At 40.0% G+C, this 104,558-nt stretch overlaps 1 protein-coding gene and 1 pseudogene across 2 annotated transcripts; both read right to left on the bottom strand.

Annotated features, from left to right (window-relative positions):
- Positions 1 to 244: 244 nt before the first annotated feature.
- On the bottom strand, positions 245 to 102,342 carry RSBN1L (round spermatid basic protein 1 like). Of its 2 annotated transcripts, XM_033194628.1 has the most exons (9): positions 101,197 to 102,342; positions 48,828 to 48,944; positions 34,051 to 34,308; positions 33,668 to 33,732; positions 17,298 to 17,435; positions 13,997 to 14,139; positions 9,421 to 9,588; positions 4,825 to 4,933; positions 245 to 4,737 (listed from the first exon to the last, which is right to left on the bottom strand). In XM_033194628.1, the coding sequence occupies exons 1-9, from the start codon at positions 101,777 to 101,779 to the stop codon at positions 4,099 to 4,101; spliced, it is 2,220 nt and encodes a 739-aa protein (XP_033050519.1). In that variant the 5' UTR covers positions 101,780 to 102,342; the 3' UTR covers positions 245 to 4,098. The 2 variants fall into 2 exon arrangements, with proteins under 2 accessions (XP_033050519.1, XP_033050518.1); XM_033194627.1 differs by having other exon boundaries at positions 33,668 to 34,308; positions 101,197 to 101,806.
- Positions 67,243 to 68,883, bottom strand: LOC117073580 (annotated as a pseudogene).
- Positions 102,343 to 104,558: the final 2,216 nt, after the last annotated feature.

Genomic DNA, 104,558 nt, shown 5'->3' with positions numbered 1-104,558 from the left:
AGAGGTATTTATCGTACCATTCCCAGCACCCATACCTAGTTTAGTGACCTTTTTAAGATAATCCTCAATATCTGTCTCTGTTGGCGTAAGTCAACTTTTGAGAGTTAGCTTTAGGAGTAAAAAAAGATTTTCAAACTGGAGTCAATTCAAGATTTTATGGTTTCTATTGAAGACAGAAAAGAACTTTTAAAGTTGACAAGATTAAAATGTCAATTTTAAGAAAATAATTACAAAAGTAAAAAGATTGTGATTATCAATTTTAATATTTATTGAAAGATGGAAGACAAGGAAAATATCTCTCAAACTCCAAAAACAATCTTGCACCTTTGCTAAATGTAAAATAAATTTTGAGATATTTGCTTTACATGACAATGAACCTGTCCAAAAAATAACTGAATGCAAATTTATCCAAACGGTGCTAATTTATTATTTACAAAAATGCTCTTATCTGCCATAAGTATTTGGGAAAAAACTGTTTTACACTCAGGAACACTAATGAACTACCTTAACGACAACTTAAAATATAAAACCTTCCCTACCCTCAATGACCACCCCCCAGAAAAGTTACAGAATGGATTAAAAATGAATACATGTGGAAACAAACATAATTATTTCCCACAAATGTACACAGAAACAGGCACATGCACACACACATATACAGTGTTGTGCAAGATCAACTTAATGTTTATTTAAGGTCAACAGCCTTGGTGACAAAGAAGATAATGAATATGGCTTCAGTAAAGTTTGCAAGTAAATATCACAAATGTTAATTCTTTTGCTAGCTAACCAGCTAACCTGAGTATGGAATATGTATCATTTAGATAGCTAAAAGGTTATAAACAAAATGGAGGAGTGAAGAGGGGAAAGCACTATAGCAGATTCCACTGAGGTACCTTAGTTTTTATGTAAAGGTCTGTATACCCATTTAATAATTTACGTAACAATTCTTTATTCTATATAGTATATGACCATATAGAAACTATGTCTTACGTAGTTTATTGTTCTGGTCCAAGAAACTGGAAATAAAAGCAATATTCTTCAGATACAGAACTGGAATGTACTAACTATAAAACCATTAATATAATGCAATATTAAAATAGAAAATTTTTAAATGTAACAAAGGTAGTCAACAAGTTCTCAGATTATATCTGAAGAGGATTTGAAAATTATAACCCGTAAGACAAGGAACGTAAGCATTATTGAAGGCAATAACAAGGCTATACCTGCAAATCTTGAGCCCACTGATTTATACTTTACCTTCAGAGATGTATGCTTTTTTAATTTTTTAATTTTATTTTTATTTTTTTTTATTTTTTTTGAGACGGAGTCTCATTCTGTTGCCCAGGCTGGAGGTCAGTGGCGCTATCGTGGCTCACTGCAACCTCCACCTCCCTGGTTCAAGCAATTCCCCTGCCTCAGCCTCCCGAGTAGATGGGATTACAGGCACATGCCACCAGGCCCAGCTAATTTTTTTTGTATTTTTAGTAGAGACAGGGTTTCACCATGTTGGCCAGACTGGTCTCAAACTCCTGACCTTGTGATCCACCCGCCTCGACCTCCCAAAGTGCTGGGATTAAAGGCGTGAGCCACCGTGCCCGGCCGATGTATGCATTTTAAAACAATTTAATTTTCATATTATAGATAAGTCTGACTATAGGTTATATAGGAAACTATACCTAAAAAGCAACCACTATGGTTGTTATTAGATATGCCTTCCTTTAAGTTAAAAAGTTTAAGGCTCATATTTTGGAGGGATACCCTAAAGACATTTTCTCACAGTATGACCTCAATGCATCTACATATATGCTACTGGAAAATTGGAAATAAAACACATCTCTTGTTAAATATATCGTTCTTCAACTTTAAAGAGAAACAGAAAACCATTTTAATCACATCCCTTATTTCTCAATACTGGTTTGTTAAGAACTTTTGTCACTCAAAAAGGTAGGTGCAAATCCATAAATTTAGCTTAAAACAGAAGATTAAATAGGTGGGGAGCACGGTAAGACAATGACATATAAAACAAAACCCTTACTACCTTGATTTATACCTTCCCTATCCCATGAAACTTCCTATGTTGCAAACACTGATTTCCTACAAACCATGAAGATTTCCTATGATATTTGCCTGTCCTTTTATTAATCTAGGGGCCAGAACTGGTATCATTGCTGCAATTAACTTTTATTTGTTCTGGTAAAATGCTTCTTCCTAAATGGCTTCACCCTAACCAGAAATATGAGCAGTTTTGATGGGTACTATAGATGGAAATACCAACAGTAACCCAAAAGGCAGCACAAAGAACCCCAACTGAAAGTCATCAACCAAAGTATGCGCCCAGAATAATACCAAAAACAAACAAAATAGATCTGCAATGAGCAAAGTTTCTTACAGCAACACATACATCAAAGACTTCTGTCTGACTTTTAATTACAATAGTGGAAGCAGTGTCAAATAGTGAGTCTATCATTAAAGAGTCTGTTTTACTCATCTTTAGTTAGGCACTGGCAATCTGTCTCCCACCTCAATTTAATGTCTAGAACTTCTTTTGAAAAGGAAGTATTCCAAGTTGTTTGCCTTGCTAGGGTAAGGAGGGGATCCTGAGAGAGATGAGGTACCACAAACTATTTTGTTAGTTACATCTCTGTACATGGCAGTTGAGTCATTGTCATTGCCCTTATTTTACAGTTTTGTATTTGCCGTATTTTTCTCCCATTCTGCAATAAAAATGTAAAAGGATTTTAATTGCTCACAATTAAGCTTTCTGTAACTAAAGATTTTATACTCAGCTATTACTTAGTAAAGGTACTTATTAGTAAGAAAATTCTCTATACTTATCATTCCATACATAACAAAAAAAATCTATGGTAGGCTATGTAATCTGGCCACGTAACTTCATTAGTTAGAAGGCTTTGTTATCATTAACATACCTTGTTTCTCCCAACTTTCTAAAACTGTTTCTATTACCTACACCGCTTTCTTAATAGTTTAATATAAAAATTTTTCAATGTATTCCGGAGAAAAGGGCTAAGGAATTTTACATATTTATCTTAATTCAGCAATTTAAGAAAATTCTGCAAATATGATATACATATATACATTCACACACACACAGATGCACACTTTCTTAACTGAGTCTTGGTTATTAAAAATGCCTGCACAGGCTAGGCGCTGTGGCTCATGCCTGCAATCCCAGCACTTTGGGAGACCAAGGCGGGCAGATCACAAGGTCAAGAGATCAAGATGATCCTGGCCAACATGATGAAACCCCATCTCTATTAAAAATAAAAAAATTAGCTGGGTGTGGTGGCACGTGCCTGTAGTCCCAGCTACTCGGGAGGCTGAGGCAGGAGAATCACTTGAACCTGAGAGGCAGAGGTTGCAGTGAGCCAAGATCGCGCTACTGCACTCCAGCCTGGTGACAGAATGAGACTCCATACCAAAAAAAAAAAAAAAAAAAAAGCCAGCACAGCGTGGGGAATTTAAATATGTACTAGATTTGACTTATGTACATTTGCACTCCAATACCACACTAAATGGATATACCAGCAGAGAATCATATCAAACAAATGACTTAAATGAATTGTCAGTTTGTCTTTGCAGACTCCACAGAAAACATATTTATTAATATGAACCTTTATTAAGTGGCTCACATTTCAGTATAAATCACACTAAAAAGATATTTTAAAAGCTATTTACACTACAGTGCTGACACATTTAAAATGAAAAAAAAGGATATAAATAAGCTCTATGGAAAAGCTTTAAATTGTTGAAAAAGAATTCTGGCTCATATTACAAAATATATATATATTTATATATATGTTAATGTCAGCTCTATTCTAAAACCTAAAATTCCAACGTAAATGATTTTTTTTTTTAAAGACTCCTTTATGTTTAAACCTGCAATGTTTACAGTGCATCTGGCCCTAAGTGCTTAATACTTCACAGTTATGGACAGGCACTGAGGAATGTTACAAAGCTACATAAACAATGTTTTGTAACAGATACAGGAGCAAGTCCTTGGCTTGCTTTCAGAATTCATGAATCTTTATTACATTATTAAATTTTTTTAAAAAAGGATTTTAGATGCTATATGCAAATTTAGCACAAAATGTCATCGTCTTTTTTATCTTGATTTGAATGTGCTGAACTGTGTTGCCTTATATCAACAAGACTTAGATTTCCAGGGCACAATTCTTCCTTTAAATCTCTGTTGCTATTTTCAAATTTAGAATCCACATCAATCTTAAATTCTGTAAATTGAACATGATCCAATTTTGCTTTAACATTCTTGCCATCCATATTATTCAGTGCTCTAGTCTTTTCAGGAATATTAACATTCACAGGTTCTTCCTTGATTCTTACAGACGCAATAGGTTCATGTTTAATCTGCTGTAATTCATATTTAGAATGAAGTTTATCTGAAAAAACAGAATCCAAGGAGGCTCTGCTTACAGCACAAATCATGTTGTCAGTGTCAGGTCCAAGAACAGATGATGTGGAATCTGATGATGTGCCTGTTTCATGAGTAGCTGTATTCTGAGAAGTGTCCTCCTCTGAGTGATATAATTTGAGCCGAATGTGCCATGCTAAACTGCATACAGCTGAAACTGTCTTGAACTGATGAACAACATTCCTTGGAATAAAATAAATGTCATTATCATAGAGCTGAATCCTGGCATAGCGAATGCCTTCCCTCCTCAGTTGATTCAGTTTTGCATCATCAACCCATTGGACACACTAAAAAATAATAAAACAATACAAGTAAGACTCTTCATAATAAAAACTAAACCAGTAAGTGTAAGACAGTAAGTGTATTAAAAATACCTGGGACAGTGGAGGTTCATGTAAATCTAACTGCATTCGTTGAACTACTTCTAAGAAATCTTCAGCATGAAAACAAATTACATCTTTGGTTATACGGGGTTGATCAGGCCTAAAAAAGAAAATGAGATAACAAGAATCTGCCATAAATGTTTCTCTCTCTTGAGTTCTTATTAAACTCAAAGCAAAAATGGTTTCTGGTCAATACCATAGTACTGTCTTACAAATAAACTGTTAATTGGAAAGCCATTTCACATATTTAAAGAAAGGGCCAACACCATGACTGTCAACCTAGACAGATATTAAATACTGACTTCATTTTGTATAAATATTTGTCACAAGAGTTTGGAAAATTGAAATGATCTGAATTGGTAAATTATATAAACTAAGAAAATTAAGTGTTCTATTTGAAGAGTAAGATTAATGCTTCACACATATAAGTGCTAAAGTTGAAAATACTACATAAAAATTAGAAGTAAATATGAGGAAAAGGGAGTATTTTCTTTCCATAGAAGATACATATAACTATACTGATGCATAAAACTCTTAACTAACTTTATAAATTAAGAGATTTCATTGGAAAAGTACCAATATAATAAACTTGCTGTTTGCTGAGGTTATTCGTGCCTTTAAATATAATTCTAAAAAATTCTCAAATTCTTCAATTAATTAGGAATATATACATTTTTACAGAGATGCTAAAAAATGGATTTTGGAATAAAATTCCAAACAACATTAAAAAAAAATCATATGAAGGCAAATCATAACTAAATTTCTTTTTTTTTTTTGGAGACGGAGTCTTGCTCTTTAGCCCGGGCTGGAGTGCAGTGGCCGGATCTCAGCTCACTGCAAGCTCCGCCTCCCGGGTTTACGTCATTCTCCTGCCTCAGCCTCCTGAGTAGCTGGGACTACAGGCGCCCGTCACCTCGCCCGGCTAGTTGTTTGTATTTTTTTTAGTACAGACGGGGTTTCACCGTGTTCGCCAGGATGGTCTCGATCTCCTGACCTCGTGATCCGCCCATCTCGGCCTCCCAAAGTGCTGGGATTACAGGCTTGAGCCACCGCGCCCGGCCCTATAACTAAATTTCTAAAAACCAGTGATAAAAAAGAAAATCTGAGAATCATGTAATACATTATATACAGAGAAAGAAGGATAAGAATGATCATAGACTTCTTATCAAAGAATCAAGATCAATGCAAGCCTGAAGAGAATGGACTACTTTTAAAGTACTAAAAGAAAAAGTCAATCTAGAATTCTATACCCACCAAAAATATCCTCTAAAAATGTGAAATAAAAACATGTTCAATGGTGAAACCCCGTCTCTACTAAAAAAAATACAAAAAACTAGCCGGGCAAGGTGGCGGGCGCCTGTAGTCCCAGCTACTCGGGAGGCTGAGGCTGGAGAATGGCGTAAACCCGGGAGGCGGAGCTTGCAGTGAGCTGAGATCCGGCCACTGCACTCCAGCCCGGGAGACAGAGCGAGACGCCGTCTCAAAAAAAAAAAAAAAAAACATGTTCAAATAAACAAAAGCTAAGAGAATCTGTCACCGGAAAACCAGCATAACAAACACTGCTAAAGGAATTTCTTCAGGCTGAAGGAAAATAATACTTAAATGAAAATGTAGATCTATGAAAAGGAATGTATAGCACACCTAACGATAAATATGGAAGAGGTTTTATTCTCATTTAAAGAAATATCTTTAGAAATGATTCTTTAAAGCAAAAGTAATAATATACATTGTGAAGTTTATAGCATATGTAAAGTAAAATACAAGACAATTAGCAAAAAGGCCAGAAATGTGAGGGGGAGGGAATAACTGGAAGTATACTATTGAAAGATTCTTACACATAACATAAAGAAGTCTAATATTATTTGAAGGTAGATTGTGGTAAGAGTTGACAACAATGAAATTTAAAAAAAAAAAAAAAACCACAGTGCTATAAGCTACTAACCAAATCATGGCGGTAAAATGGAATGCTTAAAAATGACAAGAAAAGGGGTAAAAAAGGAATAAAGAAGCAAATTGGAAAAAGCAAGAAGGTAAATTTAAAACCAAATTTACTAATATTTCTATTAAATATAAATAATCTAAATACTCCAATTAAAAGACAGAGATTGTCACTGGGTTAAAAAAAGTAAGACTCAACTATGTATCTATCTACATGTAACAATAATATAGACATAAGGTAAGTTAAAAGAAAAAGAATGGGAAAAGATACAGCATGTAAATACAAATCGTAAGAAGGCTGAATTGGCTGTATTAACAAAGTTTCAGGACAAGGAATATTACCAAGGATAAAAAGGGCAGTTTATAATGAAAAAATAGGTCAATTTATCAAGAATAACAATTCTAAATGTGTACTTGCCTAAGAACACAGCTTCAAACTATATGGAACAACCTTCAAAACACTATGCTAAGTGAAAGAAGCTAATCACAAAAGACCACGTTATGTGATTCCATTTATATTAGATGTTAAGAACAGACATATACCTACAGACAGAAAGTAAATTAGTGCTTGCCTAGGGCTGGGAGGATGGAGGATGGAGAATTGGGGAGGTGATGGCTAAAGGGTGTGGTTCCTTTGTGAGGTGATGAAAATGTTCTATCATATGTTCTATCATTTTGGTGGTGGTTGCACAACTCTGTGAATATACTAAAAACTATTCAACTGTATGTACACTTTAAATGGGTGAATTGTATGGTATGTGATCATGGCTTGATAAAACTGTCACAAAAGAAAAACTAGAGCAAAAACTAGAAAAACTGACAGGAAAAACAGACAAATCCAGTATTAAAGTTGCAAATTAACAAGTAGACAAAAATAAGTGAGACTATAAAAGACATGAACCACATTCACTATCAACAAAGTTAACTTAATTGTTCTTAATTTATAGATGTGGTGGTATGTGGCTGTAGTCCTAGCTACTCAGGAGGCTGAGGCAGGAGACCTGCTTCAGCCTAAGAGGTCAAGGCTGCTGTGAGCCATGACAGCACCACTGAACTACAGCCTGGGCAACAGAGTGAGGCCCTGTCTCTTGGGGGGAAAAAAAAATTTAAATGGTTCTAATAAGCAAAATAGCATATTCCAACTCACATTTCATACCCAAACAATACTCGATTTTGGAAAACAAAAATCTAAGCAAGCAAAATTATTTTTTTTGGTGGCGGGACGGAGTTTTGCTCTTGTCGCCCAGGCTGAAGTACAGTGGCACCATCTCGGCTCACTGCACCCTCTGCCTCCTGGGTTCAAGCAATTCTCCTGCCTCAGCCTCCTCAGTAGCTGGGATTACAGGCACGTGCCACCATGCCCGCCTAATTTGTGTGTGTGTGTATGTGTATTTTTAGCACAGATGGGGTTTCACCATGTTGGTCAGGCTGGTCTTGAACTCCTGACCTCATGATCTCCCCACCTCAGCCTCCCAAAGTGCTGGGATTACAGGTGTGAACCACTATGGCTGGCCCCAGCTAATTTTCGTATTTTTAATAGAGATGAGGTTTCACCATGTTGTTCAGGCTGGTCTCGAACTCCTGACCTTAGGTGATCCACCCGCCTTGGCCTCCCAAAGTGCTGGAATTACAGGCGTGAGCCATCACACCCAGCCGCAAAATTACAGTAACTTTGCTTTATATGTTTTATCAATTTAATAAATGGAAAGTAACTTAATGTATGAGATGACATCTCAAGTATATTAAAAAGAATAATCCATTTTTTAATCTATCAAAATATTCAAAGTGAAACTTGTAAGCAAAGCTGGAAAAAAAAGAATATGGAAAAGCAAATACATAATAAAGAGAAACCAAACCTCAGAAAGGGTACAAAAAAGCAGGAGGAAGAGAAAACAGAAGAGTATGGAATCAGATTGAAATCAGTCTCTGCTGTACCATTTACTAACTATATGACTGTAAAAAAGAAATTATTTGACAGCCCTGAGCCTCAGTTTCCTTATGTGATAAATACGGAGCAAAACGTAGTTGAGAAAAATTAAATTAAATGACATTTGTAAACAGGCATACCGTATGCACCAGGTAAGCCTTAGTTTTCCTTTTACCTTAATTTTTTTCACATCTACGTCACTTAGAACATGAAATTAATTATTTCAGTTAACCCAATTGTTTAAGCCAATTTATTTGTTTTTGTTTTTGTTTGAGACAGAGTCTTGCTCTGTCACTCAGGCTGGAGTGCAGTGGCGCGATCTCGGCTCACTGCACCCTCAGCCTCCTGGGTTCAAAAGCGTTTCTCCTGCCTCAGCCTCCCGAGTAGCTGGGACTACAGGCGTGCGCCACCATGCCTGGCTAATTTTTGTATTTTTAGTAGAGACAGGGTTTCACCATATTGGCCAGGCTGGTCTTGATCTCCTGACTTCGTGATCCACCCACCTCGGTCTCCCAAAGTGCTGGGATTACAGGTGTGAGCCACCCTGCCCAGCCAGATTCTAGCAATTTAAAATCTTTAGTACAATTATACAATTAAGATATCCAAATACAGGTAAAAAATGAAACTTTTTTCTCACAGTAAGGAGGAGTTACTAAGATTTTCCAAGAAAAATTGTAGAAGCCAAGAAATTACTTGATTAAAATAGCAGTAGTTTTACATACCACTCTCCACAGTGCACAGCCTTCAGCACTCCAACAGCAGCTGTAGTCTGTCGTTCAAAACCTTGTCCTATATGATCTGCATGAGCTCTTGTCCTGTCTTCAAAGAGCATCTCACGGGGCTCACTTGTTCGAGGTAGGTACTGAAGATTTTTTATTTCATTGGTAGTTCTGTTTTTTTAAAAAAGAAAATTACATTTATATAGTGATACTTAATTGCCATCAAACATTCAATAATCACATAATTCAGACAAAAAGATATTAAATCTGCTCTCAAATCAAATTCTATCTTTAAAATGAAAACAAGAACAAACAAAAACACACATACAATACCCTCATTTTTCTAATATACCTTCACAAAAGTAACAGTTGTAAGGAAATACACGGATAAAAAATTAAATTAGAAATGGTGTTGTTTACCTAAGTTTCCCTATACACAGAATCTTTACCTGGGGCTTTGGTACCATGCCCCCACTCAGATCTCTTGGGTAACACAAGATAGATAAATAGATATCTGAAACAAACAGGTAACTTTTAAAAATGCATTAATTCAATATTAATAAGACACATACTATGTGCTAGGTACTATCTAGGAACTGGGGCCAGTGAATGAGACAATAGCAAATAAGACAGAAGAGGACCCTACTCTCGTGGGAGTTTATAGTCTGTCTAGTGAGGGAAGGATCAAAGAAATAGATTTAGCAATAAAACACCCAGCAATAAGTGCTTCCACAAAACATGCATGGTTTATTGCAGGTAGAAAGGAAAACCTTAGCTCTGTCTTGGAAGACAGCCATTTCCCATTGGCCCTGTCCTCCACCACTTTCCTTCTAGAATGCATGTGCATACAGAAGTTGCTGCCTACTTAGCCTCACTCATTGCTGAAACCTTTCCAGTTTTGCTGTAAGCAAGGAAAGGGTAAGAAGAATTTCTCTGGCTGAGATTCATCATTTTTTGTATCTTCCTCTATGGTTTTTGTTTCTTCCAGATGCAACTCTGTATTACCCCCATAATTGTCTCCTCTCATCCTTGTCTGTCTTCCCAGGGATCACTCTTCCTTAAAGGTTCTCTACTTTCCCACCCGTAATCTCTATTATTTAACTACTACCTGCATTACAGTCTTATTACACATACACATAATAATTTTTTTTTTTTTTTGGCTCTTTGTGATTAATGTTCTACATGTGTCAGAATGCCAGATGGTGTTGCTTCCTCTGGAAACCTAACAGGTTCTCAAACCCACAAATTTAGTTGCATAAATACCACATTCTTATGAATTAAGACTATATAGCACTTGGCACAATGCCTGACACTGTTTTTGTTAAACTATTATTGCATATACCATGGCTTGTATACCTGAGGTGAATGGAAGTTCCTCAAGGTAGTGGTGAACCCCTTTAAATTACATCTAAAAGTTTGTATTTATCTGTATTGTTCTGAGAAAAGACTTTCAGATTCTCAAAATGATCCATACATTCAAAAAAAAAAAAAAAAAAAAACAATTAAGAATCACTGAGGAGGCCGGGCACAGTGGCTCACGCTTGTAATCCTAGCACTTTGGGAGGCCGAGGCGGGTGGATCACCTGAGGTTAGGGGTTTGAGACCAGCCTGGCCAAAACAGCAAAATCCTGTCTCTATTAAAAATACAAAAATGAGCAGGGTATGGTGGTGCACACCTATAATCCCAGCTACTCAGGAAGCTGAGGCAGGAGAATCACTTGAACCGTGGAGGCAGAGGTTGCAGTGAGCTGAGATTATACCACTGCACTCCAGCCTGGGTGACAGAGCTAGACTCCGCCTCAAAAAAGAAAAAAAAAAAAAGAATCACTGAGGAACACATCAATTTTACCATTTACTACTAACTTATAAATTAACCTGTAAAATTTTATTCATCCAATAAATATTAAGCACCAGACACTGTTTTTAGGTGTTAGAGACACATTAGTAACAAACCAATAAAGTCCCTGCCATCATGCAACCCAGAGTTTACTCAATGACTTTTTCCCCATTTTCTTTTTAACTTAGTAATCACTGTAACCAGTAAAACCACCTTTAGGTATCTAAAGAAAAAGCTATAATCAGGATGGGCGCGGTGGCTCACACCTGTGCACTTTGGGAGGCTGAGGCGGGAGGATCATGAGGTCAAGAGATCAAGACCATCCTGGCCAACATGGTGAAACCCCATCTCTACTAAAAATACAAGAATTGGCTGGGTGTGGTGGTACGTGCCTGTAGTCCCAGCTACTCGGGAGGCCGAGGCAGGAGAATCTCTTGAACCCAGGACGTGGAGGTTGCAGTGAGGCTAGACTGTGCCACTGCACTCTAACCTGGTGACAGAGCAAGGCTCAGTCTCAAAAACAAAAAAAACAAAAGGCTATAATCTCTCCCAGCATCATCTCCATCCGTTCCAATTGATGTTACCCTAATGTACAAATGTACATTTTCTCCACACTTTTCTCTGTGCTCACATAAATACACAATCCCACATAGAAGAATTTTGTTATTTCTTTGGATAAAGACAAAATCATACTAGATACATTATACTACATTTGGCTGTTTTCAAGAGTCATGAATATCCATCCAGATCAAGACATTTTTTAAAACTTTAACTATTTCGCCTTTTTTTTTTTTTTTTTTAAAGAGATAGGGTCTGGTTCTGTCACCCAGACTGGAGTGCAGTGATGTACTCATAGCTTACTGCAGCCTCAAACTCCTGGGCTCAAGGAGTCCTTGAGTCAGCCTTCCGAGTAGCTAGGGCTACAGACATGTGCCACCACACTGGCTTAATTTTTTTTTATTTTTTTATTCTGTAGAGGCAGCATCTCACTATGTTGCTCAGGCTGGTCCTGAACTCTTGGGATTCAAGTTATCCTCCCACCTTGGCCTCCGAAAGTGCTAGAATTACATAAAAGAGCCACACTGCACCTGGCTTATTTCACTATACTCTCTTTTTCTGAAACAGAGTCTCGCTCTATCGGCCAGGCTGGAGTGCAGTGACGCGATCTGGGCTCACTGCAACCTTTATCTCCCAGGCTCAAGCAATTCTCCTGCCTCAGCCTCCTGAGTAGCTGAGATTACAGGCATGTGCCACCACGCTGAGCTAATTTTTGTATTTTTAGTAGAGACGGGGTTTCCTCATGTTGGCCAGGCTGATCTCGAACTCTTGATCTCAGGCAAGAGGTCAAGAGATCAAGACCATCCTGGCCAACATGGTAAAACTCCTATCCCCCCACCTCAGCCTCTCAAAGTGCTGGGATTACAGGCGTGAGCCACTGCACCTGGCCTCACTATACTCTTTAATAAGAATGTATGAAATCTATTCAACCATTCCCCTGTTGACAGTCATTCAGACCCTTTTAAAACGTTTTTCTTACCACAAATTTATTTACCTTTCGTGTTTTTATTTCTTGGGATAGATTCCCAAAAGTAGGAGTGCTAGATCAAAGAGTTTTATGTTAAATGTTATGATCTATTGCTGGATTACTTTCACAAAATTACAGCAGTTCATCCTCCAGTCAACAATATATAAAAAATTGTTTCTTCACATACCTACCAGCCTATAATATTATTACTATATTAATAATTTTTGCCAATATAATGAATAAAAATATCTCATAGTTCTTTTAAAATAAACTTAACTGCCTGAGGTCTATTTTTCTACTGGGTTGTTTACACTTGAGAATGCTCTTTGGACATTAACTTTGATCTGTCATGAGTTCCAAATGTTTTAGTCCAGTCTATCATAATTTTGAACTTCATTGTTGATGTCACTTCCCTCCCAAATACTACTGTCACTGCATTGTTTGGTCTTGCTTAGGAAGGTCTCCTCCAGGCTTAAACAATTTTATTCTAATATTTTAACTGTTTTATCTGTGATGCTTAATTCTCTAATTTACTTCTTGTATAAGGTAGGGGCTCTGCCTTTATTTTTATGAGAGCCAAATATGCCAGCATTATTCATTAAATACATCTTCCTCTTCCCACCTATCTCATATATTAAGTTCCCAATATACTTAGATCTATTTCTGGACTCTTATTCCAATGATCTATTTGAACTTTATAGTAACTTTTAATATCCTGTATCATAAGCTCCCCCTCACTTATCTTCTCTTTCACTGAAAAATTTACTTCCTTATGAATTTTAAAATCATTTTATCCAGGAATGGAAGTATTAGTCCAATTGAAATGCAAAAAAATTTAAAGAACTACTATTTTTATCCAATCCAGAACTCAGTAAGGCTTTCCATTTGTTCTGATCTTATTTTATATCCTCCACAAAATGTTTTAGTCTTCTTAGCACAGGTTCTGAATATTATTAAATTTATTCTAAAATAGTTTATATTTTATGACATTTTTTCCATTCATCATTACGACTTCTTATCATTTGCCTACATTTCTCATGCCCTATTTACATTTTAGGTTTTATAACAAATTATATTAGCATGTATCACTATTTTTAAATTTATATACCAATTATGGTCTAAACTTTGCCTTCCTCCTTCCTCCAATTTTGAACTAACATACACACCCCAACATACAAACACTCGTCTCCTCCAATAAAAATATGTATACAACATACCTTTTCCTTTTGAAAGGTGACTTTGGCATATCAGCCACAGGGATCATCTGTTCTCCTGGACGAACCCACATGATGGGACCATCATCACTATCTTTTCGACTCTGTAATTTTAGACTAGATAGTGTCCCCCATGGCAGTGTACACTGGAGACAAATAATTATGTAGATTGCAATTATTTCCAAAATGTATCTTCAAGTGTATGTTAATACTAACATTGTTCCCCTGACAAACACACTTTCATTCACAGCTTTGTACTTAAGCACTTGAAATACATAATATTGAATATATCCCTATATATTGATATACTTTGCTTCAAAAAACTGTTTCAAACACACCAAGAAAATAATTATGCTTGGATGGTTCTGTCCCCCTACCCTGCTAGAGGTATGATTCACTATATTCTTCATTTGTTATTCTCCCTTCTATCGTATAGATCATATGATGTTAACGGACAAAATAAGCAAGTGCTCTCATAAGAATCTATTAAAATCAACAATTAAATTTGAGTTTAAAAACTGGCTACCTCTTTGATTAATGATAATTAAAAACAAAACAAAAACGAAAAACAAAACAAAATCAAAACATATTTCTGTTTAGTAGTTTCTTGAAGAGGCTGTTGCCTTAAACCAGAGATTATTTTAAAATAAAAGAACAAGGCTGAGCGCAGTGGCTCATGCCTGTGATCCCAGCACTTTGGGAGGCCGAGGCAGGCAGATCACGACGTCAAGATATCGAGACCATCCTGGCCAACATGGTGAAACCCCATCTCTACAAAACACAAAAATTAGCTGGGTGCAGTGGTGCACACCTGTAGTCCCAGCTACTCAGGAGGCTGAGGCAGGAGAATCGCTTGAACCTGGGAGGTAGAGGTTGCAGTTAGCTAAGATCACACCACTGCACTGCAGCCTGGCAACAGAGCGAGACAAGAAAGAAAGAAAGAAAGAAGGAAGGAAGGAAGGAAGGGAGGAAGGGAGGAAGGGAGGAAGGGAGGAAGGGAGGAAGGAGGAAGGGAGGAAGGGAGGAAGGGAGGAAGGGAGGAAGGGAGGAAGGAAGGAAAGGAGGAAAGAAGGAAAGAAGGAAAGAAGGAAAGAAAGACAGAAGGAAAGAAGGAAAAGAAAGAAAGAAAGAAAGAAAGAAAGAAAGAAAGAAAGAAAGAAGAAGAAGAAAAGAAGGAAAGATGGAAAGAAGGAAAGACGGACAGAAGGAAAGACGGGAGGAAGGGAAGGAGGGAGGAAGGGAGGGAGGAGGGAGGGAGGGAGGGAGGGAGGAAGGGAGGGAGGGAGGGAGGCAGGCAGACAGAGACAGACAGACAAGAGAGGAACAGGAAGAGAAAAGAGAAGGAGGTGGCCAGAGGCTGAGGCAGGCAGATCACCTGAGCTCAGGAGTTTGAGATCAGCCTGGGCAATACGGCAAAACCCGTCTCAACTAAAAACACAAACAATTAGCCGAGCATGGTAGTGTCTGTAATCCCAGCTACTCAAAAGGCTGAGGCATGAGAATCACTTGAACCTGGGAGGCAGAGGTTACAGTGAGCCGAGATCACATGACTGCACTCCAGCCTGGATGACACAGCGAGACTCCATCTCAAATCAAAAAAAAAAAAAAAGAGAGAAAGACAGAGAGAAGAAGGAAGGAAACTGAGGGCCACTGTCCATGGAATGTTGAGAAAAAATTTAAAAAAAAATTCACCACACATCCCCTTTTCAAAAAGGATTGTCAAATTTCTGTAGAAACAATGCATTTAGGTTGGGTGCGGGTAGCTCATGTCTGTAATCCCAGCACTTTGGGAGGCTGAAGCAGGAAGACTGCTTGAGCCCAGGATTCAAAAGTAGCCTGGGCAACATAGCAGCACCCTGTCAAAGGAAAGGAAGGGAAAGGGAAAAGGAAGGGGGAAGGGGAAGCAGAAGCGGAAGGAAAGGAGAAATAATGCATTTAGTTCATGTGCTTTGAAAATTAATTTTGAAGCAACCATTTAAATAATATTTGATAATTTTTAAATATAATTCAATAATAAATGCAACCTAATTCCATTATGTAACTAGTAGAGAGAAGTAGAAAAGGAACAAAAAGTTTAAAAGGAAAAGAGAAAAAGGAATGGAACAAGGTTAAAGAGAAAGGGAAGAAAAAGATATATGCACATATAGGGTAAAAACACCAAGCAAACAGAAGTGATAAAAGAAGAGATGTCCTATAGATTATGTGGTTGAGTATTAGAAATCTTGTCACGTTCCACACCTTACCTGGACCCTGAATTTCAGTGCAGGTTTGCACTGACCTTTGAGTTACTGATTAAATAATTAACCTAACTACACAGTTCAGAGATTCCTCTCTCAGTGGGATAGCCCCAGCAGCTCACAACAAGAAATATTTTCTGAAAATGAAGAGGCTTTAAAAAAAAAAAAAAGGAATCTGGCTACAAATTATTTAAAGGGGCCTGTGGGGGTGGGCACAGGGGCTCACACCTGTAATCCCAGCACTTTGGGAGGCCAAGACAGGAGGATCACTTGAGCCCAAGAGTTCGAGACCAGTCTCAGCAACATGGTGAAATCCCATTTCCACAAAAAATACAAAAGTTAGCTGGGCACGATGGCATGTGCCTGTAGTCCCAGGTACTTGGGAGGCTGAGGTGGAAGGATCATCTGAGCCCACGGAGGTCAGGGCTCCACATTACACCACTATACTCCAGCCAGGGCTCCACATTACACCACTATACTCCAGCCAGGGCACACAGTGAGACTGTCTCAAAAAAATAAATAAAATAAAGGGGCCTTTGGGTACATTATCTAAACATGTTATTTTATGGATGATAAAACTGAAGCCCAGAAAGTTTAAATGGCTTTCCCAACCCAGACAAGTACAGCCAAGGCTAAAATATGGATGTGTAATTTCCCAGGCCAGTTTTCCACAATGCTAAACTGCCATTCCTTTGTCTTAAACATTTGTAGTAGAATCTTTCCTGTACTTCTTAAATCCTTTAGTACTTAGTTTATAAAGAGCTAATAAACACATGGAACCTAAATTCCTAAAGTGTTAACAGGTGTTATTTCATGGCCCACCACTTAGCTTTGCCATTACAATTAGGACCTGAGATGTCACATGTACACACAAGAATTATGTGAGTTTCCCATCTCTTGCTCTCCTTCCCTCCAGTTCAAATAAAACTAAAATGTTTCTATTTCTGAAACAGTCATTCATTTATAGTGCATGTAGCATGAAAGAAACACTCACAATTTAGATTACTCATATTGGTTTTTCTTGCCTTTTTAAACAAAAACTAATCCCACGACAGATTATCTCTTACTTTTAAAAATGGTGACTCTTCCAACATGTCAAGGAACTCAGGGAAATAATCTCCTACTTCTTCATCAACTGCTCCCACCAAGCTTATTTGTCGCATTGGGCCAGCTCTGTAAGTACCATGAGAATACGTTCTTTTTACCTGAAGAATATGGATTTAATTAAAAGTTAAATACATTATTTTTACCTGAAGAAAATGGATTTAATTAAAAGTTACACATAATACTTGCTATCATTTTGTAACAATAAATTTTTATCTCAGAATATTATATCATAAGGAGGCAAGCAAAACAAAACAAAACTTTACAAACAGTAACAGATAAGGCATTTTAAAAATAAAACTTGCACTAAATCAAGCTATTTTACTTTCTCTAACTATTCCTACACACTGCTTATGAAAACAGTTAAGACAAATAACATCTCCTTAGAACAGAGGAACTCATTATCTGAATATTCAAAAGTTGGTGTATTTTTCAAAATTGGCTCTAAAGTAAAATGAGGTTCATATCTTTTCATCAAAATTTTCAAAAGTAGACCCTCCGAAAACATTAATCACCACCAGTGGCTTATATGTCTAAAAGGCCACCAGCGATGCTCTTCTTTTTTGATCTTACAATATTAACTAGAAACCAGTTTATATATCTATTACTAACTCTGATGAGAAACTACTAGAAATTAAGAATTACAGCCAGGCGTGGTGGCTCACGCCTGTAATCCCAGCACTTTGGGAGTCCAAGGCAGGCGGATCACAAGGTCAGGGGTTCAAGACTATCCTGGCTAACACAGTGAAACCCCATCTCTACTACAAATACAAAAAAATTAGCCGGGTGTGGTGGCAGGCGCCTGTAGTCCCAGCTATTTGGGAGGCTGAGGCAGGAGAATGGCGTGAACCTGGGAGGTGACGCTTGCAGTGAGCCGAGATCGTGCCACTGCACTCCAGCCTGGGTGACAGAGCAAGACTCTGTCGAGAAGAGACGAGACGAGAACAGGGAGGGGAGGGGAGGGGAGGGGAGGGGAGGGGAGAAGAGAAGAGAGGAGAGGAGAGGAGAAGAGAAGAGAGGAGAGGAGAAGAGAAGAGAAGAGAGGAGAAGAGAAGAGAGGAGAAAAGAGGAGAAAAGAGAAGAGAAAAGAGGAGAAGAGGAGAAGAGAAGAAATGAAGAATCAGGAATCCTAAGATCCAAATCTGCCTTTGCTATCTACCAGCTACATGACCTTCAGAAATTATTGACGTTCCTTGAGCTTTGATTTCCTTAACCAGAATATTTTATAGCAGATTGCTGAAGAAAACTTGATAATGATATAAACTCACCCGCCATATTGCTAGTACATGGGTGGCATTCAAAGAGCCAAAACAAAGCCATCTGAACCTCAAGATTCACTGGTAACGAGATTTTTTGCCAGCATATTTAAATCCTGACAAAGAAACCTACGTGTTTTCATATACTAACACTAGTAAACAAGTTGAGTCTGTCTTCAAGCAAAACAACTCCTTTTGATAACCAAATTATAAGAAAAATTGTAATTGTCTCTTTCTCAGGATTAGCCTTTGTGGACACCAAATTTAGGAGACCAATTTGTCCCAGTTTGCCCAGGACTATCAGTCTTAAAACTGAAAGTCTGGGTATTTCAGGCAAACATGGATGGTCAACTTTTATCATATCACAGACACAGATTATAAAAAAAAGTCACATCAAAAGTTGAATCGTTACAATCACAGCTGGTAAGAGTATCACAATAAAACAAAGTAAATCCCAACCCATATGTTTTTAAAACAAAATCATTTAAGACAGAGAATCTCATTTGTTATTATAATCAGCAAAGCAGTTTAATGACGTTAATTCTTTAATAAATTCACCAGATATCCAAGCTTAAGTTTTCCTAAACTGTTACAAATTGACTTATCAGAACTACAAACCATTCCTACAAGTTAGAAAATTAGGGGCCTGTAATCCCAGCACTTTGAGAGGCAGGAGGATATCTTCAGCCTGGCAGGTCCAGGCTGCAGTGAGCTGTGATCATGCTACTGCACTCCAGCCTGGGCAACAGAGCGAGATCCCATCTCAAAAACAAAAAACAAAAAACAAAAAAAAGAACAGTTGGAGCTTGTGCCCCCATTGTGTACTCATTGTCTCATCTTTTTCCTGTCTCCTAAAAATTCCTATCATCTCCTATATCAAGAGAGCTAAAAGTTAAAGCCTAACTCTACAACAGTATTCAGACTCTAGATGTTTAGATGCATTAATAGCAACACAGTAAGAAATCCAGTCCATGCATCTCTGTAACACAGTCTAACAAAGAGGCTAAGGGTTATCAATCTGAACTCTAGCACATTTACCAAAATACAACACATCAAGTCTGTTAAGTGATTCTGAGATTCTGAGTTTTGTATCTGCAAATGACCATAAGGAGTTTTGAGAGACAACAGCCACTTAGAAAGTGAAATCAAACAACTGATATTGTAAAACACAAATTTTCCAAGTGCTTTGAAATATATCTAAAAAGTCAAATTAGAGTAGTGGCACAAAATTAGGGTGGTGGCACAAAACTGTAATCCCAGCTACCCAGAAGGCAAGAGGATACTTGAGCCCAGGAGTTCAAGATCAGCCTGAGCAACACAGCAAGACCAAAAAAAAAAAAAAAAAAGTAAAATTATATATCTTTCCACTTCATACAAATAAGTACATTCTCTGTGCATAAATTTCCTTATCTTGTTTAAATCAGATACCTAAAACATTTAGTTCTAACAAAGCCAGAATCAAGTCCCTGCCACTGACTTGGTTCGTCCTACTACATCACAGCACCAACAACGATCAGCTAAATAATTGGGGCAGTTTATCTTGTGGGGAGGGGATGACTGTTAGGAAAGAATTTTCATTACGTGAATTCTTCTAAAATACGAAGCACAACTAAACTTTCCATTTATCTAGTAGTTTTAAAAAGTCACACTATACATGAAATAAAACCAAAAACACTATAACATTATTAAACTATAGAGAGTAGAAGATAAATACAATAATCAGAAAAGCAGAACTAACTGTTAACACAGTCCTTTAACACAGTAGTGTAAAATTTATGTATTTAAATGTGAGTAAAAACATATATCACTAACAGGAAAAAAATGGGTAAAACTTGGGTGGTAATACTACAGACAAATCATATGTTGTTTCATGACTCAAGAACTTTATTTACTAATTTTGTTTTGACCAGATGTTGCTATTTCAGGTTAGAATAATTACTTCATTGATTGAAGAAGTATTACCAACCTAGCCATCTCATTTGATTCAAATTATACATTTACATTAATTTCCAAGTTTACAAATATTGCTTTTTATTTCAAAATAAAACATGTCCAAATTAGTATAGACCTAAACATTAAAATTTTTAACATAATAGACTGAATAAATCAAAAACTGATTTTTTCCCCCTATTCTCTGTCTACTTCGGGTACTACCTAAGAAGAGGCTTTATCTTTTGTTGATTATTTTTAAGTATGGTCCTATTAAAAATCATAACTATTTCAAAGGATTTTTTAGAGACCCTGAATTTTTAAAGTAATACAGACTCTACTCAGATATATTGTTAATTTTCTTAATTGAATTTTTAGTTAGTTCTTCCCATCTCATGCCAAAATACATATAAAATATATAGATATGTAAAATTCACTTTCACACATAACTTATTATAACAAAAGTATAAGTCTCTCCCTTTTAACCAGAATGTATAAAAACCGTAAAGTAGATCCCATTTGCCCATTAATAAAATCAAAAATAAATTCTATTAGGAAATTGGCCTTTATAAAAACCGCTTAGCTATCACATGTTTAAAACAAACAGCAATGATCTTCCAAAACATTTATTCTCCAATAGTAAAGATAAAACTATGATCACCCACCTGAATAAACATAAACCAAATTTTAAAAATTAAATTGAAGTCATCAAAATCTTAATCTGTAAAAATATTAAATTTTAAAATATACTGTAATTTAACTTTTAATTATAAATCATTTCATACAAATTTCTAGTTTAATAACACAATATTTCAAATCCATCAGTTGTAACCATTAACTTAAATGTTACAAACATGGCAAGTTACACATAGCGTTTCCAATTTAAAAAGTATATACTGCTTGATAAAATAAATGATGGTACTTACACTGTTACAACGTAAGAATAAAATCCACACGCTTTTCACAAAAATGTAAATAATTCCTGATTTTGGTGACACCTCTTTTGTTGCAAAACTATATACCAAATATCCACAATTCACCTATTACATAGGATAAAATTATATCTACAATATCATACACAAAAAATCAAGCCTCAATTCTTTAAAAATTACCTATCCAGACTATGCCAGACTGCGAAGAATTCAATGGCAGTGAGGCGGAAGAGGTAACAGATAAGTATTAGAAGAATCTCTAACTAATCAAAGTAAATGTCGCAAAGACCATGGCTCATAAAATGTCCTCTTCTTACATATCCATTCCTATATTAGGCACAATTATAACTACTCTCTAAAATAATAAAGGACAAGAAACCACAAATTTAGAAGGGGAAGGAGGAGAAAAGGGTAAGCACAGCTGCAGCTGCCCTAAGGCATCAGTATTGTATCATAATGACAAACCAATACTGAAAATAAAGTTGCATTATGTTGCATATGTTCGGCAATGAAGGTATTTTTATAGAATCTTGGTACTTAAAACGTTTCCACTAACTAAAAAAATCGCTTCTCTGGAAAATCTCACATCCTGATGATGCTTAATGTGAGCTTACTATATTTGCTTTTATTCACTTCAGTAAACATTAATCAAACCAGTTTTCTGATGCAGTTAAAAAATTAACCTGAAAAAAGCCAAAACATGTCACTGCTTTAAAATATAGGCCAGGCACAGTGGCTCACACCTGTAATCCCAGCATTTTGGGAGGTCAAGGCGGGAGGATCACTTAAGATCAGGAGTTTGAGATCAGCCTGGCCAACATGACAAAACCCCGTCTTTTTAGTAGACTAAAAATACAAAAATTAGCCAGGCGTGGTGGCGGGTGCCTGTGATCCCAGCTACCCAGGAGGCTGAGGCACAAGAATGCTTGAACCCAGGAGGTGGAGGTTGCAGCGAGCCGAGATTGCACCACTGCACTCCAGTCTGGGTGACAAAAGTGAGACTCAGTCTCAAAAAATAAATTAACTAAATAAAAAATGATAATAAAATATATTTGCTTTCTAAAAAAAGAAATGCACTGAATTACAAAGATACATACAGTTCCTCTTGATTTAGGTATACAGATGTGTCAAAAAGAACACAATAAAAGACAGGCATGATAATTATATATTTGTGGGAAAGCTTATATTCAAATAGTGGCCTTCAGAAGAAATATAACATATTTAATCTAAATCTCCTCCCCTCCCCACAAAACCCCACGACTATCATGGCCACATTATCACTTTTCCCCTTGTATATTCTCTATAAATATTATGAAGGGAAAGAAGAAAGCAGAAGTAGGAGACCTATTGTACCCACTGCCAGTAAGTGTCAATACCAAAATCTGAGAAGCTTTGGTTAACAGAAAATTAAACAATTGTTTAATATTCTACTTATACAATGTAATTTAAAAAAAAAAAAAACCTTAGGATTCTGAGATTGGTTTGCTATAAAGGGAAAAAAGTAGCCTATTCTTAACAGGAAATATATTGCCAAAACAAATCTATAAGATTTTTTACTTATTACTGTTTTCTCTTATGTAAATTATGAAAACTGCTGCAATCAGGAAAAGGCAAATATAGTAATAATAAGCAATTTTTTAAAAAACTCCAGGCCAGGCGCGGTGGCTCAAGCCTGTAATCCCAGCACTTTGGGAGGCCGAGACGGGCGGATCACAAGGTCAAGAGATGTAGACCATCCTGGCTAACTCCGTGAAACCCCGTCTCTACTAAAAAATACAAAAAACTAGCCGGGCGAGGTGGCAGGCGCCTATAGTCCCAGCTACTCGGGAGGCTGAGGCAGGAGAATGGCGTGAACCCAAAAGGCGGAGCTTGCAGTGAGCTGAGATCCGGCCACCGCACTCCAGTTTGGGCGACAGAGCAAGACTCCATCTCAAAAAAAAAAAAACTCCAAAGAACAACTCACTTGAAAACAACCTGCTGTTTCCCAAAACATGTTCCCTGAAGAGAGAGCTCTACAGTCCACTAAGTCTGGAAAACCCTTCTTGTTTAGGAGGCTCACCACGCACACTGGCTATAAAAGTTTCTGAGGAGTCTCAATGCAAACAAATATTACTTATTTGGTCCAGCATTACACTATTTTGGACTTCAAAACCTGTTTTTTTGTAGTTGTTTTAGTATACCTATCAACATTCCAAGATAGTAAAAGTTCCTCAGAATACTTTCATAGTGATCCACAATAAATATAGAAGATAGATATTTTTACCTTGTATTATAGATTTTACCGTGTATTAGCACCAATGTGAAGAAAATATAAAAATAGGATCATTATTAGAGCCAAACATTTGAGGGGGTGGGAGCAGAAGCTGTTGGTTCAATTCTGCTGAGGATTTTTTTTTAGCATGTGGGGAGGAGAGTCCCTTATTTTTAAAAATAAGGCCGGCTCAGGACATTCTAAGGCAATCTAAAAATGACATAAATGACTGTGCCACAAGGGGGAGCCATTATCCACCACATGTGGCAGATAGTTTCTAATTAAAATAGGGAGTATTTAATCAACATTTTATTTCAAAAATACCCATATAACTGCAACCAAAATAAGAACGAAAGTACTATCCACTTTAAAATTAGTAAAATAAAGGTGTAAAGCTTTTTTTATTATTATAAGAGCATCTCACCTGATCCCTGACACGATATTTTGTATAGATCAGTTCATAAGTGTTTGAGGAGGATGGGGTAGGCACAATTGGTCAAAATGAAAATTTAGTACAAAGGCAAGCAACGTTTCAAAGATGAAACATCAAATTGCTTTTACTAGCCTACCAGTGAATGACCCCAGCATGAATTCAACAAATGCTAGTGTTCTGCCCCAATTCTATAGTGAAGCAGGTCTAACAGATCAGATTTTAAAAGTTTCATTATTAAAATAACAGACTTTTAATCATCAGTTAACACATTGATGTAAGTTGCCTGAGAAACAACTTAGAACCAAAATAAAATAAAAATAAGATTTAGAGTTTGGAAGTGGACAAAGGGTGGTTAGACAATGATTGCTCCAGTTTTCACATTCTCACAGTTCTTAGTATAGGGTTCCAGAGTATATGCATTGATTAAAGATAGTGACAAGACAGAAATCTAATTTATTTATTGACAGAGAAAACTCATATTTTATTTGCCTTTTTCTATCCCTACGGTAGAACATAGGAGCACAATAAATGTCTGAGTGAATATTTGAATGAAATACAGATGGTAGAAAACCTAAAACGATAGATTGCTTAGAATGGTTTTCAAGAATTACAAGGGAAATGAACTCACAGTACAAAAATTTTATAATTACTATACTTAAATTATGTTTGTAGCCAATCATTTTTATATCTGTCAATTTAAATCTTATGGGTCTTTTTTATCTCTCTTGATGTCAAATTTTATAGTCTTTTTAAATAAATCCATTTAATTAAAATGTTTAAAAAAAAAAAAAAAAGAAAACCTAAAACGAACATGGTCAATTGCAAATGGCCACAAATTCTTCCCAGGCCTATACGCTCACTCCTGTGCAACGTGACTGTGCCACTCCTGTCATCAAGAAGGGGAGTCTATCAATGGGCACGCACAAAAAAAGAAAGAATGAATAAGGCCTACAATTTCATTGCACAACAGGGTGACTATAGTCAGTAATAACTTAACTGTACATTTTAACTAAAAGAGTGTTGTTAACTGGGTTGTTTGTAACACAAAGGATAAATGCTTGTGGAAATAGACACCACATTCTCCATGATGCACTTATTTCATATTGCATGTTTGTATCAAGATATCTTATGTACTCCATAAATATATACATCTACTATGTACCAACAAATATTAAAAATTTAAAAAAATTTTTAAATAGGCCGAGCACTTTGGGAGGCCAAGGTAGCACATGCCTAATCCCAGCTTTCAGGTGACTGAGGCGCGAGAATCACTTAAACCTGGGAAGTTGCAACGAGCCGAGATCATGCCACTGCATTCCATCCTGGACAACAGAGTGAGACTCTGTCACACACACACACAAAAAAAGTAAAATGAATAAATAACCTAAAAGAAGTGGAGTCTATTTTTCCACACGAATCTGGGTTTCACCATGTGACTTCCCTTTGTCAACAGGACATTAGCAAACACAACACAAGCAGAAGCTTGTACACTGGAGCTTACCCTCCTTTTACTCAATGGAACCCTGCAACCACCACCATGTAAATAAGCCCAGGCTAACCTGCTGGATGATGAGAGAAACATGGCCATCAACCCAGCTGACATGCATCAACCACCAACCATATAAATGAGGTGTGCCAAGACCCAACTGGTCTGTCTGCCAATCATCAGACGTGAGAATGAAGCCATATAGCCCCAGCTAAGTTAGCAGAGACCAAAAGAATTGTCCAGCAAGCCCAAAGAATTGTGAGAAATGAAACCTTTTTTCAGTTCACTAAGTTTTGAGACTTCTGTTTATACATTTAATACAGCAAAAGCTAACAGATATGGACAGGTTACAAACTTTGGGGAAAGTCCATGCATATGTTTCTATTCTCAAATATACTTTCATGATACAGTTTCATATTATATCACTAACCTCAGGGCCACAGCATTAGAGAAATGACATGACCTGTTAAAATATATATAATGCCACATGGTCTTCAAACCTTTCAGACAACCGGCAAGGATACAGATGAAGATGGAAAACAGAATTATACAAGTAAAAAGAATTCCAAAACCAAAGACGAAAGAACAGGGATGCTTTAATCCTTTGTCAGTGTTATGTATATGTGTTTAATAAAGTTGAACAGATGCTAAAATAAGTATTTGTGAAAGCTACAAAGTACTATTACAAAGATAAACACTATCACTACAAAAATCACAGAAACAGCTACATAATTTGCCATCTTTTAGTTTCTACAGAATTTAAAGCAAATTATTTTGGTTGCCCTGATTGTAATTTAAGAACAATAACTAAAACAGAAAACTAAGCTCATGAGGATACAAACTCAGCATGAACTTGGTTTGGGTTCCACAGCTAGTGGTGGTCAGGACCATCAGGTTGCACAACCTAGGGACTGACACTCACATCACTGAATGGCTGCAGTGCACAGCTTCTACCATCATATAAAACATAAAACACATATAACATTACTATATATATCTTTTATCAATTAAAAATGGTGCTAATTAATTAATTACCTAGAGGATAGTATTCTCATGAATTTCCTTTTTTTTTTTTTTTTTTTTTTTGAGACAGAGTCTCATTCTGTCATCCAGGCTGGAGTATAGTGGTGCAATCTCGGCTCACTGCACCCTCTGCCTACTAGATTCAAGTGATTCTCCTGCCTCAGCCTCCCAAGTAGCTGGGACTACAGGTGTCCACCACCACGCCCTGCTAATTTTTTGTATTTTTTTTATTAGAGACGGAGTTTCACCATATTGGCCAGGCTGGTCTGGAACTCCTGACCTTGTGATTCACCTGCCTCGGCCTCCCAAAGTGCTGGGATTACAGGAATGAGCCACCACGCCCAGCCATGAATTTCTTTAATGCTGCTAAATGTATTTTCCAAACTATATTACATGCTAAAAACTAAGGGTCAGGCCAGGTGTGGTGGCTCACGCCTGTAAACCCAACACTTTGGGACACCGAGGCGGGTGGACCACCTGAGGTCAGGAGTCAAAGACCAGCCTGGCCAACACGGTGAAATCCCACCTCTACTGAAAATACAAAAAACTAGCCAGGTGTGGTGGTACATCTGCAGTCCCAGCTACTCAGGAAGCTGAGGCAGGAGATTCACTTGAACCCGGGAGACAGAGGTTTCAGTAAACTGAGATAGTGCCACTACACTCCAGCCTGGATGACAGAACTAGACTCTGTCTCAAAAAATAAAAAATAAAAAAATAAAAAGTAAAAATAAAAGTCAGAGTTGTACCATTTTTCTCTATCAACTTCACTCTACCTTGTCTTCTCACATTTTTCCAGATCTTTTGAATACTGCTTTTGGACTAGTTTTAACTAGATCAAAGATTTTTCAGAATATAAAAGGTAGAAAAGGGAACTGGAGGATAGTTACTGAATTACAAAGATGTCAAGTACAAAACTTTTCTCTACAGTTCTGCTTTCCTCTGCTCTGCAGAAAGCACTGTCATCTCTAACAAGAGCAGGTTCTATTGAACTGAACCTACTGAACTTAGTCAAGATGGTCCCCGACTCAGATGGTTCAACTCATAATTTTTGACTTTACTAGAGGTTTATCAGGTTGAAACCTCACAGTTAGGTCAAGTGGCATTAGGACTTAAGATGGTTCGCTTCCTTGTAATTTTTTTTTCAGTGGGCTTCTCAGAGGTTGTTTCGTTTTGTTTTGTTTTTGAGACGAGTCTCACTCTGTCACCCAAGCTGGAGTGCAATGGCACGATCTCAGTTCTCTGCAACCTCCGCCTCCAGGGTTCAAGAGAGTCTCCCTACCTCAACCTCCCGAGAAGCTGGGATTATAGGTGCCCACCACCATGCCCAGTTAATTTTTGTATTTTTAGTAGAGACGGGGTTTCACCATGTTGGCCAGGCTGGTCTCAAACTCCTGACCTCAGGTGATCCGCCCACCTCGGCCTCCCACAGTGCTGGGATTACAGGCGTGAGCCACTACACCCAGCGGGTTATGAGTTTTAAATGCATTTTCAACTTAAAAGTATTTTTGACTTACAGGTTTATTAGGATGCAGCCCTAGCGTAAGTTGAGGAGCAGCTGAAGTTAGTGAGGCGTCATCATGACCAAATCAACAAGTTTGATTCCTGAGCAAACACTTTAACATTAATTTAGCTTTATTATCCACAGTTGGTTTTTGCTGTGGTTTATATTAAGTAAAACTACATTCCAATATTGGTACCTCTGCTCTTCCTTCCCCTAGAATACTGACTCACATTAGGTCAATTAATGTCATCTCAACCAATGATTTTGGTGAAAGCAATTTCACACAGCAGTATGTGGGCTGATCCACTTGACACCACCAAAATATACAGTTTCACTACATGATTCTAATAACAAGCATTCATTAATGGAAAACTTGTTTTTTCTGAATTTCATACAACCTAATTACTAAATTTTTATTTTTGTTTTTTGGGGCTTTTTTATTTGAGACAGGATCTCACTCTGCTGCCCAGGCTGGAGTGTAGTGGTGTGATTTTCTTCATTTTCAAAGAGACATGGGCCTTGCTATGTTGTTCAGGCTAGGCTCAAACTCCTGGGTTCCAGTGATCCTCTTGCCTCGGCCTCCTGAATAGTGCCATGGCTAATTACTAAACTTCTGACATTCCAAATAACTAGCATGTACATGACAGTACCACAGATAAGGATGCTGGAAGATAAATGGGGTACAAAATACATTTTCAGTTTCTCAGCATGAGTGTTAATGTCATATTCTAAGAAGTGCTGAAAACTTCTATGTTCTCAAAAAGGGTGATTAACAAAATGAGGTCCTTGAATATACAGGAATAAATCTTTTAAAAATCTGCAAGACCTCTATGCTGAAAACCAAAAAGTATTACTGACAGAAAATAAAAAGACAAATGAAGGGGAATACCATGATCAGACCGGAAGACTCAATTGTAAAGGCATCAATTCTACCCTAACTTATCTATAGTCTCAATGTAATACCAAGCAATATTCTAGCAGGTAACTCTTTGAAACTTGAAAAGCTGATTCTAAAGTTTATATGGAAGTGTAAAGAGCCATGGAAATCTTGAAGAACAAAGCGAGCAAACCGATTACAGATTATTGAGATTAATTATAAGCTAGGCACAGTGGCTCACACCTGTAGTCCCAGCTACCCAGGAAGCTGAGGTGGGAGGATCACTTGAGCCCAGGAATCTGAGGCTACAGAGCACTATGATGGTACCACACTGCACTCTAGCCTGGCTGGTAGAGCAAGACCCTGTATCTACCAATCAATCAACAGAAAGAGTTATTATAAAGCTGTAACAATTAGACAAAACAATGGAATCAGAGAGAGCCCAGAAACAGACCCACACACATATGATTAGCTGTTTTATGACTAAGGTGACACGACAATGCAATGAGGAAGGAGTATCTTTTCCATAAATGATGCTAGGTCTTTTGGATATTTATATGGAAAAACATGAACCTTGATCTTTACCTCATCCAATATACAAAGATCAATTCCAGATGAACTACAGATTATTTTTCCAATACTTTTAGCTGCTGTTTTATTAACTATAGATTTAACCATGAAAGGTAAAACAATGAAAGTTTCCAGAAGAAAAGTTCACAGAATATATTAATGACTTTGTGGTAGGCACAGATTTCTAAAACAGAATGTAAGAAACAGTAATCATAAATGGATTATAAATTATAAATTAGATTACATTAAACTTAGGAACTTCTACTTATCAAAAACACCTAAGAGTGAAAAGGTAAGACACCAAGTGAGAGGAAATACTTGCAATACAGTTAGCTGACAAGATTCTTATCTACATATATAATAGTCCAACAAATCAACTAGAAAAAAAAGCAGTAAGAAATTGACAGAGTGGACAGGTACTTTACAAAAGAGGATATTCAACTGGATAAAAAGGTACTTGACATTCTTAGTCATCAGGGAAATATAAATTAAACCACAGGGAGCTACCACTACATAGTCACCAGAATGACTTAAATGAAAAAGATAGACACTACTAAGCGTGGCAAAGGATATGGAACACTGCTACTGGGAATGTACATCAGCGCAGTAACTTTGGAACACTGGCAGTATCTAGCAAAACTGAGTATGTGCATATGTTTTGATCCTGAAATCCTAATCTTAGGTATATACTCAAAAGAAACACATACATATGCTCATCAAGACATGTGAAAAATATTCATAGCATCCGTGTTCTAACAGCCTCAAACTGGAAACAACTCAAAAGTCCATCCAGATGGTAACAAGATAAACAAACTGTGGTGTATTAACACAATGGAATACCATATACAGTACCACTACACACAAGATGGATGAATCTCACAAACATTATACTACAGAAAAGAGACCAGACACTATCTGATTCCACTCAAGTTCAAAAAGAAGTAAAATATATCAGTGATGTTCAAAGTCAGGACAGTGATCACCTGGGTTCATGTGGTGGGATTGGGGGGCTGGCACAGTACTGATAAAGAAGGGTTTGGGGAAGATTTCTGGCTACTAATAATATTTGGCTTTTTAAAATCATGGGTGTGTTCTCTGTGAAGATTCATCAAGCTATACATTTATAATATGTATACTATGTATTGTGTATACATTATACTTCAATAAAAAGTTTACTAAATAAAATCAACTCCTGGAGGGGACATTTCAATGTAGGCTGAGAGAGCTTTAACTGGGAGGACTCAAGGGATGAGAAATAGAACTGTGCAAGAATAAGCATGCTCATTTTTCTCCTACTGCTCTCTCTTCTGGATGCCATTCAGTTTCATAAAGCCAGTGTCTAAGGACAAATCGAAGGCTACCTCCCAATCTGCAGACAACAACTTCCCCACTCACAGGAATAAGATCTGAAGAATCTTACGATAAAAGGAATATGGTCCTTGCACATGCACTTTCCTGCCTTTAAGTCTAAAGCCAAAGAAGCAAAAGTAGTCCCTGCAGCTGACATGCTCAGGTCACCAGGGTAGCAGATCACACAGATACGGGGCCAGAACCACAGCTAGTAACAAACAGGATCCATCTGCCTGGAGTTTCCTCTTTGCAATATATACTACCCAAGAAGCCTGAAGAGATGGTGACAACCAGGGTAGGTGGCTCATCAAGGACTTAAGATCCACAACCCAGGCATACACTGCCATGATTAACAAGTCCAGCATCTCATTTTATTTAGTAACAAAAGCAGTTTTCATGGTTGTACATATTACATAGTTTAGATTAAAATCTTATCATTTAGTATAAAATTAATAATTCCTAACCTTATTTGAAAAAAACATCTGAAAAGCATGTAATGTGATGCACATCAATGAACTGTCACACTTAAAAGATTACTGAAGCAGGCCGGGCGCGGTGGCTCAAGCCTGTAATCCCAGCACTTTGGGAGGCCAAGACGGGCGGATCACGAGGTCAGATCAAGACCATCCTGGCTAACACAGTGAAACCCCGTCTCTACTAAAAATACAAAAACTAGCCGGGCGAGGTGGCGGGCGCCTGTAGTCCCAGCTACTCGGGAGGCTGAGGCAGGAGAATGGCGTAAACACGGGAGGCAGAGCTTGCAGTGAGCTGAGATCCGGCCACTGCACTCCAGTCTGGGCGACAGAGTGAGACTCCGCCTCAAAAAAAAAAAAAAAAAAAAAAAAGATTACTGAAGCAAACTTGCATAGTATCAAAGCAAGAAAGTTTGTGATACTGTGGAAATAACCGGGAATGGGAGCCAAGAGGCCCAATATAAAACTGGACATTTAGGAGACATGCAATAAATGACAAATGAATGATAATAAGGTGATAAGGGACTTTGAGCACGTTATCTCTTCTCTCACTGGATCTGTTTCTTCACTGCTAAAATAAGATTATAAAGAGGATTAAATGAGTTACTACATATAAAATACTCAGAAGAACTAGTCCTTAGCACAGTCAGTACTCAACAAATAGTAAACACTATTATTAGAGGCCAGTCCTGATTCTGCCATTCAACTCAGGTATAACCTCAGACAAGTAACTCACCATTTTGGGTTTCTATAAAATGACAGGGCTAGTAATGGATGCTCTATAGCTCCCTATCCACCTTAGAAAATATTTAAATTTCAATTATCAAACATCTTATGTTAGAGAATAATTCCCACACATACATATTAAAAATTACTTTCCAGGCCAGGCAAGGTGGCTCATGCCTATAATCCCCAAACTTTGGGAGGCCAAGGCAGGCAGGTCACTTGAAGTCAGGAGTTTGAGACCACCCTGGCCAACATAGCAAAACCCTGTCTCTACTAAAAATACAAAAATTAGCCAGGTGTGGTGGTGCACATCTGTAGTCCCAGATACTTGGGAGGCTGAAGCAGAATAGCTTGAACCCAGAAGGCAGAGGTTGCAGTGAGCCAAGATCGCACCACTGCACTACAGTCTGACTCCATCTCAAAAAAAAAAAAACATACACCACATTATTTTCCAGACTACAACCTACTACAGAATATACACCAAACATACTCACGCTATTGGGGGCGGGGTACATGTAGATATGACTGAACATCCAGATTACCATTTAAAGTGGAAACTATAACCTGAGCACCCATCAAAAAAGGAATATATTCAGAATAAGGAAAGGAGCCCTGGATGATGATTAAGATTTTGTTCTATTCCTGACACTGCTGACAATGTTAATACCTTACTCCTCTCTCTCTCTTCGTCTGTTTACTTATTTGTAAACTGAGAGATGCTGGGATAAATCACCACTAAGATCCATTTGAGACTTCCTTTACTTTTTCCCTCCTTCCAAACTAGAATGTTGTCCTAGAAACCAAAAACTGTTCCTAGAAAACCAAAAACTACAGCATCAATAAATGTGAGAACTGGCCAATCTCTCAGCCTGAACAGTCCCAATTTGAGGATGGGTGATAATGGCACCAGCCTTTCAGATGGGCCCACACTGAAGTTCAAGAACCAGCAGACTCTATCATGTCTGCTTTCCAGAATAATATATATTCTCCTACCTTTCTCTATAGAGAAGGGTAGGAAATGAAAATTAGCTCAATATACTGATTGCTACTTTTTACACATCATTACACAATAACTGATGACTCCTTCCTACCACAGTATTTTTAATGGCCTACATTTATTCAGTACCTACCATGTGATGGGCCTGGTGCTAAGTACCTTAAAGCATTCTAAAGTTAGAAGACAATTTTAGGTGATTTCCAGGTAAGAAAACTATTTAAGGACTGGAAAATGCATGGCTAAATTCATTTCCTTAGGTTCAAGATCTCTCCTTGCAAAAAAAAATTAAAAAAAAAAAAACAGAATCTTATTTCATTAATTGTCTTTAAGAAAAAAACACACAAAAGTGAAAATTGAATTTTAAATTCTGATGCTCACATCAAGAAAGTAATTTACTCTTTATACTCCCAAATGGTTTCATTATATTTTTGCCTTTTTATTTCAACCTAATTAGGAACAAAAAACAGAAATTCATCGAAAAATATATAATTAAAAGTTATTTTGTAAAATAAAACTAAAAACCTCTTACCTGAGCATGAAAATTGGACATAGTCGTTGTCTCTATATCTTTCTTTCCTAATATCTCCATTTTCACTGGTGAATTGGGAAAATTAAATGAAAAATAGTCTAAAAAGTCAGGTAAATAAGTAGCTGCCCCATGAACAATACCCATCACGTAGAAAGCTGCAGAGTTTTCATTTTCACTGAACACTAGACCCACAAACTCTTCTGCAAACCTCTCCATCTCCATAGGAGACAGGTGGGAGAGTTCATTACTGTAGGCATGGATAACCGAAGCACCTCCATTAGGCTGGTGCTCTATATGAATGAGCTGTTTAAATTCCAAAGTGTCCAACCTTTTGAGGTTATTCTGAACTCGTGGCTCCTTTAATGAGACAAATGGAAACTCACTGTTCTCTGTAATTTTGGAATCATAGTTCTTGGTATCCAAATTCTTCCCAACGTAATCTTTTATGTTATCATTTAGGATGCCTTTGGTTTCTTGATCTTCAACATCAGTTAGCAATCCTGAGCAGATGGTCTGAATAGACTTGCTATACATTTTCGGACGCTTCCGTTTTTCATTCTCTTTGTGTTTCTTTTTCTTTTTCTTCTTTACCTTTTTAATTTGTAAGTCTTCCATATTTGTTTTTGGTTTCTCCTTCCCACCTGTTGGAAAAAATGTTTTTTGAAACTCTGTATTTTAGTTACTTGAAAAACCATGCTTTAGGAACAGTTTTGTATAAATAAGTTTACTTCTGAAAATTTACTCAGAATTATATATTTAGGACTCATTTTTTACAGAACTGATAATCAATATTTAGTCAGTCTTTTTTGAGATGGAGTCTTGCTCCGTCGCCCAGGCTGGAGTCCAGTGGCGGGATCCCAGCTCAACGCAACCTCCGCCTCCTGGGTTCAAGCAATTCTCCTGCCTCAGCCTCCTGAGTGGCTGGGATTACAGGAGCACGCCACCACGCCCAGCTAATTTCTGTATTTTTAGAAGAGACAAGGTTTCACCATGTTGGTCAGGCTGGTCTCGAGCTCCTGACCTTGTGATCTGCCCGCTTCGGTCCCCCAAAGTGCTGGGATTACAGGCGTGAGCCACCACACCCAGCCAGCCAGTTTTTTCATCTACACACACACACACACACACAAAGAAAGAGAGAAAGAGAGAGAGAGAGAGAGAGGCAGAGAGAGAGAGAGAGGCAGGGAGAGAGAGAGAGAGACAGAGGGAGAGAGGGAAAAGGAGAGAGGCAGGCGTAGAGCAAAGTTACATCTACAGTGTGTGCTACCATTCTGACATATAGCAAATGCTCACGGTTTACAGAAATAAGGAGATGAGTATTTCAGAAACAATCTTCAGGCCAGGCGTGGTGGCTCAGGCCTGTAATCCCAACACTTCGAGAGGCTGAGGTGGGTGGATCACAAGGTCAGGAGATTGAGACCATCCTGGCTCACACGAGAAACCCCATCTCTACTAAAAATACAAAAAATTAGCCAAGCGTGGTGGCATGCACCTGTAGTCCCAGCTACTTGGGAGGCTGAGGCAGGAGAATCACTTGAACCCAGGAGCCAGGAGGTGCAGTAAGCTGAGATCACACCACTGCATTCCAGCCTGGGTGACAGAGTGAGACTCTGTCTCAAAAAAAAAAAAAGAAAGAAAACAATCTTCAAATTTTAAATGCAGAAATTCAGAAATGTAAAGATGAACAAAGATCAATATAAACAATGCCCTCTAGATGTTACTCATTGAGATATATATCATCAATTTTACTTTACCTCAGGTCTTAAAAATTGCATCAAAGTATCATGGAGATTTATAAATCATAAAGGGACAAAAAGAGTTGTGCAATATAACAGCAACAAACACAGCAATTCCTTAGCTTTTTACCACATTTCCTCCTTAGTAAATTACTCTTGCATCTAATATAGTAAATATAGTCTACTTTAAGTCCACCACAGTTTACAAAATTACAGTAAGACCCAAAAAGGTACTATAAAAGAGATGACAAAAATCAGAATCATTTCTCACATCCTAAGCTCAAATAATACCCATGTACTGGTAAAGAGATGAATAAAAATGTAGCCTGTACGTTAAAGAGCTTTTGTGAACAAAATCAAGTATATTCTGGGCTCAGAAATGTAGAAGTCCAAAGGATAAAAGATTAATCCACAGAGGCTTTACAGCTATAGAATCTAAGTATACATATAAACAGTATTATCACATTATATTCATTTCTATATAAGAAAAATACAAACAAGTAAATAGCCTCATGAGAAAGATAATATAAGAAAGCCATTGAACTAAGGGTTGAGAAAAGGTACTCACTGATTCCATCTTTTATCTCAGTTTCACAGATAACCTACCATGAATGAAATTCTCCCAATCCGCTTCTTTACCTAAACATTTTCATCTTCACATCTTTCTTTCCTTTCTTCTTCCAGTGATTGAGACGTTCTACTTGCAAAAGTAAGTCCCTCCCACCAACTCCAAAACCCTTGTTTAAAAGTCTTTGACCACCAAACTTTTCATAAAGAATAATCTATGCCTTGAGTGGTTAACAAAGAAAAAAGAATTTTTTAAATAAAAAAAAAAAAAAAAAAAAATCAGGCCGGGCACGGGGGCTCACACCTGTAATCCCAGCACTTTGGGAGGCCGAGGTGGGTGGATTGCTTGAGGTCAGGAGTTCGAGATTACCCTGGCCAAGAGAGCAAAACCTTGTCTCTACTAAAAACACAAAAATTAGCTGGGCATGGTGGCGCACACCTGTAATCCCAGCTACCCGGGAGGCTGAGGCAGGAGAATTGCTTGAAATGGGAGGCAGAGACTGCAGTGAGCCAAGATCACGCCACTGCACTCCAGCCTAGGCGACACAGTGAAACTCTATCTCAAAAAGAAAGAAATAAAGAAAAAAAGAATTATCTATGCCCACTGTCCTTCCTTTATCACCTTATCATTCTTACTGCTTAAATTCTGGTTCTGTTTTCAACTTGTTTAAATTTGCTTTCCCAGAATGTTGAAATATCAAATCCAGTTATATTTACTCAAATCATTTTTTCTGGTGTCTCCACGATTTGACAGAATTATCCAGCTCATCCTTGATTACTTCTGAATTCCTTGATGCCACTGTCTTAATTTTTGGTCTAACAGCTGCATAATTGTCTCTCATCCTGAATGCCAGAGTCATATTAACCTTTGTATAATTTTTATATATTCTTTTAATCATATTCATTCCTTAGCTAAACTTCTTTCAAGAGCTCTCAATGTCTACCTATAATCTCTTCAGTCTGGAATCCAAAGACAGTGCCCTCAAGTACCTCATGCTCTGGTCAAATTGCACTATTTATTTACAATTTCTTACAAAACATAACTCTATTGGCAAAGGCATTTCCTCTCCTTAAAATACCCTTGCCTTGCTCGTTACTTACCAATGAACTCTTTCCTATCCATTTGATGTGACTGAAAATTTCCTGAGGCCTCCCCAGAAGCTGAGCAGATGCCAGCATCATGCTTCCTGTACAGCCTGCAGAACCATAAGCCAATTAAACCTCTTTTCTTTATAAATTACCCAGTCTGAAGTATTTCTTTATAGCAGTATAAGAATGGACTAATACAGAAAACTGGTACTGAGGAATGGGCATTGCTATAAAGACATCTGACAATGTGGAAATGACTGCCCTAGAAGAGAGGTCCTCCATGAGAGCTCCATTCCTTTAGCAGGCTTCTGCCTGAACATCCAGGTGTTTCCATACTATCTCTGAAAACTAGGTGAAGCTCCCAAGCCTCGAATCTTGCATTCTGTGTACTGGCAGGCTTAATACCACATACAGCCACCAAGACTTATGGCTGGCACCCTTGAAATAGTGGCTCAAGCTGAATCCAGGCCCCTTTGAGTCACAGCTGGAGCTGGGGTGGCTGGGGAGCAGGGAGCAGTATCCTGAGGCTGTGCAGAGCAGCAGGGCCCTGGGCCTAGCCCAGGAAACCATTCAGTCCTTTTAGGCCTCCAGGCCTGTGATGGGAGAAGCTGCCACAAGGTTCTCTGAAATGCCTTCTAGGACTTTCCCCCATTGTCTAGCCTATTAGCAGCTGGCTCTTTTGTTTTATTTATGCAGATTTTTGCAGCCTGCTTGAACTCTTACCTGACAATGGGCTTTTCTTTTCTACCACCTGGCCAGACTGCAAATTTTCCAAATCTTTATGGTTTGCAAACAGTAACGTGGGGAAATGTGGGGTTGGAGTCCCCACACTGAGTCTCTACCAGGGGACTGCAGAGTGGGGCTATGAGAAGAGGGCCCCTGTCTTCCAGACCCCAGAATGGTAGATCCACCAAAAGCTTGCACTATGTACTTGAAAAAGCCTCAAGCAGTCAATACCAGCCCTTGAGAGCAGCTACAGGGGCTGAACCCTGCACAGCCACAGGGGTGGGGCTACCCAAGGCACTGGGAGCCCGCCTCTTGCATGAGAGTGTCCTGGATGTGGGGCATGGAGTCAAAGGGGATTCTTTTGGAGCTTTAAGATTTAATGACTGCCCTGCTGGGTTTCAAACTTGCATGAGGTCTGTAGCTCCTTTCTTTTGGCCAATTTCTCCCTTTTGGAACAGAAGTATTTACTCCATGCCTACACCGTTCCCTCCCCCCACCCCACCATCTTGGAAGTAACTAACTTGTTTTTTATTTTATAGGCTCAAAGGTGGAAGATACTTGGCCTTGTCTCAAATGAGACTTTGGACTTTGAACTTTTGGGTTAATGCTGGAATGAGTTAAGATTTGGAGGAACTCTTGGGAAGGCATGACTGAATTTTGCCATGTGAGAAGGACATGAGATTTGGGAGGGGCCAGGGATGAAATGATATGGTTTGGATCTGTGTCCCCTCCCAAATCTCATGTCGAACTGTAAGCCCCAATTACAATTGAAGGTGGAGCCTGGTAGGAGGCAACTGACTCATGGGGGTGGATTTCCCCTTTGGTGCTGCATCACCATAGTGAGTGATGTCTAGTTGTTTACAAGTGTGCAGCACGTACTCCAGAACCACTTCTCTCCTGCTTTGGCCATGTATGGTGTGCCTGCTTTCCCTTCACCTTCCACCATAACTGAAAGTTTCCTGAGGTCTCCCTGAAAGCTTCGCAGATGCCAGCTTCATACTTCCTGTACAGCCTGCAGAACCATAAGCCAATTAAACTTCTTTTCTTTATAAATTACCTAGTCTCATGTATTTCTTTACAGAAGTGCGAAAATGGACTAATACATTATCCTTTAATGCAGAGGTCTCCAATCTCAGGGCAACAGACCGGTACTGGTCCATAGTCTGTCACAACTAGGCCACACAGCAGGGGTGAGCAGTGGGCGAGCCAGCGAAGCTTCATCTGTATTTACAGCCATTGCCCATCGCTCACATTACTGCCTGAGCTCCACTTCCTGTCAACATTAGATTCTCATAGGAAGGTGGACCCTACTGTGAACTAAGCATGTGAGGGATCTAGGTTGCCTGCTCCTTATGAGGCTCTAATGCCTGAAGATCTGAGATGATACTAGTGCTGGGTGCTGCTGCAAATATAGATTAACAAGCTCATGGCTCCCACCGATTCTACATTATGATGAGTTACACAATTATTTCATTACATATTATAATGTAATAATAATAGAAATAAAGTGCATAATAAATGTAATGTCCTTGAATCATCCCAAAACTATCCCATCTGTCCATGGAAAAACTGTCTTCCACGAAATCAGTCCCTGGTACCAATAAGGTTGGGGACCACTGCATTAAAGACAACTCTTATATCCTTTCCTTCATGTTGCTTTCCTTCACTTCTCAAGTTAGAACTGAAATCACTTCACTCCTAACTCGTATTATAAAAGTCACATGCTTCTCTCATGGGATACCTGTATACCGTATGTCCATCAACACTGTATAAGTGAAACAAATAACCTTTATATTAATTTAGAGTGAAATGATATCTCTTTTTCCATCATTATATCCCTTATAGTATCCAGCATATTGCTACATAAGAACACTTAGGAAAGTATGAATGAAAAAATCTGTCTCACTAACAGACTACCTGAGGCTTATAGTTTTTTCCCTTATCTTCCTTTCAGTGAAGTTTTTTTTTGTTTTTTTTTGCTTTGTTTTGTTTTGTTTTTTTGGAAACGAAGTTTTGCTTTCTGTTTCCCAGGCTGGAGTACAACAGCATGATCTCAGCTCACTGCAAACTCCGCCTCCCGGGTTCAAGTGATTCTCCTGCCTCAGCCTCCCGAGTAGCTGGGATTACAGGCATGTGCCAAAAGGACCAGCTAATTTTGTATTTTTAGTAGAGACGGGGTTTCACCATGTTGGTCAGGCTGGTCTCGAACTCCAGACCTCAGGCGATCCACTCGCCTCAGCCTCCCAAAGTGCTGGGATTACAGACATGAACCATCGTGCCGAGCCTCAGTCACGTTTTTGCACATATGAATACCACTAAATTCTAGCCCTAAAAACAACAAAAACTATTTCAAGTTGATAGCAATCCATAAAAGTGAAGTCTAATATTAAGAAATTATCTGTAAAAATTCATAGAAGTGATAATTAAGTATCCAATGAAGAACTAGTATGAGAAGGAAAAACAGAAATCTGTCAACATTATTTATTACATAGGTGTATAAAGTCATACAAGAAAAAGTGTTAATTCTCTAAAGAGTCTATCTGTGGCCAGGTGCAGTGTCTCATACCTGTAATACCAGCACTTTGGGAGGCCGGGGCGGGTGGATCACCTGAGGTCAGGAGTTCAAGACCAGCCTGGCCAACATGGTGAAAACTCGTCTCTACTAAAAATACGAAAAATTAACCGGGCATGGTGGCAGGCACCTGTAATCCCAGCCAAAATAGCGCCACTGCACTCCAGCCTGGGTGATAAGAGCGAGACATCTCCCAAAAAAAAAATAAAAATAAAAAAGAGTCTATCTGTAAGCAGCTAAGACATACATTTGAATAATGTTATCAAATTCAGACGTGCTGCCTAGGTATGAACTATAAAAATATCATATTTAGGTTAATTCATATCTTAAGAATAATACTAATTTTTTTTTTTTTTAAAGTCAAACAGTAGGCCAGGCATGGTGGCTCACACCTGTAATCCCAGCACTTTGGGAGGGCAAGGCAGGAGGATCACTTGCACATAGCAGTTCCAGACCAGTGTAGACAACACGGTGAGACCCCGTCTCTACAAAATCTTTTTTTTTTTTTTTTTTTAATTTGCTGGGCATGTTAGTACATGCCTGTAGTCCCAGCTACTCAGGAGACTGAGGCAGGAGGATGACTTGAGCACAGGAGGTTAAGGATGCTGTGAGCCATGATCACGCCACTGCACCCCAGCTGAGGCAACAGAAAAAAATAAAAATAAAAATAAATGTAAAAAGTAAAACAGTCCAGACATGGTGGCTGATGCCTGTAATCGCAACACTTTGGGAAGCCAAGGCAGGAGGATCACCTGAGGCCAGGAGTTCGAGATCAGCTTGGGGAACATAGTGAGATCTCATCTCTACAAATAAACGAAATAAAAATAAATGAAACAGGGGACTAACCAAAACGAAAGATGAAACAATCAAAAAAAAAAATCAGGGAAAAAAGGTAGTAGCGCAATAAAAAATAGAATTTAAGAAAGCTTAAAGGGCACAGGTGTAATTAATGGCATTCCTAAATACAACTGAAAATATATGTAGAACTGTATAAATTATGCAATTGTTGCCAAAACGAACAAAACTTCATTTGAGCAAAAGTATATTTAATATCCTACACTTATGCCTAACACCAAAAAAGGTTAAATCAGAAAATATAGTGAGTAGAACACATTACTTTGAAATAAAACAGAGACAATACTTAGTCTATTTCATAGGCATGAGGATAAACCAAAAAGTATTATAATAGGAACTGAAAAATGCAAACCAATAAGAAATCAGTTAAGAGATTCCTTTTTAAAAAAAAAACTTATTCCAGGCGCGGTGGCTCAAGCCTGTAATCCCAGTACTTTGGGAGGCCGAGACGGGTGGATCACGAGGTCAGGAGATCGAGACCATCCTGGCTAACCCGGTGAAACCCCGTCTCTACTAAGAAACACAAAAAACTAGCTGGGCGAGGTGGCGGGTGCCTGTAGTCCCAGCTACTCGGGAGGCTGAGGCAGGAGAATGGCGTAAACCCAGGAGGCGGAGCTTGCAGTGAGCTGAGATCCAGCCACTGCACTCCAGCCTGGGCAACAGAGCGAGACTCCGTCTCAAAAAAAAAAAAAAAGTATTTATTTCTGTTTTTAATAGAGACAGTGTCTCACTATGTTGCCCAGGCTGGTCTCGAACTCCTGACCTCAGGTGATTCACCCGTCTCGGCCTCCCAAAGTGCTGGGATTACAGGCATGAGCCACTGCACCCAGTCAAGGGGTTCTTAGACTGAGCATCCAGGAGTTAAATTCTCATGGCAGAGCAGCCTGGGAAACATAGCAAGACCCTGTCTCTACAAAAAATATAAAAATTAGCTGAGCGTGGTGGCAAACACCTGTATTCCCAGCTGCTCAGGAGGCTGAGGCAGGAGGATCACCTGAGCCTGGGGAGGTAAAGGCTGCAGTTACCTGTGATCACACCACTGTACTCCAGACTGGCAACAGAGTAAGACTGTGTCTCAAAAAAAAAATAAATTCCCATGGAAAACGATTCTGTAATTAAATACTGAAATGAGCACTGTATGCAAAAGAGACATTATACCTGAGACTGTTATTCTTAGAGAGTCCTGTTTGCAAGGTTGACTCTGGGCTGGCATCTAGGAATTTTTATTTTTGGAGGGTTCCCACCATTCCGTAAGAGTCTTCACTGTGCCAAAACTGTGCAAACAATATAGTTTTGTTGTTGTTGTTGTTTTGTTGCATTGTTGTTGTTGTTTGAGACAGGGTCTCACTCTGTCGCCCAGTCTGCAGTGCAGTGGTGCAATCTCGGCTCACTGCAACTTCCGCCGCCTCCCAGGTTCAAGCGATTCTCCTGCCTCAGCCAATCGAGTAGCTGGAATTACAGGCATGCAACACCACGCCCGGCTAATTCTGTATTTTTAGCAGAGATGAGGTTTCACCATGTTGGCCAGGTTGGTCTCAGACTCCTAACTTCAAGTGACCTGCCTACCTTGGCCTCCCAAAATGCTGGGATTACAGGCATGAGCCACCACGCCTGGCCTAAACAATATAGACAGACTTGCTGAACCCTTGTTTTCCTTTTGGGAGTCTGGAATTTTAGTTTGTGGTAGGCAGATGGTGCCTATATGACCGATGTACAAGGAAAACCCTGGGCACTGAGTTTTTAATGAGCTTCTCTGGCAGACAACATTTCACATATGTTGTCACAATTCACCACTGCAAGAATTAAGCACATCATGTGTGACAACATTGGGAAAGGACTCTTAGAAACTTGTGCCTAATTTCTTCCAGACATTGCAACATGTGCTATTTTTCTTTGTTGATTTTACTTTGTATCCTTTCACTGTGTGTCCATGTGTGTGTATATTTTTTTAAACATGGGTTCTTCCCATGTATGTGTGTGCGCCTGTGTGTGTGTGTGTGTATACATACAGATAGACAGACAGACAGAGATAGACAGATAGACAGAGAGATAGATAGATATTTTAAGATGGGTTCTTGCCACGTTGCCCAGGCTGGTCTCGTACTCCTGGGCTCAAGCAATCCTCCTGCTCTAGCTCCCCAAAATGCTGGGATAAGAGGTGTGAGCTACCATGACTGTCCTCTTTCACTATAATAAATCATAGCCATAAGTACAACTATATGCTGAGTCCTCTGAGTCCTTTCAGTAAATCATAGGCCCTGGGAGTAGCCTTGGGAACCCCCAGTGGACACAGGCAAAATGCATTCTTTACATGAAATCAAACTGGGGTACTAGCACTAACTAGATAGATTTAAGAGTTTTATATAATCTCTCACTCATTTCCTATGTCTACATATGAAATGCAGTAGATATGTATGCGGAAAATTTTGAAATAAGGAAAAAGGCCATTTTAAATACCAATTTGCTTCTCCCACACGAAACAGTATTTAAAGTCCACGTTAAATCTTTTTTTTTTTTTTTGGTTTTCTTTTGTTTTTTGAGACGGAGTCTTGCTCTGTCACCCAGGTTGGAGTGCAGTGGCACGATCTTGGCTCACTGCAAGCTCCGCCTCCTGGGTTCACACCATTCTCCTGCCTCAGCCTCCCGAGTAGCTGGGACTACAGGCACCCGCCACCACACCCAGCTAATTTTTTGTATTTTTAGTAGAGACAGGGTTTCACCTTGTTAGCCATGATGGTCTCGATCTCCTGACCTCATGATCCGCCCGCCTCGGCCTCCCAAAGTGTTGGGATTACAGGTATGAGCCACCATGACCAGTCTAAATCTATAATCCTTTAACAGAACCCAATAAAGGATCCTGACAGGTACCTATAACAGAAAGAACAGAATTGCTATCCAACTAATCTGGCCCTTCAGAAAGTGTCAGATTAGAAGTAAAATGGTGGCCAGGCGCAGTGGCTCATGCTTACAATCCCAGCACTTTGGGAGGCTGAGGCAAGTGGATTGCTTGAGGTCAGGAGTTTGAGACCAGCCTGGCCAACATGGTGAAACCCCATCTCTACTACAAATACAAAAATTAGCCAGGTGTGGTGGCACGTGCCTGTAATCCCAGCTACTCGGTAGGCTGAGGCAGGAAAAGCGCTTGAACCGGGAAGCAGATGTTGCAGTGAGCCCAGACTGTGCCACCGCACACCAGTCTGGGTATCACAGTGAAACTCCATCTCAAAAAAAAAAAGAAAAGAAAAATGTTGATGGGAGACCCTTCCAAAAGCCACAGACAAATGCACATAGCAGACCACACACACAAAGCACACAGATACACACATGTATAGGGTCAGAGCCAGAGAGAGAGTGCCAGACTGGGAGTGAGGGAATCAGAAACACAGATGCAGATACACCTATAGCCAGAGAGAGACAATCACAGAGGCAGAAAGAAGAGCACACAGAAACAAAGAGAGCATGTATTGTTAATGGCTAATTATGAAAAGAAAAATTAAGAAAAAACTTTTAAAATCACAAATTCATTGGCTTAATTCTACCACTAACTTTCGTCTACTTTTTGTATTAATAAAGTGAAAAACAAAAGTAATTCAGGAAAATTTATAAAATTTGTATCTATCTTTCTCTCTCCCCTGCCCCATTATTATATATAGGAAAAAAGTACTAATTAGCTTAGTTATTTTCAACTTTTGGCCTCTGGGGAATGAATCTGCTTTTTATGCACTGCAATGGTTGTCACTCCTCCAGCCATGAGTTACTTACCTGTGACCTTTAGTATATTACCAATCACCTTGGACACTGGCTTCTTTTAACCCCCATTCTAACTGCTCACAAGCAAACTTATTTAAAATGCTATAATAATAAACATTTACTCTAAAAAATACTATAATCATAACACATGTTCTCACACTTTATCATTAATAAACAACATAAAAATGCCTGGAACATACTGCATACAATCAGAAAAAGCAGTCGGTGAATTTTAGTATAAAATGAGACCCACTAAATAAGCTTTGTTTCAAACTTATTTGTTCCTTTAAACTATTTTGAAAAGAGCAAATAATCCAACTTTCTTAGCAAATAAACCTTTATGAGGTTTTTGCATTAATAAAAAACTTTTTATCATGTATATAATTTTATATATATTTCTAATCAAAAAAACTTGACAGGACAGGCGTGGTGGCTCACAACTATAATCTCAGCACTTTGGGAGGCCGAGGCAGGCAGGTTGCCTGACCTCAGGAGTTTGTGACCAGCCTGGGCAACATGGTGAAACCCTGTCTCTACTAAAATACAAAAAATCAGCCCGGGGCGTGGCGGCGTGAGGCTGTAATCCCAGCTACTCAGGAGGCTGAGGCAAGAAAATTGCTTGAACCCAGGAAGCAGAGGTTGCAGTGAGCCGAGACCGCACCAGTGAACAAAAAAAGAGACACAATTTTTTTTTTTTTTTTTTTTAAGAACGAGTCTCACTCTGTCACGCAGGCTGGAGTACAGTGGCACAATCTCGGCTGCAGCCTCTGCCTCCTGGGTTCAAGCAATTCTGCTTAAGCCTCGAGAATAGCTAGGATTACAGACAAGCACCACCACGCCCAGCTAATTTTTGTATTTTTAGTAGAGATGGCGTTTTACCAGGTTGGCCAAGCTGGTCTCAAACTCCTAGCCTCAAGTGGTCCACCCACCTTGGCCTCCCAAAGTGCTGGGATTACAGGCGTGAACCACCGCGCCCAGCCTACCTGACACAATTTTTGAGAAAAACCTGGAGAAAATGAACTGGTGTGATATACTTAGCATCTATTTTAGATTTTCAAATGCCATCATCCATCAATACCTGTGTATACCACAACTTGCAACATTATCATTAACAGAAGAAAAAAATTACAAGGATAGAATAAAAGTTGGAGGCCACAAGGAAAAAAGTGGCACACGGTAGTAGATGAAAGTATATTTTCCCTCAGCAAACTAAATGATTTGTTGTTCCAAGTCACCACCAACAAAAGATGCCTTCCCCCACCACCGCCACAGGCTCACTTGGGAAATGGCCCCACATACTAAGCAAATTCTTTCTCGTAGATAGTAACAACAGATAACACTCAGTGCTTTCAATGGGACAAGCACTGTTTTCCCAAAGAATTATGTGTTTATTCACTTAATTATCTATATACTACACACTGAGGAGAGGAGATAGTTTTGTTTTTTTGTTTGTTTGTTTTAGACGGAGTCTCTGTTGCCCAGGTTGGAGTGCAGTGGCACCATCTCGGCTCACCACAACCTCTGCCTCCTGGATTCAAGCAATTTTCATGCCTCAGCCTCCCGAGTTGCTGGAATTAGGCACCCATCGTAATTTTTTGTATTTTTTTAGTGGAGATGGGGTTTCGCCAAGTTGGCCAGGCTGGTCTTGAACTCTTGACCTCAGGTGATCCACCCGCCTCGGCATCCCAAAATGCTGGGATTACAGGCTTGAGACACTGTGCCCAGTCGGTTTTGTTGCTTTTCAATCACAAGGTTAATCTCTCACACATACTTACAAGAAAGATTTATAACTATTTACTACTCAGTAGTAAGTATCTGTGAGACAGATACTATACTTGGCACCTTCCTCATACTTTCCCACATTTAATCTTGGTAACACTGTAAGGCAGTAATTATATTACTACTTACCTCCATTGTGAATACATTTTCCCTAAATTTTTCCATGGACATCCCAGAAGTCACAAATTAATTTCCACATCTATCTCATTCTTCTACATTATTCATCACTAGTTTCAATTTAACTTGGTTCAAAATATCACCTAAATTTTTGTCTACTTCAAAGTTAATATTGTATATTTCTTTCTTTAAAAAAATCTCAATTTTTAGGCTGTTTTAAATTTTATTTCCATGTGTAATCTCTAGATTCACATAATTCACATTATGTTAGGAATCCAGTATTCAATCAAGAACATATGAGGCTTTTATAAAGTATTTCTAAAACAGATTCCTTCTCAGGTAACAGAATTTACAGCATGATATTTTCAAATGAATAAGAAAACAACTATCTGATTAAATCAGAAAAAATAGCTATTGGACTAAATCAAGGGTGAAGTTAAGTAAACTTGACTTTTCCTTTTCATTTCTTTTTTTTTTTTTTGAGACTGTATCTCGCTCTATCACCCAGGCTGGAGTACAGTGGTGTGATCTAAGCTCACTGCAACCTCTGTCTCCCGGGTTCAGGTGATTCTCATGCCTCAGCCTCCCAAGTAGCTGGGATTACAGATGCCCACCACCATGCCCCACTAATTTTTTATTTTTAGTAGAGACGGGATTTCACGTGTCAGCCAGGCTGCTCTGGAACTCCTGACTTCAAGTGATCCACCCGCCTCGGCCTCCCAAAGTGCTGGGATTACAGGCATGAGCAACCGCACCCAGCCTTAAGTAGACTTTTCAAGCATTCATCACTAGCTGCTATACAGAACTAGTGTGGTTATATTCCATTCCTGCCTCAAAGGCTTACAATCTAATTAGACAAAACAGATAGAATACGCTGGCAAAAGAAACACAACAAAGGATCATGAGCATTAACTAAGTAGCCACCAACTTAAGCTCTGACATATTTCTTCAAGGTTGAAAGAATATCATGGAAAACAAAGTTCTGACACGCTGATAATAGACAACGAATATCTGAAAACGTGACGAAGAACGCAATGAAAATACAGAATCTAATACTCTTTATCTTAAATAATATAAACTACCAGTTATTTTGCTACATATGCAGTGCTGTGGTCTTTTCCCCTCTAAGCAAATATAAAGCCTTATGAACAATTAAATTAAATATGAAGTTAATCAAGGTCAACATGTTCTGATCATCAACTACCAACATGATAGCACTAGTGAATTTGCTAGATAGTGAATTCGCTAGTTGTCTAGCAACCAAATGCCACTGATTCTTACTTTGACATCTGAGTGAATTTAAGACTACCCTTACGTCTATTCTACCATAAATTCTCTCTTTACAAGTTCAGCCTTATTGACAGGAATTGTAGTATACTTACTACCCAACCACCTACCCCCCAAATTCTTCTCTCCACCCTACCCTCATATATAAATAGCAAATGAATGCAACCATAACAGAGAAAAAAAAAGAATAAAACAAGGATATTCTTAAACATACAAAAAACATACTGCTTCTGATTTAGCTCAGAGTAAAATGTTCCCTCTAAATCCTAGACTATGGTATGGTGATTACAGTCAATTATTCTTAAGATCACTTCCTTCACCATCCCTATCATACTAAAACTTGCTCCGGCAATTTTTGTTGATTTCTTCCTTTTAGATTATCTAAATATGAGTAAGACTAGTAATGCAAACATAGGATTAACTTATTTTAAAATAATTTAAGAAATTAAGTTTAATGAAGCTTAACCTTTACAACTTTTTAATGGCTCACTAAATAAATATACTATAAGACATGTTACTATATAGATTAGAATTCTCCATTGTTACATTTGCTTTTCATTTCCTCATCTTTGTTTATTCTCCACAAAATTCAGCACCAAGTAACATTTCTTATTTTATTCACTTAGCCAACAGAGATACTGAACAGTATAATAAAGTAGAACTAAAATCACTGAATAAAACTTACTTTTCAGCAAAATCTTTACTTCTCCATTCTCTTTCTTGAGTTCATTCATTACTTTATGTTTCTTTTTCTCTCTCTCTTTTTCTTTGTCTCTCTCTTTAATTTTGTCCTTGATTTTATCTGGAAGACAAAACGAAAGAAATATTTAAAATGAAAAAATTACAATTTTATTTATCTGCACAAACTATAGGTAAATTTCTGGAATTACAATACACAAAGAAAATCAGAATGAGGAACAAACATGTGTTTTCTTTTTCCTCTCAGGTTTTGGGGAATATTTCTAAATTTCCTTTTTTACTGAATATGAAACACATATTGTCAAAATTTATCATTATACATTTTATTCTAAATATTCTTCACTTACTTCATGTCAACCAAAATATTAAATTTATTTCAAATCAGTTAACTAACTTTAGCTGAAGCAATGCAGATCACTTGAGGTTAGGAGTTCGAGACCTCCTAACAGTGGAAAAGTGCTAGTGTTGAAATTGAGCATCTATGGATTAGCAACATAAGAGAAAAATTACTTGATCTCAGTTTCCTAACCTGTAAAATGGTAGTTGATACCTTCCTCATATGGTTAATATAAGGATTAAATGAAAAAAGATGTAAAATGACTATGTAGAGCCGAGCATATATAAGACTAGATGTTTGTTCCCTTACCCTTGGCTCCTTTTAAAAATAGTATGACTCAATCTGACTATGTGGTGATACTGTGATATTTAAATAAAGGACATAATAACTCTAGGGATCATTCATTTGCACTCTAAAACTTCAAACAAAATATTTGATACCCTATTAAATTCTTCTTGGTTCAAATGACTTCCTTTGCACCCAGCAAAAGGCAAAATATAGAGAAGGATATAAAGCTTTGCCCTCAAAAATCTTATTATTGATTACAAAACCATGATGGAAGTACACAAGATGTGAAATATTCCAGAATATAGTAGAGATTATATAGTATATATACATACTGCATAATCCCTTAAAAATCACTCCTTACTTTCCGTTCTATAAATACTACCATAACCCAAGTCCTAATCATGTAATGATTACATTACTGTCTATATAAGCACTGTCCTGATCTAGACAGTAATCTAAATCTGAATCGAAAAACAATTTTATTAATTTTAATAATGTATTTTGCTTAACCCAACAGGTCCAGAACACTGTAATTTCAACACAAAACTGATATTTTTAAATTATGAGACCTTTTACATTTTTTCATAAGATTTCAAAATCTAACGTATATTTTACATTTACGACACATCTCAATTTGAAACTAGTTCCACTGTAAGTGTTGAATAGTCACATAAAACTAGTGGCTACCATACTGAATAGCACAGGTCTACACTACTTAAATAAATTTTCAAAAAATTAAATCCATATGATTAATAAACATTTTTAAACTTCACTCATTAATATACAAATTAAGAGGCTACCATACTGAATAGCACAGGTCTACACTATTTAAATAAATTTTCAAAAAATTAAATCCATGTGATTAATAAACATTTTTAAACGTCACTCATTAATATACAAATTAAGACATCATTTTCACCTAAAAAACTGATAACTTTTTTTTTTTAAGTGATAACACTCCAAGCATATGAGAGTACAGCAAACAGGAATTCATTGACTCAACAAATACGTAGTCTGAGTATAAGAAAAAGGTGGCCGGGCGCGGTGGCTCAAGCCTGTAATCCCAGCACTTTGGGAGGCCGAGACGGGCGAATCACGAGGTCAGGAGATCGAGACCATCCTGGCGAACACTGTGAAACCCCGTCTCTACCAAAAAAATACAAAAAACTAGCCGGGCGAGGTGGCGGGCGTCTGTAGTCCCAGCTACTCGGGAGGCTGAGGCAGGAGAATGGCGTGAACCCGGGAGGCGGAGCTTGCAGTGAGCTGAGATCCGGCCACTGCACTCCAGCCCCGGCGACAGAGCAAGACTCCGTCTCAAAAAAAAAAAGAAAAAGGTTAGGGATACAGGGGTGAATAAACTAGATAAACTCCCTATCTGTCCACATATAACTTAACTTCTGGAATAGATTAAAGTGTTTCCACTCTTCTGATTGGTTTGTTACTCTTACCTTCTGATGTTAAAGTCCTTGAAATCCTGTCCTAGGCTGCTGTCTAGCTATAAAATGTTACTCCAGGTCAGGTACGGTGGCTCACGTCTATAATCCCAGCACTTTGGGAAGCCAAGGTGGGCGGATCACCCGAGGTCAGGAGTTCAAGACAAGACTGCCCAACGTGACAAAACCCCGTCTCTACTAAAAATATAAAAATTAGCCAGGCATGGTGGTGCATGCCTGTAATCCCAGCTATTTAGGAGCCTGAGGCAGGAGAATCGCTTGAACCAGGTAGGTGGAGGTTGCAGTGAGCCAAGATCGCGCTGCTGCACTCCAGCCTGGGTGGCAGAGTGAGACTCTATCTCGGGGGGGGGTTACTCCAAGTATCTGGAGCTTAGACACATTATATTAGATAATATTTCCTAAGTAAACTTTTAACAAGATGAACTATTTATATATCACTTAAAATTACAACTGAAAAAAGTCACCTAAAATGTCTCCACATTTCTTTTTCTACTCATTTATGTTAATCTTATCAACTTAGAAGTATTTTAATAACTATTAAACTTTATTAAAGTATAATATTAATGTAATAAAATGAAGATACTTGTGAAACAGCAACACAGAATCCTTCTGTGTTCCCTTCCAGTCTTTATATAACACCCCTAAAGGTACTCATGATCCTGACTTGTAATCATACAGGTTAAAATAACTATGAACCTTTTTTTATTTTTTTGAGACAAAGTCTTGCTCTGCAGCCTAGGCTGGACTGCAGTGGCACAATCTGAGCTTACTGCAACCTCCACCTCCCAGGTTCAAGCAATTCTCCTGCCTCAGGCACCAAGTAACTGGGATTGCAGGCGCACACCATCGTGCTTGGCTAATTTTTGTATTTTTAGTGGAGAGATGGTTTCGCCATGTTGGCCAGGCTGGTCTCGAACTCCTAACCTCAAGTGATCTGCATGCCTCGGCATCCCAAAGTGCTGGGATTACAAGCGTGAGACACCACACCCAGCCAACAACTAACTGTAAACTTTCTATAGCATACATTCACAATATAAGCCTACCACAATCACAAGACATAAATATTTTTCAGAATGAAATCAAACTAGCTTCTAGGGAAATAAAACTATTGTACATTATGACTCAATTATTTTTATTTTATTTTATTTTTTTATTTTTTTTGAGGCGGAGTCTCGCTCTGTCGCCCGGACTGGAGTGCAGTGGCCAGATCTCAGCTCACTGCAAGCTCCGCCTCCCGGGTTCACGCCATTCTCCTGCCTCAGGCGCCCGAGTAGCTGGGACTACAGGCGCCCGCCACCTCGCCCAGCTAGTTTTTGTATTTTTAGTAGAGATGGGGTTTCACCGTGTTAGCCAGGATGGTCTCGATCTCCTGACCTCGTGATTCGCCCGTCTCGGCCTCCCAAAGTGCTGGGATTACAGGCTTGAGCCACCGTGCCCGGACAATTATTTCTAAACTTTAGAAATATACATACATTCCAAAAACAAACTGAAAGATAACCCAAATTATTAAAAGCCATTATTTAAAATTATTTAATTATTTAATTAAATATTTAACATATTGAATATATTTAATTTATTTAACACTTAAAATTCCACTATTTAAAGTGGAAAGTTTCTAAGTTTCTGCAATGGGCACATATTAATTTCATAACACAGGAAAAGGAATCTTAGAATACGCACTCAGGTATTACATTAAATAATTCAAGTACAGTTGAAGGTATGAAGTCATTATATGGAAAACATCTATAGAAACAATAACAATGGCAAAGCCAAGACAGGAGAGTTATAGCCAATATAATTGCAGTTACCCCTCCCAATATCAAAACATCCTCAGCAAACACAAATAATCCTATCTATACATAAACAAAGGGCATTTTTTGGGATATCACTTCTGTCCTTAACCCACACACCTGTCTTGCTCTCACCTCTCAGCCTTTCAACCTACCTTTCCACTTGTTGGCAGAGCTTATCCTTTTTGAAAATCCAATCTTTTTTTATTTTTCCTTTAATTGAGATAGGGTCTCACTATGTTGCTGAGGTTGGTCTCGAACTCCTGGGCTCAAGCAATCCTCCTGCCTCGGCCTCTCAAAATGCTGGGATTGCAGGCATAAGCCACCATGCCCAGCCCAAAATCCAACCTTAAATGCCCCCATTAAACTTCCTGTAGTCATGTTAAATGGCAGAGCTATGATAAAGTGGGATGCCTACAAACTCAGGAGACCTAGGTTCAAGATTATGCTCTACAACCTTGATAACTGACAAATTTTCAGATCTCCAGTTGCAGCTGTAAAATGGAGTTCATGCAAAGATTAAATAGAGGCCGGGCGCGGAGGCTCAAGCCTGTAATCCCAGCACTTTGGGAGGCTGAGATGGGTGGATCATGAGGTCAGGAGATCGAGAACATCCTGGCTAACATGGTGAAACCCCGTCTCTACTAAAAAAATTCAAAAAACTAGCCGGGCGAGGTGGCTGGCGCCTGTAGTCCCAACTACTCGGGAGACTGAGGCAGGAGAATGGCGTAAACCCGGGAGGCGGAGCTTGCAATGAGCTGAGATCCGGCCACTGCACTCCAGCCTGGGCGACAGAGCGAGACTCCGTCTCAAAAAAAAAAAAAAAAGATTAAATAGAAAATACATACCGAAGCAGTTTGTAAAGATATAAGCCTTCCAAATGTAGAATATCATGTCTATTTACCTATAATATTCGTACCCATAATCCCAAAGAAAGAAATTTTGGCCATAATTCAGACCACTGTATATAGAATCAAATCTGCCACTAATGTATCATAGTATGTTCCTTTTAAAAAGTCACCTCTAGGCCAGGCGCAGTGGCTCACGCCTGTAATCCCAGCACTTTGGGAGGCCAAGGCAGGTGGATCACCTGAGGTCAGGAGTTCGACACCAGCCTGGCCAACATAGTGAAACCCCATCTCTACTAAAAATATAAAACATTAGCTGGGCATGGTGGCGGGTGCCTTTAATCCCAGCTACTTGGGAGGCTGAGGCAGGAGAATCGCTGGAACCCAGGTGGCAGAGGTTGCAAGTGAGCCAAGATGGTGCCACGGCACTCCAGCCTGGGCAACAGAGTGAGACTCCATCTCAAAAAAAATGAAAAAGAAAAAGAAAAAGCCACTTCTAGATCTTTACATACAGAAGTGATTATGATGGAAAACAGTGCCCTGGCATCACTGTTTACTATAATACATTACTCCTAACAAGACTAGAATTCTTATTCAGTTTTTATTCATTTCTTTCTGTGACCAAGAATTTGTATGGTTTTATCCTTCACAGTCTAATCTCAGACTCGGAAAACATTCGTAACTGACCTTATCATCATAATTCTCAGAATAAAAGTAAGAACTCTGCCACCATAAAAGCAAGAAACTATCTGTTTGAAAAGTCAAACTAAATATAAGGGTTACACATTTTATTTAAAAATAAAAAGAGGAATTATGACAATGTGTTACGGGCAAAAGAATACACAAACAGATCAATGGAACAAAATAGCGAGTCCAGAAATACATCCACTTAAATACAAGCAATTTATCTTTGACAAAGGAGCAAATGCTATATAATGAAGATATAATGAAGATAAAAGTCTTTTCAATAAACAGTACTGGAACAACTGGGAGAGGTGGTATGTGCTAGAAAATAACACAGAAGAAAATCTAGATGACTAGGGATTTTGGCAATGACTTTTTGGATTCAGCACCAAAGGCACAATAGATTAAAAAAAGAATTGATAAGCTGGATTTCATTAAAATTAAAATTTTCTGTTCTGCAAAAGACACAGTCAAGAGACTAAAAAGAAGCCACAGACTATAAGAAAATACTTGGTAAAGATGAATCTGATAAAGGGTTATTATCCAAAAAAAGATAACTCTTAAAACTCAATAATAAGAAAACAAACAATTAAAAATGGACCAGGTCGGGCACAGCAGCTCAAGCCTGTAACACCAGCACTTTGGAAGGCTGAGGCAGGCAGATTGCTAGAGCCCAGGAGTTTAAGACCAGCTTGGGCAACATGATGAAACCCCGTCTCTACTAAAAGTACAAAAATTAACTGGGCGCGGTGATGCATGCCTGTAGCCCCAGCTACTCGGGAGGCTGAGGTGGGAGGTTTAGGTGAGAGGGTGAGGTGGTAGGATCACTTGAGTCCAGGAGGCAGAGGTTGCAGGGAGCCGAGATCATGCCACTGCACTCAAGCCTGGATGAACAAGTGAGACTCTGTCTCAAAAAAAAAAAAAAGACCAAAGACCTTAACAGACACCTCACCAAAGAAGATACACAGATAGCAAATAAGCATATGACAAGATGCACCACACCTCATGTCATCAGGGAAACACAAATAAAAACAACGAGATACCACTATACACCTATTAGAATGACCAAAATCCAGAACATTGACAACATCAAATGCTGACAAAACTACAGAACAACAGGAACTCTCATCTGCTGCTGGTGGGAATGTAAAATGGTACAGCCACTCTGGAAGGCTGTTTAGCAGTTTATTACAAAACTAAATATATTCTTATCATATGTTCCAGCAATCACAGGCTTTGGTATTTATCTAAAGGAGCTGAAAACTTATGTCTACACAAAAATCTGTACCACAATAATTACAGCAGGTTTACTCATAATTGGCAAAACTTGGGAGCAACCATAATGTCCTTTAGGTAGCACATTCAGACAATGGAATATTCTTCAGCACTAAAAAGAAGTGAGCTATCAAGCCATGCAAAGACATGGAGGAAATGTAAACACATACTAAGTAAAAGAAGCAGTGTGAAAAGGCTACATAATGTATGCTTCTAACCATATGACATTCTGGAAAAGGCAAAACTATGGAGACTTTAAATAAAAAGATCAGTGGTTGCCAGGGTATAGAGGGGAGGAGGGATGAATACAGGCAGAACACAGAGGATTTTTAGGACATTTAAAATATTCCGTATATAATTATGGTGGATACATGTCATTACACGTTTGTCCAAACCCATGAAAATTTATAACACCAAGAGTGACTCCTAATGTACACGATAGACTTTGGGTGGTAATGATGTGTTAATGTAGGTTCATCAGTTGTAACAAATGTACCACTCTGGTAGGGGATGTTAATAATGGGGAAGGCCAAGGCGGGCAGATCACGAGGTCAGGAGATCGAGACCATCCTGGCTAAAACGGTGAAACCCTGTCTCCACTAAAAATACAAAAAATTAGGAGGCATGGTGGTGGGTGCCTGTAGTCCCAGCTACTTGGGAGGCTGAGGCAGGAGTAAGGCATGAACCCGGGAGGCGGAGCTTGCAGTGAGCCGAGATCGCGCCACTGCACTCCAGCCCGGGCGACAGAGCAAGACTCCGTATCAAAAAATAAATAAATAAATAAAAAACAATGGGGAAGGCTATGCACGGTGTTGGCGGAGAGGGTATATGAGAAGTCTGTACCTTCTGCTCAATTTTGCTATGAACCTAAAGCTGCTCTAAAACATGAGGTCAACTTTTTAAGGCATAAATAAGTAAATACAAAGGGGAGTGGGGGGAACAGATGCAAACAGATCTATGATATAGTTTAAACCCAAACGGCCAAAGGAATCTAAGAATGGAAGAAAGAAGAAGGAATAGATGGCTAGGTTACTATCAACCCTGAACAAAAAGGAAATTATATATGTGGAAAAATGAACATGGGCTAAACACATACCTTTTAAACACATATAAAGTATGTGTTTAGCCCACACATAAAGGTTAAGATATAAAAAGAAACTCATTAAAATAATTTTGTTTGTTTTTTTGAGACGGGGTCTTGCTCTGTCACACAGGCTGGAGTGCAGTGGCATGACCACAGCTCACTGCAGCCTTGACTTCCCAGGCTCAAGCAATCCTCCTACCTAAGCCCCTCAAGTAGCTGGGACAATAGGTGCACGCCATCACACCCAGCTAATTTTTTAATTTTTAGTAGAGACAGGGTCTCACTGTGTTGCCCAGGCTGGTCTCAAACTCCTGTGCTCAAGCTCTCCACCTACCTCAGCCTCCCAAAGTGCTGAGATTATAGCGGTGAACCACTGTGCCCAGCCTAAAATAATTTTAAACAAAACATAAATGGGATCTTCAGAAATACGGTGAACTTACAATTTAGCAGTATAAGCCACATATGCTTCAGTGTAATATGTATCTCATTCACCTAATACACTTCTATTAAGCATGTATGGATTTAGGAAATAAAGATGAATAATAATACTGCACTAAGAATCTTACAGTCAACAAATGCCAGTTGATTCTTATTGTAACCACCACTTTGGAACACCAGTTCTTAGCAACAAAATAATCTCATCTGGTTTCAATAAAATTCACTAGTCTCTATGAGGGCTCCCAAGGTGAGTCAGTAGTGGACACTGCCTTCACTTCTGTTCTGACCTTGCAGCTATGGGGTCCCCAGAAACCTTGAAGAAATCCCTGTTTACCACCTCCTTCCAACTGCAGCCATACAGACCTCAAAATCAGGGCAGAAAATCAGATTAAAGAAAGCTAATAACTCTTACATGGAATAAATAAGAATTCCACACACAAAAACACCACAATGGAAGCTGCAAAACAGCTAAAGACAGAGAGAAGACTATAAAAGAAGTGAAAGGAAAAAGCAGACTACATTTAAAACAGCAAAAGCCTACTGACTTCTCAACAGCCACAAGCCAGCAGAATATTTTCAATATGCTAAAAAAAAAATAAATAAGTGGCACCATCAAAATGGCAGAGCAGAAGCCATCTGGCTTCACTCTTCCCCACAGAAAACCAAAAGCAAATATCCAGGATCAAGACTATCGCTAGCAATATCCCAGAACTCAAACCTGAGGTGCAGATGATCCCCAGGGCTACAGGGAAATTTAAAACTCCAAACAGATGGTAAGAGAAACCAACTTCTCTGATTCCCCTCCCCAGATCTGCGAGGCACCCCATGGAAAAATCCCCCAAGACTCAAAGTTTTACATTAGAAAACGTAAGAATGAGGCAGACAGCCAGCTTCTTTACCATCTTGGGTTCTCCTGCAGGAAAACCATTCCTGCCTTAATCCACAAGAAGCATTGCAAGTGCCTGTAGGGAGAAAAAGCCCTGATGGCAGCTGGAGACAGTCCAGGAAACTCTGCAGTTTATCTCAGCCAAAAAATTAGGCCAAATCAGGGTGGCTGTTGAGCAGCACCACACCACAGGAGGCAAGCTCCACGGGTCTTCTGGGCCTGAACCTGCAGCCAGCCCTCCCTCACGGCAGGAATATCCTCTGTAGGATCAACTCCCCCCCCCCCCCCCCCCCGCCCGCCGCGCCCCCTACCGCCCGCGGCGCCTCCACCCCGTCTTTGGGGATAGGCAGTCCTCTGAACCTTTGCCCCAAATAAGGCGAACTTGGGCTTACTGCGACATCTAGTGCTGAAAAGGAGGCAGCAACATGGAATTAAGGGGATTCGACAGGCAACCGCACAAAACCACTAAGCAAATAAACTCTGTAAGGACCAAAACAAGCCAGACGCCAGACACTGAAGACCAGAATACATAACTAATCCTTCAATGCAAAGCCACAGACATAAGACCACAAGACACAACAGCAAACAGGCAGCCATCACCTCCCCAAAGCAAGGAGCCAGTGACCAACCCTAACAAAACAGCAACATGTGAGCTCTCAGATCAAAACTTCAAAACAGCAGTTTTAAGGAAACTCAGACAACTCCAAGATAACATAGATAAGCAATTTAGGAATTTATCAGAGAAATTTAACAAAGATATTGAAATAATGAAAAAAAAAAGAAATCCTGGAACTGGGAAATGCATTTGCTGCAATGAAAAATTCACAAGCTCTCAAAAGTAGAAAGGATAAAGCAGAAGAATCAGTTGAACTTAAGGACTAATTATTTGAAAATACACAGAAGAGAAAAAAGAACAAAAAGGAGCAAAGCATGGCTACAAGATATAGCGAATAACCTCAAAACAAACATAAGACTAGTTTCAAGAAGTGGAGAAAGAAGGGGCAGTAAGCTTGTTTTAAAAAATATTCCTTTTCAATTGTGTTTGCAGCCACCGCCACACCACTGTCTCTCTCTAAGGCCGGCACCACCTCTAGCTCACTGAGCTCCAGCCTAAGGAGAAGGTGGGTAAGTAAGGAGGCCTCTATACCATAGTTCCTACAAAGCTGACTGCCCGCAAATCGACCAGTGTGGTAAAGCAGCCAGGAGGTCGCTCACAAGAGTGCGCCCTCTACTGGAAGGGTAAAGACGCATCATCATCACAGGCCTGGTATTACGTGAAATTACACGTTACCAGAAGTCCACTGAACAACTCATTCACAAACTTCCCTTCCAGTGTCTAGTGCAACAAATTGCTCAGGGCTTTAAAACAGATCTATGCTTCCAGAGCGCAGTTACTGGTGCTTTGCAGGAGGCAAGTGAGGCTTAACTGGTTGGCCCTTTTTGAAGACACCAACCTGTGTGCTATCCATGCAAAACATGTAACAATTATGCCAAAAGGGACGGGCGCGGTGGCTCACGCCTGTAATCCCAGCACTTTGGGAGGCCAAGGCGGGCAGATCATCTGAGGTCAGGAGTTCCAGACCAGCCTGGTGAACATGATGAAACCCCATTTCTCTAAAAATACAAAAAATTAGCCAGGCATAGTGGCACATGCCTGTAATCCCAGCTACTCAAGAGGCTGAGGCAGGAGAATCACTTGAACCTGGAAGGTGGAGGTTACAGTGAGCTGCGATCATGCCACTGCACTCCAGTGTGGGCAACAAGAGCAAAACTCCATCTCAAAAGAAAGAAAAAAAAACACAATTATGCCAAAAGACATCCAGCTAGCACACCACTAATACGTGGATGTATTATCCTTTTTCACACTGCTATAAAGAACTACCTGAGAGAGAAAAAAAGTTTAACTGACTCACAGTTCTGCATGGTTTGAAAGGCCTCAGGAAACCCACTATCGTGGCAGGAGGAGGAGAAGCAAGCACCTTCTTCACAAGGTGGTAGGAGAGACAGAGTGAGGGGGGAACTGCCAGACACTTTTAAAGCATTAGATCTCGTGAGAGAACTCACTCACTATCACAAGAACAGCATGGGGGAAAACTGCCGCCATGATCCAATCACCTCCCACCAGGTCCCTCCCTCAACAGGTGTGGATTACAATTCAACATGAGATTTGTGTGGGGATACAGAGCCAAACCATATTGGTGGGGAATATGCTCAAGAATCCAGTATGATGGCAAACACTTCATTCTCCCAAAAGGAAAAAATTATCTTCTTCCCATTACTGGTGCTGTGAACGTTAGATTTTTTTCCCCCCTCATGGGGTCAAAAGGTGCCTAAGTATGTGATTGTGAATGGAAAAACAGGTGACAGAAATCAGATAATGGCAGTTTTTCCATTTTCATTTGTGTGTGAATTTTTAATATAAATGCAGGGATGTAAAGCATTAATGCAAGTCAAAATGTTTCAGTGAACGAGTTTCAGCAGTTCAACTTTATAATTATAAAGAAACCTGTTAAATTTTTTCTGAAAAAAAAATAAATAAAACGTAATCCCAGAAAACCTTCCAAACCTGGAGAAAGATATGTGTCCAGACACAGGAAGGTCAGAGATCACCAAACATATTCCACCAAAATAAGACTACCCCAAGGCATGTCAAATTATCAGAGAAAAAAGGACAAAGATAGGATTTTACAAAGCAGTAAGTGAAAAGAAGCAAGTATCATATAAAGAGCTCGGATTAGCCTGACAATAAACTTCTCAACAACTATACATGGAGGAAGTAGGACAACATATTCAGAAGCTCTTCAATCTAAAACAAAGGGGTGCTAACATACAAAAAGAAAAATTGAAGGTACAAAACTCATGGGTAAAAGTACACACATTCAGAATACCCTAACCCTGTAACTGTGGTGTATAATCCACTCATATTTTTGGCATCAAGTATAATAGGTAAATGGGCAGGACGCATGCAGTAGCTTACGCCTGTATCCCCACACTTGGGAAGGTCGAAGTGGGCACACTGCTTGAGGTCAGGAGTTCCAGATCATCCTGGCCAACATGGTGAAACACCATTTTTACTAAAAATACAAAAACTAGCCAGGCACAGTGACGCGTGCCTGTAATCCCAGCTACTTGGGAGGCTGAGGCAGGAGAATCGCTTGAACCCAGGAGACCGAGTTTGCAGTGAGCAGAGATCGCATCACTGCACTCCAGCCCGGGCAACAGAGTGGGTGAGACTCCATCTCAAAAAAAAAAAAAAAATAGATAAATCTATCAGAAATAACCATGGCAACCTGTTAAGAGATGGGAAATATGAAAAGATCGACATTAAGAGAAGAAAAGTCAAAATGTGATGGAAATTGACTTAAAGAGGTTTTGTTTGTTTGTTTAAGTTTTTCCTTGGTTTCTTTCTGATCAAAGTTAGTTGACATCTGTTTAAAATAACTTGTGGTCGGGCACAGTGGCTCACACCTGTAATCCTAGCACTCTGGGAGGCCTAGGCGGGTAGACCACCTGAGGTCAGGAGTTCCAGACCAGCCTACCTAACATGGAGAAACCACGTCTCTAACAAAAATACAAAATTAGCCAGGCGTGGTGGCAAATGCCTATAATCCCAGATACTCAGGAGGCTGAGGCAGGAGAATCACTTGAACCCAGGAGGCAGAGGTTGTGGTGAGCCGAGATCACACCATTGCACTCCGGTCTGGGTAACAAGAGCGAAACTCCATTTCAAAAAAATAAAAACAAAAAAACCTTGTTATTTCTAGAGGATATTTTTGCAAGCCCCACAGTAACCACAAAGCAAAAACTATCGTAGATACCCTTAAAAAAAGGCAATGAATTAAAACACACTACTAGAGAAAAGTCACTTAAACACAAAAGGAAAACAGGAAGAAAGAAGACAGAACCAGAAAACAAGTCCTTATCTATTGATAAAAATACTGAATAAAAATAGACTAAACTATCCAATTAAAAGACATAAATTGTTGGGAGGCCAAGACGAGTGGAACGCTTGAGCCCAGGAGTTTGAGACCAGCTCGGCAACATAGCGAGACTGCCATCTCTACAAAAAATACAAAAATCAGCCAGGCCAGGTGGTACATGCCTGTAGTCCCAGCCACTCGGTAGGCTGAGGTGGGAGGACCACCCAAGCCCCAGAGGCATAGGTTACAGTGAGCCGAGATGGCACCACTGCACTCCAGCCTGAGTGACATGGTGAAACCCCATCTCAAAAAAAAAAAGAAAAGAAAAGAAAAGAAAAAATTAGCCAGGCATGGTGGTGTGCACCTGTAGTCTCAGTTACCTGAGAGGCTGAGGTAGGGGGACCACTTGAGCCTAGGAAGTTGGAGCTGCAGTGAGCCATGACCACATCACTGCACTCCAGCCTGGGTGACAGAGACCCTATCTCAAAAAAATGGGGCGGGGGCGGGGGGTGGGGGGCGGGCAGCAAATGATCTAGATAGGCATTTTTCAAAAAACATACAAATGGCCAACAGGTACATGAAAAAAGAATCAACACCACTAATCATCAGGAAAATGCAAATTAAAACCATGAGATATAGTCTCACCCAAGTTAGAATGGCTTTTACCAAAAACACACACATAAAAAACATGCTGGCAAGGATGCAGAAAAAGGAGAACACTTGTACACTGTTGGTGGAAATGCAAACTAGTTCAACCAATGTGGAAATCAGTATGAAGGTTCCTCAAAAAACTAAAAATAGAACTACCATATGATCCAGCAATCCTACTGCTGAGAACCTACCCAAAAGAAAGGAAATCAGTGTTATCAAAGAAATACCTGCGCTTCCATGTTTACTGTACTATTTACAATAGCCAAGATAGAGAATCAACCTAAGGTTTCATCAACGAATGAATGGATAAAAAAATGTGGTACATATACACAATGGATTATTATTCAGCCTAAAAAGAGAAGGAAATCTCATCACTGGCAGCAATGTGGATGGAACTGGAGGTCACTATGTTAAATGAAATAAAGCAGGCACAGAAATTCTGCATGTTCTCACTCATATGTATAAGAACTTAAAAAGTGGATCTAATGAAGGTCGAGAGTCGGTAAGTGGTTACCAGAGGCTAGGAACAGCAGGAGGAAGGGAAGGATGAAGAGAGGATGATTAATAGGTACAAAATACAGTTACAAGAGCCAGGCTCACACACATGTAATCCCAGCTACTCAGGAGGCTGATGTATGAGAATCACTTGAGGCCAGGAGTTTGAGAACAGCCTGGGCAACATAACAACATCTGCATCTCTTAAAAAAAAAAAAAAAATTGGGTTTTTTTCTTTTTTAACTAGTTGGGCATGATGGCACATGCCTACACACCAAAAAACCCAGGTGGATCCCCTGAGTCCACGAGTTCAAGAATGAAGCGAGCTATGAACCCCGCACTGCAACTCCAGCTTGGCTGACAGAGTAAGACCCAATCTCTAAAAAAATAAAAATAAACCCCATGGGAGGATCACTTGACCGTAGGAATTCGAGGCTGCAATGAGCTATAGCCATGCCATTACATTCCAGACTAGGTGACAGAGTAAGACCCTGTCTCTAAAGTAAATATCAAAAAATAAGCCTGAGAAACAAAGCAAGATACTGTCTCTACAAAAACCTTTAAAAAAAAAAAAATTACCCAGGCATGGTGGTACACACCTGTAGTTCTAGCTACTCAGGGGGCTGCAGTGAACTATGATAGTGTCAAGGCACTTCTGCCTGGGTGACAGAGCAAGACCCTATCTCTAAAAGAAAAACTAGAATAAATATGTCAACAATCCATTTACCTGGAATCTTCAGAATTATCTACCAGATAACAGAAGACTGCCATTTTTTAACTATTCTCATGACTTTTTAAAATGTACTACATACTTCCTAGCTTCCTAAAATATAAGAAATATATCTTAATTATGACAAAAATTTTAACTATCATCATTCTCATACTGATGACCTCAAAAATAGAAAAAAAAATTTTAAATTATTCAAAATGAAAAATTTTTTGTTGAGTCTCATTTCATTTTATTCTATCTCTTAATTCTCAGATGTCATTTGTCACTACAGGAAAGAGAGGTAACAGTTCTAACTTTTGGCAATCACCTAAAGGACAATTCTTATCTTTTCTGTGCTAAGAAACTAAACAAGGTCCATTAGTACTATACTGTATAGTAATTGGGTTATCTATATGTATTACAGGAAATTTCACACTGTATTCTGGTTACAAACATCTGTCTTACCATCCTCCTCCCCACCCACGTAAATTCCATGAGTAGAGAAGGCTTTCCTTCAATAAATGCTTGTTTTATGCATGAAACAGGTTCTGTGATAAAGTGAGAAATTACTGCATTATTTTCTACAGTAAATCAATGACTTTCTCTTTCATAAGGTGCTCTTGGTTCATCTTCATTAATCCTTCCTTCTTTTCCTTTGCCATGCTACACCACAGAAGGAAATTCTTAGTCCTTAAAGTCTTCCAAGAATAGTTTCTCATATTTAGTCCCCTTATCTAACTGGCCTAGTCATTTTTTACAGTAAGTTCTATGACTGAATGAAACTACGCTTCCCTAACATTAAGGATCCACAATTTTTCTGAGTGTAAGTATAGGACAAACAATTTTCCCCAAAAGATAATGGGTTAATTTCCTTCTTAAGCAGAGCTTTTTTCTTTTTAAATGGACAAATACAAATTGTACATATTTACGGTGTACATGGTGTTTTGATGTATGAATACGTTGTAAAATGGTTAAATCAAGCTACTTAACAAATATATGCATTACTTCACATAACTTTTTTACTTTTTTTTTATTGTAAGTTCTAGGGTACGTGTGCACAACGTGCAGGTTTGTTACATATGTATACATGTGCTATGTTGGTGTGCTGCACTCATTAACTCATCATTTACATTAGGTATATCTCCTAATGTTATCCCTCCCCCCCCCAACCCCACAACAGGCCCCAGTGTGTGATGTTCCCCTTCCTGTTAAGTGTTCTCATTGTTCAGTTCCCACCTATGAGTGTGAACATGCAGTGCTTGTTTTTTCTCCTTGCGATATTTTGCTGAGAATGATGGTTTCCAGCTTCATCCATGTCCCTACAAAGGACATGAACTCATCCATTTTTATGGCTGCATAGTATTCCACGGTGTATATGTGCCACATTTTCTAAATCCAAACTATCACTGTTGGACATTTGGGTTGGTTCCAAGTCTTTGTTATTGTGAATAGTGCTGCAATAAACATACGTGTGCATGTGTCTTTACAACAGCATGATGTATAATCCTTTGGGTATATACCCAGTAATGGGATTGCTGGGTCAAATGGTATTTCTAGTTCTAGATCCCTGAGGAATCGCCACACTGTCTTTCACAATGGTTGAACTAGTTTACAGTCCCACCAACAGTGTAAAAGTGTTCCTATTTCTCCACATCCTCTCCGGCACCTGTTGTTTCCTGACTTTTTAATGATCGCCATTCTAACTCGTGTGAGATGGTATCCCATTGTGGTTTTGATTTGCATTTCTCTGATGGCCAGTGATGATGAGCATTTTTTTCATGTGTCTGTTGGCTGCATAAATGCCTTCTTTTGAGAAATGTCTGTTCATATCCTTTGCCCACTTGTTGATGGGGCTGTTTTTTTCTTGTAAATTTGAGTTCTTTGTAGATTCTGGGTATTAGCCCTTTGTTAAATTAGGTATTGATGGAACGTAACTTAAAATAATAAGAGCTATTTATGACAGACCCACAGCCAATATCATACTGAATGGGCAAAAACTGGAAGCATTCCCTTTGAAAACTGGCACAAGACAGGGATGCCCTCTCTCACCACTCCTATTCAACAGTGTTGGAAGTTCTGGCCAGGGTAATCAGGCAGGAGAAAGAAATAAAGGGTATTCAATTAGGAAAAGAGGAAGTCAAATTGTCCCTGTTTGCAGATGACAAGATTGTATATCTAGAAAACTCCATTGTCTCAGCCCAAAATCTCCTTAAGCTGATAAGCAACTTCAGCAAAGTCTCAGGATACAAAATCAGCATGCAAAAATCGTAAACATTCTTATACACCAATAACAGACAAACAGAGAGCCAAATCATGAGTGAACTCCCATTCACAATTGCTTCAAACAATAAAATACCTAGGAATCCAACTTACAAGGGATGTGAAGGACCTCTTCAAGGAGAACTACAAACCACTGCTCGATAAAATAAAAGAGGATACAAACAAATGGAAGAATATTCCATGCTCATGGAGGGGAAGAATCAGTATTGTGAAAATGGCCATACTGCCCAAGGTAATTTATAGATTCAATGCCATCCCCATCAAGCTACCAATGACTTTCTTCACAGAATTGGAAAAAATTACTTTAAAGTTCATATGGAACCAAAACACAGCCCGCATTGCCAAGTAAATCCTAAGCCAAATGAACAAAGCTGGAGGCATCACGCTACCTGACTTCAAACCATACTACAAAGCATACAGTAACCAAAACAGCACGGTACTGGTGCCAAAACAGAGATGTAGACCAAAGGAACAGAACAGAGGCCTCAGAAATAATACCACACATCTACAACTATCTGATCTTTGACAAACCTGACAAAAACAAGCAATGGGGAAAGGATTCCCTATTTAATAAATGGTGCTGGGAAAACTGGCTAGCCATATGTAGAAAGCTGAAGCTGGATCCCTTCCTTATGCCTTATACAAAAATTAATTCAATTCAGGTGCGGTGGCTCACGCCTGTAATCCCAGCACTTTGGGAGGCCGAGACAGGCGGATCACGAGGCCAGGAGATCGAGACCATCCTGGTCAACATGGTGAAAACCCATCTCTACTAAAAATACAAAAAATTAGTCAGGTGTGGTGGCGGGCGCCTGTAGTCCCAGCTACTCAGGAGGCTGAGGCAGGAGAATGGCGTGAACCCAGGAGGTGAAGCTTGCAGTGAGCGGAGACGGCGCCACTGTACTCCAGCCTGGGCGAAAGAGTGAGACTCCGTCTCAAAAAAAAAAAAAATTAATTCAAGATGAATTAAAGACTTAAATGTTAGACCTAAAACCATAAAAACCCTAAAAGAAAACCTAGGCAATACCATTCAGGACATAGGCATGGGCAAGGACTTCATGTCGAAAACACCAAAAGCAATGGCAACAAAAGCCAAAATTGACAAAAGGGATCTAATTAAACTAAAGAGCTTCTGCACAGCAAAAGAAACTACCATCAGAGTGAACAGGCAACCTACAGAATGGGAGAAAATGTTTGCATACTTATCTTTTTGTATGTGGTGAGAACACTTCAAATTTACTTAGCAATTTTCACATCTGTAACGTATTAACTGTAGTCACCATGACATACAATAGATCTCTTGAACTTATTTCTCCTAACTGAAATTGTGTATCCTTTGAACGTCTCCCCAATCCCCCAGCATCTGGTAACCACTATTTTACACTTTTTCTATGAGTTTGACTCATTTATACCTCACATATAAATGAGATTATAAGGCATTTGTCTTTCTGTGTCTGGTTTATTTCATTTTGTACAATATCCTCCAGATTCATCCATGTTGTTGCAAATGAAATGACAGGATTTCCTTGTTTTTTTTCGTTTTTGTTTTTTAAGGTTACACAATAATTTACTGAGAGCCTCCTCTCCCTGCCCTTGCAGTCTATAGGCCACTTCTTCCGCTCACAGATTTTGTGTGTTAGTCCCTGGAACATAGCTGGGGTTAGGGGCACCGCGTGCTGCCATGAGACCCATAATGTGGCTCTGTCTTCCTCAGACTGAAGAACACAGCTGGTAGATCCAGCTCCTCATATAGTGCCTTCACTGAGTCTACCTTCTTGGCCTCCTTCTCCTGTAATTCTCCTTCAGGATCTGGTAACTGTTCTGGAGTGGCCTGTTGCAGACACTGAACCACCAGCCAGCTGCACTTGTTGTCCTGGATGTCAGTGTCAACTCTGCCAGTTACACTGGGGTCCCCCCAAAGAGGTCAAGGTAATCATCTTGAATCTGAAAGAACTCTCCCATCTCCAGCAGGATCTTCCTGGCATTGGTGTGTTCCTTCTTGTCATCGATGCCCACCATATACATGACTGCAGCTATAGGAATCAATTGTACTTGACAATAGACTTGTACCTCTTTTCAGTGAATCTGCCAAGATCCACCCTGCCATGGCGGGGCGGGGGGGGCTGTGATAAGGTCCAGCGTCTGCCCAATCTCAGTCTGACAGAAACTCTGCAGGAAGAGCTTGATCAGGTTCAGGTAATAGGGCTGCTCCAGGCAACAGAGCATGTATCTCTATTGAACTTATTTCTCCTAATTGAAATTGTGGTAGACACAGCAGGCGGTAGATACATGCTTCCAGAAGCACAGCATCATTGATGGCATCCAAATCTATGCTTGGCTTCTGATACCAGCCGATCTGCCCCTGGCAGGTGAGTGAGGATGAATCCATGATGTCATCTGACACCAGGAAGAAAGCTTGCAGTAGTTCTACACACCAGCTCACAGTCAGGGCCCACTCGAGACTATCAGCATCCTGTTTCCCTGGTTCCATCAGCTCCTGGAATGCTACCAGCACCATTAAACCCTGGTGATACTTGCCTCCAATGGCACTGTACTCCAGGACCTCCTCGAATCGGGCAATAGCACTCCTATCTCTGGGTGCCCCATCTCATTCTCAGTCAGTACCCTGACAATCCGGGAGAAGTGCTGAATGAAATCCTACGTTTCTTGGGCATAAACATCTGATTTCTGGTCTCCATTCAGTCTGAGGGAGAAGCAAAGTGCTCTGTTCCTGGATGTGGGTTCCTGCTTGCTGGATTTCCTTCTTTCTTAAGGCTGAATAATATATCCACAGTGCATATATATCAACATTTTATTTATCCATGCATCTCTTGATGGAAACTTAGCTTGACTCCGTATCTTGGCTATTGTGAATAATGCTGTAATGAACGTGGGAGCATAGTAATTTCCTTTCTTTTAAGTATATACTCAGCAGTAGGACTGCTGGATCACACTGTAGTTCTATTTTTAATTTTCTGAGGAATCGCTATATTGTTTTCCATAGGAGCTGTACTAATTTCCATTCCTAACAGTGTACAAGGGTTCCCTTTCTCCACATCTTCACCATCTGTAGAGCTTTGTTTAAGCAAAAAAATAGCTTTTACAATATCAAAAAAACTTTAAAAATTAAATTTTAAAAATTGAAAAATAAAGGAACAAAGGACGTAAAACAGCAAGTTTCAAAGAATGCTAATGTTAAAAAAAAATGGAAAAAATTTCAACCTTACCAGTAGTACTCAAAGAGATACAAATTAGAGCAGTAGGAAACCATTTTTCACCTATCAAATTGACTATTTAAAAAAAAAAAAGAGAGAGAATAACGAATGCTGCAGCGCAAAGGTAAAGTAAAATAGGCACTTCTACACAATGAGTTTAAAGACAGTCTTATTGGAGGGCAATTTAACAATATGTAGAACAAACTTTAAAACAGATCAGTCCTTTGATTCCATAATTCCGCTGCTATAATTTAATAAAAAGGAGGCAAACCTGCACAAATACAGTTGCCCATCATCCATGGGGGATTAGTTCCAGGACACCCCCATAAATACCTAAATCCACACACCAAAATTTGTGGATGCTCAAGTCACTTATAAAAAATTACATAGTATTTGCATATACAACCTATGTACATTCTCCCACACACTTTAAATCATCTCTTGATTACTTATAAAACCTAATATAATGTAAATACTATGTAAATAATTGTTAGACTGCATTGTTTAATTTATATCATTTTTATTGTTGTATTGTTATTTTTCATTGCTTTTTTCCAAATACTTTTGATCTACGGTTGGTTGAACACACAGATGCAGAACCCACAGATGAAGAGGGCCAACTGTACCAGCTAGCTATACAAGGGTCCTCATTCCCCATTATTTACAATAGTAACTGAAAATAACTTTTAAAAAAAAATTTTGTTTTTGAGACAGGGTCTCACTCTGTCACCCAGGCTGGAGTACAGTGGCACCAACATGGCTCAGTGCAGTCTTGACTTGCCCAACTCAAGTGATCCTCCCACCTCAGTTTCCCAAGTAGCTGGAACCACAGGCACAGGCCACAATGCCAGGCTAGTTTTTTGTATTTTTTGTAGAGACGGGGTTTCACCATGTTGCCCTGACTGGTCTCGAACTCTGTCCACCTCCATGTCCCAAAGTGCTGGAATTACAGATGTGAGCCATCACACCTGGCCAATAACTTAAATTTTAATTATGGAGAATTGATTAAAGTTGGGTATACTCATACAATGAAAAATTATGAAGTCATTAATGTTTAAAGTAAGAGTCAAAATCTATAAAAGGATCCCAAGACTATCATATATACATGTGTGTGAATACATGTATATACACATAAATGCACATATTACATGTATGCATATATGTGTTTGCACATATATACACACATACACAGACACACACACACACGCACACACACATACAGCTATCTTAAGGAAAACTGACTCAAAGTTTATAAAAAGAGTTAAACTTCCCAGTCCTCCCACACCAAATAGTTGAGATTATTTCACTCTCATCCCTTAAGGAAAACACTGAACTTCCATTTCTGAAGAAACTAAATAGGCTTCAAGACTCAGGCATCCCAGGTAAGGCAAAGGATGTATCTAAAAACAAGCTGACTGTACTTTCCTAAAACGCTTAAACTGAATTAAATTTAGAAAGGAGATATGGAAAATTAAAAATATAATAGCAAAACTGAAAAACTTAATTAAAATGTTAGAATATAAAGGCGAGATAATCTCCCAAAAACCTGAACAAAAGGCAAAAAAAGTAGAAAACAGCAAAATAAGGTGACCTAAAAGGATCTATTCAGGAGATCCAGTATCAAATTAACTGAAATTTCGGGGCGTGGGGGAGGGTAGTTCAGAATTTTAAAGGGAAGAAAAATATTAAATAAATAATACAATAAATTTTCCCAAAAAAGATCAGTCTCCCAAACGAAAGTTTTCATAAGAGATGAGTACAAAGAATGGAATCCACCACCATGGTCCCCTCCTCACACACACACTACACACACAATTATGAAATTTCAGTATACTGGGATAAATAAAAGATCCTAAAACCCTCTAGAGGAAAGGAAAAAATACACAGATCACATAAAAGATCAGGTAACTATGGAAATGAACTCTTCAACCGTAACAGTACACAGATGCTAGAAAGCAATACAGCAATGCCTTCAAAATTGCAAGTGAAAATAATTTTTAATCTACAATTTTATAATCTGCCAAACTATCAATCAAGTATGCAGGACAGCATATTCAGACAAGCAAAAATTTTTTAAAAATTACCACACATGCATGCTGTCACAGGAAGTTATTTGAGGGTGTGCTCAAGTAAATTAAGGAGTAGTAAACAAAAGAGGACGATGTGAGATCGGGGGACCCAGTATAAAAGAACAGATGAGAATGTATTAAAATAAACACTGTGCAGATGGCTCAGCAGATAACTAGTTCAGGCTGAAGTACAAGAATGGAGCACTTAAAAACAAGACCTCCGGAAACAAAGGGGGACCCGGCAAATTATCTCTTATCACAGAACACAGAGAATAGAGTAGAAAATGAAGCAACAGATACAAAAGTAAACGAAAAAGAGAGGCAATTTTTAACTACACAAAAATGAAGAAAGCCATATAAAAAGGATCTCTCCCTGATCTGCATTAAACAGCATTTGCAGAGTCATTATAAGCACTGATTATTGTTTTAACTAAGGTATGTGGAATTATTAAAAAGGAAAGAAGCTAGGTTATTAAAGTGGTCATTCTGGCCAGGATCAGTAGCTTACACCTATAATCCAAACACTCGGGGAGGCTGAGGAAGGAGGTTTACTTGATGCCAGCAGGGCAAGACCAGCCTGGGGAAAAACATGAGGCCTTGTCTCTACAGAAAAAAAAAAAAAAAATCTGTTTTTTAATTAGCTTAGCATGGTGGCACAGGCCTGTAATCACTGCTACTAACTGAGCCACTGCACTCTAACCTGGGTGACAAAGCAAGTCTGTCTTGAAAAATAATACTAAAAATAAAAAATAAATAATAAAAGTGGTAATTCTTATCTAACATAACAAGAATGCACTATATGTCTAACTAAAGAAAAGTAGTATGAGCATTTTATTCAGAAATTTGTAATTAAAAGCAGACGGGGGACTGAGTGTGATGGCTCACACCTGTAATCCCAGCACTTCGGGAGGCCGAGGCACGACAGATCACCTGAGGTCCGGAGTTCGAGAGCAGCCTCACCAATATGGAGAAACCCTGTCTCTACTAAAAATATAAAACTAGCTGGACGTGGTGGCACATGTCTGTAATCCCAGCTACTCGGGAGGCTGAGGCAGGAGAATCGCTTGAACCCAGGAGGCGGAGGTTACAGTAAGCCGAGAGAGCGCCCTGCACTCCAGCCTGGGCAACAAGAGTGAAACTCCGTCTCAAAAAAAAAAAAAAAGATGATGGCCAGGCATGGCGGCTCACACCTATAATCCCACCACTTTGGGAGGCCGAGGCGGGTGGATCAAGAAGTCAAGAGATTAAGACCATCCTGGCCAACATTGTGAAACCTCATCTGTATTACAAATACAAAAATTAGCCCAGGCACAGTGGCTCACACCTGTAATCCCAGCATTTTGGGAGGCCAAGGTGGGAGAATCACTTGAACCCAGGAATGCGGAGGATGCAGTGAGAGGAGATTGCACTACTGCACTCCAACCTGGGCAACAAGAGCGAGACTTTGTCTCAAAGAAAACAAACAAACAAACGAAAAAATTAGCTGGGCGTCGTGGCACGCGCCTAGAAGCTGAGGCAAGAGAATAGCTTGAACCCAAGAGGCGGAAGTTGCGGTGAGCCTAGATCGCGCCACTGCACTCCAGCCTGGGCGACAGAGCGAGACTCTGTCTCAAAAAAAAAAAAAAAGCAGATGGGAAACTAAACTAGCTGAGGACCATGAATAGAGAAACCTAGGGACACTTCTTACTATAAAATTTTCAATATTTTTAAATTAAATTTTATTTTTAAAATTTACAGTTATTGTCTTCCTCCCTAAAACCCTAAACTCCAATCTAATCATGAGAACAACATCAGACAAATCCCAGTTGGGAGACGTTCCACAAAATACCTAACTAGTACACCTCAAACAATCAAGGTCATCAAAAGCGATGGAAGTCTGAGATACTGTCTCAGCCAAAAGAAGTCTAAGGAGACCTGATGATTAAATGTAATACAGTATCCTGGATGGGATCCTTGAACAAGACGAAATACTAAGGAAATTCTGAATAAAGTATGGACTTTAGTTAATAATAATGCATCACTACTGTTTCATTAACTATGATAAATGTGCTAAATAAATGTAAGATGTTAATAATGGTGTATGGGAATTCCGTACTACCTTTGCAACTTTTCTGTAAATCTAAAACTACTCTCAAATGAAACGCTTACTAAAAAACTTATAAAGGCAAAATTTAATTAGAAATACAGAGATACACATGTATATGTATGTGTGTATAAATTTAACTATAACAGAAGCGCTCCAAGACACACTGTTAACTAATAAAAAAAGCAGGTTTACAGAAAAAGGCATATAGATAGTATATTTAGGTTTTTAAATATAAACTACATAATCTTGGCCAGGCACAGTGGCTCATGCCTGTAATCCCAGCACTTTGGGAGGCCAAGGCAGGTGGATCACCTGAGGTCGGGAATTCGTGACCAACCTGACCAACATGGAGAAACCCTGTCTCTACTAAAAATACAAAATAAGCCGGGCATGGTGGTGCATGCCTGTAATCCCAGCTACTTGGGAGGCTGAGGCAGGAGAATTGCTTGAACCCAGGAGGCAGAGGTTGCAGTAAGCCAAGATCGCGCCACTGCACTCCAGCCTGGGCAACAAGGGCGCAACTCCATTTCAAAAAATAACATAACATAACATAACATAACATAACATAACATAACATAAAATAGTAAACTGTATAATCTCTTCTGTGTGTGTGTTTATATATGTACATGTGTAAATGCACAGAAAAAGATGTGAAAGAATAAACACTTAAAAGGGCTTACCCCTGGCCGGGCATGATGGCTCACACCTGTAATCCCAGCACTTTGGGAGGCCGAGGCAGGTGGATCACCTGAGATCAGGAGTTCAAGACCAGCCTGGCCAACATGGTGAAACCCCGTTTATACTAAAAATAGAAAAAAAAACTTAGCCATGCATGGTGAAGCATGCCTATAATCCCAGCTACTAGGGAGGCTGAAGCAGGAGAATCAATTGGACCCAGGTGGCGGAGGTTGCAGTGAGCCGAGATTATGTCACTACACTCCAACTTGGGCCACAAGTGGGAAACTCCATCTCAAAAAAAAAAAAAAAAAAAAAGGGCGGGCGCCGTGGCTCAAGCCTGTAATCCCAGCACTTTGGGAGGCCGAGGCGGGCAGATCACGCGGTCAGGAGATCGAGACCATCCTGGCCAATGTGGTGAAACCCTGTCTCTACTAAAAAATACAAAAAACGAGCCGGGGGAGGTGGCAGGCGCCTGTAGTCCCAGCTACTCAGGAGGCTGAGGCAGGAGAATGGCGTAAACCCGGGAGGCGGAGCTTGCAGTGAGCTGAGATCCCGCCCCTGCACTCCAGCCTGGGCCACAGAGCGAGACTCTGTCTCAAAAAAAAAAAAAAAAAAAAAGCTGGGGGGCTTATCCCTAGGGAAGAAAGAAAAGGAACTTCTGGTTTTTATTTCATTTACTTCCTAAATTATTTGAAACTTCTACAACAGAAAGGGATTCACGGCCGGGCGCAGTGGCTCACACCTGTAATCCCAGCACTCTGGGAGGCGAAGGTGTGTGGATCACCGGAGGTCGGGAGTTCGAGAACAGCCTGGCCAAGATGGTGAAACTCCATTTGTATTAAAAATACAAAAACTTAGCCAGGCGTGGTGCTGCGCACCTATAATCCCAGCTATTCGGGAGGCTGGGGCAGGAGAATCGATTGGACCCAGGAGGTGAAGGTTGCAGTGAGCCGAGATTGCGTCACTCCAGCTTGGGCCGCAAGAGCGAAACTCCGTCTCAAAAAAAAAAAAAAAATGAGGGGCTTATCCCTAGCGAAGAAAGACAAGAAACTTCTGGGTTTTATTGTATTTACTTCCTAAATTTATCTGAAACTTCTACAATAGAAAGGGATTCATGGCCAGGCACAGTGGCCCATGCCTGTAATCCCAGCACTTTGGGAGGCCAAGGTGGGTGGATCATCTGAAGTCGGGAGTTCGAGACCAGCCTGGCCAACATGATGAAAATCCATCTCTACTAAAAATACAAAAATTAGCTGGGTGTGGTGATGCACGTCTGTAATCCCAGCTACTCAGGAGGCTGAGGCAGGAGAATCACTTGAACCCAGGAGGCAGAGGTTGCAGTGAACCGAGATCACACCACTGTACTCCTGCCTGGATGACAGAGCGAGACTCTCAAAAAAAAAAGAAAAAGAAAGGGATTCATATATTATATATCATTTGTATAATCAAGTTGGTAGCCTAAATCTCCTTCCTGAAAGAACTGATAATTATGTTCAGACACATACTTTTTTAAAGATTTAGAATCACTCACAGTATATTTAGGAGACACAAGAAAAAAACATTTCAACGTAAAACACTGAATATATAACATAATATATATTCACATAAACACATTTTTTAAATGTTTCCAAAGGTCTCCCTCCATTACAACTGTTCAAGTGCTGTTCCACCTCACTTCATATTCATTATCTCAATGTTATGTTATAGTTAATTAAGAGGAGAAAAAAAGGAGAAAATTAGAAATAATTATGGGCCGGCGCAGAGGCTCATGCCTGTAATCCTAGCACTTTGGGAGGCCAAGGTGGGAGGACAGCTTGAGCCCAGAAATTCAAGACCAGCCTGGGCAACACAGAGAGACCCTGTCCCTAAAAAAAAAAAAAAAAAAAAAAAAAAGTTTTTTTGAGACAGCGTTTCATACTTGTGTCCCGGCCTGGAGTGCAGTGGTGGCACAATCTCGGCTCACTGCAACCTCCACCTCCCAGGTTAAAGCGATTCTCTTGCCTGAGCCTCCCAAGTAGCTGGGATTACAGGCACACACCACCATGTCCAGCTAATTTTTGTATTTTCAGTAGAGATTGGGTTTCACCATGCTAGCCAGGCTGGTCTTGAACTCCTGACCTCATGATCCTCCCACCTCGGCCTCCTAAAGTGCTAGGATTACAGGTATGAGCCACCACACCCGGCCAAAAAACTTTTTTTTTATTAACTAGGCATGGTGGTACATGCCTGCAGTCCCAGCTACTCAGGAGGCTGAAGTAGGAGGATCGCTTAAACCCAGCAGGTGACGGCTGCAGTGAGCTGTGATCATGCCACTGCACTCCAGTCTGGGCAAAGAGACCCTATCTCAAACAATTAAAATTAGTGGTTGGGCGCGGTGGTTCACGCCTGTAATTGCAGCACTTTGGGAGGCCAAGACAGGTGGATCACGAGGTCAGGAGATCGAGACCATCCTGGCTAACACGGTGAAACCCTATCTCTACTAAAAATACAAAAAAATTAGCCGGACGTGGTGGTGGGCGCCTGTAGTCCCAGCTACTCGGGAGGCTGAGGCAGGAGAATGGCATGAACCCGGGAGGCGGAGCTTGCAGTGAGCCAAGATCTCACCACTGCACTCAGCCTGGGCGACAGAGCGAGACTCTGCCTCAAAAAAAAAAAAAAAAATTAAAATTAGAATTCAAAAATAAACTATATATGTATTCTGAACATGCATACACACATACATTATGTATTAGGTTTAACAGTTTTTAAGAAAAATAAGCCATGCTTTTACTCTTCAAACCACAGATTTTGATGTACAGGATATTCTTTATATTCATTTTTTAAGAAATTACAGTGTCACAAAAATCCACACTGGAAGTTCTTAAGAAATGTCAGCCAGGCGCAGTGGCTCACGCCTGTAATCCCAGCACTTTGGGAGGCCAAGCCGCATGGATCACTTGAGGTCAGAAACTCGAGACCAGCCTGGCCAACATAGTGAAACCCCATCTCTACTAAAAATACAAAATTAGCCAGGTGAGGTGGCGCACGCCTATAATCCCAGCTACTCGGAAGGCTGAGACACAAGAACTGATTGAACCAGGAGGCGGAGGTTATGGTAAGCCGAGATCGCACCACTGTACTCCAGCCTGGGTAACAAAGCGAAAGTTCGTCTCAAAAAAAAAAAAGAAGAAGAAAATGTCAGAATTTCATACTACAGCTTTCAGTCACAATATATTGTTGCTGCACAAATATCAAATAGGCTTCACACTATCACAGTTTTGCCTGCCCTGAATATGAGCCATAATTCACACCATAATAATGCAGTCCATGAAATCAATCGAACTGAGCAACAACATTCCCCGGTTTCCCTCTCCTACATCCTTCCAGGAATAATATATGGCTAGAAATGGATGAGAGAACAAGCAGGGGCAGAAGAGAAATGTACAGAACGTAAATGGGGAAGCAGAAGGGAAAGTAGTTACATTACAAAATGATTAGAATTACATAAGCAAAAATAAAAATTGAAGGAGATGAAGGATACAGTAAAAAGAAGAGAAAGGACTTCACAAACAGCAAATGGGAAAGAAGTGATTTATCACAGCCCCTCCCTAACACAGCTAATCAAAGTTAACAAGTCCAGTGGCTTCTCAGCCCTTTTTCCGTGGACCTCATTGCAATATAACAGTATTGATTCCTTCTCAAAATTTCTCCTTAAGTTTCACTGAAACTGTACTATCCTACCTGACTACTCCCTCATTCTCATAATCCTACCATCCAAACCGGGACACTCACCTAGATCTCTCCTATGCATTCTTCTATCTTCTCTATACTGCCTCTAAAAATGTACTCACATGAAGTAAACTATAACCTCGTGGCAAATTAATCTCCAAATAAATCTCCCAACCCAACCTCTCTGCCAAACTCCACATCTTCATCTCCATAAGGAGTATTTAACACCAAAATATCATCTTTCTAATATAAAAAAAGTTCAAGTTCTCCTTCCAATTCTCTGTTAATGGCATATCCTCATCCAACATCCAAATACAAAAAATTTTCAGTAACACCAATACTTCCTTCTTCAATTTTCCCCAACACTAAATCACTTGACCAGTTCAGTTTATCCTTCTGTTAAAATATTTCCATCCTTTTTTTCCTTTCCATAGTCACCACCTACTGTATTCTCACTAGCTTTTGAAAGAAAGGGTTTCCATACCTATAGTTCCTTTCCTTTCCACCAAGTAAGCAGTGACCAAAAAATGTTCCTTCAATGTCTAGTTTACCATGTCACTCTCTTCTGCTTAAAATGAATAAACAAACAAACCAGCTTACCTCTGCCTATCTAAAAACAGAAAACTCCCACAATATGTCATTCAAGAATCTTCAGTTAAGACTCACCTTCTTTTAGCCTTTTCTTCAACTGTTCACCCACATATATAACAAGATTTCAGATTACTTGATTCATCATTACTCAAATGTCTTACTCTAATAATTTTTACTAATGCCGGGCGCGGTGGCTCAAGCCTGTAATCCCAGCACTTTGGGAGGCCGAGACGGGCGGATCACGAGGTCAGGAGATCGAGACCATCCTGGCTAATACGGTGAAACCCTGTCTCTACTTAAAAAATACAAAAAACTAGCCGGGCGGCGAGGCGGGCGCCTGTAGTCCCAGCTACTTGGGAGGCTGAGGCAGGAGAATGGCGTAAACCCGGGAGGCGGAGCTTGCAGTGAGCTGAGATCCGGCCACTGCACTCCAGCCTGGGTGGCAGAGCAAGACTCCGTCTCAAAAAAAAAATAATAATAATAATAATTTTTACTAATATCCCTTAGCTAAAATGTCATTGCCCATCCCAATTCCACCTGCCAAAATCCTACACATCCTGTAAGATCTAGGTGAAATTTAGCTTCTTCCACTAAGCACTCCTTGATGCCCACAACCACAAATGACCATATCCTCCTCCTCCCTCTTTTATAATCTGAATTCTGATTTTTTCTATAACTGCTCAATCTGCCCTCCTGTTTTCTAAGCTCCTTTGCAATTATCGTATCTTGCTCTTCTTTGCTTACCTTCTGTAGAACCTAGAATGGTGCTTTGCATATATAAGTGATGCTCAATGTGAATGAAGTTTCCAGGGGGCAAAAGCATTTAAGTAAAAAGAAACAAATTACTATTGATAAGCATTTGAAGGCAATCATAGAAGACAAATAAAAAAGCAATATGCAGAAAAAAAAATACCAACAATAAGCAGTGTATTTTACATTGCAGCTATTTCTCTCTCCAATAAAATTAAAAATTATCTCAAGGCAAGAAATATAAAGTTCTCCTCTTTGTATCTCCCCTTCTTCCACCCCCACCCAAGCACAAAGCAGGCCATAAATAAGTGTTTTTTAAATCCACATAGGAAAGAAAGCAGCAGGCTGGGCACAGTGGCTCACTCACCCCTGTAATCCCAGCACTTTGGGAGGCCAAGGCAGGAAGATAGATCACTTGAGGTCATTCGACCAAAATGGGGAAACCCCATCTCTACTAAAAATACAAAATGTAGCCGGGCATGGTGGCCTATGCCTGTAATTCCAGCTACTCGGGAGTCTGAGGGATGAGAATCACTTGAACTTGGGAGACTGATGTTGCAGGGAGCCAGGATCACACCATTGCACTCCAGCCTGGGTGACAGACTGAGACTCTGTAAGAAAGAAACAAAGAAAGGAAAGGAAGGAAAGGAAGGAAAGAAAGGAAGAGAGAAAGAGAGAGAGAAAGAAAGAGAAAAAGAAAGAAAGAAAGAACAAAAGAAAGAAAGAAAGAGAGAGAGAGAGAAAGAGGAAGGAAGAAAGGAAAGAAAGAAAGAAAGGAAAGAAAGCAAGCCTAAATGTATTGTGATATAATGGAAATAATTCAGGCTTTATAATTATACATATTAAGCTCAAATTCTAGCTCTGCCAATAACTGATCAAGTGACACAAAGTTACTTAACCATGTTGTGCCTCAGTAATCTCATCTGTATAGATAGTAACACTTGTCTTTTACAATTTTTTTTTTTTAAACGGAGTTTCACTCTTGTTGCCCAGGCTGGAGTGCAATGGCACAATCTCGGCTCACTGCAACCTCTGCCTCCCAGGTTCAAGCGATTCTCCTGCCTCAGCCTCCTGAGTAGCTGGGATTACAGGCATGCAGCACCACACCTAGCTAGTTTTGTATTTTTAGTAGACCCAGAGTTTCTCCATGTTGGTCAGTCTGGTCTTGAACTCCCAAACTCAGGTGATCCACCCACCTCGGCCTCCCAAAGTGCTGGAATTATAGGCGTGAGCCACCACGCCCGGTCTGTCTTTCACAATTTTTATAACAGGCAACATATGCATTGTTTCCAACACTATGCACAATACCTAATTTTAAGCACTGGACAAATATAGCCATTATTATTAAATATAAATAGAATTTTATTACAAAAGCACCCAGTAACACAGAGTGACAAAAATACTACAATAACACTAGTCACAAGAACACACGAAGAGTAAGAGGAGGGAGGATTATCTGGGCCCAAGAGTTCAAGACTGCAGTGAGCCATGATCACACCACTACACTCCACAGTCTGGGTGACAAAGTGAGAGACTGTGTCCAAAAAAAAGAAAAAAACAAAGGGAATCTTGACCCAAACCTTACAGACGGAAGTTTTCAAAATGCATTGCGGACCTAAATATAAAACCTAAACCTATAAAATGCCTAGAGAAAATCTAAGAGAAAATCGTGTGATCTAGGGTTAGGAAAAGCTTTTGAAGTTAAGAAACAAAAGATGCAAACCATAAAAGAAATAAAAGTATAAAGTGGGCTTCATTAATTTATAAATTTCTGCTGTGAAAAACTGTGAAAGACAGTATTAAGAGAATGAAAAGACAGAGAATGGTAGAAAACATTTGCAAAACACATATCTGATAAAGGACTTGTATTCAGAATATGTAAACAACCTTCACAATTTGCTAATAAGAAAACAACCCAGTAACAGACACTTTGAACAGACAACTCACCAAAGAAATATATATGGAAAACAAGTACATGAAAAGATGCTCAAAATCACTATTCATTAGCGTAATGCAAATTAAAACCACAATGAACTACTACTATGCATCTACTAGAATGGCTGAAGATTTTTAAACTGGCAATATCAAGAGTTGAGAGTCTTTTTTTTTTTTTTTTTTTGAGGCGGAGTCTCGCTCTGTGGCCCGGACTGGAGTGCAGTGGCCGGATCTCAGCTCACTGCAAGCTCCGCCTCCCGGGTTTACGCCATTCTCCTGCCTCAGCCTCCCGAGTAGCTGGGACTACAGGCGCCCGCCACCTCGCCCAGCTAGTTTTTGTATTTTTAGTAGAGACGGGGTTTCACCGTGTTAGCCAGGATGGTCTTTCTTGAGGGGAGGTCTGAATAAGGAAAAAACAGAGTTGGGAGAAATGAAAAACATAACTACTTTGGAAAACAGTTTGGCAATTTCTTGTGAACTTAAACATACTTAACAGCTCACTTACACTTAACAGCCCAATAATTCCACTGCTAGGGCCAGGCACAGTGTCTCATGCCTGTAATTCCAGCACTTTGAGAGGCTACCGCAGGCATGATCACTTGAGGCCAGGAGTTCGAGACCTTCCTGGCCAACATGGTGAGACCCCCATCGCGACTAAAAATTTTTTAAAAATTACCCACGTGTGGTGGCAGGCATCTGTAATCCCAGTTACTTGGGAGGCTGAGGCACAAGAATCACCTAGCCAAGATCACACCACTACACTCCAGCCCGGGCAACAGAGTGAGACTATCACCAAAAAAAAAAAAAAATTCCCACTGCTAGGTATTTGCCCAAGAAAAATGAAAACATATCCACTCCAAACTTTTTTCTTTTTTTTTTTGAGATGGAGTCTTACTCTGTTGCCCAGGTTGGAGTGCAGTGGTGCAATCTCAGCTCACTGCAACCTCTGCCTTCCAGGTTCAAGCAATTCTCATGCCTCAGTATCCCAAGTAGCTGGAATTACAGGCACATGCCACCATGCCTGACTAATTTTTGTATTTTTAGTAGAGATGGGGTTTCACCATGTTGGTCAGGCTGGTCTCAAACTCCCCACCTCAGGTGATCTGCCCATCTCAGCCTCCCAAAGTGCTGGGATTACAAGCATGAGTCACCACATACAGGCCACTACAAGATTTTTTTTTTTTTTTGAGACCGAGTCTCACTCTGTCACCCAGGCTGGAGGGCAGTGGTGTGATCTTGGCTCACTGCAAGCTCCACCTCCCGGGTTCACGCCATTCTCCTGCCTTAGCCTCCCGAGTAGCTGGGACTACAGGCACCTGCCACCATGCCTGGCTAATTTTTTTGTATTGTTAGTAGAGACGGGGTTTCACCGTGTCAGCCAGGATGGTCGCGATCTCCTAACCTTGTGATCCACCTGCCTCAGCCTCTGAAAGTGCAGGGATTACAGGCATGAGTCACCGTGCCCAGCTGCCCACTACAAGATTTCTATGTGAATGTTTAGGGCAGGCTTACTCATAATCTTCAAATACTAGAAACAATCCAAATGTCCACCAATTTGTAGCAACAAATTGTGCTATCTCCACAAAAGGAATTACTACTCAGAAACAAAAATAAATGAACTGATTTATGCAACTGTACTGATGGATCTCAAAAGCAATATAACAAATGAAAAAAGTCAGACAGAAAAACCTAGTGTTTGATTCAACTTATATGACATTCTAAAAAAGGCAAAACTATTGGGACAGAAAACAGATCACCCTCGGATTAAATATGATGGGAGAGCACTGAGTAGCAAGAGAGAACTTTCTGCCGTGATAAAAATCTGCTATGTCATTACTCTGCTGGTGGCTATCAACTATTCATCAAAACTCATAAAACTATATACCTAAAAAGGGTAAATGTATTTTACGTAAATTACAATTCAATAAGTTTAATGTTTCAAAAAGCCAGGAAAATTCTGAATAAGAGTATCGGGATTTTTGCCCTATAGATATCAAATCTATCCTAAAGATAGAGTAATGAGGGTGTTAGTTGAGCAGAAACAAACTTACAGAGGTAAATGTAAAAAAAGTGTAAATCTAAACACAGACCCAACTACACATATGATTTTAGTATGATAAACGTTAGCATTCGGCCGGCGCGGTGGCTCAGCCTGTAATCCCAGCACTTTGGGAGGCCGAGACGGGCGGATCACGAGGTCAGGAGATCGAGACCATCCTGGCTAACATGGTGAAACCCCGTCTCTACTAAAAAATACAAAAAAACTAGCCGGGCGACGTGGCGGCGCCTGTAGTCCCAGCTGCTTGGAGGCTGAGGCAGGAGAATGGCGTAAACCCGGGAGGCGGAGCTTGCAGTGAGCTGAGACCCGGTCACTGCACTCCAGCCTGGGCGGCAGAGCAAGACTCCGTCTCAAAAAAAAAAAAAAAAAAAGTTAGCATTCTACATCTTTGTGGAAAGGAAGGACTATTCAATAAATGATGTTAAAACAACTAATTACTGGAACAAAATTAATTTGAATTCCTAATTTTGTGTCTAAATAAATTCTAAACAGAGCAAAGATTTTAATCAATAATGTCATATAAAATAATAATAGGCTATTTAAGAAAATATTTTTATGAACTAAAGGTAGAAATAACGTTTCTAAGAAATAAAAGCCAGAACAGCCAGACAAAGTGGCTCACACCTATAATCCCAACACTGGAAGAGGCCAAGGCATGAGGTCTGCTTGAAGCCAGGAGTTTGAGATCAGCCTGGGCAACACAGTAAGACTGTGTCTCCATTTTTTAAAAAAAAGGAAGAGAGAGGCCGGGGGCGGTGGCTCACACCTGTAATCCCAGCACTTTGGGAGGCCGAGGTGGGCAGATCACGAGGTCAGGAGATCAAGACCATCCTGGCTAACACGGTGAAACTCCGTCTCTACTAAAAATACAAAAAATTAGCCAGGCATGGTGGCGGGTGCCTGTAGTCCTAGATACCCGTGAGGCTGAGGCAGGAGAACAGCATGAACTCGGGAGGCGGAGCTTGCAGTGAACTGACATCACACCATTGCGCTCTAGCCTGGGCAACAGAGTGAGACTCCATCAAAAAAAAAAAAAAAAGGAGAGAGAGAAATAAAAGCCAAAAAATTAAATTACTGATCAATTTGAGTACATAAAAACATAAAACTTCCGTATGAAAGAAAGACCAAGCACAACCCCCTTAAATAATGTTTATGAACTAATGATAGTTTAGAGAGAAAAAAACTGCAATAGTAAAGGGATAATATGTCAAATATACAAAGTTTCACAAATCAATTTTTAAAAAAAGAAAAGGATAAGTCCCTCAGACTTGGCAAAGCACATGAACGTATAAGTGAAATGTGAAAATATGTTTAATCTTAATCATTAATAAATGCAAATCATAAAATTTCCAACAATCAAAACGTGGAAGATTTTGAAATCTGAGAAAACAGCATTGGAAAGAATGTAAAGAATGGACAGTCTCATATATAATGCAAGTGATACAGCAAATTGTTTATCTTTCAGGAAAGCATTATTTATCAAAATGTAAAGTGTATATATCTTTAACTTTCCCCCTTACCCTCTATAATTTAACTTTTAGAACTTTATCCTAAGTTTTAAATGAATAAATGCCCACACATGAAGTTTTATTTCAGCATCATTTACAACAGAAAAAAAGAATATAATGTCCCACAATATAGTATGAGTTAAATATATTATGGTTCATACATATAATGTAAATAGGAATACTAGGTAAGCAATTAAAATTGATAATATAGTTCTACATGTATTGACATGCAACAGTATTTCTAATATACTGCTAAATGAAAAAAGCAGGTTGCAGAACACATAAACAACGTTGTGTACATTTAAAAAATCATATATGTGGCCAGGCACAATGGCTCACACCTGTGATCCCAAGACTCTGGGAGGCTGAGAAGGGTGGATCACCTGAGGTCAGGAGTTTAAGACCAGCCTGGCCAACATGGAGAAATCCATCTCTACAAATATACAAAAATTAGCCAGGCATGATGGCAGGTGTCTGTAATCCCAGCTACTCGGGAGGCAGAGGCAGGAAAATGGCTTGAACCTGGAGTGGAGGTTGCAGTGAGCCAAGATTGCACCACTGCACTCCAGCCTGGAAGACAGAGCGAAACTCTGTCTCAAAAAAAAAAAAAAAAATCATTTATGTATATATAAGATTTGTAGACATATAAAAAAGCATATACACAAAAATTATATACATGTATATACTAAGTGAAAATAATACACTGTGAAAATATAATCATTAAAACATAATAGTATTTCAGATGTTTTTCTTCCTAAAATTTGAATTATTTTTACAATGAACATATGCTATTATAGTTAGAAAATTTAATTAGGCAATTTTCATTATGATTACAAAAAAACATACAATTTTAAAATGTCAAATGAGCTTACAAAGAACCTTCAGTATTTGGTTCAAACCTCTTATTTTACAGATGAAGACCCTTAGCCTCACACAGGTTTTACTCCTTTCCTTCAGATCACAAATGGGTGGTAGGGCAAAAATTTGCTCCTAAGGCCTCCTGATTCTCAGTGCTATGGTTTTTCCATTGTATATTACACAACATGTATGTTTTCACTCATAATTCTATATATATGGAAGTATGCACAACAGGTAAAAATTTTACTAGAAATTTACACTGTACTTAAATATGGTTCCTTCTGAACACAGAACAATTACTCAAAATGCCACTATTCTAAAATAAGAAAAAGTATTCCCTCCTTTACTTCTATCTATCCATTCCCAAACTGTTGTTGGTTAACACAGCTTTTGTAAACAAACTCAGATTAACAATACAGGCTGGGCACTGTGGCTCACACTTGTAATCCTAGTACTTTCAGAGGCTAAGACAGGAGGATTGCCTGAACGCAGTTCAAGACCAGCCTGAGCAATACAGCAAGAAGCCATCTCTACAAAAAACTTTTTTTAAATCGGCCAGGTGTGGTGGTGCTCACCTGTAGTCCTAGCTACTCGGGAGGCTGGGGCAAGGAGACTGCATGAGCCCAGGGGTTCAACGTTACAGTGGGCTATAATCAAGCCACTAAACTCTGGCCTGGGTGACAGCAAGACTGTGTTCCCAAAAATAAAAAGTTAAAAAAAAAAAATTTAATATGCAAAATATCTTCTTTATACAATGTAGTGATAAGTTTCAACTATGTGAAGTTAGAGTATACAAAATGGCAATTCTGATAACTCAATTTGTGAAATATAATTAGATTAGTATTACCCACACAGTTTATTTCCTTTCCACTTGACAATTTGCCTGTTGTCTGTGAGCTGCTGGTCAACTTCTTATCCCATTATCACCCTTCTGCTGTTTTCAGTTTGAAATACCAGCCAATTGTTTTTCTAAATGACAATCGGGCATCTCTTCTGAGCAGGTAAAAAGGGCTGAAATGTACTGCAACTCATTCAGTTCCCAACTATGTATCCAGAAGTTGAAGGTCTGATCCAAAATAAGATAATCACAGACCCAGCTTTCACAGAACTTACAGTCTAGCAAAGAGGACAAACAAGTTACTAAAATGAAGGAAAGAAGGCCGGGCACAGTGACTCAAGCCTGTAATCCCAGCACCTTGGGAGGCTGAGGCGGGCGAATTACTTGAGATCCGGAGTTTGAGACCAGCCAGGCCAACGTGGTGAAACACATCTCTACTGAAAATACAAAAATTAGCCAGGCATGGTGGCAGGCACCTGTAATCCCAGCTAATCAGGAGGCTGAGGCAGAAGAATCACTTGAACCCAGGAGGCAAAGGTTACGGTGAGGCAAGATCGCGCCACTGCACTCCAGCCTGAGCAACAGAGAGAGACTCCATCTCAGAAACAACAAAAAACAAGAAAATGAAGTAAAGAAAGTCAGCATAAGAGAAGAACAAAGTGAAGGGAACCTAACCTAGTCATAGAGGAGCACAGGCCTCCCTTTCAAGTTGAGACCTAGAGAGATGAGCAGACATTAGCTAGGTGTAGTAAAAGTGTGGAGCTGGGGATGGAAAGAAAATGGTTGGAGAAAGTTTTAGGCGGCGAGGAGCACTGAGAAGAACCTGAAGAACAAAACAAGAATATGATCATCCAGAGCTCTGGAAGACATTTCAAGGAATCTGAACTTCATCCCAGCAACAGAAAAGTGAGATGATTAGACATGCATTTAGATAAAATACATGGTTCAGGGTGGTATGGCTGTACACTAGATATGCATTTAGATATCTGGTTATCACTCTGACCATATAGCATAAAGAATGAAGTGAAAGCACATGGATCTGAAGTAGGGAGCCCACTAAGGAGGCAACTGTGGGCAATAATTCTGGCAAGAGATAATGGTAATTTGAACTAAGACTAGTAGAAAAGACAGAGCAAAAGTGAAAAAATATGAAAGACAGTGAGTGGTAACCAGATTTGGCTACAAGTTAAATGACAGCAGAGGGTACAAATCCAGTTTTCAAGACTGAGCCACTAGGTATATGGTACCGAGATAAGGAACATACATAGCAAGACAAATCTGGATAAAGAAGACTAAAAGTTTTGAACATATTAATTCTACAGTCTTAAAAAATATCTGGCCAGGCACGGTGGCTCAAACCTGTAATCCCAGCACTTTGGGAGGCCGAGGTGGGCGGATCACAAGGTCAGGATTTTGAGACCAGCCTGGCCAACATGGTGAAACCGTCTCTACTAAAGATACAAAAATTAGCCAGGGTGCAGTGGTAGGCGCCTGTAATCCCAGCTACTCGGGAGGCTAAGGCAGGAGAATTGCTTGAACCCAGGAGGCAGAGGTTGCAGTGAGCCAAGATCGTGCCACTGCACTCCAGCCTGGGTGACAGAGTAAGATTCTGTCAGGGGAGAGGAGAGGAGGGGAGAGGAGGGGAGTGGAGGGGAGAGGAGGGGAGAGGAGGGGAGAGGAGGGGAGAGGGGAGAGGGGAGAGGGGAAAGGGGAGAGGGGAGGGGGAGAGGGGAGAGGAGAGGAGAGGAGAGAGGAGAGGAGGAAGGAGAGAGGAGAGGAGAGAGGAGAGAGGAGAGAATAGAGAAGAAAAGAGAAAAAAGAGAAAAGAGAAAAGAAAAGAGAAGAAAAGGAGAAACTACTGCTATCTGCCCCTGTAAGGTGAGTTCTAAAAGGGTCCCTCCACACAGGCAGGCGGACACACATACACATACACACATACACACACAAAACAGAATCCCTTCTGTGTCAAGCAGTTATTTTTAACCCTTACCACTGACTCACCACTAATGTTGAGTTCTATCTGATGACAAAACTCTAATATAAGGTACCAGACTACATTTCAAACTCAGTTCTCCAGCGGGCCAACTCACAATTTTTCAGTGATATGCTTATTCTCTTCATCGGAAGCCATGAAAATATCTCTGAATCCTCCTTTCGTGCTACACATTCAATAATCAAGATGCTTTATCACATATTTCTCTCTAGGTCTTCCTTTCCATGCCCAAGTATACCAATCATTTTTTTTCAGTAAAATCACTTCATTTCACTAATACAGTAGTCTTCAATATCTGTCTCCAATTCTTCTCTCAGCCAATCCATCCTACACCATGCCAAAGTTATTACTGCTAAAATACCAATTTAAATATATTATCACCCTCCTAAAAAACTGTGTCTTGCTGTTGCCCACAAAATAGTCTGAACTTGGCCAGGCACAGTGGCTCACGCCTATATTTCCAGCACTTTGGGAGGCCGAGGCAGGTGGATCACAAAGTCAGGAGATCGAGACCATACTGGCTAACGTGGTGAAACCCCGTCTCTACTAAAAATACAAAAAATTAGCCAGGCGTGGTGGCGGTGCCTGTAGTCCCAGCTACTGGGGAGGCTGAAGCAGGAGAATGGCGTGAACCCAGAAGGCGGAGCTTGCAGTGAGCCAAGATCGTGCCACTGCATTCCAGCCTGGGCTACAGAGCGACATTCTGTCTCAAAAAACAAAAGCAAAAACAAAAACATTGTCTGAACTCCTCATCCTGGCAAAAGGAAGGCACACTGTGGCCAACTTTCAACTGCCATGCCATCTTAACTTCCAACTTTGTACAAAAGCATCAATCTCAGCCAATGGTTCTCCTCTCAGACCACTGAACATGCCACGCACCCTCCTGCCTCTACAATCTTATTCACACCATCCCACCTCCCAACCCCAAACAAGCCTGTCTCCATCATCTCCATTTACCTAAATTCTACTCTTCCTCCAAAACCCAGTTCATTCATTTGGTAGTCTTACAACACAAGGTATGATTCTGCATGAAGGAGATTTAAAAACAAATTTAACAAAGTTTGCATGGTACTTGAGAGTTGGGGCTCTGAAATCAGACTATCTAAAGATCTGCAACCTAGATTTACAACTTATTTTATATCTAAACTTTCTGAACTCCCATACAGTATTTATGAAAGGCTAATATCTAATTAAACTTTAAAGGACTAGTGAAAATTATATAAAACCATAGTATATGTAAAGAGCTAAGTACAGGTCTATACATTTTAGCTATTATTATTACTATTTCTGTCCTCAAAGAGCTCATATCCCAGCTCATAGTGCACCAAGTACTCACTGCATAAGCTTATGACCTATCTCGAAAGTGCTTGATATAGATGCCAGTCATCTATAATTTAAAAAAAGAGAGAAGTGCTTGACAAAATTTACAAATTTTGGTACTTTCATTATTCTCAAATGAGAAAACTGAATAATAGTGAATATTCATTCCTTTAAGATATAAAATTCATCAGTGATCCAACCAGAATATTATCCCAGGACATCTGCTTTCCATATATTGCTCCAATGACAAACAGTGAAAGTGGTTCTACAAAAAAAAACTTGCCGGGCGCGGTGGCTCACGCCTGTAACCCCAGCACTTTGGGAGGCCGAGGCGGGCGGATCACGAGGTCAGGAGATCGAGACCATCCTGGCTTACATGGTGAAACTCTGTCTCTACTAAAAATACAAAAAATTAGCCGGGTGTGGTGGTGGGCGACTGTAGTCCCAGCTACTGGGGAGGCTGAGGCAGGAGAATGGCGTGAACCCAGGAGGCGGAGCTTGCAGTGAGCCGAGATCGCACCACTGCACTCCAGCCTAGGCGACAGAGCAAGACTCCAGCTCAAAAAAAAAAAAAAAAAAAAAGCTAACAAAAGTAGCTACTTAAATATGTAATGCAAACATGGTTGATAAAATTAATTTCTTAATAAAAAGGTATTATATATTTTTTCTTCAGATTAATCATTGAATGTAAGGGAAAGGTCATAAATGATCACTAAAACAATACCTACTCTGAATGACTTCATAAAATCTAGTTCAAGGCCAGACGCAGTTGCTCAAGCCTGTATTCCCAGCACTTTGGGAAGCCAAGGCGGGTGGATCACTTGAGGTCAGGCATTCAAGACCAGTCGGGTCAACATGGTGAAACCCTGTCTCTACTAAAAACACAATTAGCTGGGCATGGTGGCGCACAACTGTAACTCCAGCTACTTGGGTGGCTGAGGCATGAGAATCACTTGAACCGAGGCAGAGGTTGCAATGAGCTGAGATCGTGCCACTGCACTCCAGCCTGGGTGACAGAGTGAGAATCTGTCTCAAAAAAAAAATCTAGTTTAATGGGAATTCATATGGGTATACAGTTAATTTATATTAGCCAAGAGAGGACATCATGGAATAGAAATTATAATTTTAAATTATACACAGTATCAGTAACACATATTTGCTATATTTAAAAATTGGCAGGGTTTTTTTTATTTTTGGTCATGTTACCAATATTGTAGTAGATTACCAACTGTAACTGGACTACTACAATCAACCTTTATCTACAAGCACTGTGCAAGTGGCCTTCCAAAATTCAAAGTATGGTGAATTAAAAATTCAATAAAAGTGTTTACCACAAGATTCTGACCATACAGATAACAATAAACTTACAGTATTTATTCTGGTATCCGAAATAAAAATAGATTGCCAAATTTTAAACTAGACATAGGAGGAGCAATTTATACCGAATTTCCCACCCCCCAAAATAATTCATTTTATATTTAGAAATCATTTGGCATCATTCTTTAACCCCCAATGAAATGGCTAGGCTGGGATAATTAACAATATAATGCCATTAAGGCCAGGCCTAGTGGTTCATGCCTGTAATACTAGCACTTTGGGAGGTCGAGGCGGGCAGATCACTTGAGGTCAGGAGTTGGAGAGCAGTCTGGCCAACAGGTGAAACCTGTCTCTATCAAAAATACAAAAGTTGCTGGGCCCGGTGGCTCATGCCTGTAATCCCAGCGCTTTGGGAGGCCAAGGCGGGCAGATCATAAGGTCAGGAGCTCAAAACCAGCCTGGCCAACATGGTGAAAACCCATCTCTACTAAAACTACAAAACATTAGCCTAGCGTAGTGGCAGGCACCTGTAATCCCAGCTACTCAGGAGTCCAAGGCAGGAGAATCGCTTGAACTCGGGAGGCGGAAGTTGCAATGAACCGAGATCGCACCATTGCACTCCACCATGGGCGACAAAAGCAAGATTCCGTCTCAAAAAAAAAAAAAAAAAAAGAAAAGAAATTAAATACAAAAGTTAGGCGGGTATGGTGGCAGGCACCTGTAATCCTAGCTACTTGGGAGGCTGAGGCAGGAGAATTGCTTGAACCTGGGAGGCAGAGGTTACCGTGAACCAAGATCACATCACTGCACTCCAGCCTTGGCAACAAAGTGAGACTTCATCTCAGAAAAAAACAAAAAAACAAAAAAGAAAATGTTATTAAGTAAAAGATAGTTAGGGAATCGGATATTCACAAGGCATCACCCCACAGATTACAAGCTAAATGCAAATATAAAACTGAACCATTAGAGGCCGGGTGTGGTGGCTCATGCCTGTAATCATGAGGTCAAGACAGGCGGATCACCTGAGGTCAGGAGTTCAAGACAGCCTGGTCAACATGATGAAACCCTGTCTCTACTAAAAATACAAAACTTAGCTGGGCATGGTGGCATGCGCCTGTAATCCCAGCTACCCAGGAGGCTGAGGCAGAAGAATCACTGGAACCCGGGTGGCAGAGGTTGCAGTGAGCCGAGATCGAGCCACTGCACTCCAGCCTGGGTGACAGAGTAAGACTCTGTCTCAAAAAAAAAAGAATCATTACAATAGAGAGACCTAGTGGTCACCTTAATCAGGTAATCAAATTTAACACCATTAATAATGAGACAATCTAAAGACTGTATGCCTCCTGATGAGATGTAATATGAGCACCTAGGAAACACTCTCACCAAAACTGTTTAACCTGAATTTAACAAAGTCTTTATAGCTAACTTCTAATTTACAAGAAATATAAAGTATATATCACCACAATAACTATTTAAAGATTATGAATACAGGAAAATTTGCATGATAGTAAGTATGCTGGGCTGGTATCTTCAAAAAGTCAATGTCATATTAAAAAGTCAAGGTACATGTATTTTATCACAATTTTTAAAAATTTTTTTAACAAGAGCTAATCTGGAAAACACAGAAGCAAATCTATTCTAGACTGGCAATATACCAAATTAATGACAGTATGGGAGTTGAGATATCACAGATACATCAATTAATGATAGTTGGGGTAAAGGAAGAATCTCACTTGTATATTTACACATTTACACACACACAAAATTAAAACTTTATTTTTTTGAGACGGAGTTTCTCTCATCGCCTGTCACCCAGGGTAGAGTGCAATGGCACCATCTTGGCTCACTGCAACCTCCACCTCCCAGGTTCAAGTGATTCTCCTGTCTCAGCCTCCCAAGTAGCTGGGATAACAGGCGCCCGACACAGTTAATTTTTGTATTCTTTTTTTTTTTTTTTTTTTTTTGAGACGGAGTCTTGCTCTGTCGCCCAGGCTGGAGTGCAGTGGCCAGATCTCAGCTCACTGCAAGCTCCGCCTCCCGGGTTCACGCCATTCTCCCGCCTCAGCCTCCGGAGTAGCTGGGACTACAGGCGTCCGCCACCTCGCCCGGCTAGTTTTTTGTATTTTTAGTAGAGACGGGGTTTCACCGTGTTAGCCAGGATGGTCTCGATCTCCTGACCTCGTGATCCACCCGTCTCGGCCTCCCAAAGTGCTGGGATTACAGGCTTGAGCCACCGCGCCCGGCCAATTTTTGTATTCTTGATAGTGACGGGGTGACGGGGTTTCACCATGTTGGCCAGGCTAGTTTTGAACTTCTGACCCCAGGTGATCCACCCACCTTGGCCTCCCAAAGTGCTGGGTTTACAGGCATGAGCCACTGTGCCTGGCTACTATTTAAACTTCATAAGCACTATTAGTTATGTAATGGGAAAAAAAAAATCAGTCCTAATTGTTTCTTAGTAAAATTATTTACATCTGGAATATGCTTTAAAATGCTAGAGCCAAAAATAAATAAATAAGTGGAGATGGGGAGGTGAAAAAAACTGTTGAAGTAGCATAATGAGTACACCCAGAATTCAAGGTACACTGGTTTCTTTTGTATTAATTAAAAATCTTGTGATTAAAAAGTTAAATTTTTCAATCTGTAATTCAAGAAAAAATAAAATATACAACATAAAGTTTAATGTATACTCAAAATGAAAATGTTTTGAAGTTACAAGTTTATCATTATTTTTCAATATCCTATGTTAGGTAGTTTATCCATTACTTCAAAAGTTTAATTCACTTGAGATTGGTGAAAAATTAATGAGATTTATTATAACCAACTTAAAACTTCTGAAGTACAAACTTCTTTCAAAAAGTTAGTATGGTTCATTCTAACATATCAGGTGGTCTCAGAAACCAGGACACCATGGGAAAATTAGACAAATTATACTTACTTGTGAAACTACATGTCTCCAATGTGTTAGGTATGAAAGTAAGGTCAGGAACTAGCATCCCTTATGAATGCCTAACAATATGCCAGGTTCTACAATATACCATGTTCACGTAATTCTAACAATCACCCTGTGAAAATATCATGCCTGTATAACAGACGTGTATCAGCTCAAAAAGAGTAAGTGTATCGGGGCGTGGTTGCACACCTGTAGTCCTAGCTACTGGGGAGGGTGTAGCAGGAAGATCCTCTGAGCTCTGGAGTTCAAGGTTACATTGAGCTATGATAGTGCCACTGCATTCCAACCTGGGCAACAGAGCAAGATTCCTGTCTCTTAAAAATATACCCAAACAGACCGAGCGTGGTGGCTCACACCTGTAATCCCAGCACTTTGGGAAGCAGAGGCAGGCAGATCACCTGAGGTTAAGAGTTCGACACCAGCCTGGCCAACACAGTGAAACCCCATCTCTACAAAAACACAAAAATTAGCTGGGCATGGTGGTGGGCACCTGTAGTCCCAGCTACTTGGGAGGCTGAGGCAGGAGAATCGCTTGAACTTGGGAGGCAGAGGTTGCAATGAGCAAGATTGTGCCACTGCACTCCAGCCTAGGTGAAAGAGTGAGAGTCCTTCTCAAAAAAAAAAAAAAAAAAAAAAATACCCAAACAGTAGGAAAAAAGAGACAAACACATACTCCACTTCTGACATAACTAGGAGATACTGTAACTATTACCTGAAATACAATGTATAAAGACAAAAAGCTAATGGTAGAATGGTAAATGCCTTAGCATAAAGGGAGAGATAATAACAAACAATCCTCTTTACCCTGCAATACCCCAGAAAAGCTCAGAAATCGGAGGGCGCTAGGAAATAGAGCAGAATACCCACAAACACACACTCCTAAGGGAACAGGAGGTATGATCCTCAGCAAAACTGAATCAGAGTGGCTCCAAGATGAGGGGTATCCATCACAGAAAAGAGAAGTGAAATGCTGGTATGAAAACAGGGAGACTAGGTAAAAACTTACTAAATGAATGACGAGACTTGTAGCTTTCTTCCCCTATGAAGCACTAGAACACTGTCGTATAAACTCATTACCTCTGCCAAGCCCTTCACTATGGACTGAATCATGCCTCCCCAAAATCCGTATGTTGAAGCCTTAATGCCTGATGTGACTGTATCTGAAAATAAGGCTTTTAGGAGGTAACTAAGATTAAATGAGGTCAGAGGGCACAGTCCCAATCCAATAAAATTGGTAGCTTTATAAAGAGAAAAGGAAGAGATTTTTCTTTCCATTATAGGAAAAGTAATGTGAGCACACAGGAAGAAGGCAGTTATCTACAGACCAGTAAAAGAGCCCTAACCAGAACCTGACCATGATGGCATGCTGACCTCAGGCTTCCAGCCACCAGAATTATAAAAAATTATTTTCTGTTAAGTCACCCATTCTATGGTATTTTATTATAGCAGCCCGAGTGACTAAGACACCCCTCCTCTCTCCATCATTCCACCCACACAGAGACAGGAAAATTAAAGGACCTCTATCTGAAGAAACTGAAAGCCTTCTTACCCAGCACCCAGAGAAAAGAAATGAAGATTAAAAACACAGCAGTCCATTAGTCATTAACCTTGCTCATGATCACAAAGATCTGAACAAAACCTCCAACTAAAAGAAAGTGACCAAAACAAACAAGAAGAACCAAAAATAATAGGAAGAACAGAAGAACACCTCAAAGAAGCTGTAATTAATATCCTTGAAGAGGAAACAGAAAATGCTGCACCCATGAAAGAGGAACAAAATACTATAATACTGAAACAAAGGACAAGAGCTCTTAAAAATTCTTATTAAAAGCTTAAACTTTTCCTGGTGTGGTGGCTCACACCTGTAATCTCAGCACTTTGGGAGGCCAAGGCAGGCAGATCTTGAGGGCAGGAGTTGGAGACCAGTCTGGCCAAGACAGTGAAACCCTGTTTCTACTAAAAAATACAAAAAATTAGCTGGGTATGGTGGTGTGCGCCTGTAGTCCCAGCTACTCAGGAGACTGAGGCAGGAGAATCACGCGAACCTGGGAGGCAGAGGTTGCAATGAGCCAAGATTGCGCCATTGCACCCCAGCCCGGTCAACAGTGCAAGACCATCTCAAAAAAATAAAAGCTAAAACTTTAGAATTCAGTGAAGGCCAGGCACGGTGGCTCACGCCTATAATCCCAGCACTTTGTGAGGCCAAGGCAGACAGACCATCTGAGGCCAGGAGTTCAAGACCAGCCTGGCTAACATGGCGGAACCCTGTCTCTACTAAAAATACAAAAAATTAGCCGGGTGTGGTGGCGCATACCTGTAATCCCAGCTACTTGGGAGGCTGAGGCAGGAGAACTCCTTGAACCCAGGAGGCGGAGGCTGCAGTGAGCCAAGATCACGCCATTGAACTCCAGCCTGGGCAACAGAGCAGGACTCTGTCTCAAAAAAAAAAAAAAAAAAAAGTAAAATTCAGTGAAAGTTCAGAAGGAAGAGTGAGATGTGAAGAAAAACACCAAAGAAAAAAATACATAAATTATAAAATTTAGTGAAAGGATTGAAATCTCCCAGATAGTAGAATAGACAACTTTTTGGAGATCAGACGTCTTAACATCTACTTTGGGAACCAGACAATAATGGAATACCACCTTCAAACATTTGAGGGAAAATTATTTCCAATGCAGAAATTTCTCAACCGCCAGTCAAGTAAAAGGGTAATAATGAAATCCAGAATCAAAATCCAAAATGAAGGAAGAAACCAAAAGGAAGGCATAATATTCAGAAAACTAAAGTTCAACAGAAGTTAAAGAAATTCCCAGAATGTCGCTAAGGAAAGTCCCAAGGTGATAGCTATACAGCAGGCCTAAAGAGGAAACAACCCAGACTAAAAAGCACAGAAGGGATGTCTTGTTTTTTTGTTTTTTTTTGAGCCAGAGTCTTGCTCTGTCGCCCAGACTGGAGTGCAGTGATGCCATCTCAGCTCACTGCAACCGCCGCCTCCCGGGTTCAAGCAATGCCTCAGCCTCCCAGGTAGCTGAGACTATAGGCACACACCGCCACACCCAGCTAGCTTTTTGTATTTTTAGTATAGATGGGGTTTCAGTGTTGCCTAGGCTGATGTTGAAATCCTGAGCTCAGGCTATCCGCCAGCTTCAGCCTCCCAAAGTGCTGGGATTACAGGCGTGAGCCACCGCACCCAGCCCCAGAAGGGATGTCTACAGGAACAAATGGAATGTGTAAGTTTATCTGACAGATTTGTCCATGTGGAAAATTGTACTAAGAAGCATTTTATGGAGCTACTGGAGGGTACAGAAAGACTTTGCCAGAGAAAACTAAGCAAACAAAAAAAAATGAGAAATGGAAAACAAAAGGTTACACAAGAAAATAAAATCATAGTAAATTATTCCTTCAGCAGAAACAAATACTTAGTCATATGATAAAAACTCTGAATATGAATTTAACCTAAAATTGTGCAGTCACAATACTGGAGAGTATAGTTAGAAAAATCTGGCTGGGCGCGGTGGCTCAAGGCCGGACGCGGTGGCTCAAGCCTGTAATCCCAGCACTTTGGGAGGCCGAGACGCGCGGATCACGAGGTCAGGAGATCGAGACCATCCTGGCTAACACGGTGAAACCCCGTCTCTACTAAAAATACAAAAACTAGCCGGGCGAGGTGGCGGGCGCCTGTAGTCCCAGCTACTCAGGAGGCTGAGGCAGGAGAATGGCGTAAACCCGGGAGGCGGAGCTTGCAGTGAGCTGAGATCCGGCCACTGCACTCCAGTCCGGGCGACAGAGCGAGACTCCGTCTCAAAAAAAAAAAAAAAAAAAAAGAAAAATCTTCAGACACCCATCCCTTTGACATCACTCACATTTATATACCTCTAATTATTTGATTCTAAGAAAAGCTGCTATTTTCATTAAATTCTGCAACTACGCTTTCAAGGTAAAAATTCAGTGAAATGCTCTGGTTTCGTCTTGAAATACTTCACAGGCTCATTTTAAGGAAAAAAGTAAGTCAACAAATACAAAGCAAAAGTACTAACAACAGTTAGAAGATCTATACAAATTTTACTGGTTACTGGAGTCAGTGAAGGCACATTGATAGCTAATTAAATATTTGTTGTGTTGTTTGCCACAAAATAATTTTAAATTTTGGATACCCTTGGTATACGTCCACTTTTACTTTCCACACTTACCAATTCTACAATTTATTCAGTCTTACAAGAATATTGATTAACTCTTCAGTAAATTACTTCCATAAGCACTAAAATCAGATTTTCTGGTTTCAAAAATCTAGAATGTTGGTCGGGCACAGCAGCTCACACCTATAATCCCAGCACTTTGGGAGGCCAAGGTGGGCGGATCACAAGTTCAGGAGTTTGAGATCAGCCTGGCCAACATGGTGAAATTCCGTCTCTACTAAAAATACAAAAATTAGCCAGGCATGTTGGCGAGTGCCTATAATTCCAGGTACTCTAGAGGCTGAGGCAGGAGAATTGCTTGAATCCAGGAGGCGGAGGTTGCAGTGAGCTGAGATTGCACCACTGCACTCCAGTCTGGGCAACAAAAGCGAGACTCCATTTCAAAAAAAAAAAAAAAAATCTAAAATGTTTTGCACTTTTCCTTTTTATAAGAAACTTAACTTTTACTTGGTGAGTCAAGCTATCACGCAAGTCAGCTACAGCAATATGATAAGATGGCCTTAGAGATTGTGAGGCATCAAGCCCTGGCACTAAATGGGCCTATATTAGTATACTTTCATAATTCTCTTGTTCATCATTCTTAACTTTCATATCTGTCAATGATCCCTCCTCTATCAGCATTCACCCATCTTTTAATTAGTTATAGGGTTAAAAAAATTAATAACTATGCTTCAGATTTCAAATAACATTTACTGAACACCCTGCTAGGCCCTTTCATATACATGCTTTCATTTAATCCAAATACGTTCTGTTAGAATGGTCACCAACATAAAAATAAAGCTGTTCTGACTTAGGACTTTTTAAAAGCCCAACTACAAATAAATACAGGAGTTTAATTGTTTAATCAAATTGGGGTGCAGGCTAGGTCTTTCGAGTGTGTGTGGTTCAGTTTTGTTTTGTTGAGGGAGAATCTCTTTCTTGTTTAGGTGTCTTTATAGCTAATGTCTGGTTCTGACTCAGACTGTTCAATCAGCCAGTTGTGGATAATTGAGGGGTTACTGAACTATGCACAGCCAACTTAGGGCAACACTAAAAAGAGGTATATACCTAAACAAACACTTGGTCACCCATTCACCAAGATTTTTACAAAAAGCACAGAGAAATGAGCATTGTATTGCAAATTAGGACTTTCATATTTGCAACTATATCTATAATAAAGGCATATATGTATTCTTGCTATACCACTTGTTAATACCACTATTTAAGAATCTTCTTAATTCGTTAAAACAGAACCTCAATTCAGTTAAATTCAAACTTTAGAAAGATATAAGTATTCCCCAAGTTACGAGGGAAAAATTTTCACCATTAAATTTATCACTAAGACACTGAAAAGCAATCTTTTTCTCTGATAGTTTTTCAATAAGAGCATTTCTGTCTAAAAAAATGAAAACCTTACAGTAGTGTTAATATCCTGTCACTACTCCAAAAAATCCACATAGGTCATGGGAAAAGATCATTCCCACATCTTAATGTAAAACCTATTACTGTTTATATTCAGGATTAATATTAGTGTTAACCCTCAAAAGAAGAAGGATTCTAAATGTAATTGAAAAGACTATAAAAACTCCTCTTTAACAGCCATTTCACTTTAAGGACCATTTGTGTACTCCACATTTTAAGTTAGAATTGTTCAAGAATGCTTATTCTCAAATACTCCATTACTCCAACTATGTAACACTCATATTTACTTCCTCTTTCAGAGAACTTAGAGCAAATGTGCAGTTTACACACCACAAACACTAGTGATGATACCAAGCTGCTTACGGACAGACTTCCAGACACTTATACCCTAAATTTTACATATAATTGTTAAAACAAAATAGCTTTAAAATACTAACCACCTAAAATTCCTGAATAAAAGTACCATAAATCCCATCCTCAAAACCATTTTCCTAGAAGCAACACTCCCGGAAGCTGAGAGATCTTTACATTACACCAGAGTCCCTAATGGCTATGCTTAGATGTCAAAGTTTTGCTACAGGCAAAAAATATCAAGGAAGAAGTGGCACTATTGTTACATACACATGCAGCATTTTTTAAATTGTGAAAACAAACAATTATAATCCAAACAATTTTTTATGACCTAAGCTACTGTTAGATCAATGCCAAAACTGCTTGACATTTCTTTTTCTAAAAAACAAAAAAAAGAGTTATTTGACAACACTGTGTAGCAGTGCACATTCATAATAAAAATCATGCGCTGTAAGCTTGCGATCACATAAAGATTTGATTTTCAACTAGTCTGTATGTTGCACTACTGTCAGATCATTATGTATCCGTAGCTGAAGTGGCAGAAACACCTATTTTAAAGAAACACTATCTGAAAAATTATACGACTAGCCTACATTTAAAAACAAAATTGACCCTGTCTGACAAGAACCCTTAAGAATCTGCCTTTTTCTCACGCTCACTCTGCAGCCGCTTGACCTGTCCAAAAATCGTCAAAGCTCCTGGCTTTTATCGTTTGCTGCAGGAAAAAAAGAATATGGCTGAAAATTCTTTCAGAAGGGTACTATTTCAAACAGGACCACCCAAACCAATTAAGAATACGCAGCGGAGAGTAGGGTGCAGGGAGGGTACCTTACGAAACAGCGCACTTCGGGCCCTGCACGCTACCTCATTTCCCTAATAGGGATGAAAAGCTCAGGCCTCTGGTAGCTTCCAGCTGACGCCAGTGCTCTCTCCACACCCCTTTTTTGACAGGATTATCCGGGGTTGAACGCTGTGTCACAAATACGAATTCCCGCGACCACGTATAAATGGCCTAACAATCAACCAAGCATCTTTTACACAGACCAAACCCTTCCCCCATCCCGTTCCCTCCATCTCTCTCCCTAGCCAAACACACCTAGGGGAGTCCTCAAGATGGATTTTTACAAATCCTGCAGCGCACTAACTGGAAGGAAGAAACGATACAGAAAATAAGAGCGTCGGCCATCCCCCTCTCTGCAACCGAAATTACAGGCTCCATTTCCTATCCCCTTGGGAAGTGCAAAATCCTCTGCTGAAAACCGGACGCCTCCCGGCCCGTCCAGGCTGGCGCACGCGGCCGCCGCGCTCCCCCTTCCCGGGCCCCGTGGGCGCCAGTGGGGCGGCGGGGACCCGCGGCACCCTCCCCTCCCCCTCCCCGCACGGCACCCACCTCTGGGCAGCGGCTTCACCTCCCCGTTCTCCTCCCGGGAGGCCCCGCCGGCCTCTCGGGCCCCGCCGAGACCGTGCCTCCTCCTCTCCTTCTCCCGCTTCTCTTTAGGTCTGCGCGACTTAGCGTTAGCCGAGGCAGCGGCGGCGGCGGGCAGAAGGAGATGGTGAGGTTGAGCGTGCAGCAGCGTAGGAGGGACCAGCAGTTTGCGCGGCACCGGCTGAGACAAGGAAGCGGAGGCTGAAGAGGGAACGGCCGTGCCAGCGGAAAAAGAGAAACTGCTCCGAGAAGAAGACGGGGAGGGAGCAGCAGACAGAGGGGCAAAGCTCCAAGACGCGGGGCTGCCATAGCTCTGAGGCGAAGGTGCTGCCGGCGGCTGCAGCTGCCTGCTGTTCCCGCCGCTGCCCCCTTCTCCGTTCACTCTCCGCGGTGCCTTCTTCTCCTCAGTCCGGACCTTCTTGGCGGACAGAGAACCCGGAGGGTCCCGGGAGGAGGGCTGCAGCTTGCCAAACGGTTCTTTCTCCGAGACGGTGGCGGTGGGGGCGGCGGCAGCGACACAGTGCACTGCGCTCGGCGGTTCCGCCATTTTGCGCTTCTGTTGTATTTACTCTCCTCCGCTAGCCGGCGCGGGGCAGGGGGCGGGCCCTCCGCGTGGGCTAGGGAAGGGGCGGAGCGACCGGGCCACCGACCGGGACCTCCATTGGGCGAGCCACGCTGAGAGATCCACCTAAGAGCCAATGAAAGCCACAAACATCAGACGAAGGGGCGGGATCGCCAAAGGGACCCTCTTTGGAGGTCAGGGCTCGGCGGGGTGCGGCTAGTGGCGGAGCGCACTGCGAGGGGAGGGCTTTCCACTGTTGCCAGCGTGAACTCGGGTGCCCGGTGGATATCAGGGAAGAACCCCCGCCCCGGACCCCCAGATCTGTCTTGGCCGAGGTACAGATCGTCTCTGCTGCCACGAAGACTTTTAGCTTGTACCACTTTCCCTTCCATTTTTCCTGGGGTGCCTCTCACCGTGCATCTGCGCGTTCAGAAAGCTGGATTTCGGGGATGCTCAGTTCAGAAGAGAAAAATTTGCCGGGAATCAAGTCCTTCTTTTTGTTAGTCGGTAGTCGATGATGGGAGGTGTTCAAAATCATTTGAGTGGTGACAAGGTACGTTATTATTGCTAGATCATGTGCTCTAATCCATTGAGGGAGATAACTTCCGGCAAGTCTAGAACTTTCGGATTACTTGCAAGCTTGAAGGAGTGAGTCTCCCTGGATTTGGAGACTTTTTTGAACTTTTGTGGCTAGACCCTTAACATTTATTTATTTATTTATTTATTTAATTTGTTTATTGAGACAGAGTTTTGCTCTGTCATCGAGGCTGGCGTGCAGTGGCGCGATCTCGGCTCACTGCAACCTCCCTCCCAGATTCAGGCGACTCTCCTTCCTCAGCCTCCCCAGTAACAGGGATTACAGGTGCCGGACACCATGCTCGGCTAATTTTTGTGTTTCTATTAGAGACGGGGTTTCACCATGTTTGCCAGGCTGGACTCGAACGCCTAATCTCAGGTGATCGGCCCACCTCCTCTTCCCAAAGTGCTAGGATTACAAGCGTGAGCCACCATGTCCGGCCTTAAGATTTAAATTTTATAATAATTATTATAACTTAGACCTGCCAGGAAAAATTCGTTGGCGATTATTTATAGATGTTTGAAAAACAAGAATTGTTTTTTTCGATTTCTGTATTTTAGCATTTAGTAAGCACACTGCGTGTTGGATGTTTTGTAAGCATGTGCTTTGATTTTTGCTTCGAAGATAAGCAATTTGGGGAGATGGGTTTTAGCTTAAAAGATAAGGAATGTGGCCGGGCGCGGTGGCTCACGCCTGTAATCCCAGCACTTAGGAGGCCGAGGTGGGCAGATCACAATGTCAGGAGTTCGAGACCAGCCTGGCCAACATAGTGAAAACCTGTCTCTACTAAATATACCTAATTAGCTGAGCGTGGTGGCACGCGCCTGTAGTCCCAGCTACTCTGGAGGCTGAGGCAGAAGAAGCCCTTGAATCCGGAAGGCGGAGGTTGCAGTGAGCCGAGATCTGCCATTGCACTCCAGCGGGGGTGACAGTGCCAATTTATTCATTTTTTAAAGAATATTTTTAAGAATTTTTTTTTTTCGGCCAAGGGCGGTGGGTGGCTCACGCCTGTAATCCCAGCACTTTGGGAGGCGGTGATGGGTGAATCACCTGAGGTCAGGAGTTCGAAACCACCCTGACCGACATGGTGAAATCCTGTCTCTACTAAAAATACAAAAAAAAAATTAGCCAGGCGTGGTGGTGCATGCCTGTAGTCCCAGCTACTTGGGAGGCTAAGGCAAGAGAATCGCTTGACCCCTGGAGGTGGAGATTGCAGTGAGCCGAGATCGCGCCACTGCACTCCAGCCTGGGCAACAGAGTGAGACTCCATCTCAAAAAAAAAAAGTGTTCTGGAGTCAAATTTAATATTGGTTTATGGTCTTATTTTTAGGTGCCTCAAATTTTTTAAAGTAATAAAAGTATTGAATGTGTAACATGAAAACTTTCTAACTGGAATTGACTGGCAGCAGATGTCTTCAAGAAAATTAGCATTGGTGGGAGAGTGGACCGAGAGGATTAGGCTGCAAATCATCTGCTAATGCACTAGTTTTGTGACCTTAGTCTGGCTGCTTCACTTGTTAGGTCCTCTATTTTCTTACCTGTTAAATGAGTAAATTTGATTACATGATCACTAAGGTGCCTTCCACACACAACTTATGCCATATGCAAGAAGATTTTCAAAATCACTCCAAAACTATTACAATTGAATTCAGTTTTTAATTGTTGACCCTCCTAATCTAGTAAAGTGTCTCTAACATCCATTAATATAGTGCCTGAAAACTTGCACCACTCATTCTCTGATCTCTAGCACACAGGTCTGGAAAATCGGACTTCTTAAGAGCCCAGGTAAACTATACCCTTGCCTGCATGAATTTGTTACTCCTTGCATTACATTATACTCTCATGCACTGTTATTAGGCCTGGCACTAAATTTGTAGAGCCTGGGCAAGAGTGTGGCTATGGAGGTCCACACACCATCTGTCTAAATATTTAAAAAATAAATCAAGATAACAAACTATTCTATAAAATACATTCTATTCTAGTTCCTTGACAGATCCACTTACGTATGACCTGGAAGTCCACGTTTGAATTTAGAGTTCTCAGAGTCCCCGGAGTGACCCCATTCTCCTCCCATCGCCAACTTCATCACCTGCCACACCAAAAGGGGCTGTACACGTACCCAACATGTCCAGGCGTATGTCCACATCCCCCACCGCCTGCAAATGGTGATGTGCAATCGGCAGCTCA

The sequence above is a fragment of the Trachypithecus francoisi genome, unplaced genomic scaffold, assembly GCF_009764315.1.
Source record: "Trachypithecus francoisi isolate TF-2019V2 unplaced genomic scaffold, Tfra_2.0 Lachesis_group4, whole genome shotgun sequence".
NCBI classification, from domain to species: Eukaryota; Metazoa; Chordata; class Mammalia; order Primates; family Cercopithecidae; genus Trachypithecus; species Trachypithecus francoisi.
Note: the sequence above shows the minus strand (reverse complement) of the source record. Positions and strands in the feature narration are given on the sequence as shown.

Bases quoted from the DNA above. Each gene is read 5' to 3' on its own strand.
- RSBN1L (XM_033194627.1), bottom strand. From the start codon at position 101,779: ATGGCGGAACCGCCGAGCGCAGTGCACTGTGTCGCTGCCGCCGCCCCC. The intron at 34,309-48,827 runs GTAAGTTTTATT...TTTTTCCAACAG, and splicing joins AGTAAAGATTTTGCTGAAAA to GTGGGAAGGAGAAACCAAAA. The intron at 4,738-4,824 runs GTATTTTTAATA...ATTATTTTTTAG, and splicing joins ATGAACCTCCACTGTCCCAG to TGTGTCCAATGGGTTGATGA.